The sequence below is a fragment of the Neofelis nebulosa genome, chromosome 3 (genome assembly GCF_028018385.1).
Source record: "Neofelis nebulosa isolate mNeoNeb1 chromosome 3, mNeoNeb1.pri, whole genome shotgun sequence".
Classification (NCBI taxonomy): Eukaryota; Metazoa; Chordata; class Mammalia; order Carnivora; family Felidae; genus Neofelis; species Neofelis nebulosa.
This window is the reverse complement of record NC_080784.1, coordinates 168123540-168245601: the sequence shown is the minus strand read 5'-3', so window position 1 is coordinate 168245601 and position 122062 is coordinate 168123540. Positions and strand designations below refer to the sequence as shown.

Here is a 122062-nt window from a genome sequence, read left to right as displayed (position 1 = left end):
GTGCTCTGCCTCTCTCTGTCTCTCAAAAATAAATAAACATTAAAAATATTTTTAAGAGAAACTAAAATCAAAATGTTTTGTGAATCACTAAAAAGAAAAAAGAAAAAAATTTTAAAAAGCATGGGCCCAAGTACCATGCCTGCAGTGCCTCAGAGGTATGCTGGCCATACAGCCACAGGATTCAAACTCAGTCCTATGAAGTGAATTCAGAAGCCATGTTCTTCCACTTACTTTTCTCAGTTTGACGATCAAATCACCAATCTCACATTTTTTCCCACTTCTCCCAAATTAAAAAATGATAATAATATAACAAACTCATCTGCCTGAATTTTATGAGAGGTAGAACTCTGGTTTCTTTGCTTCCAAAGAACAACACTCCAGAATCAATTCAAGAATTTACAAGGAAAGTTGTCACAGTGTTTGCAATGCTGCAAAGTGAAAGGAAATGTTTTGTTCATAATCATTTGAACTCTTAAAGCCATAAAGAACAAAGACGCCTAACCTATCGTTATCATTCATTTCTGTATTATTGAACTGCCTGCAGGTGCATGTGGCTATTTAAAGTGAATTGTAAATCGCTTTCATATCTTACCAATGTAGTGAGGATGTATAAATAGTTGCACATGGCAGATAATTAGTTTATGCCAACACATCATTGTGCTTACGAGCATCTGGATATCAACTACTTGGCAAAGGAGCCAAAGGCAGTTATTGCTAACAAAATACGCTGAAGTCGTTTGCAAAGCACTGAGTGGCGAATAATTAAGTGACAAAAAGAATATTTAAACTTGAGCTAACGTAGAAGATATAAGTTAACAAAATTCAAAGAAAGTAGCCTGACAGTCAAGTAATGGTGTGTGTAATATATTAATGTTTCTTGAAACCTGTTTTGTTTTCCTTTTATTCTTGTAAAATAACAGAGAACAAGCGTAAAGATACACATATAAGTTACACTTTGTCTACTTTACATTATTAGAAAATATTACAAGTCCTTATTTCTACAAGAGATATATATATAGTATAGCACACTTTAAAAATTAGAAACTAGGATAAATTGGCACTCTTTTTCTTGGGAGGCAGTCTGAAATCTGTCTATCCACGGAGGGCTAAATTGCCTGTAGTCCTCAGAAACTGGGGCCCGTTTTTCTGTTATGTCCCATGTACCACTAAGCCATTACTTTGTCTCCTGTGCTAGATCCTTCTCACCATCCCTACCTCTAAACTTCAGAGTGGCTAAGACTCCACCCTCAGACAGTATATCTTTACTCTCTATGCTCACTCCTTAGGTGACCTCATTCATTCATGGCTTTAAATACCATCTATACACTGACTCTCCAGTCTGTATCTCTACCTTAGAACTATTCCCAAATTCCAGACTCCTATGTCTAAAGACTTACTTGACATTTCCGCTGAGATGTTTGTTAGGTCCAGCACGTTTCTCATGTCCAATGCAGAACCGCTGGTTTTAATCCCCCAGATATGTTCCTCATACAGTCTTCTCCATAAACGGCAATTAAATTATTTATGTTGTACAGATCCAAACTGTAAAGTCCTTGTTGATTCCCCTCTTTTTCTCAGAGTCAATATCCAGTCCATCTGCAGGTCTGTTGTTTCTGCCTTTGAAACTAGAGTCCTTCCCATGCTCACTGATTCTGTTGTTTAGTCGAGGCTTAAGCTCTGTTGCTTAGACTATGAAAGTCACTGCTGAATGTTCTCTCAGCATCTCTTCATGCCTCCCTACAGCCTAGTCCCTATATGTCTGCATTTCTGTATAAGAAGTGCTTTCACCACTTCTAGCCCCAGCCATGGGATCGAAGCCAACTGTACCACCTGTCCTCCTGGGAGAAGAAGTGGATGCCAGATCTATAAATATATATCATTCTGACTAGTATTAAGTATTTCTCATTTCTTAAATCACTTAAAATAAATGTTATTTCTAATTCGAGTGATATATATGTGTGATTAAAACTTCCAGTATTACAGAGATGTATACTGAGAATCTAAACCCTGCTTCCCATTCATAACTTGCACCACGTCAGAGGCAACAAGGTTTAACCCTTCCCACTGGTTTCCTCTGGCAGCTGTTTCTCTTCATACAAGCAACATGCACAGACTGATGTTTTCTGATGGTTTGATTTCAAACATTATCCACAGAGTTCCTGCTGGGAAGATTTAGACTTCTTACAACTCAGCCTCACCTTTCTATCTCACAGGCCCTATTTGGTTTTATCACTATATCTAGTTGAATGAATAAATAGTACATACACGATTATGGCTAGGTAAATATTTTGCTCTAGAGAGCCAAGTAGGGTAATTCTTATTCCATTTTCTTTCTTTCACAGTATTTTCTTTTTCCCTAAAGTTTTAATTATTTTTCACTTTGCTGGCTATATCTGCAAATGTTGCCTCAAACACTTAATGATGTCAGGTATTCTACTGAGACTCTCTCTTTACTTCTTCCTTTCCCTCGTAAGGACCTTCTTGCTGGAGTCGTCATTCTCCTAAACTGAATAATGAAATTTGCAACAAAAATATTTAGTTAAGATTCATTTGATTACATGTAACACAGAGATAGGAAAAATCTTCTATGTACCATGTATAGTTATTATGAAGCTTAAATATAAGAAAACACCTGATCGACTATAAACCACTAAAAATACATGATGGTATTATTATTTTTTAATGTTTACTTATTTTTGAGAGAGAGAGAGAGAGAGAGAGCATGCTCACGCATGCGCGCTCAAGTGGGGGAGGGGCAGAGAGAGAGGGAGCCACAGAATCCCAAGCAGGCTCCAGGCTCTGAGTTGTCAGCACAGAGCCTGACACAGGGCTCAGACCCACAAACTGTGAGATCATGACCTGAGCCAAAGTCAGACACTTAACTGACTGAGCCACCCAGGCGCCCCTTTATTCTTATCATTATTAAAATTACTATTCTCATGTTGAGTTGTCAAATCAACTTCATGAATGCAAGATACTAAGTTCAAGACGTCAGAAAGAAGGGGCTCCTCTACCAGTAACCCTGCCTAGCCAACACCAGTTAGTTGTTTAGCTGGGAGGCAGCATAGACTATTCAAAGGAGCACAGCCTTTGTATTGAAAAGACCTGGGTTGGAAACGGGTTTTTCATGAATTGACTTTAATTAAGTCATTTAACTTTTCCACATTTCACCTTCTATAACATACTAGAGTAGAAATAGCTGTTTTTATTTCATCAGGGTAACTATTGAAAAATAGTCCCAGCCAAATGAGAGCGAAGGGGGTCCTGTGTAGATTGTCACTTTTCAGCAACTACTTTATGTTACAAATGAAGAAATAGAAATTTCGTGGGCAGCTAGCCATCTTCTCTGCATTCTTTCACAGATGTTTATGGACATAAAAGCTGATAATACACCTTAAACTATTGTGTAAACTCCAACCTGTGATTAAAATATGAGCTCCACGTGTGAGTATGCATGTGCGTGTGCGTGAAGTGTGAATATTTCATTATTAGGACCACATGCCTGACTAAATATCAATCAAGGAATACCCTGCCTTGTTCAAGTCCATTCAACAGATATTCCTTGAGCATCTATTATATGCTAGGCACTGTACTAGGTGGCAAACATATATGAGGAGATAGAAGGCATTCCCTGCCATATAGCACCTACAGGGAAGAATGCAAGGAGAGATACGATGAATGAGTTCCAATGCATGACAACCATATCTGTAGGTATTCAGGAAGCTGTTATTTAGTGTTTTATTTAGAAATTTTTTTTAAGTGTACACTATAGGGAAATAAAATAGAAAATAGCGGTACTAACAAAGCTAGACTGATTTCTTTACAGCACAGCTTCTCATGCACTGTGAATCACCAAAATAAAACAAAAATACAAATTCCTAAGCGTGTCTGATCACTGACATGTGCTCCCACTAAAATCTGACAGAACATTGCCATTTGAGAATTTGACAAGTAGAGCATTTTCTTTCACAATCGTATCACAGTCCTCATGTGTCAAGCACATAAAAAAAGTTCACCTGTAAATATTGTTTCTATTTTCTTTGGTGATTTGACTTGAATTTCAGATGGAAAACTCCGATTTTTTTTTCAGCTAAGTATTTTGAAAACTTTCCCATTTAGGACACGGTGGGGAACTAGAAGAAACACCATCTGTTGATACCGTGAAATCAGGCCCCCAAGGATGGGAATTTGAACAGTTCTCTTTTCTGTTTTTTATTATTTATTTAATATGTATCTTAACCCTCCCTTTGCCGCCTTCTAGCCCCTCTGCTTCCTGAGGTGTCAAGTCAAAACTAACACATTATGTTCAAAAAAATAATGACGAGTTTCTGAAAGGACATGCTACTGAAAATACTTTCCATAATACTATCACCTAAACGCTATATTGTTAACACTGTCTGCCCTAAAACTCACTCCTGGGGTACATCGCCTTAAACCCTGTTCAGTAAAATCTCAATTATAATTACCCCCACGCCACTTCTATCTGGCCATTCATTTTAACTTGTAATCCCTGGATGGTTGGTTTTTTTTTGTTTGTTTTGTTTTGTTTTTCTGCTGATATAATCAAGAACCATTTATTTCAGTGACAAATTTTTAAAACCTGATTTATTAAACTGCATTGAAAAAGACACTAAATTTTTGTCATCTCTCAGGATTTTTTGTTTCCTAAGTAATTTGAGGGGGGGATTTTTGTTTTTGTTTGTGTTTTTAGGAAGATTACAAAGATGTCATCATTGAGGGCACATTTTAATAAAGCCAGGCATGTGTTCAAATGTATTCTAAAATTAGTATTCATAACTTTTACTCAACAGACAGTAAAATAACTCTCTGCAGTGTTCATTTTATCATTTCTTTTCATCGGGAGCAGCCACCCTTGCTGAAAGCTGGTCACTGACTCCTGTTAAAAAGGGAACTTGGCGGGGGGGCCGTGCCTGGGTGGCTCAGTTGTTTAAGCATCAGATTCTTGGTTTCGGCTCAGAGCATGGTCTCATGGTTCATGAGATTGAGCCCCACATTGGACTCTGTGCAGGTAATGTGGAGTCTGCTTGAGATTCTCTTTCTCTCCACCCCTCCCCCACTCATGCTTGCTTGAGCACTCTCTCTCTCTCAAAATAAATAAATAAACTTAAAAAAAAAAAAAAAAAAGGAAACTGGGACTTACACAACCTCCAGTTCTTCCTTGTTATGAAAGGAAGTTGTTGGGGGAGTTAATCTGACAACTCCCTGAGCCATTGATAGGTAGCAGAAAAAATGCAGGGTCCAGCCCAACAGAGCCCTTGCTGGGAGCATAGGAGTGACAAGCCAGGGCAGATTGGAAGCACTAGCCAAGACTGAGAGCTAAACACGCTAAGACAAGCCCGTCCACTCTGTTTTCTCCAACTGTTTTCCAGCTTTCTTTGAGAGATCATAATCATAATAAACATTACCTGACATTTGCAAAACACCAAGAATTTTTTTTTTCATCTTTCATTTCATTTGACCTACTCTGGGGAAGGCAGATGATTTTACCCACCCAGTTTTATAGAAGATGATATTGAGACCTGAACAGATGAAATGAGACAGTTTGGGGTGTGGTGAAATAGGCAGGCTTTGTTATCAGGCAGAGGTTAGCTCACATCCCTATTCGGCCATTGATTGTGTGTTTTGCCTCTTTCCAAGCCTCTAATTCTCATGTAGAAAATGATGACATTATTTATCTGGAAGGATTGTTAGAAGGATTAAATGGGTTACTTATAGTGCCTGACTTAGAGTAAATACTCGAAAATGGGAGCTATCTCAAAGGGGACTCACAATAAAACTAAGCTTGGAACTGGGCTATTCTTTCTTTACTAAATCACATAAAAGTTGGTTAACACAGATTTGCAAATTAGAAAAAATCATGAAAGTCTGCACAATTCTCTACCCAACTAGACACAAATGCATTCTACTCTGAGAATTCGAAAATGACACAGGAAGCATGTTTTCTTTGTAGTTCTTCCATTTCTTCTTCTGAATCAATTTTCTTGCCTTTTATTTTTTGGAAGACTCGGCTGTTTTACTACATGTTTTCCAAATAAGCATTTTCAGGGGCGCCTGGGTGGCGCAGTCGGTTAAGCGTCCGACTTCAGCCAGGTCACGATCTCGCGGTCCGTGAGTTCGAGCCCCGCGTCAGGCTCTGGGCCGATGGCTCGGAGCCTGGAGCCTGTTTCCGATTCTGTGTCTGCCTCTCTCTCTGCCCCTCCCCCGTTCATGCTCTGTCTCTCTCTGTCCCAAAAATAAATAAAAAATGTTGAAAAAAAAATTTAAAAAAAAAAAAAAACAAATAAGCATTTTCAATTATATTATTTATGTAATATTTTTCAAAATTAACAAATAAGAAACTGATAAATCTTGATGATTTTATACTGTTAAAGCCAAATTTGTAAAGAGTACCTCACATATTTCAAATTTAAATTTAAACTTTATTTACATGAATATATAATGACAAGAATAAATGCATATGCAATGAAAAGAATAGGATGAAAGGTTCTAAGACGCAGGTCAACTGATTCTTAAATTCTTTCATCATAAACTATTTTTGCCTGAGTTGTTTTGCAGCAACATTGGACCCTTTAAAATAAAACTAATCTGTTATTAGGGTGCCTGGCTGGCTCAGTAGAAAGAGCCTGAGATGCTTACCTTTAAAATAAAACTAATCTGTTATTAGGGTGCCTGGCTGGCTCAGTAGAAAGAGCCTGAGACGCTTATTCTCAGAGTTGTGAGTTTGAGCCCCACATTGAGTGTGGAGCCTACTGAAAAAACACTAATCAGTCATTCTAAGCCAGAAATAAATACATACACATAAATACGAATAAATAAGAAAATCAGTGGTAGGTATAAAAGTTAGTTTTACAGTGCATCCAATAAAAATGATACAGACAATTCTTAAACATTTTAGTTTTAACTTTGAAAACATACATGTGCATTTATTGGTGAATATTTGATATAGAGATGCAGAAATATGGCATTTTCTCTGGATTTAATTAAAGTTTTACATTGTCTCTCTTACATGAATCACATCCCAAATACATCATTTTAGTTCCACTTTGCTTCTTTTTTGTTTTTTTCTTTCTTTTTTTTTTTTTTCACTTTCTTCACAGATTTCTGTTTGCAACCTTCCATTCCTCCTTTTGGGCCTCCTCCCTCCACTCTTTCCAGTTTAATGAGAGCTTGAAAAGTCAGGTGAAACAATCTGGATTCCAAACTTGATTACAACTCAGGACTTGGTTATAATCCTTCATTAATCTTTATAATTCCATCCTAGTTTTTAGTTATCTCTCCAACACCAAATCCTCAGACTTATTTTAGCAACCCTTATTCATCCACACTTAACAGTGCACTACATTGTTTTCATGTAATATCAGTTTACGAATATCTCATCAAGTTAAGTATTGCCTTGATAAGTACAATTGGCAGATACGGATTGGGAACAAAGACAGTCTTGAGGAACATCCTAATCCTGGAGGGAGTAGAAGAGCACAGACATTGAAGAGAGAAGCCTATGTGTGGGAGCAATTGGCAACTATTGTTATCAGTCAGTGCATTTTTTTTTTCAATTTAAATTCAAGTTAGTTAATATACAGTGTAGTCTTGGCTTTAGGAGTAGAACCCAGTGATTCATCTCTTACGTATGACACCCAGTGCTCATCCTGAAAAGTGCCATTCTTAATGCCCATCGCCCATTTAAACCATCCCCACCCCCATTCCCCTCCAGCAACCCTCAGTTTGTTCTCTGTATTTAAAAGTCTTTTATGGTTTATGGCCAACTAATCTTCAACAAAGCAGGAAAGAGTATCCAATGGAAAAAAGGCAGTCTCTTCAGCAAATGGTGCTGGGAAAACTGGACAGGAACATGCAGAAGAATGAAACTGGACCACTTTCTTACAACATAGACAAAAATAAACTCAAAATGGAGGAAAGACCTAAATGGGAGATAGGAAACCATCAAAATCCTCCAGGAGAAAACAGGAAGTAACCTCTTTGACCTTGGCCACAGCAACTTCTTACTTGACATGTCTCCAGAGGCAAGGGAAATAAGAGCAAAAATGAACTATTGGGACCTCATCAAGATAAAAAGCTTCTGCATAAGAAAGGAAACAATCAACAAGACTAAAAGGCAACCGATTGAATGGGAGAATGTGTTTGTAAATGACATATCAGATAAAGGGTTACTATCCAACTCTATAAAGAACTTACCAAACTCAAAACCGAAAAAATAAATAATCCAGTGAAGAAATGAGCAGAAGACACGAATAGACACTTTTCCAAAGAAGACATGCAAATGGCTAACAGACACATGAAAAGATGTTCAATATTTCTCATCATAAGGGAAATACACATCAAAACCACATTGAGATACCACCTCAAACCAGTCAGAGTGGCTAAAATGAACAACTCAGGAAACAACAGATGTTGGTGAAGATGTGGAGAAATGGGAAGCCTCTTGCACTGTTGGTGGGAATGCAACCTGGTGCAGCCGCTCTGGAAAACAGTGTGGAGCTTCCTCAAAAAATTAAAAATAAGGTTACCCTACAACCCAGCAATAGCACTACTAGGAATTTCTCAGAGAATACAGGAGTGCTGATTCATAGGGGCACCCCAATGTTTATAGCAGCACTATCAACAATAGCCAAATTGTGGAAAGAGCCCAAATGCCCACTGATGAATGGATAAAGAAGATGTGGTATATATATATATATATATATATATATATATATATATATATATGTGTGTGTGTGTGTGTGTGTATGTATGTATACAATGGAATACTCCTCAGCAATGAGAAAGAATGGAATCCTGCCATTTGCAACAATGTGGATGGAACTGGAGGTATTCTGCTACGTGAAATAAGTCAATCAGAGAAAGACAGATATCATATGTTTTCACTCATATGTGAAATTTGAGAAACTTAACAGAAGACCATGGGGGAAGGGAAGGGAAAAAAAGTAGCTAAAAACAGAGAGGGAGGCAAACCAAGAGACTCTTAAATACAGAGAACAAACTGAGGGTTGATGGGGGTAGAGGGGAAAGGGAGTGGGGAAAATGAGTGATGGGCAATGAGAAAGGCACTTGTTAGGATGAGGAGTGAGTATTGTATGTAAGTGATGTATCACGGGAATCTACTCCCCAAGCCAAGAGCACACTGTACACTATATGTTAGCTTAACAATAAATTATATATATAAAAAAACAAAGGAGCCAAACATGAGTGATGCGTCTCTTTTTTTTTAATTTTTAATTTAATTTAATAATTTAATTTAATTTAATTTTTATTTTTAGAAGGAGAGATTGAGAGAGCATGCACAGGGGAGAGAAACAGAGGGAGAGAGAGAATCCCAAACAGGCTCCATGCCAAGTATGGAGCGTGATGTGGGGCTGGACCCACCACTCTGGATTTATGACCCCAACAGAAACCAAGGGTGGGACACTTAACCGACTGAGCCACCCAGGTGCCCTAAGTGATGCATTTTTAATGGGAATTGAGCACCTAGTGTAAGCTGGGTACTTGGCTGAGTACTGAACACTCAGAGATGATTTAGAGATGTTCCCTGGGTCACCTGTGGAGACTGCTTAAGATTATCTCTCTCCCTCTGCCTCTTCTCCTGCTCTCTCTCTCTCACTCTAAGAAAGCAAGAAAGCAAGAAAAAAGAAAAAAAGAAACCCTCCTTGAGTTTCAAAGGTTTGAAGTGGAGGAAAACACTGAAATAAATATAGTGCACTGTGGTAAGTAAAATAGATGTATGAACCCTGTATATATTTCGTGGAACCCAAATCGGGAAGGGCTCATACTATGCTCGATAGAGCTGAGTTGCGGAAGACTTCACAAAGGATTCTTGTGCCAAATTAATCTTTTAGCTAAAATTCTGTATATAATGTATGTCTTTTAACTTCTTATAAATTGGCTTGATAAAGAAATCATTATTTATTCTCAGAAATTATAATTTATTCTGTTGAAAACTTCATTCAACTTCGTATTCCTTCTCGAAAGATTAGAGACAAGTAGTTTTCTTATCAGTCTATCCAAAGGAAATGTAGAAAAAAATATAATGTAGTTAGTGAGGCAGAATACATGTCAGATATCTTACATTACCAGAGTTTCAGTTTTTGTTCTTTTTTTAATGTTTACACAAAATTCACTAGGCAAATCTGAACACTTTGGTGACTTTGGCTGTTTTATGTGTAGCATTCAGCTCAACTAAGCAGATGATATAGGTTGAAACAGACTTTAAAAAGAAAGAAATGAAGAGTGGAAATATTTTAATGACATTGCTTTTTTATAATCCTTGAGAAGTATTTTTTAGAAGCAGTTGACAAGAAACAAAATTATTTCCAAGTGGCTTAAAAACACCATACTATATATACTATACTATATATATTTTTTCCTATATATTCAGCTTAATTACTTTGTCTATGCATTTAAAGTAAAATTTCTATAAACTGATGGAAATAGCATATATGAAACTAATTAGGATCACAATATAAAACATGCATCTCAAAATTGTTTCCTCCATTCTATTTCCAACACACACATACACGTGCACATGTGCGTGCACACAAACACACAGATTTTACCTGGTTAATTGAAATAGGTTTTCAACATGTTTTAACTTACAATGAGTCGCTTGGGGTGCCAGAAAATTCCTAAATTCTCTTAAATTATTGTACCCACTCTTAGCTACTATCTACAATTTTTGGCACATAAAAACAAAACATCCTTTTTAGGATTAATTAAATTTTTAAATCACATAAAGATAAATTTTTAAAACACATAAGTCAGATGGAGGCACACATGTTCAAATTCACCCTCCAGCATAACTGACTGGCAACAGAAAATTTCCAATAAACAGATTCTGACATAGCTTTGGGCCTCTGGAGGAAGGATAGAAGACAGATTAAGAAGGTTAAGTGAAAGAAACAGAGAGGTGAGGATAACTGAGTGTAAGATCTCCCTAATTTACAAATTGGCTTAGGAAGTTATCTAGTCTAAAATTTATTACTTAAAAAGGTGACTTAGAGAACTTTAAGCTTAGTCATAGCCAATATTTTAATGCAAACAATATATGTAATGTATGGTCATTAAGACAATTAAAATGTCCTGGCAGAGGATTCCAGCCACTGATCATCTGGATAGTATCCCCCTGACTCAGGATATGCGTTGGCCTCCGCAATCCTCTGAAAACCAACTTGAGAAGGAAGAACACTATTCACCTTTTTGAGAAGCGCCATTGGTTTTGAGAAGGGCCAGTAATGCTTGAATCTGAGCCCCACTGTTGGCTGCTTTACTAGTAGACATTTCTAACACACTGAAAAGCCTCAGTTTTGTCCTAATATCCATCTGCTCCCCCCATGTGACCAGAATTCGTCCAGAACTAAGAAACATAGTAGTATTATTCTTACTTCCATCTATTGGTGTAGAGGCAACCACATAATCCAGTTTCAACTAATAAGACATAGGAAGTCTCCTAGGGGCTCCTGGAAAATGCTTCTTCACGCCTAAATAGAGTCACCAAAGAAGAAATGATTCTGTTTCTCCCACTAAACACTGTGACATTTTCAACAAAGCGATGAATCTGTAACAGCCATTTTGCAATTAAAAAGAGACTCAGCCCGGGGGTACTACACTAGTAGGAGGCATGAGAACAGAAAGATGGAAAAAACCTTGCCCCAGATGACATCACTGGTTTACAAAATTAACCAAATCTGAAACCATTCTATCTTGAACTTTTTCTTTGTTTTTTCTTTCTTTTGGTGTGATTCTTTCCTCATTATTGATGCTATTTTGTTACTTGCAGCCAAAACTCCTTTATAGAAAATCAAGGGGAAGAATCATAAATAGAAATAATTTTTAAGATGCATAATTAAATTACAAGAAGCCACAAAATGCACGTTTATTCACTACACTTCAAACTGAGATTCCTTTATTCCTAATTCTCATACCCAGATAAGGAAATAGATTGCAAACATGTTTGCAGCTTACTGAATGACTCAGCCTGGCGAGTTTCCTGTCTGGAACTATGGGCTGCTCTGAGCACCACTCATCAAACATTTATCCCAGGAGCATAAGTACATGCATTCAGCAGATATTTATTAGACACTCATTCTTAAACCTAGGAATCGGGGCACCTGGGTGGCTCAGTTTGGTTGGGCGTCTGACTTCAGCTCAGGTCACGATCTCATGGTTCGTTAGTTCGAGCCCCGCGTCGGGCTGTGCTGACAGCCTGGAACCTGGTGCCTGCTTTGGATTCCGTGTCTCCCTCTCACTCTGCCTCTTCGCTGCTTGCTCTCTCTCTCTCTCTCTCTCTCTCTCTCAAAAATAAATAAAAACATTAAAAAAAAGAAACTAGGAATCATACAGAATATAGCATAAGTCTAAAACATGATCTCTGCCCTTATGATGCTGACCATCAAGTTAAGAGAAGAAAGCATAAAAAAATAAATTTCATATATACATGAAAAGAATATCATAGATGGCATAAAACCAAGTGCTAAATAAATGGTGTCAGAAATATATCCTACAAACTGAAAAGAGAAAAAATATATAATCTAGCGCACTCAGCGATGATGGAGTTTATAGTAGGCCTATTAGACAAGTAGAATAGGGAGATTCTGAAAGGAAGAGAAAAGATTTTTCAGTGTTATTCTTTAACTCTGCATGGAACTGTTAGAGGAGGCAGGTAGTTAGGTTCTAATAGGATACCTGGAGGCCAGCACTGAAAAAGCATGGCCAGCTATCAGGAAGATCAGAGGCCTGTCCTGGCCGTACTCCACAAGCAGCTGGATAAAACCAGACAGCCTCAGATGGCAGATGCCTTGACAGAAAACCCCTGACCAAATTAGCAAGAAAAAAGTGCAAAACCCTCAACTCTGCCCCCAATAGTAAATACTCCAACTCCTGGTTAACAACTAGGACAGGATAGAAACCCAACCCCCAGGGCGCACAGCTCTCTCTCTTGAGCTCACCTTCTCTCGTATCTCTGGAGTGTACTTTTCCCTTCAATAAACTTTCCCACTTGTGTTACTCATCCACTGTGCAGTGTTTCTGTCCTTAAATTCTAGTGACAAGATCAAACTTTCAGTGACACCTTCTGGCTGTGTCGAGATCCCAGGATCCAGGGTCTCCCCAGTTTATTCAGCAACTGTACCAGGTATGTTCACAAGAACATAAAACAAGGATGATATAAGAAAGGAGTCAGAAATAAGAGAAGCACGCAAGTGTAGATTAATTCTGGAAGCCTTGGACATCAGAGCAAGAAGTCTGACCCTGATCCTATAGGTGAAAAAGTAATTGGAGATTTTGAACAGGGAAATACAATACTGAAAACAATCTACCTGAAAGAAAAATCTGATGTCTGTGTGAAGGGTTGGAAGGGAAGAATTGGAAGCAGGATGCAGTGAATAAGCTGTTGCAAAAATCTGTTCTCTTGAGCAAAAGCTAAGCTCATAATTCACATCATTAAGCAAGGTTGTCACCAGATGGAACTAAATTGACTTGAAGGAGATTGACAATTCAGTAAAAGAAGAAAACCAAGTGCAAGGTATTTGATATCATGTTGATTAATAAGCAATATATTGATTGATTTTTCTCTCTGGAAAATTACCTTTATTGTAATAGAGCTTCTTGTTCAGTATGGGAGTCTCCAGTTGATACAGAAAGAGAAATGCAGATCAATGGCATTTGGTCCTTCATTCCATTGTTGCTGTTAATTTGTGGTTGTAGGATCTGCCCAGAGTAGTCAAGGGAAATGCAGCTCCATTGTTCCATAAACAACAGAAATAACCTTCATTAACCAAGTTGGAAAACAAAGATGTCACTTCTTCCTAACAGGATTTTTGTTACTACTTACAGTCCTTAATTATGAGATTCATTTATTCAGTCTCTGATTATACAGTCTTTAATTATTAGGTTCACTTATTCATCCAAGCATTTATTCATTCATCCAAGAACTTATTCCATTCATTCATACTTATTTCAACAAATATTTATTGATTGCCTCTTCTGTGCTAGCTTTTCTGTGCTCATTACTGGAGGTACTTAAAAACATAAACAAGATAGCCTCTTTCCCCTCTGGAATTCATAGTCTAGTTAGGGAGGTATCCCATGAACTTGAGGCTATTATAAACTGTAACAGTGATAAGGCTTATAATGCGATCAACACAGGCTACCCGAGAGCACACAGGAAAGGGAATAAGCCTATCTCAGAAATGTTCCCAGCAAAAATGATATCTCTATTCTATTTCTGTCACTTAATAGCTATGTTATCTTGAACAATTAATTAATTGTTCCTTCTGTGTATCACTTTCTTTATCTATAAAATGGTACCTCCTTTATGGGGCTATTATAAAGAGCAAATTTCATATACCTGTGATGTGTGTGTGTATATAATGACCTTTACCTAATAAACCACTCAATGAATGTTATCAATTATCATCATTGTTATTACTATAGTATCATTACCATCATTCTTATTCTGAGTCATGAACAATGAGTAAGGGTCATCAAAGAACTGAAGCAGTAAGGAGGGGAGGGTGAAAGAGAGGGTCTAATCCATGGGTAAGGATGGGGGAAATTAAGAGCAGAGCTTATGGAAGACAGTTATTTCAAAGACATCTGTTACTAATGAATTTTTGCTGAAGCAGTATTTTCTCTCAATTTGAAGCCTGTTGCTTCCTCTGCCTTATCTTAGTGTTTCCTAATCCCCAAGCACCAATTTCTGTGCCATGCTGTGGCACCTAAAGCATGATTTGCCATAGTCACTGTGTGGTGAGAAAGCAATTCTCGTTCACAGTTAAACCAAACTCCCATTGGGTAGACACCTGAATGCCCAAAGTCTTCCTATGTATTTCTTTTTTTTATTATTATTGAGGTATAAGTGACATATAACATTATATTAGTTTCAGGTGTACAACATAATGGTTGTAAATATTGAGAAATGATCACCACAATAATTCTAGTTAACATCTATCACCATACAGAGTTACAGTTTCTTTTCTTGTGATGAGAACTTTTAAGATCTACTCTCCTAGTATATGTATAATATTTATACTAGTTCCAACCCAACTTCAAATATCCCAAAATTACATGCAAATGTCTGTTCATATGTACCTTCTAAACTTTATTTTTCCTTAAGAACAATGTTTTTCATCAGATTCTCAAAGGGGTCTATGAGGCCCCAAATTTGCTTTAAAAATTAATCATAATTCTGGGCCATCCTTTACCACAACTGTGGATATAGCATAATTTTTCACCAACTTTAAATTTATTTACATATCTATTACACTTACTTAGGTTTTTAGCTTATGGTATATTCTGGGCATTGAATTCCACAAGGCTACTGTCCATTATAGAAAGTAATTATTTCCATTTTCTTGTGCTAAAAATCCTTCAAGCATCAAGCTATATCCCATAAGTTCTAGTTTTATAGGATCTTGGGAACAAGTCCCCAGTGAGAAGCAAATTATCTGTGAAGAAAGACCTTCTCCTCCTATTTCTCTCTGGTCTGTTGTAAAGAGACACAGTCGAAAAATAAAATTTTGAAATGCAGCAATGTCAAACTTGTGTAAAAATTTCGAAGTGCATGCTCTCAATTTTTTGTACTAATTACATATCAGTAACATTAGTTCACAGACGAGCACCAGTTAATTGGTCCACACTTTGTGCAGCACTATTATAGACCACTGGAGATGGAATGTATGATTTTCTAGAGACATTTGCATTTTATATGTGAGTTGGTGAAGACTGAAAGGCCTTAAATAATTTCAGAGAGATTATTTTTTTTTTATTCTGGTAAAGAACACGTAACAGGAAATCTACTCTCTTAACAAACGTTTAAGTGCAGAGTCCAGTATTGTTAAGTATAAGCATAGTGTCATACAACAGTCTCTAGAATGTTTCCATCTGGGGAAGCTCTGTACCCATTTAACAGCAGTCCCCTCATCTTCCTATACCCTCAGAAAGAAATTATTTTTAATGACAAAAAGTCAGTCTATGAAGGAGATAGGAAGGAAGGACAACTTCTCAGCCCCATCCTAATGTGTTTATGAAATGACTAAATCAGATGGCATGTATAATCAGGTGATAGGACTCAAAAAGAATAATGAAGACAATATAGTTATTTCCTTTTCCCTTCCCCTAGCATGCCTGAAAATATCGTGATGATAGGAGTTACTGTGTTTTTTTTTTTAATATATGAAATATATTGTCAAATTGGTGTTCTTTGTTCACATAAAAGACAAGCTATTACCCCCTATGTATATAACCTTCGCTTTTAAAAGCTTTCTCTTAAAAATAAGGATGATAATGCAAACCTGCTTCAAATAAATCATCTTCAATCATTATATTATGATCAATACTTATACAAGGATATATAGCAAATTTAGTCAGGTTTCAAGGTGCTTGCTATGTAGCAAGACAGCATAGAAATAAGTCCAACACAAGGCATTGTAGGACCAGCATCTTACAAGGTATGCAGAAAAGAGGAACTAAAAACGCTTAGTGGGGAGAAGAAACACTTTTTTTTCTATGAGTGGGGATGAAAGTAAATATGAATAACTTCTTATTTGCACTTCTTCATTATTAAAGTTATCCTGGGCATTCCAATCTTTGGGGAAAGTGGTTTTACTGTTTCCTGTTATGAGATACATATGCACTGAGCAATGATTCAGAAACTATAGACCAGATATGTTTAAGGGCAGAGGCAGTGAGATTGAAGGTGCTAAAATGAAACAAATCACTAGGGGGCCAGATCTTGGAGTTGTTCTGAAAGGTCACATTTTCAAAACATGTATCTTATAAATGGGCAGAAGAGAAAAATCATAACGTGAGAATCTTAAAGCAAGGTAGAGATTGGAGAAGATGACAGAGATCATACCAATTTTTCTACATGAAATAGACAATTATTGAGACATCAAACTTAATTTTCAAAGGAAGAAGGAAATGTGATAATCTGAAAGGGACAGGTAAAGGAATGGAATGGAGAGGTGAAAGAAGGAAGGGATATTTTAGAATAATTGTTACAGTGAATGTGTTGGCAAACCATCAAGATATGAATAATGTTATTTTCATTGAGAACCCAGCTAGAGCCAAACAGCACAGCTCAATTCTTGGAGTCATCAACATTGAGAAAATTCCCTGAATTGATTATGGGGAGATTCCCTGACTCATCTTTACTGTTCCTGAGGTAATAGCAACATTTTTTTTGTAGATGAAAATGTCCAAAATTATGCCTGCATTCTTCTTCTGAAAATAAAAACATACAATGTGATTATGTAAGTGTAGGAAATGACTCAAAGTCTGTATCCATGAGACTATAAGGCTTGATTGTGAAAGAGTTCATCTCTTTGCTTAGATTTCATTCCAGACAGAGTTTGATTCCTGCATGATCATGATGATCAGCTTAATGAAAACTAATTCACTGGATAAAAATCAAAGGCACAATTAAAAATATGGTTATCTATTTGGATCTTGTCATAGCCTAACTTCTTACAACATGGTGAGTTGGCAGCTCATTCCTAGCTATTAGGGCCATTAGTTCTAACTGCCTACTGAATAAGTCCTATCTGGACATCCCACCAACCCTTTCAAAGAAAAGATGTAACAAAAAATGTGGTTATTATCTTCTCTTCTATAGCTCTTTTGCCTCCCGCATTCTCAAATTTCTGTTGACGTCATTCTTATTCCAGGCACTCAAGCTAGAAATTTTAGAATGATTTTCTATTCGTTCTTTTGTCTTGGTATTCATAGCCCATATGATATCAAACTCATTTGACTTTACAATAACAATAATGAAATAGGCAATATTTCTTGAGGACCTACTGTGAGCTAGACTCTGTGCTAAACGCTTTGTATTTTTCATTCAGTCCCCATCCTCATACAAATCCATATGTAGTGGCTATATTATCCTCATTTGTAAAATGAGGTAAAGACTAGAGCAACTGAGTAACTTCTACAAATCAATGCTGCTGGTAAGGAGTGCAACAAGAATATGAATTTATGCTCCTCCCAATATACTGTAGTCCATCTCCTTTCTATAGAGATGCATTCTCCTCATTCAGGATTTTATCACTTTTTTGTGCCTTTTAAACTTTTGGTAGACTGCTGTCAAGCTACCTTTCTCCAGCACTTTCTTACTCTAAGGTCATAAATATTTCCACTGCTTAATAAAAGCAACTCAAAATATATAGCTAAACCTTTCATACTTTGGATCCAATTCACCTCTCCAGTGCTATCTCCCCCCATTTCGAGGCATATAACCAGTACTCCAGTCAATTTACAATGCCGCATTTCCTCTGAAGACTATGCATGTACAGAAGCTGGGAAGTGTCGAGTGTTTGAGGACAGGGGAGGGCTACCTGCAGGGTAGTGGGGACTAAGCTAGAAAGGTGATTGTGGCCAGAATGCAGAAAAATTTGAGTCTCATGAGAGTAAGTTTAACTTCTGGCCTGGAGTCAAATCAGTTTGACTTTTGGTAGAGGTGGGGGTGCCTAGGTGGGCTCTGTATGTGTTGGGGGGAAACGTCTCTATCTTTTGCAATGTTTTGATGGTGTGTGTCTAAAAAACAAGCTATCTTTATTTTTGGTTTATATGAGCATGATTAAAGAGATTAGAATGTAAGATCAGCGAGATTAGGTTGCTTCAAATAACTAAATGGTTAATGTGGACTGTAAGGTAATCTTGAACCAAGGTTTTTGATTTTCTCAAGATTTTAAGAAGTGTCAGGGTGAGGGAAATGTCAAGACCTTTAAGCAAAGCTAATAATATAAAATTATTTTGGGGGCACCTGGGTGGCTCAGTTGGTTGAGCATCTGACTCTTGATCTCAGCTGAGGTCGTGATCTCATGGTTGGTGAGTTGTAGCCCCACATGGAGTTCTGCACTGACAGTGTGGAGACTACTTGGAATTCTCTCTCCCTCTCTCTCTGCCCCTACCCCACTCGTGCTTTCTCTTTCTCAAAGTAAATAAATAAAACTTAGGGAAAAAGTTTTTAATTACTTTCAAAAGGTGAAAGTAATAAATAGAAGTCATTGTTTTGATGAAATAAGATAGCCAAACCAATCTATTATAGGATATATACTATGATAGTAAATAATAGCAGATATTTCATTAATCAATGTATAAATCTAACTTAAAAATTCTTATCATTTAAAAATGCTTTTGATCAATTTGATCATGTCTTCATTCAACTTTCTTAGAAATATCCAAACGTAAAATGTCCATCTTTGCACGTTTTCTGTTGTTTTATGCAGTATGTGAAATCAAATAAAAATAGTAACTTATATTGATTATTAGGCAGCCTCTCAAATAATGACCTGCATGTAGTTTTCTCTTAGTTTTTAAAAAATTATTTATTAAAAAATTATAAACACAATGGTAGTTCTCATTAAAAGAACATTTCAAAGCACCAAATAGTTTCCATTGGGTGACTTAAAAAATAACTTACATACATTATAGAACAGCATTCCCTATCTTGCATTCCATGCATGTGAGAAAAAGAATTGAAGCCCAGAAGTGCATGCATTTGGAAGACTGAGAATTCGGTGGGCATGACATTTTCTAGCCAGATAAAAATACACATGCATATGTCTGCGTGACTCATTCCACACAACTCAAAATTGCTGGAGAGTGGGTGTAGCTATGAATATTACTGCACAATGAAGTTTTCAAAGAAAAAAAACAAATTTGGCAGCTTCCAATCTTCCTGGATAACTTTAGATTAATTGAAATTTCAATTAATAAAATGCCCAAACTAAAAATGCATTAAAAGCTTGTCAAGTGCTAGAGAACAAATGAGGGAGAATGAATAATGCAAAACCAAAGTGATAACTGTTCTATAAATGCACATATTTTGTCTGTCTGTCTGACTGCAGTTTAACAAAGTTAGGTCATGTCTCGGCCAGAATTTAAATAGGTAATTGATTTTTTTGTCAGTACTTCAATTTCATTGTATTTCATATCCAAATTGTAAAATCTGAATTGTCCAGATAGTTTGTTTCAATTTCAAACATCTTTTTATAAATTGTGACTTGATTATTAGTTGTGAATGAGCCAGGTTCAAGTAAATAAGAAAAATAATACAGACAGCTCTAAAGCTATCATTTTTGAGTGTTTCCTTATGCCAGGTACTTTGATAAGTGACTACATGCATTAGCTATTTTGAACCTAAAAGAAACATATATGAACTTCTTATTATCTTCTTCTTTTTTGTTTGTTTGTTTCAGGTGAAAAAAAAATAGTATAGTGTATTGCACAAAGCTAATAAATAACATTGTCAAGATTCAGTTCCAGGTTTGTCTGATGCCAGATTTCTTCTCTGACCTATTGTACTATTCAGCATGTCTAAGAAAGGATTATTTCAGTTTAACAAAGGTTGTAGGAGTGTAGGCATACAAAAGCAGTGACCCCAAGATGTTCCATTTTGGCATACAGATTTTTCAAGCTGAAAACAATCAAGGTCTGAAAAACTCAGGAAGATGCTTTGAACTTTCCCCTAACTACCTAAAAGAATTTAGATAGAGCACCTGCTCCAGGACAGGAGCTATCACCAGAGATAGCTATAGTACAATATGAGCTAGGAACAGTAGACAGTGAGGAACTTAGCACAGTTAGTTTGTTAAAATTCCTCTCTGTGTCCCATTATTTCTGTATGATACAGCAAACATATGTTTACCAAGTGTTTCCTCTTTTTCATCTTCCTATAAGTTGTTTTCCTTCCCTTTGAAGTCTCAGACCCCTACCTCTTCTCCTTGGTTCAGGAGGACATATATACCTCATTTTGTCTGACTGTTTTCAGAAGCTCACATGTTTATATGCATTCCCTGTGCAGATATAATGTAATTAAATTTGATTTTCTTCTGTTAATCTGTCTCGTGTCAATTTGAGTCTTATATCAGCCAGAAGAATCTTTAAAGGCAGAGAAAAAAATTTCCCCTCTCAACAGGGTCATTAATAGCAATTAAAATATAGGTGAGAGGAATGATATAAAAGCATGTCCTGTCTACAGTGGTTCAAACATGTAGATGAAGGTTCATCTATAAACAATCATGTATTTATATAATATTAGTTTAATCACTGCATATTCCTACTGTATATAAATTGTCCAAATGATTCACTCAATTCGAATGTAGCAAAACCAATATTATGATTTTATTTTTTACACAAAGGCTCATACAAACATAGTAATGTACAGAAGTTGTGTAGGAAGCTTGTTGTTGGAAAGTTTATAAATGGACTAAATTTTATCTATAACAGAACTGAGTGCACAGAGTTTAGTCTCTGTAAATCACTTCATAGAAATTTTTGAAAACTGGGTGGTTAATAAAGGTTAAGGTCCAGCCAGACTCATAGTAAATGAACCCACTTCATGAGGACATATTTATGTGAGGGAGGGAAAATAAGATTAAGTATGGAAAATAACACACATGGTTCATTTCTGTGCATCTTAATAGTCAATACCAGTCATTGCAGCTTTCGCTGCTGCTATTGATTATGAAATTGGCATCGTGAACCATAAAGGCTTTGCTTGCTGTCCTGCCATCCATTTTATTGACTTAGGCATAAGTGAGCTTCAATCAGCAGATATTTGCTTTGTGCACGTTGAACAAAGCAAAAAGCAAACAAGAAAATAACATTACTTTTCCTTAATACTTTTTGTGCTCTTCCAACCTCGCCTTAAAGGCTTCATTCACAAATCCACAACTGTGCATATGTTTGTGACTTGCAAAATGCCTCACATTGATCTCACCTCCCCTGATTTCATATAACCCATTTCATCTAAATAATACATTTGGTCTTTACTATCAGTCAGATTTGAATTTCCCAATTGTATCCCAATTGCTTTTCTGTCCTCAGATAGTAAATATTCCCCAGATGGTAAATATAAGCTCATTAGAGGCAGGATGTTTCATATTAATTCACTTACTTGTGCATGCGGGCATTATTTCATTCATTCAAAAAGGATTTATTACCATGAAACTACCACAGCTTTTTCCTACTTGAAATTAGAAAAAGTCACTTAGCTACCCCAAGCTTTAGTTTTCTCATGTCTAATATGTGGCCTAGCAAAGTGAATTATAATTATGGCGAAAATTAAATGAAAAAATTTCTGGAAGAGGCCTAAAACACAGCCTGGAAGATTCTCAGCACATAGGCCTTCCTGCATTTCCTTGGGTAAGACCTGGTTAAATGCTGAACTGAATGTTAACAACTGATTAGTTCCATCAAACTGGTCAAAGAAATTATCTGTTTAGATGTAACCATTCACTTCTTTAAGTCCTTAATAAAATTAGACTTTAGGGGCTCCTGGATGGCTCAGTCAGTTAAGTATCTGACTTCGGCTCAGGGCATGATCTCACAGTTGGTGAGTTCGAGCCCTGCGTCAGGCTCTGTGCTGACAGACAGGGCAGCCTGGAGCCTGCTTCAGATTCTGTATTTCTCTCTCTCTGCCCCTCCCCCACTCACACTATGTTTCTCTCTCTCTCTGTCACACATACACATTAAAAAAAGAATGATAAAAAAATAAAATTAGACTTTAAAACATGAAAATAAATTTTGTTCACCTGATATATTCGGGAAAATATATCAAATGCATTGTAGAAGGTACTCTGGAAAGAAAGAGAAGGACGTAGATGAGGATCTGGGATGGAGGGTGTGGCAAACAGGAGAGGGACCTTGTACCGACCTACAACAACAGTGCACCTAGGCCTTAGGATTAAATTAACCTCTGCTCCTAAGAAACTGGGGAGGGAAAGGGAAAAGCAACAAACAACAAAAACCAACAATGCATTCATTTCGTTGGCAGGCGCGAAGAATAATAAACAAACGTTATATATCCCAATGTGAGTAAAGATAGTAAGTCCATGTGTTTATAGTGTTTATATAGTCTCTCTGCTATTTATCTAACTAACTGGCTAGCTAGCTGTCTAGCTGTCTAGGTATCAGAGTAGTTAGCTACCTAACCACCCAGCTACCTATCTAGTGGTTCATGCCATTGCTGGGGGTGAGTGATTCATGACATTCACATCATGATCTTCTTTAATTTGCATGGGTGCTTCCGGCTTGACATTTCCCTTCCCCCTTTCCCCACAAAGGGAAAGACAGACTTGCAAGCCTTACCTCAGCCTCCTCAAAACAATGATGTACATCAATGTTATTGAGAAAAAAAAAAAATGATGTCCTCTAAAGATGGACTTGAAGATTCAGAATGAAATGTAATAGATTTCATCACAAAAGAGAATTGATACTTACATAAAATATTTTAAAATCCTAACGTGACTTTAAGACTGGAAGTATTTTCCTTTGAAGACTTAACTCAAAATTCTCAGTGAAATTTCCTTATCATGGAGAAAACAAGATATCAGGCCGTCAGAGTGGTGTGGACACTGAGTTAAAATGATTTTGAACCAAAAAAAAGAATGCATTTTATGTAAAATATAATAATTATGGTATTTCGTATCTTTATGAGGAGATGTTTTTAAGTGTATTTATTTATTTTGAGAAAGAGAGAAACAAGAGAGTGAGAGTGCATGTGGCAGAGGGATAGAGAGATTCCCAAGTAGGCTCCACACCCCGCATGGAGCTGACATGGGGCTCGATCCCACGACCAGGAGACCATGACCTGAGCTGAAACCAAGAGCTGGATGCTTAACCAACTGAGCCACCCAGGCTCCCTTATGAGGAAATTTTTAGGAACAGGAACAATAGTAGACTATTCCTGAGAAAAGTTTCCATTGTATCTTTTTCTATGCTGCTCTTTTAGCACGGAGCCTCTAAGAGACAAGACACTTAGAACACAGAGCAATGCTAATTGGTTCTCACATGTTAGTCAAAATGAAATCTTAAATATCCTCTTTCAGAGTGTACCTTTGTTCTTTGAGAACATACCTTGAATGATATGCCTTGAAAATATTTTTTAAATCATACAATTTTACACTGTGCCAGTGCATTTTCAGGGAAGAGTCAAATTTAAACTAATGTCTGGATAAATACATGAAGTCCAAGGCACTGAAATAAAGTTATATATATTTTAATCCTTAGGGAATTGTATTACTTTTATTGTCTCCTTTAAAAAAAATGTTAACTGTGCCTTCGTAAAATTTTAGTGAGATGACATACTAATATAGAAAATAGATTTTGTACAGTGAATATGGTAATTTGCTTAAGCTTAAAAATTGTAAAGAAATTATGATACCACAAGTATAATAATAAAGAATGATGTTTTTTGTGTAAAATAATGATTTATAATTACAGAATTCTGCTCTTAATAGAAGAGTTTTCTATTTTTAATATTTGATAATAAGTTGTACAGGAAATTTTGCATCAATGTGTCCATGGAGTAGAAAGTTTTAATGTAGTTGCAATAAAAAATAATTTGCTAAGATTGAAGTGTTACCAAGAGAAGCCTTATCCTTACAGTAAGAAGACTTACAAGGGGCCTTTACTCAGTGATCTAGGGACAATGTTACTTCACACATGAGTGAGAATATGGACAGAGATGCCTGGGATTCACATATGAATACTCCCACTTACCAGACCTAAAAGCCAGACCCTTGCCCAGTTGATTCTGCTGTAGGTTGTCCTTGACCAAACTTTGAGAAACACTGCTAAAGAGTCTGACTCACATCCTTACAGACTCACAAAGCTGGAAAAATTTTAAGTACGTCAAGAATGGATCTCTCTGTCTGGAGCAGACTCATGTGCACAGAAATGTATAGTTGACCCTTGAACAAACAACACAAGTTTGAATTCTGTGGGTCCACTCATGTGCAAACTCTTTTCAATACAGTCCAGTACTGTAAATGTATTTCACTTTCTTATGATTTTCTTAATAACATTTTTACCATACTTTATTGGAAGAGTATAGCATATTATACATATGTATAACATATAAAATATGTGCTCATCAACTCTTTATGCTATCAGTAAGGCTTCTGGTCAACAGTAGGCAATTAGTAGTAAAGTTTTGGGGGAGTCAAGAGTTATGTGCAGATTTCAACCACCTGGGTCAGTAAGGTTAGCACCCTTAATCATCACATTCAACTGTATGTAACAAAATGCTAAAGTATTAATTAAAAGGAAAACTATAACTCATGCAAAGCAGTACACTTAGATCACTAAGGGAGACAGAATCAGAAAGCTGCCTGAAAAATATAGTCTCAAAACAAAATGATCTATAAGATTCAAATAAAGTAGCATCAAGTTATACATTGGTATTGATTTCACACACACACACACACACACGCACACACACACAACTTGTTAATTATGCAGAATGGTTTTCATTTTGATGGATATAAATGTATGGAAACTTACAAAGAACACAATACTCCTTCATATATCTATCACTCAGAATGAACGAATGTTACAATTGTAGTATATTTCATTCTTAAATGCATTAATTAATTCACATAATTTATACATATGATACATACATACTATACATATATATTGTACATATGATATGTGCATATATTGTGCCTTAGCTTATAAAACATTGATGAAGTCCCTGTTGAAAACCATTTAGCCCCTTCTTTTATAGCATATTGCAAGTTGTTTTCTTGCATCATGCATAAGCTGTCAGGAATAATGTTCACTTACATGAAAGTACTGAATGTCTGTTGCCATCCTGTCACTGTCAGCTGTTAGCTTACCATGCTGCTACCGTCAATCCCTTTGAAATGTATCCAGCGGTATTGACAGGGTGCTTACTCTGTATAGCAGCTAGAAGGATATTTTACATTCGTAGATACAAACAAATAATATAAGAGGAAAATATCACATAAAAAATTATGACTGCACTCCTTTTAGAAGCATGAATCAACAGTAAGGATTAAGACAAAAAGAGTTAGAAATTTCATCCTTCAAAAAGGAGCATACACTGCAAACAGAAATATTGATATATAAAAGGATATAAATCTTAGACGGAAGAGTAAAAATTTGCAGAACTACTACGGCTCTAAAATAAAGCATACTAGCCTAAAATGGAGATCATCAAGAAAGGCCTTTGGGGACAGGGGGATTTTGACCTAAATCGTAGCAATCCTGGCAATAATTAGGGGAGGGGAAAAGGAAGATGACCTTTTCTGGAAACGATTCATGCACAAAGTCGCAGAAATGGAAATGAATAAGCCTTGTGTAGACCATCTCACAGGACCACCTAGACTATGGCTCCTGACACTTGTTGAGATTTTAAAAATGGGTAAACTGATAGATTTAAACAGTAGGCTTTTTCAAAATGATTTTCAAAGATTAGCTTTCCCTTCATGGTGTTTGTTTTGTTTTTTTTTTAACGTTCATTTATTTTGAGAGAGAGAGTGAAAGAGAGAGAGAGAGAGAGGGATGGAGTGTTGGGGGGAGGTGCCCGAGAGAAAGGGAGAGAGAAAATTCCAAATAGGTTCCATGCTGTCAGTACAGTGGGACTCAATCCCACTAACGGTGAGATCATGCCCTGAGCTGAAATCAGGACCCAGACATTCAACCGACTGAGCCACCCAGTTACCCTCATGGTGATTTGAAACACATTGGCGTTCTGTTAGATATTAATGCTATCTCACTTCCCCTCCAAAATAATATATTCTATATGGGAACTGCTACCTACTCTATACCCTCCTGGCAATTTACAACAAGTATTAGCATATCTTAGTTCCTCTGCGGTTGTATAGCAAAAGAAACATCTTTACATTTGTTCACTTTAGTCCCTGAGCTCTTTTCATAAGAGTAACCATTTTAGGGTTTGGTAACATTTGCAAGAGGTAGTGAGAATGAGTACAGATTCTTGAACAATTTTGCAACCTGGTAAACATCATCTTTGGGAGGGAAGGCTGGAACCTGGTGAAAGAAATCTAGGGAGGTGGAGAGGGGAAGAGAGAATCATGTCAGAAAATTGGCAAGGTGGCTAAATCCTTCCTGCAGGTGTCCTGTAGCAAGGATGAGACCTGCATGGCACAGAAGAAATAAGAAGGGGTGCAGCCTGAGAGACAATGAAGCATTGAGACAATGAAACAAATGAAAAGAACATATTGGTTGCTTGGATATAAAGGAACGAACCAAAGGGAGGGACAAAAACAGCTATGAGTTAGTGAAAGCCACTGAACTAGCTTTTTTTCTCTTTATTGTCTTTAAAAGGCAGAAAGAGCTCAGGGCACCTGGGTGGCCCAGGCAGTTAAGTGTCTGACTCTTGACTGGCTCAGTCATGATCTCCAGGTTCCTGGGTCCCAGCCCTGCATCCGGCTTTGCACTGTCAACCCCTCCCCTGCTCTCTCTTTCTCTCTCAAAGATAAATAAACAAACTGTAAAAATAAGTACATATATATATATATATATATATATATATATGCTTTAAAAAGGCAGAAAAGGGCTTAAAGAAGTCAGTGAGGACAAAAACGAAGTTCTATAGTGAATGTGTAGATGCTATGCAGAATAAAAGTAGGATTAAGGAATTCAAAGAAAATGGAAGATAGTTAACTAGTACATTAATCAAGAAAATAATCTATGAAATTTAGGTCACCCGTGATATTAATATTTATATATCTGCACTATTTACATATATATAAATCTACCCTATCAATGTTATATATTGGTACACACATATAAATATTATGTCAGGTTTTTTTGTTTTTGAGTTGTAAAGTCTGGAACTCAAGGAGATTTTAAATGTTTATTTTGTTTATTTTTGAGTGAGAGAGAGAGCATGGGAGTGAGAAAGGTGCAGAATGAGAGACAGAGAAGAAGTAGAGAGAGAATCCCAAGCACGCTCCTTGCTGTCAGCACAGAGCCCGATGTGGGTTCAATGACCTTGAGATCAGGACCTGAGCTAAAATCAAGAGTTGGACACTTAATGGATGAGCCACCCAGGCACCCCACAAAGGAGATTTTAATACTGAGTTCAGAGAACACTTACTGAGGAAAATATATTTAAAATAAAGATGGGAAACATATACTAAAATTTGTAATTCATGTGTTAGTGGTCATAGAAAAAAATAACATTTTGATTAATTTTTCCTGAAGTCTGTGATGCAACAAAAATGTCAGTTCATTCTCTATCCACTGCCGATACTGGCTTCCTGTGGAATGACAAAGTAAGACAAGTCAGGCAATAGTAATTTCAATCACTTCAAGATTGATTTATTTTCAATTGCAAGTTCAGTCTGGTGAAAGGTGTGATAATGGCAGCTTGAGATCCCCAAGGTAAAGTAGAACATGAGAAGCAGTAATTTAAACTGTTCTCCACGTAGGCCTCTATCTTGACCTAGAGAATCGCTGTGGTCATTCAGTTATTGAATTCCTCTTTTGTTTATACTAATGCTCCTTAACTTCAATCTTGTCTGTGGAGCAAAGGGTCCTTTATGTAATTTCTATCCATGCCTTCAATAGATAAAATATACAGTGTATTATCCTTCAGTTACAATAACGGGACACTGGACGATTGTCACTGTGTCACTAAGGAAATGTGAAACATTTATGTAGATGATACTCTCAACAATGGGTACAGCACTTTACTGCCTTAGAAAGTACTTCTACATTATTATCGCATTTGGTATTTAGCAATAACATCATGTTTAAAATTGTGAACAACCGACTGAGTGCTTTCTCCTGAATGTGCCAAGCACCACAGAGCTATATGCTTTCAACCTGGATTTTTCCATCTTGGATCAGGAGCCCCCCAGGTGTATGCAAATTTACACATTACTTTTTTTTTTAATTTTCTATTTCATGTTATTAGTACAAAACATGAACTTATTCTGAATTATCTGAATGATCATCTTATAATTGAATGCTGAAAAGTTTTCATTCCTGCTTTGGAGTTGGGATTTGCAATAACATGTCCTTTACCAACTCTAAAATAATGGCATTTAACGTTAATTTCAATGCTTCTCAAACTGGAGTTCAGAGACTGAGGCATCTGAAAATGCGTTCTTGGAATGCTGAATACTTGGGGTGCAGGTTTCAGTTGCAGAGAATAGAAGCCACTGAAGCTAGTTTAAGCAGAAAACCATTTAGTACAGAGAATTATTAAATGTTCAAAGTCACTGGGAGGTCAAAAGAACTATATCTCAGTAAGAACAATTCCCAAAGATGCTACAGAAATAGAAGCCAAAGTTGCTGCTGCTGCTGCTGCTGCTGCTGCTGTTGCTGCTGTGACATCATACGAGTGCTGCCCATGGAGTCAGCAAACTGATATCACAATTAGTGGCCCAGAACCACGCAGCCTCGGCTACAATACGCACCAGCACTATGTAGTTCATCTTCGTGTGTCCGGGAGACGCAATGCTTAGCATGAGGGAGATAGCCAATGAGTATTTACTGAAGACATGAACGGATCTTCTTTCTTCTCTATTACACCGCTCCAAATTCATTTGGGCAAATGGCTAAAGAATGTAAGAGAGTTAATGATGGCCATGAAGAAAAGCTGGTGATCAATACTGTTAGACACATTGTTGTAGACTTACGGATTATTTACTGTCATTAGTCACAAAAATAAAACACAATGCATGAAATTTCAGTGGCTTAAAGGAATAGTAGTTCATTTTTCACAGTTGGGTGAATTTATAGGCAGTGGGAGGATTGGGGGTTCCTTTGCTTCACATCTCATGCACAGACTGGGTAGTTTGGGAGCAATGCATTGAAAATAGCAACCTTCTGCAGCCTGGGTCGACATTCAGTTGGCATTCGGAAGGGTAAAAGTGCTTATGGTCCAGGCCTTGAAGGGGTACACATAATTTTCATTCACCTGACATTGATAGGTCACACAGCTCCAGATGACTACAGGGGGGACAAGGAATATAGTAGCATTGTTCATTTTATCCACAGGAAGGATTGGAAATCGATTTTATTTTTTTTTATTTTTTAAAAAATTTTTAATGTTTATTTTATTTTGAGAGAGAGAGAGGGAGAGAAAGAGAGAGAGCATGAGCAGGGGAGGAGCAGAGACAGAGAGAGAAGAATCCCAAGAAGGCTTCACGCTTAGCCCAGCATGGGGCTTGATCTCATAACTGTGAGATCATGACCTAAGCCGAAATCAAGAGTTGGACGCTTAAGCAACTAAGCCACCCAGGCGCCCCAGAAACAGATTTTAATGGGCATAACTGACTCTGTGGCAGTGTTGGAAGAGAAAATGTAGCATTTGGTTTCTAGAAATTCACTAAGTGTGAAGGCTGCTTAAGATTTTCAATCTCTCCCCCCCCCCTTTCCTGTGTGTACTCTCTCTCTTTCTCTCCAAAACAAAAAAAAATTTAAAAATTAAAAGAGAATCCTTACAGTAAATTGTATTGTGAATGCTGTTTTTGAGAGACATTACCAAAAGTATACACAGAAACATCTTATCTGTCAAAGTAGTAATGATAGGACTGTAAATAACCTTCTGGGACCACAAAGTTGGGTGTTAATATACCTTTGAGTGGTAGATAACAGTTTGTGAGATTTATCTTTTTCTACATAACACACGGAGGTCGTTTGCATTGCATTAAGCATCTAAACATTTTCCAAGGAAAGCAGGTCACAGTTGCCACTTCTCCCCAAATGAGGTATTTCCTGCTTCTGGACATGGAGTGCACTGCTCCTCCACCCATTCCATTTCATGGGAATTTCATTTAATTAACACTAATCCTAAATTTTAATCCTTAAGAATGGACCCTTCAAAAAGGAGATTGATATTGAATCTAAGTGGATGTATGCGCAAAAAAAAAAAAAAAAAAAAAAGATAAGAACTGTGAAGAGTTGAAAGAAACGGAAGGGCATGTAACAGATAAAGACTTTTATACAAAGGGTAAAATTCTATAGCTGCCCTAAATCTATGAAATTTGCTTCTTCCTGTACATTTTTAGTTTTTTGAATGCCTTAAATCCAGTAAATGAATTTTTGACAATAGCTGGTTTTACGTATTTTGAATGATATTATACGAACATCAATTATACAAAAAAAAAAAAAAAAAAAAAAAAAAATGGAGGAATCAGAGACAACATTCCCAAGACTATAACTTGAAGAAGAGAATCAGGTCTTAGTCCTTAAGAATAATAGATTGTAAGAAACTTTCTTTTTGGTTAAGCCATGGAAACTTATCTGTGGGGAATAAGTTTTGGAATTCCCTGAGCTGGCACCAATGGGTTAACAAGGCATGAAAAATTAGAAAGCCATAAGATGTACACACTCGAGTTTGGGTAAAGATTAGGTAAATAAGATTAGGTAAATGGGGCAAAGGCCCCCAGTGTAGTATAGGACAACAGCAGAAATCTGCTTTCACAGGAAGGAAAGACCAAATTAGGTAAACAGGTAAATAGGGCTATAGGCCTCAGCTGGGCGAAGTTGCCCAGAGGAAAGCTAATTAGCAAAAGAAAGATGCCTTGTTGACCTTGAGGTGGCTTGCTCTATCTTTCTTGTCCCTTAGGCCAGTTTAGGTAAACAGAGGTGGGGCCTCATGTTTGCTGTAAGCAACCTTCCACCCAGCACCAGAATCTTGTTTTGTATTGATCCAAACCGCTAAAACCACATATCTCCAAAACCCACTTTTCCCCACCCATGAGTTAATGTTCACAGTTTCATTGTCTCTCTGTGCACACCCATCATGCTTGTAAGCCTTCTGATCCTAATAAAAAAGGAGCAAGGACCCTTACTCGTGGCTCTTGTCTCTTCCTGGACATTAGCCTCTCTTGTATTTTCAATCCTGCATCCACTCTCTTGCTGGACAAGAGAGAACTCCAGACCCAGAATCTATGACACTTATCTGTCCTCCTCTAACAGCAAAGTTCAGATTCCATAGGCAAAAGATTAAGTTGCAAAAACTTAGTTTCATGTTGATTTTCAAGACTATTTAGCTTTCTCCCATTAGCAGTTAAGACTTGGGGATATGATTCTCATAACATAAATTTGGCTATTATAGTATATTACATTTATATTGGCAATGCATTTTATTTTTATAATATGTCATCTTTACAACCTGATTACAAAGATCTCTCTCCCTCATTTTCTTTGTTCTTGAAAATGGTAATATTTCTCATGTATCTTTTCACAAATCAGATATCTAATAAACGTATGTTGTTGATGTTGGTTAGGTACACATTCGTACATTTTGTCCAATCATCAGCATGTGGTCAGAAAATTAGAACATTGTTAGTGAACAACGAAATCACTGTTTATGATTTTTCAAAGAAATTCTTCTTAATTATTTGCACTAAATTTGCTTAGAGTTGCATATTTTGCTTTCACAGGCAATATTAATATGTCAGATATAATGGACTTTCTCCATCACTGGCACAGTTAAATTTAAAATTCAATTGTCAGTAGATAACACAACGTTAGGGATTTTGCTAACTAAAGAGGCTTTTTCCAGAAGGAATTGTTTTTTCATTGGGATTCTTCAAGGTGTCAATGTGGACATAACATTACACATTGATGTTATAATTGAATCTTATGTGGATCCTGAGAAACTTAACAGAAACCCATGGGGGAGGGGAAGGAAAAAAAAAAAAAAGAGGTTAGAGTGGGAGAGAACCAAAGCATAAGAGACTGTTAAAAACTGAGAACAAACTGAGGGTTGATGGGGGGTGGGAGGGAGGGGAGGGTGGGTGATGGGTATTGAGGAGGGCACCTTTTGGGATGAGCACTGGGTGTTGTATGGAAACCAATTTGACAATAAATTTCATATATATATAAAAAAAAGAAACAATTATTATTCATTTAGTGTGTGTGTGTATATATGTATATATGCATATACATATGTACATATATATATATATATATATACATATATACATATATACACAATTCATTCTATATATATCCTTTGTTATTCATTGTCTAATGTTCCAGGATAGAGCAGTGATAGAAGACTGATAAGTAGTCTGCATTCATGGATTTTTAGTTCTCACAGACAATAAGAATATAAATAGATGAAATAAAGCAGATAGTGGTATGTGCAAAGAGAAAAGAAAACAGGAAAATGTTATAGAGACTGACTGTGATAGTGTACAACATTACACAGAGGAGTCAGAAGAGATCTCTCATGAGGTGACATTTGTGCTAAGATCTGAATGACAAAGTTGTCAGCCATGTGAGAATCTGGAGGAGGGGCTCTCTAGGGAGAAGCAAATGTAGAGGCCATGATGACAGAATGAGTTTGGTTCATTTTCAAGGAGAGAAGGGGAGTGTGGCTAGAAACCTGAATGAGGGGGAGAGGGCTGGGCGAGGAGATTGGAAAGGAAGCCAGGGCCCTATCTTAGTGATGATTCTCTCATCTCTTGTGCTAGGCTGGAGGCCTCCAGAGAGAAGGCAGCTATTTGCAGCTACTCATGTAAGAATATTCTTAGCAATTGTACATATGAGTTACTTTTATTTTTATTAATTTTTCCAATTTTCCCCAAACATGGCCATAATATCTATTCATTGTGGAAATTTTAGAAAATAGAAGCAAGTATTAAAAACTAAAAAGTATCTTAAATCCCAAATGTTCAAGAAATTACTATGACAATTTTGTTTTTATGCCTACTTTTCCTAAGTATTTAGGAAATCCAGAATCTAAGCTGTCAGTGTGGAGGTTGGTGTGGGGCTTGAACCCATGGACCGTGAGATCATGACCTGAGCTGAAGTTGGGTGCTCAACCAACTGAACCACCCAGGTACCCCTTAATATTTATTTTTTACATATTTTTATTCAATGTATGTATAATAACAAGCAATTGTTAGGGTCTGCTACTCAGTTTCCTCATTTATAAAGTGGAATAAACATAGTACTTACAGCCTTTTTGTGAAAACAGAGTTTATGTATGTAAAATTCTTGGAACAATGCTTGGCACAAGAAAAGGCTAAATAAATATTATTTTTACTAGAATGTTTATTACTATTATCATTTATTATTATATATGCAAAGCACCATAAAATTAACATTACAAAAGACAATACACTTCTTTTATACCTTCCTTATACTACATGGTAAGTTTTCAACAGATATCAAGTCAATGCATGCAAAATGGAAAAGCGCATTGTGGAAAATTGAGATTTGGACACAGTAATTTCAGGGAAAATTTGATGTGTGATTGGACGTGTGAATGTATATGTATTTCAAAAAAAAAAAAACAGGAAGAATGAGGAATATATAAGCACCCTGCTTTTTTAAAAGTTTATTTCTTTAAGAGGGAGCGCGAGCGTGTGAGGGGCAGAGAGAAAAAGGGAAAGAGAGAATTCTAACCAGGCCCAGCACTGTCTGCACAGAGCCCAACATGGGGCTCAAACTCATGAACAGTGAGATCATGAGCTGAGCCGAAATCAAGAGTTGGACACTCAACCAACTGAGCCACCCAGGTACCCTAGCACCCTGCTTTTTTATGCATACAACCAACTGAGAAGATTTTGGTTGCTTATTCATAAAGGCGATAGGAATGAAAACAATAATAGCAACAACTAATAGTCTATACAAAAATTATCTAGAAACTTGAAAGAACATAGGATTGTAGGATGTTTATTTTCATGCCAATGCTAACCCTCTGTAACAAAGTCAATAAGAAGGGGTATGTGACAGAGTTGATAGGATTAGTGTGTAAGAAGGAATTTAGCTTGTAAAATATAAAAGAAGTTCCCTTTTCTTACAATGCCATAGGAAAAGCAGAAATTTCCCATAAGCTGAGAAATTTGGCAGAAGTGTTATTTGGAAAGAGGCCAGAAAGGAAGTTTCTTGAGATAACAAAGGATATCACTAAAGCACATACTAATTATCAATGCCCAGCTATTTTTAGGTGAAGTTTCCCCTGGAAGGTCTGCTCCCTTACATATTCTAGGTTATATACATTCTCTTGTGTTGCCAGGTTGTTTATCTGAATGCATTATTTTTAATATCCTTCATTCTTTCAATAGTTTATTTATTCAATAAGTATTGATTTAGCACTATTCTATGGCAAATATTGTGCTAGATATCCTGAGAATGTGTCTGTGGTAAATAATAATAATAATAACATCATATAATATATACCATATACAATAATGTATAACAATATATAATTATATGTAATAATAAATATTATTACCGTAAACTTTATAGAAACTTTACAGAGCACTTACTATGAGTCCTGTTGGGAATTTTTTGAAGCATTTGATTATCATAAACAAAAAATGTCAAGACAAGTATCATAATATCCCTGGTTTATAGGTGAAGAAATGAGTCACAGAGAGGTGAGTAACTCCCCCAAGTCCATAAGCCAGTAGATGTCATAGGTAGCATAACTCTAGTCTATACCTCTAGCCACCATGTTGAAGATGCCTCTGATGAGCATATATATGCTCTCAGAAAACTTATAGACAGGCACAAGGAACCAAATAGTTACAATAAAACATGACAAAAACTATGTTGGGGTATATTTAAGGTATGATGAGAACACATATACTAAGTATCCAACCTAAAGAATGAGAACAGAAAAGAGCCTATCTAAACTGAAGCCTGATGTATGAAGTATAATAATTGGATGTCAGGATGGGAAGCCAAAATGTTCCAGGAAGAGGAAACAACACGAAGTCCCCAAGGTAAGGGGGAATAAGATCTGGTCCGTTCGAGAAATGAAGTAAAGTTGATTGGACCTGAAGGGGAGAGATGATGAGGACGAGCCCAAAGATTGAAGAAAACAAAGTCAGGAGCTAGAGCTGCAGACCCAGTTCTTCTCTTACAGGTCTGTCCAAAGAGGTGATGTCTGACTCGCCCTCCAGAGCTCCAGTTGTAATAAAAAGCGCATGCATATTTGAATGGGCCACTACCCTGCCAAGCAGAACCATTCGGGGCTAGGACAGGAAGAACTTCTAGGAGGATTGATTAAGAGAGTGGGGTTTGGATGCCCTTTTTAGATGTCAGAGTGAGTGAAAAAGTTAAAAGTGATATGAGGAATGATTTTAAAAGGAGCTGAGTAAAGGAAAGGCTTTCAAGAAGAAAGTCAATATTCTCTAAGACTGCAGAAGCATTTGATGGAGAGAGTAATAACAGAACAGCAAAAAGAGAGAAAACCAGTTAAACATAAAGCAGCAAAAATCCAAATTCAGGTCAGAGAATTTGTCTATATCATTAAGGTAGAAAGTACAAAGAAAATGTGAGACAAGAACAAAATATCAGACAGAAAACACAGAATAGGCAAAGAAGAGAAAGTTAGAATTAGTTTTAACATATTAAAAAATGGACAATAAGGTGGAAGAGAAAGAGAGATCAGAAATGAAGGAAATGTTCCTTAAGAAAGAAAAGCAACGTGTGCCAATGCCAAGGAATTAATCAAGAAGTCAAAAATTATTCTACAGCAAACCTATCAACTTAAAAATTGCACAGAGGGGCGCCTGGGTGGCGCAGTCGGTTAAGCGTCCGACTTCAGCCAGGTCACGATCTCGCGGTCCGTGAGTTCGAGCCCCGCGTCAGGCTCTGGGCCGATGGCTCGGAGCCTGGAGCCTGTTTCCGATTCTGTGTCTCCCTCTGTCTCTGCCCCTCCCCCGTTCATGCTCTGTCTCTCTCTGTCCCAAAAATAAATTAAAAAAATGTTGAAAAAAAAAAAATTAATAAAAAAAAAAAAAAAAAATTGCACAGAATAATTAGGTAGAGTTTGGTGTTTCTCTTGGGTTTGATATTTGATGGTTCTCTGCTGAGTCTTTCAGCTCTTTAAACAAAAGGTGTTCTAAAAAACCTTTGGATTACAGGTATATTAATAAAAGATGAAAAGGTCAGTACAGGAAAATTACCAATAATACTTATGAAAGAGAGGGGAGAAACATTAGAACCTAGAGACCACTAACGTAACTGAATGAACACTGGTCACAAGACTTATGTAGACATCTCATTGCAAAGGTTGGCTCGGCAGAAGGCATGACACACGGGGCAAATGATGTGCCACAGAGATACAAAAATAGCTCATTGTGAATTTCAGAGGAGATCTGAAACAGGACAAAATAGGGAGGTGGGAAAAGTTATTAATTAGCTTATTCAAAAATATGGCTTTGATGATTAACTATAATAATTCTTCCCTTAAATCCCAAACCAAAATAGTGTTTGCCAGATAAGCTGCTAAAATAAGCGAGGATGTTATATATCAAAGTGACCCACATTCTAATGCTCAATGGGTGGAGGAAGAAATAAATTAATGTGCCAAAGAGAGTGAGGCAAGTCTACCCACACAGGCCTTTCTTTTCATGTGTGCTTTGCAGACCCTCTCAAAAGAAAATAAATAACAAATCAGAGAGAAGACAAATGGGAATGATTAAAAAAAAAGAGATGCTATCAGAGGTTAGTTAATAAGCCTAGGTGCCTTATGCAGATAACATCATTTTGACAATAGCAGACAAACCCGAGACGTGAATATTTAAAATCGATAAAGCCCAGGAGAGCTGGGACAAGAGGGACAGTGCTATCAAATGAGACAGAGGGAGATGATACTGAAAAGCTCAGAGTGCAGGCTGGGCCACTGGCGATTCTTGACTTGCTTTGGAGAGGGAAAAGACGCAAACTGGCATTAGTGCAATGAAAATAAGAGAACAGACGAAAATAAACAGAGGGGATTTGAATGTTATTTGGAAGCCGGATACATATAATTAAGCACTGCCAAGTGCCAATTCGTGTTTCCACATCACTGTTCCCACCACTGTGTGCAGCTCCTTCATTAAACAGTCATTTTATTTATTTTTATTTATTTATTTAATTTTTTAAATATGAAATTTATTGTCAAATTGGTTTCCATACAACACCCAGTGCTCATCCCAACAGGTGCCCTCCTCAGTGCCCATCATTTGAAGTTCTCATAGCACAACGGGGGCAAGAAAACTTAACAGGAGGTTTTGTATGTCTCATGAGAAGATGATCAATGTCAAAGTACTTTATCAGTCCGTGTTTTAGTCTTTCAAATACGTGAAGGCAGAAGGTGGCAAAAAGTGGGCCAGATGATGATGCACAGCACAGTGGGAAAGCACCCGCTTTGTCAGGCGCAAAGCCCCTTTGACATCAGGTTTTACGATCTCAGCTGCAGGGCTGGGCCACTTAACTCACAGCTCTAGTGTGTCTGCATCCTGAAGTTACGGTGAGCATTAAATGAGGTAATATATGCAAAGTGCTCCAATATGTTGGTAGATTTTCAGAGAGGTAGAATTTGAAAATCTGAAGACTCAGAAAGGGGGGTTGCATGGGAAGACAGCATTGAAATAATAAAACAAATTGAAGAATTTAATGTTGAGAGGTTTAGAAATGTTTTTAGGTAGGTCCTGGAAATCATGGTGATGTGGAATGTTTTGCATAAAACAAAAACAAAAAACACAGAAACACCTCCCAAGCATGAGAAACGTGAGGAGACAATGCAACAACATAAGAAGGCTTTTGGAGACACTCCTTTAAGCAGGGGTGGTTGGGCAGGGGGAGGCTGGAGGAGTGGAAAACTCTCAATGGCAACTATAGTGTTGATGGGGGCAATATTCAAAGAGAATAGCAAAGAGCAGAAAGAAAAAAATTATTATTCATTCCTTCATTCGTGCGTTCATTCATTCACTTATAGATTTGACAAATATTTACTGTGCTAACCATGCTGAAATAGTTAAAAGAAATAACTGAGAAAAGAAATTACATTCAAAAAGGAGATTAAGAGCACACACACATTTGTTCGCATTAATTAAATCATGATACATGAGATGCCGATTATAGGAGGATAAGAATCTTCATCAAGAAATTTACAGGGCTCCTGGTTGCCTCAGTCCGTAGAGCATGCAACTTTTGGTCTCAGGGTCTTGAGTTTTGAGCCCCACGCTGGGTGTAGAATTTACTTTAAAAAATGAAAAGGTGTTCATGCCTTTATAAAAAAAAAAAAGAAAAAAAAAAAGAAAGGAAGAAGAAATTTAGGGCACTACATATATGACAGCCTCGTGTGAAATCCCTGGTCCGATTTTCACAAATTTGAGAGAATATTTTAGTTGGTCTGACTCAACCCGCAACTCGCACTTGGGGAATAGAGAGGGAGGCATGCTTCACAGAGGTTTTTGGTTTGCCTTTGAGGTGCTTTGAACATCCAGAGTTCATAGCTTTGATGGAAGAGAAGGAGCAGAAATGTATGAATGTAACGATGGTTAGCGCTGCTTCCGAACAACGTCTAAGAGGTCAGCTAGGTATGAATCATGCATAAATAAACTTGAAACTATTCACCCATGATAGATATAAGAGATCTTTGAAAGATATAAATTATAAAAATTATAAGAGATTATTATTTGCTACTGGTCCATGAACTACTCAAGGGCCAGGCTTTTTCATATTTATCTGTACCTACACAGCTAGCTCCCAGCACAGTGCCCTGCACAGACATGGCATTTAGTATTTGTTGAACTTGAGTACTTGTTTGTCTTTCAGTGACCCTATTTACTTATGCCTTTACACCATACACTTTGTAAACGTTTTTCATGGGTATGCCTAGGCTAATAAATTAAATCCCAGAACACTCTGGGAACATATTTCTAGCTAACAAGAGGAAGCTGAAGTTCTATTTTCTCCGATCTTTCTCCAATGGAAACATTAAGAAATATTTCCCAAAATTAAAAAAAAAAATTGGACAAAATATTGACTTGTCAGGCAGCATCATTGAGTTAATCAAGTTAAGTGCTACTTTAAAGATTTCTTCCCACCAAAGCAAAACTAAACAAGAACAAATAAAACAAGCATTACTGCATTTAAGAAAGACTTATAATGTCAAGATGACATACAGTTTCTGTAATTATAACATTGCTATCACTCAGCAAGTGGCTGAATAAATTAGAAATAGAGCACGATATTACCCATTTTTTTAAAATAACGCAACACAAAACGTTGCCAAGATACTGAGCTTTCATCATCTCTAACGCTTGTTCTCCTGGTTACTTTTGTTCTGTCTACCCTATGTGACAATGTTTGTTGCTATAGTTAAATCCAATTCTCATTTTTAGTGCGGTTGCGTGCTGCTGAGATGCACAAAAGGGTAACAACACTGTGTCTTCAGGCAAAATTCCTCTACCAGGGTGCAACTTAAGCTCTTTTCCCAGAGTAATTTTTCAAAGTTGAAATGGTATCAAGAATGCTTAGCTTGTGCCAAGTTTTTTTCAAGTAAAAATATATTCTCACTTACCTAGTAATTGTGTTATAAGGTAGAGAATTCTCCTTCTCTCCCTTATGTATTACTTCCATATAATGTGTAATATGCAGTACTGATTGCGTATTGAAATTTTGCCTAAGAGGAGTTACTACTTAATATATCTCATCTTCATAAAGACTTTATCTTTGTTTTTTTTTTCAATATATGGAATTTATTGTCAAATTGGTTTCCATACAACACCCAGTGCTCATCCCAAAAGGTGCCCTCCTCAATACCCATCACCCACCCTCCCCTCCCTCCCACCCCCCATCAACCCTCAGTTTGTTCTCAGTTTTTAAGACTCTCTTATGCTTTGGTTCTCTCCCACTCTAACCTCTTTTTTTTTTTTTTCCTTCCCCTCTTCCATGGGTTTCTGTTAAGTTTATCTTTGATCGTGGGTTTAACAACCTTGAATTCAGTTTACATATTTAAGGAATTAAGAGCTTAAAAGGAGGATGGACCCAGATAAGTAAATCACAATAGCTATCTCTGAGAAGTGGAATCTGTAAGGCATATATTATAGATAGATACATAGATAGATAGATAGATAACTTATCTATCTATATCTATTTCCATATCTATATCTATCATCTCTATATATAGAGAGATAGTAAAATAAATATATATATGTATGTCTTTATATGTAATTTAGTGACACACACACACACATATATATAAGGCTATATTTGTAATTCATATCAAAGATGTTTTTCTATACTTCCAAATTTTCTCTACTAAATTGCTTTTTTGTTCCAGAAAAACAGTAATACATATTGAAAAACCACAGTTTTAAAACTGGCATAATCAGAGTCTAAGGTGTTTTGGAGACAAATTCCCCCCTATTGAAGAAAGAGGTGAAAGGCATGGAGATAGGAATTAGCCAATGGCTAAGAAGGGTAAGAAGAAAGCAAAGCAGTGAATCATGATAAATCAGCTTTAACGGAGATGTTACCTTCTTTAATTTCCTTCTCCATGCCTTTCTGTATTGTACCCTACTATTAGAAAATATTCACACTTCATCATCATTACTGTCCATCATCTTTTTCAAGCCTCAGTTCACAAGACACATGTCCATCATTGTTTCATCAGATGAATAGAAATGCCTTTTTTGGGAAGCCTATCCTGAATAATTCCATCCTATTTTTAAATCCAATACTTAGTTAAAAAAAAAGTCAAGGTTAGAGAAAACCCAGATTCATATCAGTATCTGTGTGCCAAGGTATGACGCAGCTGCCAGCATTTAATGAGTCTCTGAGCTACATCTCAGGTCAACTTCATAGAATTGTAGGGCTTAGACCAAGAAAGATAATGGTGTCATTGTGTCCTCAGATTGTATGCTCACTTTTGAAGTATTATGACTGTCACAATTCAAACATGTTCATAGAAGAAGGACCAAAATGGTAATGATCTGGAACTCTGAAGAAAGTAGACATATTTAACCCAAAATAAAGAAGATTTGCTACATGTGATCTCTTCCTTCATGTATTTGAAGGATGTTCATGTGAAAGAAGGAATAGAAATGTTATTTATGTTTCTGAAAGGAAAGTGCTAGGACCAGTGGGGAGGAAGTGATAATAGATAAGTTCTCAGCTCAACATGAAGGAGAACTTTCTGGTAATTGGATATAATGTTAAAGAAAAATTATCTTGGCACTTGTTAAAATGGTAAGAAAGACTTCTGTCGAGACTACTGCAAAGCAGGTATTGAACAGGGGAGAGAGATTAGGCTCAACTCCAAATACGACAAAGACAATTGGGGGTTTATAACCAAAAAGAAGAGTGAGGGGGTCAGTATTTGGAAAACTGCTAAGAGGAGACATGCTTATTAAACTTACTTAATAGGATTCTTACAGAAGGCGGACCAGAGGGATTAGATATAAAGGGTGGGGATGAGGGATTTCATCAGCTATCAGGGTGATGTTTACCAAGGGTGGGGAATTCTCGACAAACTGACTTGACAGAATTCTTGCTGCAACTGGACTTAGCACAGATGGACAAGAAACCTAGTTGAGAAGAGGGGTCAAAGAAGCCTAACTAAAATTTAGTCAAAGAGTCTTTGTCAATAATAGTAATACTAATGATAGTAATAATATCATCTTTTTAAATAAATGATAACACTGAGGCTTACAGAGGTTAACCAACTGTCAACCATGGACTTCTCCCACCCATCTGCTAAAGAATTCCTGAATTGTATAGGAGGTAAAGAGATTGCTGAGGTATGTTCTAACTTTAAGTGCCCATGGCTTTATGATTCTACTGTGATGATCGCTTTCATTTTTAATCTGGGCCAGAAGGAATCTTAAAATAATCTAACTTTTTTCCGCATCCTTTCAACACTAGTTATTTCTTGTCTTTTTTTTTTTTTTTTTTTTTTTTTTTTTTTACAATAACCATTCTAACAGGTATAAGGTGGTATCTCATTGTGGGGAGCATGGTGACTATAGGTAATAATTATTGTGACTCTAGTTAACAATGTAGATATAGGTGCAAGAGCTCCATGGTTGACCATTGGAGCTCTAGGGTTATGCCTTTCTGAGTGTGAATCCCTGCTCACTAGCTAAGTGACCTTAGGAAGGTTAATCTCTGTAAAATAATCAATGCATAGATACAAACATAAAAAACACCCTCATTTTATTTAAAATTTTTTTTCTTGTGAAATGCAATTCAATCAGTAATTTTCAGGGAATCGATAGGATTATTATTTTTTTATTGAAGTATAGTTGACACACAATGGTACATTACTTTCGGGCATACAACATAGTGATTTGACAATTCTATACTGGCTGCTATGCTCCCCACAAGTATAGTCAGCATCTGTCACCATACAATGCTATTACGATACTATTAACTATATTCCCTACGCTGAGTCTTTCCTCCCCATGACTTAATTCATTCTATACTTGGAAGCCTGTACCTCCCACTCCCCTTCACCCATTTTGCCCATCCCTCCAACTTCCTTACCAGTTGACAACCATCAATTTGTTCTCTATATTTATGGGTTGGTGTCTGCTTTTTTTTTGTAACACTCTCTTTTTAGAAGTGATAAAACTGAAACTAAGAAACATAAGATGGATTGTTGATGATCACATAGTAGGTTTGTTACAGAGCAGAGAATAGGGAAAGTCCATGGACTCATGCGTCTGAAATTATGCTTGTCTATTATTTTGTAATTATCTAACCCATACCCAAACATCTTAGTGACTAATTTTGCTTAAACAGTATGTCTTCACTCTTGCAGAAGTATAAGAAAGTGCAGCATTGCCGAACACAACTCAGACAAAGGATTCTTGACTTTCAAGATCCTCAGAAATTTGGTCTTTAACTGTCCTTCAGAGTGGATGGATTTTTTTTTCAATGTTAGGGAAAAAAAAGTGATCTGAAGGATTTTTCCACTAATGTATTAACTCCTTAATTGGTCCAGGATATCTGCATTTTAAAAGATGACCTACTGATCCAAATGAAGCTGGAAGAGGAGTTTCAGTTGGTATGACTTTGCCATTTAAGTGAAAGGAGCTATTTTGGGGATAGAGATATCTCCTACCGTGCAGAAGAAATGAAATGGCTCATCTTCCTCCATACTCCCAAGTTATTGATCCAGAAGCCTAAGAACCACACACACCCCACATTTTCTTATCACAGCTGGCTTTAAACATACTGAGATAATTCCAGGCTTTGTAAGCTCTTCTTAAATTCAGCTCTTCCTAGATTATTTTATTCACCCAGGGGTTATGCTATGCATGTATGGAGTGTTTGGGGTTCCAATCAGCTGTGTCAATAGGAAATTGCTGGAGTTTCATTTGGCATCTCCTTGGGGGTCAGCTAGAGTCTGGAGAACTGGACCAGCAGCACAGAAGACCCCTGCACAAGATATGAAGCAACGTCTGCTTATGTATGTTCACTTTCATGTATTGTTAATCAGGAAACCTAATTTCTAGGTTCAGTTAAACAAACAAACTCTTTAGGTCTGCTTTTCCAAAGTGAAGTATGATAGTTTATGAAGCTAAATTGTTTAGGCAATCTTGGGGAAAAGAAAACAACTAAGAACAACGGCAATAAATTTCATGTTTCTTTATTTTGTACCTAATAAATAATGTATTATGTTTTGACCAAAATCCAAACATTTGCTGGTAATTTCACAGTGCTGGATTGAAGTAAACAAAAATAATTTGCAAAGGCCTACTGGAAGAATGGAAGCTAAAATGTTATTTTTAATTATAGCTTAAATTATTCCTAATAACTTAAGCAAGAACAGGAATAACACTGGAGAAAAGCTTTTACAACATTGTGACAAAAGATTACAAGTCGAGCTTTGTTAAAATATGTGACTCATAGGAACATGGGATAAATTATGCTTTTCCAGCCCTAGTGATGCTCAATTTCAAAGCTACAAGATACTTTATATTTTGGATCGGGTGAAGAAAGGGCTGCACAGGAGCTTTGTTATTGTCTCAGGGAACTGGTTCTCAAAAGCAATAGAGAAATAAGTCTGAAGCATTCCCTGTGAACAAACGATCAGTGTTTCTGTCCAATATAGTAAGTGGACTTTGTGCAGAGAATGGGGAAGTCAGGAAGTCAGTCCAGAGTGGAAGTTATCTCTTGAAGAGTTAGATTTCTCTGATTCTTACATTATGCTTTCTTCAGGAATAATTAGAGAAACTTAGAGGACTTAGAAAATGATGAGAATGTATATATGCTGTTATTTTCAAAAGAATGGATGATTGGTAGAAAATCAGTTAGCAAAGTGGAAAGAACCCCAAGTTCGGAGTAAAAGAATTGATCTGGTTTGAGCTCGGGCTATGCCACATTCTATTACTGAAACTTTGACAAAATTAACTCTTCCCCCTCTCCTCTTCAGTTTATCTCATTTGTGGGGGGAAAAAAAGCCAATATTACTTTTTGCATAGTTTTGTTGTAAGAATCATATGAAATACTATAGATGAATCATAAATGATGAAGAGTTATGCTGAATCACTTACTGGATTTTTGGAAGTATTTATTTTATTGTGAGACATTCCAGTATTTGAAATGGTAGGAACTAGAACAGATAGATAGATAGATATAGATATAGATATAGATATAGATATAGATATAGATATAGATGATATAGATATAGATAGATATAGATATAGATATAGATATAGATATAGATATAGATATATATTTAGTGACATTTTGTTTAAAATGCTACCCCTCAATTTGCTTCTTATAATGGCCACACCTCCCTTTTTCCTTGTTTCAAATTCAACATTTATCACTTCCATTCTAAATATAGTGGTTTAGGGTACTGGTTCTGAATCCAAACTCATGAGTTAGACTCTCACTTCTGCCACTTAGTAGTGACCTATGTTAATTTATTTTACTTTTCACTGCCTTATGTTTCTTCTCTATAAATGGGGATAGTAATAACACTACTTAACCAATAAGGTTATTTAGAGGATTCAATGACATAATATATGTCAAGTTCTCAGTACAACGCTTCACACATACATGTTGGGACCAATACATGTTGGCTATTTTCATTATTTGCACACCAGATGACATAGTCAAATAAAGTAAAAACACTTATCCCACCTAAAGGCAACTTGATCCTCCCACCTGTGTCCCCCAGCCCATCCATGTTTTATTCTTAAAAGACCCTGCTTCTTCCTATGCTTCTCTCCTTTTCTCTTTTCTGAGAACCTTTGATTTTCAATGCTTATTGTATGCTTGCTATCTTTAAATCTCATGAGGTTCTCAATTCTTCATTACTAAATGACTCTTTCAATAGACTCTGAGAATTGATACTTCTAATGAATGTTTTTCTATCCTCTTTATTGTTCTCTATCATGGCTCGGATAATTCTAATTAAACTATCTTTGGGGGAAAAGTTAATTCTGTGCTAATATATGTATGTCGGATACATGTGTATCTAATTTCATGCTTCTGTAACTTCTCTGCCTCCTTCCACCCCCCCCCAACTGTAACTTCTCTCTTAAACTTCTTTTATTTTTGTACCCTTTTATTCAAGGTAACTCATTCATTTTCTTGGCTTTAGTGATAATCCCTATGAAGATGACTCACATATCATATTTCTATCATGGGACCCTATCTCCGTTCCAGGCAGTAGGCTCCCCAACTTTCCACTGAAGGGTTTATCTCAAATAATAAATAAAAATAACATATTTACTCCAAACACAAAGTTTTCACTCAAAATTAGCCTTGTCTTCCAATTTACCTGTCCCTATTCCTGGCATTTTCATTGTCCCAGCTCCTTAGATTTGAAACTATAAAGTTATCTTTGACTCACTCCTTACCTCTATTCTCTATATTCTGTAAAGATAGAGAAATCCATAGTTTTACTGATAGAGAATTATTTTGGTCTTCACCTTCTTCCTATTTCCACTGTTATGGGCCACATTTTACTCATAATCAAATGATAATTACAGCTCTTTCTTTAGCTTTTCCAGAATTTCCGTTGCTTTGTCACCCAGTTTTTATAATTAACAGCCAAATTAGTTATCATTACATGGGTTTTTATCTTGTGAGCCCCTGACTGAAAGCCTAAACGTCCATCAGTGTTACTATTTCAAGTCTAAACTCCTGTGCCTGGTTTTCAGATTCCCCACTGCCTAAAGAAGACCTATATACATGTGTTCATACCTCACTTCTTTGTAACACTTCTGTTCTACCCAGGCTTACCTCTTCATTTCTCCTCAAAAACATTTTGCTGCATTCTTTAACCATATCAGCTATTGTTATATGAGAATGTATCTTTCTTTCCACCAGGGCAAACTCTGCCACTCTTGTGATAGTGTCAGCTTGTGTAAGTTATACTATTGTAATACACACTTCCTAGTTCTTAGTGGTTTACAAAAACAAAAGTTTATTTCTCACGCATGCTGTGCTAATCTCAGTTGCTCTGAGATTCTCTGTACATAATCTCTATGCTAGTCTCAACCTGATAGAGCAGTCTCACGTGGGACAATGACATTCTTCTTGCAGAGGGTACAAAAAGCAACATGGGTTATTAAAGCTTTTGCTCAAACTGTAACATTTTATATCCGTTCACATTTCTCTAGACAAAGTAAGTCATTTGGTGAAGCTTGGTATCCATAGGATGTCAGTAATCTGGACTACAACTGAAGGGTTTTGATGTGTGCATATTACAACATGAAAAGGATGCCTTTTCACATGAAGAGGCACAGAAAATCCTATGGCTAAGCCTGGTGTCAACAGAACTGGGATGTATAATACTTCCATAAAGAGGAGCAGCTAATATTTTGAAATTTTATCAAGTCTATTACAGTTTACTCTCTTTGTCACAAATATTTACTTTTGTCTGCCCACAAAATATACTTACTTCCTCTTCAAGAAAGGTAATTCAACATTCAACACACAAGATCAACACTCTAATCTTATGATATTCTGTATCTACATCAGGTCAAGATATGGTTCCTCTCGATTTATATATTTATGAACTAAAATATGCCCACAACATACCCTATGGTAGTAGGGGGACATAAAAACTAGTAAGTATTCAAATTTAGAAAGGAAAAAAGAAACAGCATATGACAGCGATTGGTCAACAGCAATGTTCAAAAGTTGCTAGAAGGAAGTTGTGAGGCATGCTACCATGGAGAGGAAGTGAGATCTGAATCAGACCCTGGGTCTACTCCTTCAAAGCAGCTCCCTGGTGCACTGTTCACTGTCTTTTCCAGGGCACACTGATTTACTTCTTTTATGAATTCATGGAGTACTAGTAAGTGTTATCACATTTTGTGTGTTTATTTTAAACATTCTGATCTTATTTCATATATATTAATATGATCTCTCCAAACAACTTGTAATCCCTTAATTTAGTGAGACTGAATCTTATCAGTGTTGCCAATGCATTATTATGCATGTAATAGCTTTTAGAACAAATTACTAAAAGTACAGTAGGGGCGCCTGGGTGGCTCAATTGGTTAAGCATCCAGCTTCGGCTCAGGCCATGATCTCCCATCTCAGGAGTTTGAGTCCTGCCCTAGGCTCTGTGCTGACAGCTCAGAGCCTGAAGCGTGCTTCGGATTCTGTGTCTCCCTCTCTCTTTATCCCTCTTCCCTCTCTCTGTCAAAAATAAACATTAAAAAATACAGTAAAAATACAAAACCATTTGTTTCAGGCTGAACCTTCCTAAGGATAAGTTGGTTCACCAAAAGAAGTTTCAAAAGTAACAACTTTATAAGAATTATGTATGTAAGAAAGGATGCAAGGGTACTTATAATAGGTTGGTGCTCAGTTTTTTATGTGCAGATGTGACCATTTGACCATGATTCTCCTGATTTCATGTAGCTTTTATAGGCCTGGGTTTTGTTTATGTTTTTGTTATGGAGACATTACTGGTACAGGAAAGTCCTAGGAACAGTCAGTAAAACACTAGGAGACAGTTGTCCTAGTACCTACCTGGCCCTCACCCTATATTGTGACTTTGAAAACTAATAACTTTATCCAGGGCTCCATTTGTAGGTTGGGGAAATTATACTCTGCCTTTTACTATTCCCAAAGTGTCATGAGACTACCTAAGATCACATAATCGACTGTTTTGAGTCCTTTACTCTCTGAATAAAGAACATTTCATTGTGATTATTAAAGTCAGGCCTAGATAAAGCTGTGAAGTAAGCAAATGTGTTTTTATATTCTTTGGTCTCCCAATGCATTTATATGAAGTTAGAAAAGAGAGAATAATGTACAAGTAATTATGTTTGGTTGTGTTGGTGATAGAGATGATTTTGGACAATGAGCCATTTATGACCCCTTCAAGAATGCCACCAACAATACTTCTTGCCATTTATGTAGCATAGAAAACTGCTTCCCCACACAATGCCGTGAGATAGACATTAAGAACTGTTAATGTATCAACAATAGCCAAACTATGGAGAGAGTCCAAATGTGCATCAATTGATGAATGGATAAAGAAGATGGGACACACACACACACACACACACACACACACTGGAATGTTACTCAGCCATCAAAAAGAATGGAATCTTGGGGCGCATGGGTGACTCAGTCGGCTAAGGGTCTGACTTCAGCTCAGGTCATGATTTCATAGTTTGTGGGTTCAAGCCCGTCATTGGGCTCTGTGCTGACAGCTTAGAGCCTGGAGCCTGCTTCGGATTCTGTGTCTCCCTCTCTCTTTGCCCCTCCCCCACTCATGCTTTGTCTCTCTGTCTCTCAAAAATAAAAACATTAAAATTTTTTTAAAAGAATGAAATCTTGACATTTGTAACAACATGGATGCAACTGGAGTGTATCATGCCAAGCAAGATAAGTCAGTCAGAGAAAAGATGAATACCAAATGATTTCATTCATATGTGGAATTTAAGCAACAAAACAGATGAACATGGGGAGGGAATAAAAAAGAGAGAGAAGACAACAAACCATGAGAGACTCTTAAAGATAGAGAACAAACTGAGGGTTGATGGAAGGGAGGTGGGTAGGAGATGGGCTAGATGGGTGATAGATATTAAGGAGGGCACTTATTGTGATGAGCACTGAGTGATGTATGTAAGTGATGAATCACTGAATTCTACTCTGGAAACCAATATTGCACTGTATGTTAACTAACTAGAATTTAAAGAAAAAAATTGAAAAGGGAAAAAAAGAATTGTTAATAGTACAAAGACTATACTATAAAATTCCCTAGAGACTGTCTTCTCTGTATCTCTGGAGGCCAGAGTATGATAAGGAGGCCTGAATTGATATGGAAAGAATAGCTTTTCATTAGAAAAATTAATATTTCCTTTCATTCCTTCATTTGTGACATCATCATCTGAAATGTGTAACAGCAGTGTTTTCTATTGTATACATATATGGTGGAAATGCTGCAAGGCAAATTAATAGTGTAAAAAGGTGTTAATGCATATGTTTAACACTTAGAATGGTAATGTGCACATAGAAATTAGAGATCCTGATGTCAGTTACAGGTTAGCTAAAATATCCCTTCCCCAAACACTATTATTGTTACCAGATCCTTAAATAAGTGTTTGTCCCAGATTTCTCACTTCCTCTTCATTCCAGACCTCTCTGCTCACTGTGTATATTTGTTGCTCTCTGACATCTACCTTCTTTGCATCTCTGAAATATATACCTGCTCTAATGATGTTATGCCTGCAACCTACCTCTTCTCTTCTTATCTATTAGTATGTACTCTGTAGCCAGATTTTGCTTCTCCAGTGCCTTATACTCACCTTAAAAATGTGCTGGAAATGTAGAATGAGTGATGCTTCTCAGCCATTTTCATATCAAGATACACAGACAAAAATGAGTTTTGCTAAGAATTGGTACATTATTTCACTCATTCATCCAATGAATACTTTTTAAGCATCTGCTCAAAACATCTGCCTGTCTACCAGGCACTCTTGCAACATCAAGATATGTCAATGTTCACAACACATCCCAACTCTCTTGTACTTTCATTCTTGTGAGACAGAATTGTTCTTCAAATGTATCCACCTTCCGTTAATGTCGGTGAGTCTATTCTCTGCATTGGGTCTGCTGCCCAAGCCAGGGTTAGGAACCAGGTAGCAGTTATGACGAATTGCTTCCTCATCATGCGGTCACTACTTTTGCCCAGTTCAGTTCTGATCTTGACGCTGCTACGCACCATTCTTTTTTTTTTTTTCTTTCAACGTTTTTTTTTTTTTTATTTTATTTATTTTTGGGACAGAGAGAGACAGAGCATGAACGGGGGAGGGGCAGAGAGAGAGGGAGACACAGAATCGGAAACAGGCTCCAGGCTCCGAGCCATCAGCCCAGAGCCTGACGCGGGGCTCGAACTCACGGACCGCGAGATCGTGACCTGGCTGAAGTCGGACGCTTAACCGACTGCGCCACCCAGGCGCCCCACCATTCTTGATTCATAGTGTGTGTGTGACTGAGCTCTTGAAAAAGGCACAGTGTTCTCTCATGGCTGGCCAAGAACAAGTGGCTGTCATCTATGCTGGTGTAAACAGGTATCTTGATAAATTGGCGTCTGGCAAAATAACGATGTTTGAGAATGCTCTCTTAGCTCATGCTGTCGGCCAACACCAAGCCTGCTGGGCAACTTCAGGACTAAAGGAAAGATCTCAGAACCGTCAGAGGCAAAACTGAAAGACATTATAACAAACTTTTTGGCTGGGGTTGAGACGTAAGCTCCTATGGGTTCACATAAAGTATCAGTTGTTTTTGCCATTGTTTCTTCTGGTAATCATTTCCATTTATAAGAAAGATCACTTGCATACTTCTGACATACAGTAATTATGTAAACATAAAGGTTCCATATCTTGGGTGAAAAAATACATAATGTCATGTTGTAATATTCTGAGGAAAATGGGAGGACTATGTAGCAGAATAGATGATATTTAGGAAGATGGCTATTATTTTAGATTGTATAAGACAGGAATAGCCTTCTGTAAAGGTGAATATTCAAACACATGCTTAGATACAGTAAAGGACATGAATCAAGAAATAATTCAACAAATGGTAACATAATAAGGAAAATAATTGAGGGTGATGATCTGAGTTTTATGTGCAGATAGTCTGGCATATAATTTTTAAAAGCCTTGCTGCTTCACTATAAAAATGTTTCTATTTGGTTGGAGGTGAAAATTGCCCAAAACCATCAAGTGAGAAGAATGTGGACAAGTCAATTCCATGTGTGAAAGTCTGTTATTTTGAAATTTTAGTATTTAAAAATATATATATTTTTTTATTTTTTAGAGACAGAGATCGCAAATGGGGGCGGGGGAAAGAGGGTGAGAGTGAAAGCATGGAGCTTGATGTGGGGTCCAATCCCACAACCCTGCAACCATGACCTAAGCTGAAAACCAAGAGTCAGACACTCAACCAACTGAGCCACCCAGGCAGCTCTAAAGTTTTAGTATCTTTACATTAATTTAAAAATCCATGTGGACACATAGATCCTCCCTCTACTCTCCAAATGTCTTTTGTAAGCATAACAAACATTTTAAGAACAGAGGCACCTGGGTGGTTCTGTCAGTTGAGCATCCGACTTTGGCTCAGGTCATGATCTTATGGTTTGTGGGTTTGAGCCCCATGTCGGGCTCTGTGTTGACAGCTCAGAGCCTGGAGCCTGCTTCGGATTCTGTGTCTCCCTGTCTCTCCTCCTCCCCTGCTCGCTCTCTCTCTCTCTCTTTCAAAAATAAATAAATGTTAAAAAATAAAAAAAATTTAAGAACAGTTCTTAAGGCAAGAAGTATGATTTGATAGAATCATAAAAATAAAAATGCCCTGTGGTAAAGAGTAACTAAATTTAAATAAATTTAGCAGTGACTTAAGACACATGAAAGAAATTACTGTGTCACAGATGTCTTATCCATGAGGAATATTCTAGAAAAATATATCATTAAGGCATGAAGACACCTTCTCCATAAATTTCCACAGTTGAGAAACAGCAACTATAATGTAGAAGAGTTAGTTTATCCATACCTTTAATAGTTTCATATGTTTTTAATATTAAAAAATTCTCTGGAGGTTCCCTTTATGCCTAGAATGTGGAGTTCTGGAGAAAGTGTTGCCACTACCTGGATAGCAACAAGAAACAACCAGATAGATAAACCACAAAATAAATTTTCCTTAGCACATCCAGGAGCTGAATTCCCAAATCACACAAGAAGCCTGAAATCCAAGGAGAGACAGGTTCTGCCAAGATAAAAACAAGACTGGCTTATCACAGACCAACAGACTATGAGAACAGATAGTGTCACTACACAAGCAAGTAGGGAGAAATCAGCTAACTTTTTATAAATGTATGAAGGCTTGGTATAGATTAATATGACTATGTAGAACTCCTAGAACTATGAAAACAAGGGACTTTGAACCCATAGGTAGACCTGTATCCATCCATGGACTGCCTTTGGGTACTCATAAGAAAGACTGAGGACAGGTGGAATGGGTCTCCTTTTTAATTGAAGGCATGCAGGAACATATTAGCTTCCCTTAGGAAAGTCACAAAACCCCATAACTTTCTCTCAAAAAACTTAAATCTCTGAAGAAGGGATAGCCAACTCTGTCACTACCAGGCATGGGAAAAAGCCCTTAACCCCAGGGGAAGACTCAGCTAATATCTCTGAGAACATTATCTTACACCAATACTAATAGAGGTTTTCTACATCTGGGGAAAAGCACAATACATCTGGGAAAATACACCAATACTAATAGAGGTTTTCTACATCTGGTGCTTAATACCTACCACAGACACAAGTCACAGTTTGGCTACCTACTATGGGAAGGATGAGCAGGAACATTGAAAGAAACCTGCTTCTGAGGCCACACAGAGCTTATCTAAGACTTGAAGGTGAACTATGTCACACAAGAGCAAGCACCAAGTACAAGCAGGAGTCTAACCTTGGAGGAGAATGAGTGGCGTGAGAGAACACCACTGTAACACAGGCATACAAGATGGCTGAAACTGAGAGTGGAACACAAACTTTGAGAGAAACCCTCCACCAGTGAACAACTGTCACTGCAATCATAGATTAATAGCATTGCCTTGGTAGGTGCACGGCCTTTTAGATTGCCAGGAATGTATCAGAGCTTATCATGGCCTTATGACCCAAAGCATCTCCATACCCCGCTTTTCTTTCCAAACTTTAGGTTAGTCTATTGATTACTCCAACTTTTATCTACTTCCCAAGGCAACAGCCACTAACATAATTGCCTGTAAAAGTTTTGAACATATGTCCCCTGAGTAGCTGCCTGATACTACAGGAATTGTGAGTAGGGTGAGCAAGCCCTTTGCAATGGTCCTTCAGGAAGCCACCAGAGAGGTAAAAACAAACAAACAAAAACAACAGCAACAAAAACCTAACTACATTTCTTGGCCCATGAGGTTTATTTTACTTCTTCCTGTACCCATACGCTGTTTTCTTTAGGGCCACTTATGAGTTAGAAAGCAGTAGATGGGGCCAGAGTGTGTTAGAAACCACAAAGCTCACTGTTCTTCACTGAGATTCAGTTGGGTTTTTTTTGATTAAACATCTCACAGGGTCCTATTGGCTTCGATTAATTTACAGAAGTCTGAAAAATTTGACTTTGCCAGTTTTTTTTTCCCATTGTTTTTATGTTAGTACAAACTTTTGGAGTTCTTTATTATGCCATTTTTGCTGACATCATCATGTCACAGGAATTTGGAGTCTGTAGTGCTCTGAAGAGGACCACAACAACAAGAAAACCCAAACATAGCTTAGTTCATAATTAGATTGACTCCATCATCCATATAAACTTCTTGAGGAAACTCATGTCCTTTCCAGCTATTAATATTTACCACATCATCACCTGTTCTACAAAAGATATTGTGTTCCATGTAAAAAAATTACAAGACACACAATAAAAAAAAAAAAACCATTGTCAAGAGACAAATCAACCAATAGCAAAGGACTCAAAGATGGCCAGATGTTGGAAGTATCAGGTAGAGAATTCAAAATAATCATGATTAATATGTTAAAGGTTTTCATGAGAGAAATGGATATCAAGAATGAACAAATGAGGATTTTTTCAGAACACTAGAAATGATAGAGAGGAATCAAGTGAAAATTAAAGAAATACAAAAACCTGATAACAAAGAACCAGAGTATCTGCCCTCAGCTCCTCAGTAGACCTGAAACTAAACAGCACACTTCTAAATAACCCATGGGTTGAAGTAGGAGTCACAAGGAGAATTAGAAAATAGATTTATTATTTTATTGAAAATTAAAATAATATATCAAAATTTGTGTGATGTGGCTAATGAATAGGAAAATAATACTGTCAAATGCTGATATTAGAAAATAAGTTTCAAAACAATGTCATTAACTTTCATCTTAAGAAACTAGAATGAGAAGAGCAAATGAAACTCAAGTCACACAAAAGGAAGATAATAATTAAGAAAAAAGTGGAAACAATAACATTAAAAAAAACAATAAAATAAATGAAACCAAATTGTGATTATTAAAAAATATCAGTATAATCATTAAACCTTAGCAGTATTGCTTAGGGAAAAAAGAATGTAAAAATAAATAATATTAGCAATAAAAAGGGGACACACCAGCAGGTCACCATAATATTAATAGATTAATCAGGGAGTATTATAAGCAATTTGATGTTAATAAATTCTGAACTTTAGATAAAATAGACAAATTTCTTGAATGACACAATACCAAAGATTATTCAAGAATGCATATATTACTAGAATCCTGTATTTCCAGAATAATTCTATATTTATTTAGGAAATTTAATCATAAGTTAATAATTTTCCACCACCAACTACCACAAAAACAAAAACAAGCCACAAAAACAATTCAAGGCCCAGATAGGTCAGTAGTGAATTTTATCAAACATTTAAGGAAAATAACATCAGTATACAAGCCTCCATAAAACAGAGGGTAAAGAACACTCCCAATACATTTTACAAGACCACTATTACACTGATACAGAAACCAGATAAAGATATTACAAGAAAAGAAAATACATACCAACATCCCTCATGAATATAGACCAAAAAAGCCTTAAACAATACTATAAATCTAAATCCAGAAAGGCATAAAACATCATGACAAGTGGGCATTATGTCAAGAATGCAGGAATGCATTTTCACATATGAAAATGAATCAATTTAATTTTACATTTAATAAACTGAAGAAGAAAAACATATAGCCACCTCAATAGAAACAGATAATATCTGTGATACAATTCAACAATTAATTTATGACAAAAATATCTTCACAAGCTAAGAATAGAAGGAAACTCTTTCAAACTGATAATGAGCATCTATAAAATCAAAGCCAAACTGAACCAAACCAAAACAACAACAACAAAAACTACAGGTAAATCATACTTCATGATAATGAGTAAAATAGGTAAAAGTTTGGACAGCTGCTTCACAAAAGAAGATATATGGATGATACATAAGCATACGCAAAGATGTTCAACATTACTACCAATAGGGAAATGCCCATTAGACCTATCATAAGATACCAGCACACATCTATAAGAATGGATAAAAAAACAATGCAATGGCAATATCAGTTGCTGGTGAGAGTGCAAAACACCAGCAATTCCCATACATTGCTTGTGGGAATGCAGAATAGTCACAGTGGAAAGCAAATTGGTAGTATCTTGTAAAATTAAGCATACATTTACCATCCAACTCAAAGATCCTGTCCGGAAGTGTTTCTCTGAAATAATAAAAACAACGTTCACTCAAAGATCTGTGTGCAAGAGTTATAGTGGTTGTAGTCAACAATTACCCAAAACACAAATGCCCTTCAACTGGTGAATGGGTAAACTGTGGTGCCACTAAACAGTGGAATGACACTTAGCAAAAAGGTCAATAAAAGTAACAAACTACTGATCCATGCAATAGCATGGGCAAATCTCAAATGCATTATGCAAAGTGAAAGAAGCCAGACTCTAAAAGTTTCATACTATATAATTTCATTTATATGACACTCTAGAAAAGGTATAGGTAAGTAGTTGCCAGTTTCTGACTTGGGGCAGAGGAAAGTGACTTGTTAAAGAGCCTAAGGAAACTGTGTATTGTGATAGATATATGCCATAGCTTGATGATGTGGTGGGAATAGTCATGTAACTGTATATCTAAAGAGTGTATTTTACTATATGTATACCCCCATGATCTTGATTTAACACAAGCCAATAAAACAGAGAATCTTATTGGAAAAGAGCAAGGAGAAACCCATGAGAGTCAAGCAAAAGCTTAGTATGTTCATTGACAACATTAGAGAATATTTTTCATTGTTGGAAGTATGGACTAGTAAACTGGGCTTTAAGTAATTCTGAAATATATATATATGTAGGATCTATAGAGAGATCTGGTTGGTGATCATGAAACTCAGGTTTCAAGTTGGAATTCAAATTCAGTGAGTTATTTGACCTACTTTATTCTGATTTGTACTGTCATTTTATGTCTTCATTTTCTTGGCACATATCTATTTATGCCTGACTTAATTATTAATAGCATCCTGTTTTCCTCTCTAAAGTGTCTTTATGCGAGCAACGATCACATGGTCACCCTGCTTAAGTACATATCCTGACAGATACAGGTAGAACAACTTTATCCCTATGGAGTTGCTAGGAAAGGGCGAGGTTCATGCTGAGTTCTCTTGGAGGAGAATGCTGTGTCAGTCTGAAGTTTAATCTTATAGTTACAAAAAAGGAAATATTCAAGGTTATGTACTCAGCATCTTTAATAGACTATCAGACATCAATTAAAGTTTGCTGAACATGCTATAAATCTTGGTCAGCATTTTTTGTTTTGTTTTTTAGCAACTTAGTTACTGTTTTAAATAGAGAAATTAAGCCATTAGTGAAAATGAAGTCTAAAACCATATTTTAGTGCTGGCACCTCTCTATTTCTATTCCACAGAGCATCAACAGAGAGCTAAAAACAAACAAACAAATAACAACAAAAAAAGAAAGATGAGATCAATGATGAGCCTCTTCTCCAGGGTTTAATGAGATCAAGTAACAGATTCTTCCCTGTTCTTAGGTCATTGCTCCAAGGGCAGAAAGAAAACACAAATTAGTATGGTATTTAAACTATTCATTAAAAATTCCATTGAGAGGAAGGCCCCATTTTATATCCTACTTTGTGCCTTAAAGAAGTAAAATGAACTTGGAACCATCACTGAATTCCAATGAAGCTGCACTGTGTATCACAGGGAAGATGACAAGGCTAGTCTTTTCTCCCTATCACTGGACCCAAAGACAAAGTCCAATGAATGTATTAGATAGTGCTTTTTTTTTTTTTTTTTGGTAAGCAGAAGAAAGATAAAGCAAATTAAACTATTGGTAAAATTAGAAATCAAACTATAATTTTTAAGACTATTATAAAGATATTTCTATGAAAATATAGATATTGACCCCATTTCCCTTCTTTAAGTCTTATTAAACCATACAAAATATTTAACTTATTTCCTCTTCTAGGACATAGTAAATCTTATTGGCTTGGAAAATTAATTCTCCAAATCCCTGTGAAACATCTGAATTTTTCTATCTGTAGGTCTTAAATGGCCATAATTCAAACTGCTTCTTGAAGAATTAGACAACCATTAGTAGAGTGGTTAATACCCAGGAAAAGCTGGCATAATTCCCAAGCAATGTTCAAGTTGAAAGCTCCATTTCGGATATTTTACTTACTGTGCAGTTCATCTCAGCTGCAAAGTAGGAGAGGCAACATAATTTACCTCAAGAAATAGGTGAGTCATTTTTTAGCAAAGCAGATATATAATAAAGTGTTCCAGAAAATATATTAAAGGAGAAGATCTTGGAAGAAAAATATAATAGAAGAAGATGGCTAAAATATGTGCTAATTCCATCAGAAGCCAACTTACTTCATTACTTGGATTCTGATACCTGCTTAGGATCTAAGCTTGGGGGGGGGGGGGAAGTACTTTCTATTCTCTAAGAAAATGCATGAAATAAACCCTGTAGTTTTATGCCATGTCAATTAAGGAATGTGACAGTATTTGACAGGAGGATCAACCTTCTTTCAATAAATAAATCTTGGCCTTTGGAGTTCTCCAAATAACAAATATTCCATTTTAACCTGAAGTTCCTCCTAAAATACCACTATAAGATTCAATTAAAATATTCTTTCATTCTTTAAATAACAAAACTATCAATTTGTTGACTAGATTCTTTCACATCCTTTTGTATTATTTGAATTTGTTTTTTATGCATGAGATTAAATTATTTCGCTTGGATTTTATTATTCCCTGTTGTATGTATTTTAAATTTTAGATTCTATTGAAGTAGAGAACCCATCTTTTTAATGTGTAGGCTGTTTATATTCCATCAAAAATAAAAATAAAGAAAACCAAAAAATAGACTGTTAATTTTAAAGAACAAACTGATGGTTACCAGAAGGGAGTGGGTGGGGGGATGAGTTAAATAGGTGATGGGGAACAAGGAGGGCACTTGTGATGAGCACAGGACTTTATTGTATGGAAGTGTTGAATCACTAAATTCTATACCTGAAAATAATATTATGTTAAATAACTGGAATTTAAATCAAAGAATAAAATAAAAATAAATAAAAATACATATATAATTGTAAAAAATATTTGGATAAAATATGAGCAATATTTTTAATAATTTTAAAACCCATATTAATTGAGTCACCAAGTGAGTCTTTTCCCCCTCAGCTGATTAAATTATTTCCATTACTTCCATATTCATTTCATTTGGTCAATAAGTAGCAGTAATAATGTTTTGTGTCAGATTTTGTGTCAGTATATTCAGTTATCAAAGCATCAAGTGATTTCAAAATCTTCCTAAAATCCAAGAATTTAACATTTTGACATTAATTCAGCACTAATCCTCTAAGTGACTATGAGTATATATGTTTATTTGTGTTGGGTGATTGTGACTGAATGCTTTACTAGACCTTCCAAATTTTCTATGTTGGGTAAGTATCATCTCAATCAGATCAAAATAAACAGACACAAAATTCCATGGGTCCTGCATGTTGGAACATAGCCTTCATGACGAAATCAGTACAGCTAACATATCCAAGATCAGAAAAAGTTTTGAGAAAGCTTCCAGCAATAAATAAAGGCAGAGAAACCAGGTAGTACCATGGGATATAAAACCAACCTAGCTGGAACTTGGTACCAAAAGTATCAGCAGGAATCAAGGACACAAGCACCAACCATGGGTTTCAGAGATATCTCCATTTCTCAGGGGAAGTGAGGACAAGGTCAAACAGAGCCATCATCTCAGGAATTATCTCAAGATAGCAAGCTAGAGATAGCCAAATCCCAAATCCCAAATCATCAAACTGCTGAATCTTGCTGTAGATGAGCATATTAGGATCTCTATAGAAAGGACAAGTACCTGTCAGTTCTGTATACCTCCATGGAAATCCTGACCATGGGAAGCAGAGCCAGAACTTATGTGAAAGGATATTATGTGTTCTACCCACACAATTCTACTAGGCTTCTTCACTAATCTTGGTCTTAGAACTCTGATTTCTCTAATGGAAAAAGACGTTATCCTAAAGCTTAGAGCAACGGACCTTGGCAAATGCTAAATGTCCGCATCCTAGTACTACACAGATGTCCAGGTCTATCTCTCACGCTATACAGTGTGCAAAGAGACAAGAGGGAATAACTTCATGAATTAATTTAATAGGAGTCCCTAGAGTTACATAATATCAAGAAAAGGAGGGGCTAAAGCCACACTATCTGTTAAGTGTACAAAGAAACAAATTTGTCCCAGATCTTAGAGGATTAATTAATTTCTAGGTGGGATGTAAGCTGTTCCAACAGTGATAATTGGAATAACTCATTCATTCCTTCAATTATTATGTCATTGATGGAACAAATATTTGAATAAAAGTAGACTATTTGGAGGATTATTGTAGTAGTTTAGGAGATAGATGAGTAGGGTAGAGGTGGGGAGAAATGATGACTTCCAGTGATAAGAAATAAATAAGATAAAAGTAGATAAAATAGATAAGACATAATAACATTGTTTGGTGAATTAATGTCAAGAAGGATTTCCATATTTCTTATTGAGGACTTGTTTGGAGTCCTCCTGTATGGGAGATTATGGAGAGCAAGAAGTTTCAGGGAAATAAGGAATCATGAGTTCAGTTTTAGCATTGTAAAATTTGAAATGCTTCTGAAAAATCCAAGTGTAAATGTCAAGGAGGCAAATAGTTATATAGATCTATAACTCAGAAAAAAAGTCTTGACTCAATATATAAATATGAAAACATTCAGTTTATAGATATTGATTGAAGTTCTGGAAATGGATGTGTGTGGGGAAGTTATGCTAAGAGAAGAAAGTAGGAAAATACTTAGGAACTATGATATTTAAAGATCTTGTAGATAAAAACAGCCAAGAGATAGGGGTGCCTGGGTGGCTCAGTCAGTTGAGTGTCCAACTTCGGCTCAGGTCATGATCTCACAATTCGTGAGTTCGAGCCCCACGTTGGGCTCTGTGCTGATGGCTCGGAGCCTGGAGCCTGCTTCCGTTTCTGTGTCTCCCTCTCTCTGCCCCTCCCCTGTTCATGCTCTGTCTCTCTCTCTCTCTCTCTCTCTCTCAAAAATAAATAAACATTAAAAAAATTAAAAAAAACAGCCAAGAGACAAGGCTGAATAGTAAAGAAATGGTAAGAAGAAAACCAAGAGGAGTGTATTATGGAACAAAGGATCATACTGTTGAAAAATTAAGTAACATTAAATTAAGATTCTATAGTTTTATTGAAGTGGATCCGCCATGTTCAAATCAATAAATTGGATTGGAGTGGGTTAAAGAGTGAAGAAATGTAAAGAAAATGGAAGTTCTAGGCAGCTCCTGAGAAAGAATGTTTTCTCTATTTTAAACATGGGAAAAAGGAGGATGGCTGAGGATTCAGAGAGGTATTTATGTTTAGTGGTGGGAGGTTGAAGGAGTTCCAGAACGCTGGCTTTTACTTTCTACAGGAAGTAAGAGATTTCTGAAACTGCTTAGTATGGTGAAGTAGGAGAGGCTGGGAGTCTGGATAGAATGGATAGAACTGAAATTGTTATTATGGAAAGTAGGACAATTAGCCAAATAGGAAAACGTCATTTAAAATTTAAGCAGTGTTTATACTAGTGAACCAAAATTGTGGATGATCTTATTCCAATCTGGTTGTGTGATTGCCTTCAGCAATGATCACTCGCCTAGGCGGAGATAGAGAGAACAGGCGGGCTCATTGGAATAGAGGCAAAGAGTTTCAGGTTTGAAGGATAGTGACTGAAACAAGGGAATATGTAATCTAATCTGAAGAGAGAAGGAGGTAAAGAAAGGTGGTAGTGATGGGTAATGAGAAAAATGAGATATCAGTGAGTTGAAAACCTCAATGAGCCCAAAGAAAGAAAATAAATGATTATACAAGCATTCTGGAAGGTAGTATGTTGGGGTTGGAGGATGGAATGTTTCAAATGGAAATGGGAGAGTTAGGGTGACTGCAGAGGGTGAGATTAGATGGATGAGTGATGCTGGAGATGTTACTTTCAGTGAGATGCAGCAGGATTGGAGGAGTCTGTGGACCAAGAATGGAAGTCTTCACTAATGTGGATTTCATAAGATGAGCTAATGCTATTCAGAGGGAAGCCTGGAGCGCTGTAGAGCTGGAAAAATAAAAAGGCATTTCACAAGCTCATAGGTGAGAATTAGTCTGGAGTCTGTGTTTTGTCAATTACATCCCAAAGGGGATGGCAGAGGAAGCAGTGTCTACAAGAGAGCAAGTTGAAGGAAATAGGGAAATGTAATACCTACTTAAAATTGAGGCTGGCATCAAAGAGTTAGATGATTGTACTGCAGTCATAGGAAGTAGAAGAAGGTTCAAACTGAAGCATTTGGATCTAAGTTGCTATAGTTAGCCTTTGTTTATTTATATATTCAGAATATAAGATAACAGAGCCAAAATCTATATAACTCACAGACGCAAAGTTAACGTGCAAATTCATGGAATCTCCTAATGAATGAATAAAGAGGATTTCATTTTCAGGCAAAAAAATAATAATAAACTACACCAAAAATGACAAACAAAAGGATCTTGGAATTTAAAGGAAAGGGAAAGAGAAAGAAAAGAAGGAAGAAAAGAATGAAGCCCAGTGACTACCATTTTCTCTGACATTACCTTCAAAACAAATAAAAATACATTTCAACAATTATACACATACATTGAATTGACTTCTTTACCAGCATCACTTGTCTATGTTTTACAATCTCCTATTTTTTATTCCCAAGGGTGTAAGTCCTTGCTTCATTTATCTGACACACTAAATATGTTTACTGGCTAGGCAGCATCTAATTATTCTCTTAACTATTTCTTTGAGTGCAAATCCTAATTGTTGAGTTTGGTAGTCTTTCCTAAGCTTGGATTTTCTTAAATATTTGATGATCGAGTTTATTTTATTTATTTTTAATGTTTAAGTATTTATTTATTTATTTATTTATTTAGAAAGAGAGAGGACATGAGCAGGGGAGGGGCAGAGAGAGGGAGAAAGAGAATCCCAAGCAGGCTCCGTGCTGTCAGCACAGAACCCTATGCGGGGCTTGAACTCAGGAAACGTGAGATCATGACCAGAACTGAAATCAAGAGTCGGTTGCTAAACTGACTGAGCCACCCAGATGCCCCTGGTGATGAAGTTTATTGTAACACATATTTGCAACACTTTCCACATTTTTTTAACTGCACCTTTCTAAAACAGCCATGGGCCTCATGGGGTGACTGACCTCAAATACCCATGTTAGTTCTATTTCTAATGATAGTCATGAATTGTAGATGCAAGTTCCCTTCTACTTTCCTTATTTTGGTGGGGAATTCATTTCAGTTCTTGTTTATTGATAGTTCCCTTTCTTACTTTACGGCATGATATGTACTTATTTCTTTTGATAATGATTCTATTGTTTCTGAGTTTGACAGATATAGAAGAAATGAAGTATGAATGTAGTGTACTATTTTGGAATCAGAAATCTTAAGAAAAGTACACATACACCTAGAAATGATTCATTAAATGTGATGAGAACCAGAGCTTTATCAATGCTACTTTTATTCAAATTAAAAGATTAATTAAGAAAAGCACTGCCCAATGTAAATTATCTAATTAAAAATTAAAGTTATTATTATCCACTTATATGGTGAGTCAGTTTTCAATCATATTATTTCCAGTTTTCTATAAATGCAGAATCATGGTATATGCTTATTGGTTTCAAACTTCTGCTACTTATTTGTAAAATTCTAAGAGCTTATTTGATTTTTTTAAAGATTTGTTTTCTCATTGAATTATACATTTGGTTTCCCTCCAAGTCTACTTAATTTGATAGAATGTCTGGAATCACACTCTATTATAAAATAAAATAGAGGCGGCCTAAACTCTAGCAGGAAAACAACTTAATTAGTCCATGAATATTAAAAAAGGAAATTGTATCTGAACTTACTAGGTTGTATGCTAACCTAAGAACCAAGCAGGTGAGCTTATGTATTTCAACACAAACTATATACATCCAAACCCATAAGATAATAACCTATTTTGAAAATCTGAAGTGAAGGTAATACTTCAGCTATATTGATCTACAGTTTCAGTATTTGCCTTTTTCTTCTCATAATCATACATCTATTGCATTAAAAATTATAGGAGAATCACAAACGTCATATCCTTGAAAGATGCAGCATACTTGGGAACTGAAGCCCTACATGGCTATGCTGAAATTCTGAAATATTTCACAATCAAATCTCAAAATTTAAGACCACATAACATTAAAATGTTGGGGTCACCTGGATTCTTTTACACTTCCTATTTGAAATCCTTATCCCCCAAATCTGAAAAGTCTGAAAAAGTAGCATTATTGTGAACTGACAGATACAAGTGGAACCTAGAAACATTACACAGATTGCTCAAGGTTAGAGAGTGGTGGTTAATGGTCAAATCAGGGTTCAAAGCCAAGTGTGTTTATCTCTAATATCTATTATTCCCCTATAGCACAGACTACATGATGGCCAGGGATCTAGTATTTTTCTTACTCAGGTCTTATATTTCAATAACACACACACACACACACACACACACACACACACACACATATATATATACACTGAATATACATGTTATATGTGAATATATGTGACTATAAATATGTGTTTATAACTCTTCCTGTGCAAAAACCTAGAAACAGGTATATATGTACATACATATGCATGAAATAGGTATATATGTACACACATGCATATATTCATAGGCAGAGGTTTTTTTTATTCATTTAACAAACACTTCTTGAATAACTGTGTGTAGGCAAGTTGAGCAACTTACAAATGTGAACTTAGCTCCATCTTTTCTTTTAGCTCAAAGTATCAACAATTGGAAACCAATAAACCTCAATGCTGATTTTATGTGTAATAGAAATCTTTGTTTATGAAAAGGAAATAAACATTAATATAATCCTAGAGTTTGAAGATTTGTTTTGCGTATGCATCTTATTACAATATTTATTTTATCTTTCTTCCAGGTATTTTTGGTTAGAATTTAAAGCAACACAACCTTTTTTCCATACAATTGTTTTATTGATAACCCTCAATTAAAACTTATAAAAGAGAATAAAAGGAAAATTAATGCCAGAGATCCTTCAGAAGTCCATTCATGTGCAATGCCCAATTTTCCCCAATTATTACCATTTGCCTTCTTGTACAGAACATCCTGCAACATTTGCCAAGTACCTTTTAGAATCGCAATCAAAAAATAAAAGTGAACTTCAATGATTTTTGGCTCATGTAGATAGTGTCCTCAGTAGCAGCTTATGGCTTTGATTTGCCCCAGTGGAATGTTGTTTCCGGAAAGAGGGTGCATGAATCACTTTTATGGGCTAAGAGTCTTTCTCTGCACGTCACCTTGCATTATTAATGGCGGATTCAATTTTGCTGGCTAGAATTAGAGTTCTTTCTAGGGTAAGGTTAAATTCAAGTAGCTCTCTTATGATTTCCTATATGGTCAACCATTAGTGCTATTTAGACCCAGAGCATTTTATTTCTCTTTTACATAAGTTTGAATATATTCTTAATTTCAATGTCAGCTTCTGGGATATACTTTTGGCACTTCTTCTGATACCTTACTTTAAGACATGAGCTTTGTAGTCAGACACACCTGGATTTGATTCCTGGATCTATCGTTTAAGCTTTATAACCTTGAACATGTTAATATCTCTAAGGCACAATTTCCTTGTTTCAAAAATAAGGAATGAAACAACCTATCTTATTGGAGTTAATGTAAGGATGAAGAAGATAATAAAAGCTCCTAGTAGGGTTCTTGGCAACGTAGGAAGCCTTTAATAAATGATAGGTTTAATAATTTGTCAGACACTGTTACATTAAGCAATCAACAAAAACACAGCCATAAGTCAAGTTCAAAAACTAACACAGGTCTAAATTATCTTTGCATAAGAATTTTTATTTTCTTGCTCTTTCACGTGTAGGGTTACATTCTATTTTCATATTTAGTTTACAGTTATTAATTGGACAACTGCTACATGTGTTGCAACATAATAAATATTAGGGGCTTTATGATTCCAAACATTAAGGGATTTAAATCTATCTGAAATGGAAAGATCAGGATGTATGAAGCTGTGAATAATGTAAATGATACATATATACATGTTGCATTGTGTAATAGGGAAAATGAATGTAAGAATTAAAAAGAAGAAAATGAATAAAAAGGAAGATTTTATATATTCAAGAAAAGCTTGATAAAGGACTTAGGAACCTGAGTATAATCTTGAAAGGTAGTTGTAGTTTCTTTTTTCTTTTTCTTTTTTTAAATACTTATTCATTTTTGAGAGAAAGAGAGCAACAGAGTGCAAGTGGGGTAGAGGCAGAGAGAAGGAGACACAGAATCCCAAACAGACTCCAGGCTCTGAGCTGTCAACACAGAGCCCAACACAAGGCTCAAACCCACGGACTGTTGAGATCATGACCTGAGCCAAAGTCGGACACTCAACTGACTGAGCCACCCAGGTGCCACCCGGTAGTTGTAATTCCTATAATAACTGGAAAATAGTCAATTTGTACAGCTTATGAAAGAACGAATATGAGTATGTCTCACTCACAAAGACTTGGAGTTAAATAGATTTAATATACATACTTATATATCTACGTATACTTATATTTAATATATATACTCACACACAATCTCTCTCTCTCTCATAAGTAGATTAGAAAATTTTTGTTGCTTGCTTAGGTAATACTAGTCAGTAGTTAAGTTCAAACTGATGTCTAGGTGTTCTGTTCCTGTCTCCTTTTTTGCTGCAATATGTTGAATGAGCAAGCCTTCAAAAGCTTCTTGAATTATTTCTATAAAATATGGACAATCCTATCTTACTGCATAAAGCCATTTCCATTTAGAGATATTAGGACTGTTAAGATTTCGCTTATATTCAGCCATCTCAATGGCTAATTCTTTCACCATGAGCTTCAGCAGTGTGCTAGAGCTGGATTCTACAAGTTGCTGAAAGTCTCAAATCTGTGTTCAGTGAGGTCACACCGGTAGCTTGAAGAAAAGCCATGGTGGGAGTATTCACACCATGGTAACAAATGTTATAAATTATGACTTTTTTTTCTGAAGATAAACATTTTCCAGCACACCACTATTTGTAATAATGAATTCTGTACAATTCCACTATTAAAATGGCTAAAAATATAAAATTACATTTTTGATGTCAGATAAGTGGACTTTAGAGTAAGATACGGAAAGGTCAAAGAAATATTAGCCTTTGAATGAAAAGTGGTGAACATGGAGGAAGTATTAGGCTCTACTAGAAGATTCTCTTATAAGTAAAGAGGAACAGTTTTGATATATAATGCATGTGGAATTTGCAATTGTAGTAAGTTTTGTAATCTGTATAAATTTACACAAAGTAAATAGAAATAACATACGATGGATAGATCATTCTGTCCCAGGAATGCAAGGTCATTACTGTTCCAAAAAATCTATAAATTTAACCTGTTATTCATCGATTGGTAAAATATTTAAAAAAATGATTACTTCAATAGATGAAGATAATGCACTTGATTAGTGATTAGGCACAATGGGATAATGGCATATGCAAGCAACATATAGAAAAATTGAATACTTTCTTTTATATAAGTAAATAATAGTTACAAAATATAATCATTACCCATGACCGACAAAGATGTTCTATTTTATAAATGTAAACATACGCCCTGAAGATTATGCTGCAAACATTAACCAGATAACATACTGTGGGTGATTTTTCTTTCTGCATTAGAATTTTCTCTATTTTAAAATTTTCTCTACAGTGAAACATTTAGACTATGTAGATTATGAAAACTAGGAAAAGAAAATATAGAGACCAGACCTCATTCACAACAGTAATGAAAATTTAAATTTTTAAGAGGAGCTTTATTTATTTATTTTTTAATTTTTTATGTTTTTTATTTATTTTGAGAGAGAGAGAGAGCAAAAGAGCATGAGTGGGGGAGGGGCAGAGAGAGAGGGAGAGAGAATCTTTGGCAGGCTCCAGGCTCTGAGCTGTCAGCACAGAGCCCCATGTGGGGCCACAACTCATGAACCGTGAGATCATGACCTGGGCCAAAATCAAGAGTCAGATGTTTAACCGAGTGAGCCACCCAGGCGCCCGTTCAAGAGTAGCTTTAAACGAGAAGAAATTAAAATTAAAATTATATCAGTCCTTAATGTGTAAGTATAAAAAGGAAGAGTAGGAGAAGGAAGTGAAAGAAGAGAGAAGAGCAGAAGAATATTCAAGGAATAATATGAATTTTACTGAAGTGTGGCATGGGACAAAACGAGAAAGAAACAAAAACTAACTTTAATAGTAGTATCTTCCTGATATGACCATATGTGTTTTGTTTTTATTCTACATACTTGAAAAAATATCTTCCTATCTTTTAAGGCATGTGTGAATTATTGCAATTTTATTTTTAATATTTAAAGAAAAGGGGGCGCCCAGGTGGCGCAGTCGTTAAGCGTCTGACTTCAGTTCAGGTCATGATCTTGCAGTTTATGCATTCAAGAGCCCCGAGTTAGGGTCTGTGCTGACAGCTCAGAGCCTGGAGCCTGCTTGGGACTCTGTGCCTCCCCCTCTCTCTCTCTGCCCTTCCCCAATCATGCTCTGTCTCTCTCTCTCTGTCTCTCTCTGTCTCTTTCTGCCTCTGTCTCTCAAAAATAAACATTAAAAATTTAATATTTAAAGAAAAGATGTTATATGGTTTACTTTCTCAAAGGTCCCAGGACTTCCAGCAGGAATTCTCTTCAACCACACCACACTCCCAAACTTTTTGTATATGGCTGATCTCCCTCACTATTTAGGTCTTGGAGGTGATCCTTAATAGTTTTATGTAATATGAACCAATAACAGTAGATATTCCTGCATCTTTTTTCTTTTATTGTCCTTACCACAGTGATAAGCACATGTTATTTTACTTATATACATGTTAAATGCCTCCTTTTCTCTCATTTATCCATCCAAAGGGGAGGTCACCTTTCTGTTTTATTCACCAATGCATAATCACCGCTAGGCACAAGGACGGGCACATTAGGTAGGCACTCAATAAACACCTTTGAATGAATAAATATATAAACCAGGAAAGTGAAATTATAATACAGTTTGGAGGCATAATTAAAAATCTACAAGAACAAAATAAACATTGATTTGCCGGGACAAATCATTGCAAATTTGTCATCACAAAATGGGCCATTAGTGTCCTGATTTTTTTTTTCCTTTTTGATACTCTTTTATTACTACTCTGCATTGAGATGTGCTATTCCCCAACCTGAAACATGGCCATATCATATGAGAAAAGAGTAAATAAATATGTTTTTAACATAATGTAAGCACCAGAACTGGTCTAAGGCGAGGCAACTGATGGCATCCAGGGAACACAATGTGAACAGGCATTCACTCCTAGGTTTGTGCAAACCCTGACCCTCAACCTTCATGACCCTGCGAGTAAGTGCCTCCTTAAACTTTGTATTCTAGGGGCCTCACGTGTCTCATTCTGTGGCTCTGAAAGTTTACCTATTATTTATTCTTTCTATAAGTTCATCCTTGAATGAGAAAAGAGTGCATTTCCAGACTGTTTTAGCTTGCCAACCATGGGCTTCATGAATGCCCCTCCCTTCATACACAGAATCCATTCTGTCTCTCAACCACCTGCCAGACCCACAAACCAGAACTTCTTAAGAGATATTTTTTTAAGTTTATTTATTTATTTTCAGAGAGACAGAGAGAGCACAAATGAGCAGGGGAGGGGCAGAGAGAGAGGTAGAATCCCAAGCAGGCTTCACGCTGTCAGTATAGAGCCTGACACAGGGCTCAGACTCACGAACTGTGAGATCTTAACCTGAGCCGAAATCAAGAGTCAGCTGTTTAACCGACAGAGTCACCCAGGTGCTTCATAACAAAACCTCTATGTTAGGTAGAGCCATCCATTTCCTTTGCTCCAATCCCATACCGCTAACTATGGCCAAGCTTAAAGGCTGCACTACACATTTTTGTTATGCTATACAACCTTACCTGGTCTGTTATGAGACTTGCTTATTCTTTTCATTTCCATCACTTTTTGCAAGCCAGAGATTACAAATGGGCATAGACACTGTCCTTTGCTTTTGCCGTACCTAATTCTAACTACTTCCTGATGTTTAAAAATGGCAATTTTACATAAAAATCCAGAACAGAAAATCTCAAAAACAAAAAACAAAGAATATCTGACAAGAGTACACCATCTTTTAATGCATGGCTCCATTAAGCTGGAACTTTCTTATTATCTGACTGAAATAAATGTCTTCCTTAGAATCTGCCAATGAGCTTACTATGGACAAAAAAAATTTCCTCTCAGTTTTCAATTAATTTCAGAGATCTGCAGCATTTTCCAATGATGCTTAGCACCTGTATATTAAAACCCTTGTGAAATATTGACAATGGGATGTGGGGAGCCTCCTCTCTTTCTAGCAAATGTAAGTTACTGCTCAACTCACTCCAAAAAACACAAGATCAAGCCTTTCCACATCACGTTTGTGGACACAAACTCTCATGCTGAAAATGTCCCTTTAACATCTCAGTCACCCCTGGAACTAGTATTATTCTTTTAATTTAATTTTATTTATTTATTTTTATTTTTTTTTTAATGTTTATTTATTTTTGAGACAGAGAGAGACAGGGCATGAGCAGGGGAGGGGCAGAGAGAGAGGGAGACACAGAATCCGAAGCAGGCTCCAGGCTCCGACCTGTCAGCACAGAGCCTGACGCGGGACTCGAACTCGCCGACCGCGAGATCGTGACCTGAGCTGAAGTCGGACGCTTAACCGACTGAGCCGCCCAGGTGCCCCAAATTTTATTTATTTTTAAAACACTTAAAAATTCATTAAACTTTTTATTGAAGTGAAATTAACATACAATGTTATATTAGTTTCAGGTGTACAATAGAATGATTTGATAATTCTGTACATTACTTATTGCTCACCATAATAAGCATAGCCACAATCTATCACCATACAATGTTATTATTAACTATGTTCCCTGTGCTGTACTTTCAATCTCTGTGACTTATTTATTTGGTAACTGAAAGTTTGTGCTTCTTAATCCCCTTTATCTGTTTTGCCTATACTCTCACCCACCTCCCCTGTGGCAACCACCTGTTTATTGTCTGTATTTAGGAGCTTGTTTGTTTTTTGTTTGTTTTGTTTTTTAGATTCCGCATTTTTTTTTCTGAGAAACCTCCTCAGATAAATATCTAAGTTCACCACAAACAAGTTCCACTTTCCACAAAACAGTAAGCGCAATTCAGCCAAGTGCTTTGCCACTTTATAACATAGATTGCCTTACCTCCAGCTTCCGATTAACATTCCTCATTTGCATCTGGGAGCTCATGAGCATCATCTTTAAATGTTCAGACTTCTACCAACAGTCCCATCGAGGCAATCCAGTCTTTTCTACATTTACCTTAAAACTCTTCCTGCCTCTCCCATCCCACTTCCACATTTGTAGGTATTGGTTACAGCAGCGTCCCGCTCTTCAATACCAAAATCTGTGTTCATTTGCTACGGCTGTGTCAACAAAATAGCAGGCACCAGACTGGGTGGCTTAAGCAACAGAAATTTATTTTTTTCACAACTCTGGAGTTGGAAGCCCAAGATCAAGGTGTCAGGAGCTTTGGTTTCTCCTGAAGCACCTCTTCCTGCTTGCAGACAGCACCTGCTTGCTGTGCCCTCACATGGCCTTTCTCTGTGCGTGTCCATCCCTTGTCTCTTCCTCTTATAAGGACACATGTCTTATTGGAGTAGGGCCCTGCCTTGTGATTTAATGTAACCTAATTGCTATCTCTAAGCACACTCACATCTTGAAGTGTTCTGGGGTCGGGGGGGTTAGGACTTCAGCATATGAATTTGCAGAACAATATGATTCAGTCCTGACACTTGTTATTTTCTCCATTTAATTTTGAGACCCGACCACCGCCACCACCACCGCGGGAAAAAGAGACATTGGTTTATGAACAAATCTGCTCAAGTCCTGGTGTTCTTCAGTGAGGGCTACCACTTTAAGAGGCACCTGAGAGTCACAAACCAGTGTCACTGATGCTGCTGGTGCCCCACGTTGCACTGCTTCCCAGCCCACGGTGGTGCCACCCAGACACCTCCACCTTAAACAGAACACTGTAATGATCTCCCATGAGCAAAACAGCACTATGTTCCTCCAGTCCTTACTAAGGCCTGAATCTTGATAAATCCTATGAGGTTTTTCCAAATTGGGAAAACTTTTTTTTTTTTCCTTTGATATGGTTCAAACCTGTCCATGAGGCTAGTTTCAGGAGCACGTGTGTTTCCCTTCATCTTGCCTCTGTGATACATTGGACCATTATTGGTAATTCTTCACTACCCTACATCAATATGCATGCCATATACCTCGTGCTGGACAGAGTATACCTTCTGGCTCCTTGATACTAGGCTTGGTCACATGACTTGCCTTGGCCCATGTGATACTGACATGTATAACAGAAGCAGAAGCCTTAGATGACTTTGCATGGTTTGGCTTACCTCTTGTGGTTCAGAAATCTGCCATAAATTTTCATAACAGCTGATGCCCCATCAACTTGTCCCTAGACCAAACCACATGAAATAAATATGAGCCTTGAACCCAGCTGATATCCTAGAGCTAGGTTTAGCTTATACACAGCCTGAAGCATGCTGCTCAATGGAACCAGCTTAGATCAGCAAACCATTCCATGTCCTGACCTGTGAGCATATGAATAAATCTTTCTTGTTGCAAGCCACTATAGTTTGGGGTGTTTTTTTTTATATGTTTTGTTGTTGACAATGGCTGACTGATACAATATCTAAAGAAAGTGAATAACAACTGTCCTCCTTGAGAGCCCTCCCATCATTCACAGAAAATAAAGCCAGTAGATAACTGGAGCCATCTGTTCACCAGTTTCCTAGATATACGCAGATCCTAAATTTCAGTTTAGCAGACTTTAAATCACAGTCTCAGCAAGGAATGTTGCTTCATGTAACCTTACTATTAAGGATGGCTTCCTCACTTTTCATGGATTCTTAGGTCTTATTAGGGCTGGAAATCACAGTAGAAGCTACACGATAACCCTCCAATTGATGAAATATTTGAGACCCCCAGAGGAAAAATTATTTACATGAAGCCACACTATAAGACAACAACAGTTACAACATTACACATTGGGTTTCCTGACTCCTAATCCAGAACTTTTCTATAATGATTCTCACAGCGTAGTTGGGGATTAGGAAAACTACCTGTGAAAGATATTTATTAAAGCATTCATGGTGACAATGAACTTGTTCAGGAATTCCCTGATTAGATAATGCCATTATCATCCTATTTTTGTAGTTTCCTTCAAGGTCAATCTTAGATGATTTTGACCCAGATTTTGATGTGGAACTTGACTGTAAAGGCATATTTTACTGAAAGGGAGTAAGAGCCATGAATAATAACCAACGACACCAAATATTGAGATCTATAAACTGCTTGAAAACCTCCAGTCATTAAATTAAATCTGCTCCGTCATTCTTCTTGCTAAGGATTCATCCAGAAAGATGCACTAAAAAGAACCATATCAATTGTAGTTGCTTTCTTTCTACTCTTGATATTTTCAATTACAAAGGAAAAGTGTTAGAATTCTGGGAGGGATAATATTGCTTATATTACTTGAGGGGAAATTTTAACAATACTTAAATGTAAAATATGCGTCTGTGTGATGGACTTGTTTCTTGTTATATTGTAATTTTCTAAAAATTCTGCAAATGTGTGTTTAAACTGGGGACATGGTAATGGGATGTGGTAATGGGACAGAGAAGCAAAATTGTTAAGAAGGGTCATCTGTTTTTACAGGCAATGTGAAAGTTTAAGGTTTGCATGTTGTTTTCCTTTCTCTCAATGCAAAACAATATTGCACGTTGTTTTGAACTCAGATTCTATAATCATACAATCTGCCTTTGACTTGGGTTCTGTCAATTATTATTTGAACAAACAGAGAAATTTTCTTGCCTCTTTGTTCATCTGTTTGCTGCTTTGTAACCTGAAGGAAATAATAATAACACCTATCATGGAGAGTTGTTTTAAGACATTAATTCATTCTATAAGTATTTTTCGTTGAGCGCCTACTATCTGCCAGACATTGTTTCTCTAGGTACTTGAGCTACATGAATGAACAAAAGTGGCAAATATCTCTGCTGTCATAAAATTTACATTCTAAAGGCAAAGACAGACAGTAAAAAAATCTAATAAGTGAGTAATGATATATGGTGTACTTGAAAGCCATAAGTACAAGTTTAGCATGGTAAAAAGAATCAAGAGCATTGAAGGAAGGGGTAGCTTGCAATTTAAAATAAATTGTTGGATAGATTTCACTGAGAAAATGCCTTTTGAGAAATGACCTATAGAAGATGATTGCAAAGTCTGGGGAGAGTGCTCATAGCTGAAGGAATAACTTCAGGTGCCTAAGGCTCCTAAGATGGAAGCAGGAGATAATGGGTATGGAAACAGAAGCTCAAGAATATTAAGTGACTTGATCCAGTTTGGATGAATCTAAGTGAAAGAGTGTATCAGCAGGTGTGGAATATAATGGGCAGAGGAAAAAATATTTTCAGTCATTAGAAAACTCACATACTCAGTGTCTTCCAACTTTCCCATCAAACCCATTCTGATAATGTATATAACTTACAACAAGTGAATAAACTTGTTCTACTCATGAATGTTCAAAATAATTTGAGATCATGAATCCAACACCCCTATATTTGAATCTTTCAAGGTTTAGTCTCAGAGGGGAGAATTCCAGTGCTCAAGTATACAAAAGCCCAATAGCCCTTTGGGTGCAGTGAACACAACCTCTCACTGTAGCAGACAGTCTAAGATGGCCCCAATTATCCATGTCTCCTGGTACTCCTGCCCTTCTCTATTCACCTCCCCTTGAGTAGGGGTGGGACCTGTGACTTGCTTCTGGCCAATAGAATACAACAAAAATGATGGGATAGAAACAATTATGTGGACATTATTATATTACATAAGATTATAATGTCCACCTTGCTAGAAGAATCTCTCCCTTGCTGGCTTTGAAAAAGCAAGCTGCCTTATTGAGAAAGCCACATAGCAAGGAACTGAGGATAGTCTCTGGTCAGCAGCCAAGAAGAAACTGAAGCTTATGAACGGATGATCTGTGAGGAATTGGATTCTACCAACAACCATATGAGCTTGGAGAACTATATCTTTCCCAAGTTGAGCCTCGGATGAGAATGCAATCATGGCTGACACTTGAATGGTAACCATCAAGAAGACCCAGAGAAGCTAGGCTCAGACTCAACCAATAGAAACTGTGAAATAATACCTGTATGTGGTTTCAAGCCACTATGCTTGTGGTAATTTGTTACACAGCAGAAGACAACTAATTCACTTACTCACTTCACTACAGACCTGTTCGAAGTAAGTTATACAGAAGCAAACCAAGACTGTCATTAGGGTGTATGACTCAGACCTACTTCAAGAGAAAATCTGCTGCAAGGAGGGTAGTTAACCAAGCCTGCAGCTACTACACTTTGGGGACCCACTGCAGTGTTCTCACCCCTCCTGTCTTCCTCCTACTACCCCTGGCTCCTCTCAGCCAATGGCTGAACAATGACTAGTGATATTAGAGCTGAGACATTTCCTCCCAATGTGGGACTCCTCTAAAGATTAATCTTTGCTCTGGACACTCCATCAACCTAGCTGACACTTTCTCAGAACTCTACAGCAATCAGAGTCTCTTCTCTCTTTCCCTTCTCCTTCACAGTGTCAGACTAGCATTGTTATCTGAAGCCTCTCTCCCTTTCTTTCATTCTTCTTATTCTTCTTTATGCTTCATAGGTACCTCTCCCAATAAATCTCATGCCTTTCTAATTCTGTCTTGCCATCAGCTTCCCCAGAGAGCTCAAACTGACATAGGGAACTTTTGATAGTTTTATAGTTTTCCTTGTCTGGGACTTCAGCCTCAAGCTAGGCTGGAAAGGCAGTCTCATAAACTAGGAAACATATGAATGGTAAGTACAGCAACGTTCATTCGCATCTCTGCTGTTACCAAGAATCTACACCGACTCTGAGCATGTACATTGCTACTTCTCTGAGGCTGCTTCCTTTTTGTTAAAATGAGATGTTGCATTAGATGATTTTTAATATTTTCATTTCTTTTTCTACTTTCACTAATTGTAAAAGGAGAGCAAACACTAAAAATGACTTAAAAATAAACAAAAAAGGGATGTATAGAAAAGAAAGAGGGAAAAGGAGAACATAGGTAGAACCAATGGGAAGGTTTAAGAGAAAAGAATCACAATGCTACATTAGCCACTGCAGACAGTTCCTGGTTTACATCCAGACATCTGTCATGTTTAAATTTTTGTAACTAGCTTGATGTGGCTGGCATAGTTAATGGTAGACTTGCTTTAAGCCATTGTATCACTTTTCTCGGGATTTCAGATTATAAAACTTGCAGGGCTATGTGTGAGGTGAAGGCCAATTTCCTGTTATGTTCTTTTTTCCCTGTGTGATCCCCATGGACCCAGCTTGCTTTTCCTTCCTCTTTAATTGTTAGCAGCACACCCACTTTCTTTTGGGGCTCCTTCCCCTCTCACATTTGCCCCTTAGTGGTTTGTCTTTACTCCAGCTCAACATTTTCTTGAACAAATGCATGCTTTTTTGATATGAAGGTTTTTACTTCAAATCCCTTTGGGGAAACAGCCTGAAGAACAAACAAAGGAAAATTCAAAGTTTTAAGAAATCTTATGAAGTTCATAGAGTCATTGCCCCTGGTCTATTTTGCTTGCGCTGTGACATTTATGATACCAAAAGGCACACTGGACTCCAACCCTCTTCTTTGATATTTCCTCCAGCCTCCATTTCCCTCAGATGTTTCCCTTCCTCGAAATCTGAAGACCTTCTTCTCCACAAAGCACCTTCTTCCTGGTAAAGAAGGTGAAATCCTAGACAGAAATATAGACATAAAACCTATCCATTGAGATGTCCACTGGAATCAAATGTGTGCTTCTGTGTAAAGAGAAAAGAGGTATTGACAGATCATATTTTCCAAAGGTGACTGCAACATCTCTCAACCCACATGGCCTCCTACATTAATAGGTAGTGTTACCACACACTCTTTGAAAAGTGGAATCTATCTTTTCCATTTGAATCTGAACGGACTTATGGCTAACTCAACCAATAGAATATGGCGGGAATGACATTATATGACTTCTATGGCTAGGTTCTAAAAAGCAGTGGAACTTTTGCCTTGTATTTGGGACATTTTTTATGACACCCCGAGTGGACACAAAATTTCTAAGTACCCTGAGGCCTTTAGGTAGTGAGGAAGCCCACGCCATATGGACAGACTTTGTGAAAGTGCTCCAGTTGAAGTCCTAACTTACAGCTAGCATTAACTGTCAACTGAGAATAAGGATGCCTGGAAATCATTTCAGTATCCAGACATAGACGTTTTGTTGTGTCTTTCTAGCTAAGGCCTCAATATGAGGGGCCCTGTCTGGATTTATGACCTGCAGATCCATAAGCATGATAAAATGGCTGTTTTAAGCTGCTACGTATGGACATAATTTTTTATGAAGGCATAAGAGCCAGCACATGGATGGAGCCCATTCAGTTCCAAGGGGGTATTCTTAAGTGATTGTCTCCACTGCCTGCCTGCTTAGATCCCTGGGGCTGCTACCGTTTTCATTTTATTCTAAAGCCAGGTTTTTAGGTTTTTTGTCGTCTCATAGATTCCTAATAAATCATCTTTTCATTTAACTTGCCTACGGCTATTTTTTCTTGCGTGCCACCAATGAATGCAAGCTGATTCTGTGTTTCTTTGCACTGATGCTGCACTAGTGAAATACACTGGCAAGGAAGCACGATTTTAGTAACAAGAGGAAGCAAGAGGTCTACCCTCCCCCAAACCTCCATCTCCTACAGATATTGGATTGAAATTTCTGGCGAGGCACAAGTTTTTGTTTTGTTTTGTTTTTGTTTGTTTTGTACTTTACACAGCACAGATATGGAAAGTAAATGGAATGCCAAACAGTTGCATTTTAATAGAGGAAAAGAAGAAAATTATCAAGAGACCAAAAAGAGATAACATATTTCCACTTTGAATTCAAGACTCTCCTCCAAAGTTAATAGTTACAATGTGTTTAGACATAATTACCATAGGAACTTCTTCTCCATGTATATAGTACAATAGATCTGTAAAAGTCTAAATTAATTACTATGTGAATTTTTTTCAAAAAATAATCTCATGTTGTCTCAGTGAAATTATTTATCTGACATGCAGAAAAATAAAACTAGGTATAAACTCATTATGCTTATGACTGCTTTAAAACTATAAAAATTTTAAGGGGGAAAGCAAAGAACACTGCAAGCCTAGTTGAATTAATCCTGCAAATTATTAATTTAATGTGATAAACTGTATTGGTGGCACTATATGAAATGATCTACTTCAATGTGTTCTGGCTTCAGTGTGCCAGATGAAAGTATAATTCTGCCAAAATGCATTTTACAATGTAAATCCTTTGTGTGATGTATCACGTTATCATTTGGTGTAGAGGTATAATTCACATATTTGCCGTTCTCTTTTTTGGCCAGAATCCTAAAATAGTATTAATCAACAAATTGAAATGAAGGCACCACACTTCTAACAGAGTATTCATCTATAATGTGGTTATCTACTTGAAAATGTATTATTCATCAAAACATGCAATATCAGTTGTCCATATAGTGTGTATATATGTGCATACATATATGGACTATGTTTATAGTATAGATATGTATGTGTGTGTGTATATATATGTATATACATATAAAATATATTGTTGCACTTATCTATAAGTATTCTTGAAATTTATTTTATGATACAGTTAATTTACTTCAAAACATTTAGTTTTTGCTTGGCAGGATCAGAAAAGCATTTAGTTTAAGGCTAATTTTGCCCCATTCCTGAAGCAAAGTTTGTCTGGGTCTACTACTCATTGCCCGATGAATTATGAGATTTATCCTCTTTGGCTGCTGGGAAGACGCATTTTTCCTGGTCTGTGTGAGTTCTTGGTATTGTTTTTTGTTACTGTTTGGGGCATTTTCTTTTTTCCCCAGCCTGGGGCAGTTTCTTGACCTACAGCCACTGATCCATATCAGCTGAAGACTCCAGAATCCAGACCTTCTGCAGATTTTCAGAGCTCGTTTTCCATGAATCTCTCCTCTCTACTACTCTGTCCTGCCAACTCTATCTGCTCCCCATTTAGTAAGTAAAACTAACTTCCAACCCCATATCCTCAATGCAGGAGACCACTGGCTTTTTCCTGGTTTTCACTTTCTGTACTGCAGCCTGGAAATTCTCTCCAAGTGTTACTCTGGGCCAACTATAGCTCTCACCATGCTCAAGGATCATGGTCTTTTTTTTGCCTGATATACAATCATGAAACTATTGTTTCTTATATTTTATACAGTATTTCAGTTGTTCCAAGTAAGACGGTAAATCCAGTCCCTGTTACTCTATCCCAGCTGGTGGTAGAAGTCATATGATACCAGTTTTTAAATGAGATAGGCAATATCGCATGCTGATGGTTACATACACTAGTGATCTCTAGCGGTAAACCTTGGATATTAGCCCCACCTAAATATATTTAAGGTCATAAAAGCAAGTAATGAGAGTTCATTTTATACTTAGGAATAAAAGAGATAATTATCTCCATAGGATCATTATATTTCACTTACTAACATTAACACAAGGGAGAAGAAAAGTACACAGAAGAGCCTAAGGTCTATATGAAAGGTTCACTTGTGCTACTTAGTAAGAAAATGTAGGGTTTTTTTTAATGCTCTTTGATTATGCTCTTTTAACCTAAATGTCTTTCATTTAACGATATATTTATTTTTTATGAATTGTTAATTACGTAAAAGTAAATCATACTCTGGCCTATCCACAAAGTCTGTGTGTCATGTTATCATTAGCCCATGGTGAAATTGATAAGAACTCCATATGGATATGAGTGTTAGATACATAGCCTTCCTGATGTCAATAAATCTCTCTGCCCCTGAAGTAATCTAGGGTTCACCCACAATGACAGACCAATTAACCATTTGGCAATGAATTGTATATAGTCCAAAAAATGTTTATTTAGATTATTACTTAAGACTGTTGGCATAAATGTATGCATTATAAGTGATTTTTTGGAAAACATCATAGCCTATCTACAGAAATGATTCTTTTTCTGACAAAAACCTATCCAGCAGAATATTCCATGGCTAACTGAGTGCATTAACAGTATTAACAAAATAAAGACAGATGGTATTTTTACACTTCTTTAATATAAGCCTCCTTTATAAATGCAACAATTCTATTATTTGAAGTAAAGCTTTATTTGTTAAATATAAATTCTCCTAATACTCTTACAGACAGATGAAATGACTCCCTAAGATGATATTTGTACACATATTATGATATGGGCATTAACTGGGTTGAGAACAATAGAACAATTAGAAACACATATTGAATATTAATGATGTTTCTAGATTTATATGTTATTACTTTTTCTTTCATTCTCAAAGTGGCAGAATTTTCCATCTCTTTCTCTAGATACTTTTCCCTGATATATTCTATTACTTTAGAACTGTTCTTTGGATTCAATGCCTACAATCAGAAAAGGAAAAAAAAGCAGCTTCCAATTCAATGTTTTGTTTTTGTTTTTGTTTTTAAAGGGCCTATTTACTGTAGGAGAAACTATCTTATAAACATCTTCTGTGTTCAAATGGTATGTTAGCAATCTTACATCACGATAAAGTGTGAATTCTTTCTGACCTTTTGAAATTCATTTCTAGAAATAAATCCAAATGATAACAGCTCACATTTATTGACAATATTTGTCAGGCACTTTTGTGAGTAGTTAACATAAATTGTCATGTTTAATTCTCACTAAAATCCTATGAGGTCAATATTATTACTTAGACATGCATGAGATAACTGAGTCACAGAGAGCCTAGGTGACTAGCCTAAACTCACATTTTGAGTGGGTGGTAAAGAGATTCAATTCCAAGAAAATGGAGGCAAGGACTCACATACTCAGCTATATACTATATACTGTTATATCCAAAGCACATAACCAGAGAGGCAAATAACATATATGGGGAGGATAGATAAACAGACAGAGACAGAAGTACATAAATGCTCATTGCTGTGTTGTTTACACTGATGAAAAATTGGGAAAAAATGTCTCATTTTGGATGATCAGTTAGATACATTATAATAATCTTCATTGAAGGCTTACCATGCAATCAGCAGGGATGACAAAAGATAGATTTGTTGACATAATAGCATCTCTTTCATATATTTTTATAAGGAAAGTGAAGCATTATAAGCAGTTTACATGTTACGTTACTTTTGTAAATGTATACAAAGAAAAAAAAAGAGTCTTTGATGCCTGCTTACCAAATGACTACCCAGAATAATTTTGAGATCTCTAGATCTCTAGGTGATAAGAGTATTTATTTATTTATTTATTTTCTTGATTTTTATTTGTCTGTAATAATCATGAATTGCCACGAGGGAAAACCTTCAACAATATAATTACCAACCTTCTTAAAATAAATAGAATGAGAATACTGGCTTTCAATATTTTTGAAATATGTTAAAATTTATACTCCGAAGCTAATTTCATGCCTTACACTTTTTGAAGAAAATAATTAAGCATTCAACGCCAGATGTTTGAAAAAAAATAACTTTGAAGAAAAAAGGAGTAGGAAAATTATAAACATGAAAAGACAAACCAATACATTTGAAAATAACAAAAATATCAAGTAAGGAACATCAAATGTCATATTTTATTCTCTAAAAAATAAATATGGTTTTGAAAAGGAAAATACTAGGGGCACCTGGGTGGCTCAGTTGGTTAAGCATCAGACTAGCTCAGGTCATGATTTCATGGTTTGTGAATTCAAGCCCCGCTTTGGGCTCTGTGCTGACAGCTCGGAGCCTGAAACCTGCTTCAGATTCTGTGTCTCCCTCTCTGTGCCCTTTCCCGCTCAGCTCTGTCTCTCTGTCTCAAAAATAAAATAAATAAAAGAAAAGAAAATAATAATAATAATAATAAACACTAAAAAAGAAAAAGAAAGGAAAAGAAAATACTGGGGGTGCCTGGGTGGCTCAATTGGTTAAGTGTCTGTCTTCGGCGCAGATCATGACCTTGTGGTTCATGAGTTCGAGCCCCCCAGTTGGGCTCTGGGCTGACAGGGTAGAAGCCTGCTCGGGATTCTCTCTCTCTCCCACACTCTGCCCCTCCTCCACTCATGCTTTCTCTCTCTCTCAAAATAAATAAATAAACTTAAAAAAAAAAAAAAGGAAAATACTACAGGGGCACCTGGGTGGCTCACTGTGTTAAGTATCCAACTCTGGATTTCAGCTCAGGTCATGATCCCGCAGTTCCTGAGTTTGAGTGCCACATGGGGTTCTGCACTGGCAGCTTAGAGCCTGCTCGTGTTCTCTTTCACCCTCTCTCTCTCAAGATAAATAAACAAATAAATAAAAAATAAATAATTTTCCTTTTGTCTTAAGAATATACTGCAATAAATATAGAAATCCAAAGGAAAATGTAAACAAGGGGTGTAGAGTATGGTGATTAACTGTGGACACAGGTGTCAATTATGTAAGTTTGCATTTAGTTTCAATACATACGAGGTATGTGATTTGGGGTAATTTACTTGATTTTTCTTTATCTACATAACAAGGATAATAATCATACCTCTCTAGTAGGACTGTTTTGAGCATAATGTGAGATAATGTAAATAATGTTATCACCTATGCTTGCAAAACCTTGATAAAATACTTGGTTTTTCTGAAGTAAAATTGATCCAAGAGTCAGAAAAAAAAAAAAAAAACATCAAAAAGCAAACTTTTCAAGGATCATATTCCACTTCCTTGATAAATTCTTCCTTTACATCCTGCCAACTAACTTTCTCTCTCTTTCTCCAAACGGTAACATAAGCTTCGTTTTTAAACTACCTTTTCAGGACTTACGGTAGGCAAGATAATGGCTCCCAAAGATATCCACGCTCTAATTCTCAAAACCTGGAATGTCACCTTACATAGCAAAAGGGACTTTGAAGTTATGATAAAAGTTAAGAATATTGAAATATGTTACCTTGGATTATCCAGGTGAGACCAGTCTAAGCATATGAGTTCTTAAAAGTGCAGAATCTTTCTCTTCTGATATCAGATGGAGATACAATGATAGAAGAAGGTTCAGAAAGAACTCTGATATTGCTGACTTTGAAGATAGAGTAATGGAGCCCCAAGAGGATGAATGCAGACAGATTCTGGAAAGTGGAAAAGGTGAAGAAATCATTTCTCCCCTTAGAGCTTCCAGAAAGATAAAAACGCTGAGAGATGTCTTTATTTTAGCCAGGTGATACTTCAAAGCTACAGAACTGTAAGATAATAAATTTCTGTTGTTTTAATCCACTGTTGATGACAATTTGTCACAGCAGCAACAAGAAACTAATACACTATTATATTGTGATGTTCAATTAAAAAGCATGTGCATTGTCTTGCCCCCTTGCTTTCTGAGGTCAGGCATCTGACCTGTCTATAACCTGTAGCCTCTAACCTGTTGTTTGAGTATAGATGGAAGGGTTCAGTGTTTATTTGATTTGATTCTCCCCTTACAGTATTATACTCTGCCTTCTACCCTTCTTCTCTCTATAATCCAACAAATCTCAAGCAGTCTGTGGGAAAGTCATGCAGATTCATGTTCGATAAATGTAGTTAGGTTTTTAGTTATGAAATCTGGGATGAGTATATGCATCTGAAAGACAGTATATGCATCTTGTAGATGTATTCTGCCGCCTGAAATATTAATATAATAATCATCTTTTATTCTAATCCCAACCCCTAATAGCACATGACTGCACTAGCTATTTGCTTTAATTACCACATCGATACTTATGTACCACAAAACAATACACATTACACACAGACTATACCATATTCCGGAGAAAAATGCACTGCTGATTGATGTCAGAGGGTCATTATCAGATACCTTATTGGCTGGGCTCAAAAGATAGACTATTTGAAGCAAAACAAACTATATATATTTAGAAAGAGAAGTGTAAATGTCAAATAGGAAGAGAAAATAGTCCTGGAGCATTATGTTGTCCATACAAATTTCAAAAATGATTAAAGTAACTTGCACATTAATGCATCTTATATTGAAAAAAATCACTATCACTATTATAAACTGTTATTTTCAAAATATTTAAAATTATTTATTTTAAATAATAAAACAACTGGAAGTTGGTTGTAACATTATACTATTGAACTCGGCAGGTGATCTTGAAATAATTTCATCCAACCTTACAGCTAAAGCAAGAATCCAGTCTTTAATATCTTCACCCATTGATTTAAATTATTATTTGTCTGGTTAGCTTCATAAAATCCCCAAACTTAGGAATATAAGTGATCCTTAATAGTTCAACTGTGAAGAGAAGAAGTGAGGAAGTTCACAGAGGAGGCCTTGCTCTTTTATTTTCAAGAAATTTTAGGGGCGCCTGGGTGGCTCAGTCGGTTGAGCGTCCGACTTCGCTCGGGTCACGATCTCACCGTCCGTGAGTTCGAGCCCCGCATCAGGCTCTGTGCTGACAGCTCAGACCCTGGAGCCTGCTTCTGATTCTGTGTCTCCCTCTCTCTCTGGCCCTCCCGCCGTTCATGCTCTGTCTCTCTCTGTCTCAAAAATAAATAAAAATGTTAAAAAAAAAAAATTTTTAAAAAAAAAAAAAAAGAAATTTTATTAGGAAACACTGGGAAAGAAGAACGTAGCAACTAGGCAAGGACTAAGATTTAAAGAGGGTTAGGTGATACTATGAGTCATCTGAGACTATTTATAGCAGTTAGGACAGTTTGAAGTCCATCCCTGTTACGTCTTTGCTGTGTGACATAGAGGAATTACTTCTCCTTGCTTATCTATGAAGTTAGAAAAAAAGTTCACAATGGAACGAAATAACTTTATAGACACATTTCATCTTAATATGAGTGTTCTCTCCAAGATCTTTTATCAGGTGTTAGAATATAAGATGTTCTCTTCTTCAAGTTAATTTGGTTTATAGTTACTATTAAACTTATTTCTGAATGACCGGAAATACTTGTAAAGATTATGCTTAAACTTTGCCTTTCTTTTCAAGGAAACATAATTTTAAATTCAGCACTTAGAAGTCCTATATGTGATTTCCTAGAGTTTTTTTCCAGAACAGAATTAGTAAAAATGAGAAAAAAATTATCCTTTTCTTCAGTTTTTAACTGTTTTGGAAAGCCACTCCATTTGTGGATGAAGAGGTTTCCATTTAAAAATCGTCTGTAAAATCCTAAATTGATGACAACACTTACAGTAAATTCAAGGCGCTCAGAATATTGGCTATCTTAAAAAAATGATTAAACCTGTATCAAAACGTTCTGGTAAAGGTGAACCCATTTGTTCATATCTGCATTCTCTAGGAAGAATGAGAAAATCTGGAACAAAAAATAACCTGTTTGGTGATGCTAAAGCCTTCCCAAGGCAGAAAATTGTAAGGTAAAGATCTGGGAGAAAAGGAAAACCCATGAAGGTAAATCCAGAATACAGGGCCATATTTTCTTGAGAGGCAAATGCCAATTATAGAGAAGATCACTGAGAGACTGAGAATTCGAGCACAGCATCAGAGAGATTCATGTACAGCAAGGACAAAAACTCCAGTCAAGAGGCCACTAAGGATTAGAGGCTGTGGTAAACACATTGGGGTTTGGTTCAGGGCCCAAAAGGACACATTTTAGGACAAAGAGAAAAAAAATAGACTTTCTGGCATTAAAAAGAGAACTGAACACAAAAGAATGTAGAAGAAACCCAATAAAGATTAGAAGATCAATTAATAAGTTGATGCATTGGAGATGGGTCTCCAATGCCAAATCCTACAAATACAATGTTGAACAAAAGAAGCCAGGTCTCAATTAATTATTGCGATGATTCCATCTCTACTTTTTTTTTTTTTTTTTTTTCAACGTTTTTTATTTATTTTTGGGACAGAGAGAGACATAGCATGAATGGGGGAGGGGCAGAGAGAGAGGGAGACACAGAATCGGAAACAGGCTCCAGGCTCTGAGCCATCAGCCCAGAGCCTGACGCGGGGCTCGAACTCACGGACCGCGAGATCGTGACCTGGCTGAAGTCGGACGCCCAACCGACTGCGCCACCCAGGCGCCCCTCCATCTCTACTTTTAAAACAGATCAAATTTGTGCTTTTAGAAGTCAGGATAATAATACCTTTGGCAGGAGGGAAGGAGTCTGGGAGAAGTCGCAAGTGAAGTTTCCTAAAACAATGGAAATACTCTATTTCCTGACACAACAATACCTTTGCAGTTCTAATTATCTTGTGATAAATTATCAAGCTGTATGACTTAATCCATATGATCCATATAACTTTTCTGTATATATGTTAAGTCAATTCAATTGAAAGGAAAAAAAAAAAAAACCCTCAACAATAGAGCAACTGACAATGATATAATCCTCTTTAAAAATGACAATAGAGGTGCCTGGGTGGCTCAGTCAGTTAAGCATCTGATTTCGGCTCAGTTTATGATCCTGTGGTTCATGAGTTTGAGCCCTGCGTTGGGCTTTCTGTTGTCAGCACAGAGCCCACTTTGCTTCCTCTGTCCTCCACTCTCTGCTCCACCCCGTCTCAAAAATAAATAAAACATTTTTAAAAACTGACACGTTCTTCAGAAAACTAAGCGATGAGTCTGTTTTTCTATGACTTTAGAGTAGTAGAGGACTTATCTACATGGTGTGCTATCTAGTCTAACAAACAAAAATCTTATTTGTTAAACACAAATCAGATCTTGCTACATCCAACCCAAAACCCTCAATGACATCTTGTCACTCTTAGAACAAAATCCACAGTGAGCAAGGCTATAATCAGTCTGGTCCCTGATTATTACTCCAACCTTATTCCTTATTTCTCTGGAATGTCTTCACCTAAGATTCTTTCCCTAGCTGCTTTGTCTTATTCATGATGTTACTCAATTGCTACTTCCTCACTGAGGCCATCTTTGAACACCTTATTTTAAATAGCACTCCAACTTCCTACATACCCTGTCTTTCCTTTCCCAGGTTTATTCATTCTCTTATCACTTATAACTGGTATTATGTTGCATATTTGTTCGTTTATGTGTTTGTTAGCACAAGGAATGTGCCCGTTTGCACATCACTTCCTTGTTAACGTGAAAAACATGCCGGGCATGTACTATTCCACATGTTGTTGTGAATGCCTAAAGGAACAAACAGATGAGTTAGTATATGAATGCATTGTATTCTGCAAAGACATGGCAAGAAGATTTGAAGACTTTACTACAACTCAGCAATATCAAGACACTTGTACACCCTGGGACCACCAGTCTTAAGTTTAGTGAAGTGAAGGCAGTTTTCACAAGGGAGAAAAAAGCGTTACATTTATTTCTAATTCAATTGCTATGAACTACAAAACACAGCAGCCTTTGTTTACAATGCTATTAACTAACTGCTCATAGTTGTAGGAGTAGCTCACAGCACCCCTACTCCCAGAAAATTCTTGTTGAGGCAGGATTCTGTATGGGTTTTGTTTACTTTCCTTTATCTTTTCTGGGTACTGAAGTCTTTATTGCCTAACCTAAGTGTTTGTAATAATGCTCTCCAGAGAAATGGAACCAAGAAAAAAAATCTATCTATATCTATATCTATATCTATATCTATATCTATATCTATATCTATAATATTTAGATAGAAGCTACAAATAATATATAGATAGAAGATAGATAAATGATATTGATAGATAGAAGATTGATAGATAAGAGATGGATAGATAGATAGATAGAGGATAGCTAGCTAGCTAGCTAGCTAACTGGTTCACACAATTACATGACCTAGAGGTTCAATGATCTGCCATCTGCAAACTGGAGCTCCCCAGGAAAGCTGGTGGTATTTTCCAGTTGGAGTCCAACAGCTTGAGAGCCAAGGTAACCAATATATAAATCTTACTCTGATAGCAAGAAAAGATGAGATCAGATGTCCCACTCCAGGAGTGAGGCAGAAAAAATAAGGGGTGAATTCTTTCTTCCTTCAACTTTTGTTCTATTCAGGACATCACGTTATTGATGATGTCCACCCACAACGGGGAGAGTTATTTACTGAGTTTACTGATTCAAATGCTAATATTATCCAGACACACCCTCACAAACACACCTGGAAATAATGTTTAATCTGGGCATCCCATGACCAATAAAGCTGACACATAAAATTAAGCATTACAGTACCCTTATATGATAATATCTGGTAGGTCTCTTTCAACTAACGAATCTATAAAAATAACCTTTTTTTTTTGAGAATAAATGAATCTAAGTTGAGACACACTATAATAAAATATGTCTAAGTGAAACACATATATGTTTATACATGAGACATATGTATATATGTATATCTATGTATATACTTACATACAATTAATGGAACAAGGATATACAATAATTCTTGATTCCTGATAGAAGTCTCCAGTGCCACATCAAGAAACAAATTTTGTCCCATCTGAATGCTTTCTCTAGTGCATAGTTTTACTACAGATCATCACAGTCCATGTTAAAAGGTCTGGTTCTTGGGCGCCTGGGTGGCGCAGTCGGTTAAGCGTCCGACTTCAGCCAGGTCACGATCTCACGGTCCGTGAGTTCGAGCCCCGTGTCAGGCTCTGGGCTGATGGCTCAGAGCCTGGAACCTGTTTCCGATTCTGTGTCTCCCTCTCTCTCTGTCCCTTCCCCGTTCATGCTCTGTCTCTCTCTGTCCCAAAAATAAATAAACGTTGAAAAAAAAAAATTTTTTTTTAAATTAAAAAAAAAAAAAAAAAAAAAAGGTCTGGTTCTTGGGGTGCCTGGGTAGCTCAGTCAGGGAGCAACCCACTCTTGATTTCAGCTCAGGGCACGATCCCAGAGTTGTGGGATCAAGCCCTGCATCAGACTCCATGCTGAGCAGGGAACTTGCTTAAGATTCTCTCTCTCTCTCCCCCTCTGCCCCTCTCCTCTGCTCACACACACACTCTCTCTAAAACAAACAAACAAACAAACAAACAAATAAATAAATTTAAAAATGTCTATTTCTTGCTTCAGGGATAGTCCACATTAGTGATTATGAACATACGATTTGGAGTTAGAACTGGCTTCAAGTCTTATTGTTGAAATTACTAGTTGTTTACTTAACTTCTCTAAGCTCCAATTCCCCCCTTTTTTTAAGTTTATTTATTTATTTTTGAGAGAGACAGAGGGAGAGCACAAGCAAGGGAGGGGCAGAGAGAGAGGGATAGGGAATCCAAAGTGGGAGCCCTACTGATAGCAGAGAGCCCAACAGGGGGCTCGAACTCACAAACCTGAGATCTTGACCTGAGCCAAAGTCTGATGCTCAACTGACTCAGCCACCCAGGTACTCCTCCAGTTCCCTATATTAAAAAATGGAATTGATAATTGTACATGTTTCCTATGATTGTCAATGAGGCTTAAAAGCAATACTATTGTGAAATATTCAATACAGTACTTGGCATACGGTAATCACTTAACAAATGTGAACTAGTATAAAAAACAAAAATGATTAATTAAAAATTTATAGAATAAAATGATGTAAGGTATAATTTTATGTGCTTGTTCAACACAAGACTTCACTATTTTGATCCCTTATTCCTAGGGAAGACTTTATTTTCTCTAGTCTCTTCTGCAATTATATTTCACCAGATTGCTCTCGGTCATTACCAGCCACTCTGTGGGAATATTGTTCTTTGTTCAATCAATAATAAGAAAGAGTTTTAATTCCCGTTCTGAAGAAAGAATCCATTCTTGCTCGGCAAAGACCTTTCCCATGTTTTGGAGGCATTGCCCCCATGGTTCTTTACGCCACTAAACTTTCCCCAGGAAACCAACCATAAGTCAGGGAGTTCCTACTTCGCCCCTTCACACTCCTCAGGGCTCCATGGGCTCCCATCCACACTAAACAAACTGTCTTCTGCTTGGTATTTAGCCTTGTATTGCCACGGGCTGTTGCCACTGCATCAGATTTGTCCAAAGTCTAGTTATGTCTCATATATTTTGAGATTTGGAAATGGAACGTTAGCTCTTCAGTGCCAGAGGCACCACCTGAGGCTGTTGTGTGATTCAAGCATTGTCATCTCCTCCTGCTCTTTTGCTTTGAAATCAGTAAGGTTATGTGTAATCAAAGAACAAATACGATCACTCAAAGGAATTAGTGGCTGGTAAATTTAGGACTAACCCCTCGTATGCGACTTCACACAGAGATTGTTTTTCATCTTTCTCTGCATGTCACAGAGCTCATCTAAATGAGAAGTACAAATGTTTTCAAAGGCAATTCCAATCGCAGCTCAAAACTGAAATAATGATGAAAAAGAATCCTTTGGTGTATTATCTTTCCGCCCACCTGACTTTTCATTGCACTCAAGATACATTACTGATGTGATTGAATTTTTAGTGATTTTTTATTAACTAGACAGGGATACATCATTCAGAAAAAGATATTTGAATACTCATATATTAAGTGTTAAGTATGCAGAATTAAGAAGGACAGGTTAATCAACATTAATGGAATATCTACCATATGAAAAGTATTGCGATAGGTTTTAGGGGAATATAAGGATGATGTCTTAGTCAGCTTGGGCTGCTATAACAAAATACCATTAACTGAATAGCTAATCAACAATAGAAATGTGTTTCTATCATTTTGGAGGCAATAAGTCAGAGATTGGAGTGCCAGCATAGTCAGGTTCTGGTGAGATCCCTCTTCCATGTTGCAGATAGCTACTTGCTCATTGAATGCTCATGTGGTGAAAAGAGAGCTAGCTAGCTCTCTGACCTCTTCCTAGAAGGACACTAATCTTTTTCATGAGGGCTCCACTCTCATGACCTAATTATTTCCAAAGGCCCCACCTCCAAACACCATCTTAATGGGATTAGGGTTTTAATATATGAAATTTTAAGGGCCACAAATATTGAGTCTATAACATGACTAAAAATAGTTGTTGATCTCAAGGACTTCACTATTGAGGTATAGATAAGATAAATAAGGCATAATCCTGGAACCATCACCCTCAAGTTGCTTGAGGAAAATCCTATTGCATAAGCCTGAGCCTATAGGACTCAGTGCTCTGGGAAACATGACATATTGAGTAGAAAACGATCCTTTTTTGCAAATGGTCTTAATATGAGGGAGAAAAAAAAGTTAAGAGAAAAAAAATCAGAAATTAATTCAAGAAATTATATGTGCAAACTGAAAGTTTAGCTAAATCTCCACGTTTTAATCTCTTAACAGTTTCTGAGAAGCAGAGATTCATTCAACTGCTTTACTTCTAGAGCTATTGGCACACTTGTGTCCCTGTTATCCTTCTAGATTCTCTCTGAGGCTCAATTCTTGTCTCTCCAGACCCATTATTGACTCCGTTCCCTTCATACATTCTTATCTCTGTGCCCTGCTCTCCTGAGTGCTTCCTTTACGTGAAGTTCAAATCTTATCTAGAGCGTATTTATTCTTTTGCCTCAGTCTCTTTCTGCATTATTAATGTTTTCTTCTTTTATTTCCCCTTTGCTGCCCTAGTGAAAAATGTAAAGTTCAACACCACATGAAACTTTAGAAAACACCTTTCTGGAGCTATTACTCATGACATGGCAGTTGGCTTTTAGTAGTGGATCTTATGCAAAGAATAACATACATAGGAATAAACTACTTATCTTCAATTTATACAAAATTAAGTGAAATAGAACAGCATTTGAAAGCAAGTTCCATAGTATCTCAAGAATGTGCCTGGTGCATTGGCAAGTGATTGATTTTGATAATAACCAGAAGTGCCATAAGTTTAGGAAAAAAAGACATGTTTGCATCTGGATTGGTCTAGAACTGTCTCATGGGTTGTAAATAACCTTAGTTAGTTTGTGAAGGTAGATAAGATTTAGCAAGTGAGAATGTTTGGGAAAGAAGAGGGCAATCTGTGATTAATGATGGGTGCATAAATGTACTGTATGTGAAGTTCCACTGAAAATAGTAGAATATACACAGCTGAGGTATAATCCCATCAAAATCTAGGTCTAGATCTAATTCTTCCCTTCTCTGTTTGCCATATAAACCCCTTGGCCGTATAAAGAAAATAAGTGTGTGTGTGTGTGTGTGTGTGTGTGTGAACACCAATATGTTTCTCCATGAGGTAGTAAGATACTGTTTCATTGTGTGCCTCTGTGCTGACTGTGGGGATTGGATTCAACTGCAAAGTAATAAAAGTGTAGAGAATGGAATATTACTATATTAAAGGATAAGCTTTCAAATATATTCCAAAGAACACTGTTAGAGGCTTAGGGGAAATCTCATTTCACTTGCTAACTTTTCTAATGCAGGTCAGGTGTATAACCTGTCCCCTGAGAAGATAACAATATGCTGAATAAGGCTGAGTGAGAACAGAGCAGGAAGGAAATCATGACCCTTCTCTTACCTTTTTGTGTTTAGTGATGATGTGAAGGCTAAATAGTGAGATGTTTATTGCTGTCATTGGCATTGCAAGTATAAATATTAAATCATTTGCTTGCCTAGATTGTCATTTCTAGTTATTTTTATCGATCTATATATGGCAACTAGGACGGCTGGTGCTGTTTTTCATGAAGGCTTTTCAGTACTTTGCAGTGATCTATCTGATTTGTAACTTTTATGTGTACAGATTTCCCTTCTTGCTAATACCTAGCATTCTAGCTCTGTTTTCCCCTATCAACTGTTTCTCAGGTAACTTTTTCCCCACTTGCATTCTCTCTGTTCCATTCTACAGTCTCATTTTTTCATTGGTTCATTCATTATTCATTCATTGAGGAGAGTGAGAGAAGACCTCATTAAGAAAGAGAGTAGATCCAGGAGGAAAAAGATGGGGAAGAAAGATAAATCTGAATACTTTCTTCTGGGTTCTAGAAATTTTATTTTTTTATGTTTATATACTTATTTGGGGGGGGGGGTGGGCAGAGAGAGGGAGAGAGAGAATCCCAAGTAAGTTCTGAGCAGTCAGCGCAGGGCCCGACGTGGGGCTCGACCTCACAAACAGCGAGATCATGACCTGATCTGACCAAGAGTCAGATGCTTAATCAACTGAGCCACCCAGGCACCTTAGGTTTTATAAATTTTAAAAGGCTCATGCTTTGTGCAGAGCCTTCCAGAAAATAAGACTGATGAATAAAGAAACTACAAATCACATCCCAATAAAAATAAAAAGATTCATCACTGTCCCCTTACAGAAACAAATAAAAAAAAATCTTTAGAGGTCAAGCCTCAAAGATGGTGAGTAAGAGAAGCAGATAACAGATTAAATACTATCATGGATGATTAATTCTTTTCAGGAGGGCCCTCCTCTCTCTTTCCAAGGGACACAGTCTTCCTATCTCCATTGCTACTAGTACAGCAGTATAGGGAATCCAGGTTTCCACATCTGGAACTCTTCCTTTCCACATGAATAATTGAAGGTCACATCATTCTTTCATCTTATTTTCAATGACCCTTGAGATAACGTGAGGCCATTATATTTTTCTGCAATAATCATGTTAAGCTATGGTTGCAATTCTGCCTTTAAGTGGTGCAAATAAAAAATGCAGACTTCATAGGTGAACAGCATTCTCCTTCATGATTCTCTAGAGTATGGTCAGAAACACTAGCCAATGGCAGCAACACTTCATGCAGAAACCATAGAGGAAACATTCGAGTGCAATCAAATGAATCTACATCTGATTCTAGCAAAATGGACCCAAAGAGATAAAGTGCTATGGCTAATTTCATGGGTTTCTTCCTGACTGCTGAGCTGAGACTTGAACACATGACTCTAGATTCTTAGGAAGAATTCATCATTTATCGTGAGAAATCTCTCTCAAATTGCGGGGGGGGGGGGGGGTTAAATAAAAATGCATTTGATTTTGCATTTGGTATTTCATAATTTGTTCACTTTTTGCAAGAAAATATGAAAATGATAAAGAAACCAGGGAACATGTTACCTAGCATCAATGAAACAAACTACTCTTCATTATTATACTAATTTACAGTAATTTTTATTCACACCAAACTCTGCAGTCACATTTCCATGGGAAAGTCTTACGTTGGAGAGTTTCAGATATTAGAGACCATCTTCATTTGGTCCTTAAGCAGAATCTATCATATGCCTAGGCTTTGGGTTATATTTATAATGTAATGTGAAATTTATGCAAATAATTTACAATAATGGATTCTAGAAGAAATGCAGTATATGCATTAATGAATCTTTATGGAAATGTTGAACCACCACTTAATACTCTAAATTTCCAGAGAACTTTGAGGAACATGTTATTTGAGGACATACCTCATCTGCACCAGAACTGGACATTAATTAGGTCTAGAGAGTTTAGCCAATCTGTGTGAGTCCTTCTTTGCCTGTTACATAGAGGAAGCCTGTGTCATGAAACAAACACTAACCTAGAAGTCATAACAGTCTAAGTTCAAGCCTTATGCCATTTCTTAAGAGTATGACTCTGGGGGCGCCTGGGTGGCTCGGTCGGTTAAGCGTCTGACTTCGGCTCAGGTCATGATCTCACGGTCCGTGAGTTTGAGCCCCGCATCGGGCTCTGTGCTGACAGCTCAGAGCCTGGAGCCTGTTTCAGATTCTGTGTCTCCCTCTCTCTCTGCCCCTCCCCTGTTCATGCTCTGTCTCTCTCTGTCTCAAAAATAAATAAACGTTAAAAAAAAAAAATTAAAAAAAAAGAGTATGACTCTGGAGAGCCACTGACAGAATAATAATACTTATAGAATGATGTGAAGTTTAAGTGAAATTGATGTATGTGAGCACACTTTTTAAAGTCTTAGGTGTTATAATTATAAGATCAATATATTAATCATATATTTTTTAAAATTTGAAGTTGATATTATTTCAAAATGTTGAGAATTGGTGACTCCTAAAATAATTCTTGAATAAGGAATAGTATAATTGCAGATAATTTGGATCATTTTAAGAAGCTCTAGTATGGTGTCCAAACCGCAGAGAATTGATTTTAATTATTAGTCAATGAAATGAGCAAAGACACATGATAAAATAATTAAATGGATAATTCTGCCTTTCAATTAAAAACATGCCAGTGGCCTCAGAGCACACTATTATAGGATATGAAGTAATCTTAGCAAGGCATTTCTTGAGATATAAGCAGACACATAGAATCCCATACTTGAAATGTAATCTCATTACCACTGTGATGACAACTAATAATTCCAATAAGGCTATCAGACTGGGTCGTTAAGTTACCCATAGACACACAGACAGCAGGTAGCAGGTCATTGTGAAAAGCAGGAGTCTTGGGACAGACATCCACGGTTTCCTTATGTGAGTTATTTAACATTGGGCATGTTACTGGTCTTGTCTGGAGGAGAATGCCTTTTCCCACTCCAGGCTTCAAGAGGAGGTGTCTTTCCTCCACATACTCTGGCCTTTCTCCACTTCTTCATTCACTCCACCCTAGTAGAAGTGACGGTGACATAACTAATTGATTATTTAGGGAAGAATAACTGCATGTGTGGTTTAATTTCACTCTTTTCTCTTTTGCTACAAAACTTGCCCTCAAAGAGTGCACACTTCCCTCCATTCCTCTAGGTTGCCCGTGATTGGGAGCGTAAATTCACCTAGTTCTGAGGTTCAGGATTAGGAGAAGCATTTAGCTCACCAACTGAGAGCCACTCTTGTCAACTAGGTCTCTATTATTATTTTGATATCATTTTGAGGCCTTGATTTTTTTTTTCTCAATTTCTTCAGATTACACCAGGGTAAGAGAGGAACAGTAGTAATTTTGTGGTGTTTTTGTTGAAAACCCAGCATTAAATGCATCAGCCAGAAATACCGAAAATTAAGACCAAAAGAATGGAATTTGGGAGAGCCAAGCCCGCACACGGAAAGCCTTAGTGGCTGAAGGTTGTGATTTGGGCCTTGGTGCTGTGACCATGATGATTTGTCGAGGTCACTTTCAGGTTCATAGGCCCTTTTACATTCTGTGATTGACTAAATGGAAATATTTTAACTCAACCTCATGATATTTTTGCTGTGGTAGATGACTGTGCCTTGCAGTCTTTTTGTCCAAAAGTACACGGCTTTATTTTCCTGGAAGCAAAAATTTAGACAAAGGTCCGTGGGCTTCAGGAAAGATCCTCAAGTAGGGGTGTCAATGAGAGAGGGACTGTGAGAGATGTTTTGAAACCAGGGACGGAATGTGGGCGCCTCAGCAGAGGGGGACGGGGCCACTTGGTTTTCAGCAGAGGTACAGAGTCTGGTAAAGACTCAAAACTTTAGGGCTTAGAAAGGGCAGAGTTCCAGATTCAGCAAGCTGCAGCCCCCTCCTCTATTTTTTTTTTCCTGGCTGAGACAAATGTTTTTATTGCAGGGAAAAGAGTCCAGTCCTCTTAGATATTAGTGGGAAAAGCGGTATTTGCTGCTTTTAAGTTGCCAGGTAGCAAAGTTCTGCATATGCCTCTAAGCACTCCTGAGGATTTAGCTTTTAATTGTTATTGTCAGACATCTCTGGACCAGATGAACCACATTCCATTCTGCATGTAGGACCAAGAAAATAAGTGTAGGAAGACAAATCATGAAAATTGTCCACCAACTCAAAATCCTTTCTTCTTCACAGTTTCAGGATGACATTAAATTGGTTCACTCCTGGTTAAGGGAGAAAACTTGGCAAGGAGGCAGGTTTCCTGGCAGGAGGCCCTGAAAATGTGCACTATGGCGCACGCCTGCAAATGCATATTTACAACAGAATATGCACCTGGCCCCTGAGCTGCCACCTTTGCAAACTTCTAAACTTTGTAAGCAGGCTAAGTGTCACTCTCAGAGACAGGAGCCTGGCTGCATAAATGGATTATCCCCTCAGAAATGTGATTGCCTAGCGTCAAAACTAACTTCTTGCTCGAAGAGTTCTCCCAATTGAGTTTAAATTCACACGTCATGGATTTAGAGCACCTGGAACAAACTGAGTGGTGTCCTGGCAAGGCCACGACCAAGAGAATGTTCCCACTCGCTTATAATGAATTTCTTCTCTGGTCTTTGGCACCATTAAAATCTGGGTCCTGGAACTGCTTTTTGTTTCTTCGGTTGTTTTGGGGGGATTTTGTTTGTTTTTCCTGGAGAACTGGTTTTAGAAGTGAAGTTTGGCTTGTTACCTTAATTTGAGGAGTATGATGAATTTTTTGCCTTATTAAGTTTTCAAACTGTTTAAAAAGGGAGGCGCTACAAATTGCAGCTGAACTAATACAACTTCTCAGACCATTTAAAAGAATTTGACTTATTCCAGAGAACGGTGCAAGCTGTAGCTGCTGATAGAACCCAGCTTTACTCAAGCATGAAGAATCATTCAAACGCAGACTGAACAAAAGAAGTTGGAGAGGAGGCACTTCTTTTTCATCAAATTTTGATTAAAAGGGTAAGAATAACTTGATTTCTTGAGTGTAAAAGTGTGTTATATATTTAGACTTTAATTTCTTTCTGCAAAGTTCACAGGGGTGTGTATTCAAATGTTAGCATCTTAGAAAGTCTCAATGCTGTGTAATCTCACTGCAGTCTCTAACAAATTACGGTAGGTGGTTGGACATATTACCGGGTAAGAAACAGAATAGGAAGTGAACTGGAGTAGCCTTGGATTGGGTTTAATTAATACATGAGTTTGATCCATTTAAGAACTTTGGAAGCAAACGTTATATGTCCACACTTGATCCCAAGAAAAGGCTAAAAAGAGAAGTGGGTAGTATGTGGGTGTGGCATCTTGAAAAATGGGAGACTGTCCAAACCCACTGCTGATCACTTCTCTTGAGAGACAAGGGCCAAACCCCTTTTTGTTTAACCTCATGCGTTTATGGGAGTAAAAAGTGGGGCAACTCTTTTCTCCACTCCTGAGATCTATGAGGAGAGAGTTTCCGTGAACATATCTCACCTGTTCCACTCCCTCCTCCCCTTTCATTACACCACACAGAAAAGGAATAACAGTCATACTACCTGTGTTCAAATCCTGCCTCCACCTTTTAGTAACTGTGTGACATCAGATAAATTTATTAATCTCCCTGTGCCCCCCCCCCCATTTCTCATTTTTACCATGTGGACATTAATGATTTCTACTTTCTCAGGGTACCGTGTGGATTGAACCAAATATTGTATTTAAAGTGGTTACAATGTCTGTCTGTACAATGTGCTATTTTTATTATTGCTATTATTTGTCATTTTGTCTTCAATTTTCTTTAAATGATACTTGTTCAAATTTTGAAGATTGCTCTGCTTGTATAAAAGGAAATGAAATAAAGACTAATTTTTTCTCATTGTTTATATGTGTCAATTTTCCTTAAACCATGACTTAGTATTATCTCCTTGTTCATTATTTGAATAGGAGAACGAGCAACTATAAATTATTCTACAGCAATTGTGAGCAGGAAATTCTAGGAATATTGAGACTTTAATGTAACTATTCTTCCCTTTATTACCAAATAAAATCTAAGATAAATATTTGGAAGAAGATTCTCGATTTGGGGGTATAAGAGAAGGTATGAAATAGATAACCAGGGAATTGGTAGAGTGAGGGGATTAAGGAAGTCTAAAAGTATTTCCAGATAACCTTCTTCAGATTAGTGGTCATGAACAGAAAATGATGGGAGCTCAGGGGAGGTGCAGACTAGGTGAAGGATTGCATTATCCAAGACAGGTGTTCTGACAGGTAAGTATGATGGCTTTCACACCACCACTGGCAAGATGAAGAGTGGTCTGCAAAGCTTGGTGAGATTTTGGTAAAATGCTCTCGTATTCCTTATAAGTGCTCCTCATGAGACTCCCACACTTTCCTCCCAGACCCCTTAAATTTACATGGCAAAAAAAAATACTACTAAAATATCAAAATACCATGATACCATTACCAAGCCAGGATAATTTCAGGCATGTTATCCTAAAATCTATCAATATAGCTCACTACATCAGGCAATTTAAGGATAAAATTCATGTAACCATGAGATAAACATATACATACACACACACACACACACACACATATATACACACACATATATATGTATTAAACTTTAAGAACTTCTAATAAAATTATAATTAAATTGGAAGAGGAAAAAATTACTCAAATATACTAAAGCCTTCATCAACATTAAATATTACCATAGGTGAAGACACCAAAACGATTTCATTTAAATCCAAGAATCCTGCAGGCATACAAACCATCACCATTATTATTCAGTATTGCTTCAAAGTTTCTAGCAAATGCAATCGTGCAATGAAATAAAATAATATTTACAAAATATAAGTAATACTTACAAAATATAAAATATAAGCAATGTGACTCATGGGTGATTTGATTTTTAAAACAGAAAAAAACAGACTACGCTTATGAAAAATTAACTGAGAGAAAAAATAAGACATAAAGTTCCTGCACATTTGATAAACAAACATCATCAATTCAATAATGTTTCTTTTTTTTTCCTTTTTTTAATGTTTATTTATTTTTGAGACAGAGAGAGACAGAGCGTGCGCAGGGGAGGGGCAGAGAGAGGGAGACACAGAATCTGAAACAGGCTCCAGGTTCTGAGCTGTCAGCACAGACCCCCGACGCGGGGTTTGAACTCATGGACCATGAGATCATGACCTGAGCTGAATTCAGACGCTTAACCGACTGAGCCACCCAGGCGCCGCAATTCAATAATGTTTCTAATTTAGCAATGAACATTTAAGAAAGAGAAGAAGAGAAAACATTATTCATTCATATTAGCTATAAAATTATAAAATGCACGTGATTGAATTTAATAGTAAAGGCACAGGATCTACATGTGTAATATCATATTGAAAAACATAAAACGCAATGAACCAATTAAAACCCTGTCATAGTCTTGAATAGGAAGCCTTAATACCATTAACAGGTTAGTTGCTCCAAAATTAATGAGTAAATGTTAACACCATTCTCATAGAATCCAAACAGAGATGAACTTCTGGGAAGGAAAGGAGTTTGAAAGGAATTGAAAATAAGTTAGGATCTTATATTTCGTATGAAAAAATAAACGCTTAAGAATCACTGAGAAAAATTTGGAAAAGAATAATGAACAAAAACTTTCTTATCAGATATCACAACACATTATAAAGCCTCTGTAAAACATTCTTGGCATTGAAATGGAAAGTAAAGCAGTGAAAATGAACCAGAGATCCTGGTATATATGAGAACTTGGCACGTGGAAATCATTTTTTTAAATGCTGCAATCAACATTGCCATCTTTATGATTATGATCATCATTATATGGTCCCAGTTATCATTATCATCATCATAACCTCCTGATACATAGTTCCCAGCATCGAGTGGCTTCATATCAATATTGTTTGCATGGAACTGATAACAGCAGTGAGACATCAAAAATTAACTGCATTATATATTTTTAAAAATTTTTTAAATATTTATTTATTTTTGAGAGAGAGAGAGAAAGAGAGAGGAGGGGAGGAGCAGAGAGACTTGGAGACACAGAATCCAAAGCAGGCTCCAGGCTCTGAGCTGTCAGCACAGAGCCTGATGCGGGGCTTGAACTCACAAACTGTGAGATCATGATCTGAGGCAAAGTCAAACACTTAACAGACTGAGCCACCCCGGCGCCTCTCACTGCATTGTATTTTTAAGGATCTGGAGGGGGCACCCGGGTGGCTCAGTCAGTTAAGCATCTGACTCTTGATTTCAGTTCAGGTCATGATCTCACAGTTCATAAGTTTGAGTCCCAAGTCCGGCACTCAGCTGACAGCACGTAGCCTGCTTGTGATTCTGTCTTCTTCTCTCTTTGCCCTTTCCCCTCTTGTTCTCTATCTCGCTCTCAAAATAAATAAAAATAAACTTAAAGAAAAAGAATCTGGAGAACTTTGGAGAGGTTTTTGACTAGTAGTGATATATTTATAGATAAGTGAGGTAACACATGTGAATGCTCTTTGCAGATGATAAAGTACTTACGTAAGTGTTATTTTTGACATTAGCATTACTTTATATCCTGCAAGGTCAAAGCAATATAAAACAGTGATTTACAGTACATATGACACACACATGTTGGTAAAGTGCTAAATCACTGTTCTGTCTGTAGGATAAAAACAAGATAATCTTACATTTCTACATGTTCAGCCAAGCTTTTATGGGCAAGGGATCAGAGAGGGGGAATTATTAATATTCTTAAGAAGACCAAATCTCATCTGGTAAAGATCTAAGTTTACCTAACTCCTCAGGATTATGAGAAAAATCCTGAGATGTGGTTTACATTTATATATTTGACTTCAAGGAATGTACAAGCTCATACAAGGTGAACCTATAACCTGAATGATTTTCTTTGGTTTCATTAACACTATCTTATTCCCTATGCATTTTCTCAGAGGTAGCAAAAGAAAGTATCTGTTTTACGTCTGATTAGAATTTTTGAAAAGCATGGGATATTGTTTACAGGTAGTGTTGAGGTTTTTCTTTGGGTTTTAATGGTCCAATGTGTTAAAAACACATTATAGTCTAATTTACTTAGGGTACTATTCCATTCCCTCAGAAGTCAGGGCATTAAGCTACATTATTTTATGTTTTAACAGATAGGATTCATTATAGTAGCGGGGAGTGGAAAGTGAGGAAGAAATTTACTAGCTGGTTTCTAAGAGTCTTTAAGGTTTGTAAATTCTATGTGCATTTAACATAGCATACTTTGGGGTGTAAGGAGAGCTTTACTTTCTTGCTTTGCTTCTTCTCAATTATGTGCAAAGTCCGAATGGATAAATCATTTTGAAATCTGTATGTCATCCTATAAAGGCAATACCATGGCTGCCATGAAAAATGATGTGTTAGTCACCTTTCAATATAGGAGTGCTCTGTGTTTGTAGTTGAGAATACAGATGATACAGGGAAAAATTAAAACATCTTTTTATTACAAACTATCACTCAGACATAAGCTATATATTTAAAAAACCCACATTATCATTTTATTCTATACCTCTGTTGAGATTGGATCGAATATAGAATATCAACAAGAATTGAAATATGAGTGCTTATTATGTGTCAGGTACATAACTGCTTCCACATGTGTTGTTTCATTTAATGCATGCTAATTTTATGTCATTTAAACATTATCACCCAGTTTATCTATGATAAAACATAGAAACAGAGGGTTTTACATAAAAGTTCACAGAAATTATCCTCAATTAAGTCTGTATGGTTTTCTCCTTCATAAAAAAAAGGTTTACAGTCTGCTGAAACATCTTAAAAGGTAGTGCTCTCTTGACACTCTCTTTTTGAACTTTACAAATAAATAACCATGGGAGGAGGGCCCAACATTGAGGCAAAGGAAGAGCCTGAACTCACCTTCTTGCAAGAACAGAGCAAGTTTACAGTTACCTATGGAATAATTCCCACTAAAAAAGAACTGAAAACTAGTTGAACAGCTCCTCCTACAACTAGCGATAAAAAGACCACATTGAGATGAGTGGGAGAGGCAGAGATGCTCTTGCCTAAAACCCAACCCAGCACATGGACACACAGTAAGGAGGAATCTCATAGGTATAAAGATTCTGTTCAAGAAGCAAGAGGATGTGCCCCACATCAGGTACCCCAACAGTTTAGACTTAACACCAGAGAAACAAGTATGGCTTTGGAAACCAACAGGCTTACACTCACAGGGTCTGAGGGGCTGTGGGAATCTGAAATAGTCCTTTTGAGGGACTTGTGTGTGGACTCACTTGTCTTGGGAGTCAGTGCAAACGATCTGACTTCCAGTCAGCCTGGAACTAGGTGCTGACTGAGATTCCTCCCTCTGGAACACTACAAACTTTGGCACACCCTCAACAATTAAGACTTATGAAGAAGAAATCAAACTACTTAGACAATCACAACCCAGATCTAGGTCAAGGCTGAAAGATATTTCATCTCCTACACAAGTTCTCTCCTTCAAGTCTAGGAGAGGTAGCTGTTTCACATAATACATAGAGACAGAGAGTCGAGTAAAATAAAGAGAGTTGAGTAAAATAATACAGACAGTCGAGTAAAATAAAGAAACAGAAATGGATATGTTCCAAATGAGAGAACAAGACAAAACATCAGAAAAAGACTTTAATGAAATGGAGATAACTAATCTACCTGATAGAAAGTTCAAAGTAACAGTCATAAAGATTCTCACCAAACTCTGGAGAACCTCACAGAATGAACTTTGTCACAAGAACTTCAACAAGAGATAAAAAATATAAGAAAGTACCAATCAGAAGTCTGAAGAATACAATAGCTAAACTAAAAATTACATTGGACAGGTGCGAAATAAGACTGGCTGAAACAGACTGATCAGCGAGCTTGATGACAGGGCAGTGGAACTCACCCAAACAGAATAACAAAAAGAAAACAGAATTTTAAAAAAGTAAGGAGAGCTTAAGAGACTTATGGAGCAACATCAAGTGGAACAATATTCATATTTTAAGGGCTCCAGAAGGAAATGAGAGAGAGAAAGGGGCAGAAAACTTATTTGAAGAAATAATGCTTGAAAACTTCCCTAACCTGGAAAAGGCAACAGACATTCAGGTTCAGGAAGCAGAGAGTTTCAAATAAGGTAAACCCAAAGAGATCCATATCTAATGTCTAATCACAAGACATTATAATTAAACTATAAAAAGTTAAAGAGAGTATCTAAAAAATAGTGAGAGAAAAACAATTTGTTATATACAAGGGAACCCCTATAAGACTATCAGCTGATTTTTCAGCAGAAACTTTGCAGGCCACAAGGGAATGGCATAATAGATCCAAAGTGCTGAAAGGAAAAAACTTCCAACAAAGAATACCTGGCCAGGCTGCCACTCAGAATTAAAGGAAAGATAAAGAGTTTCACAAACAAGCAAAACCTATAAGAATTCATTACTAACCCAGCCTTGGAGGAAATGTCAAAGGTAATTTTTTAAGCAGAAATAAAAGGCATTAACTAATAACAATAAAATATATGAAAGTAAAATCTCACTGGTAAAAGCAAATATATAGCAAAGGTAGTGAATTAACCACTTGAAAAGCTAGTATGAAAGTTAAAAGACAAAAGTGGTCAAGTCAACTATAACTATAATAATTAGTCAAGGGATACACAAAATAAAAAGGTGTAAAATATAACATCAAAAAACACCCAAAAATATAAAATATAAAAGACTTAAGGGAGAAGTTGACAGTAATTCAATTGTAGGGGACTTTAATACCCCACTTAAGTCACTGGATAGATTACCCAGACAAAACTTAATAAATAAAACATTGGCTTTAAACAACACATTAAACCAAATGGGCTTTATAGATATTTACAGAACATTCCATACAAAAGCAGCAGAACACACATTCTTCTCAACTGTACACAGAATATTCTCCAGGATAGATAAATATTAGGTCACAAAACAATTCTTAATAAATTTAAGAAGTCCAAAATTATATCAAGCATCTTTTCTGACCACAATCGTATACAAACATGTGGAGATTAAACAACGTACTACTTAACAAATAATGGCTCAATGAAGAAATCAAAGGAGAAATTAAAAAAAATTCCTTAAAACAAATGAAAATAGAAATATAACAATTCAATTCTAATCTTTGGTATGCAGCAAAAGCAGTTCTAAGAGAGAAGTTCACAATGATATCAGGCTACCTCAAGAAATAAGAAAAATCTTGAATAAACTTTATGCTTAAAGGAATTAGAAAAGGAAGCACAAAGCCCAAAGTTTATAGAAGGAATAAAATAATGATCACAGCAGAAAAAAATTAAATAAGAACTAAAAGACAAAACAAAAACAATAGAAAAGATCAGTGAAACCAAGAGCTGTTTCTTCGAAAAGATAAACAAAATTAATAAACCTTTAGCTAGATTTGCCAAAAAAAAAAAAGAAAAACGCTCGAACAAGTGAAATCAGAAATGAAAGAGAAGTTGCAACTGATACAACAGAATTACAAAGGATCATGAGACCACTATGAACAATTAAAATGCAACTAACTGAATAACATAGTAGAAATGGGTAGATTCCTAGAAACATACAATTTTTCAAAACTGAATCATAAATACAAAATCAGAATATACTGATTACCAGTAATAAGATTGAATCAATAATCAAAAACTTCCCAACAAGAAAAAGTCTAGGATCAGACAATTTCACTGGTGCATTCTATCAAACGTTGAAGACATATTTCATACACATCCTTCTCAGACTGTTTTAAAATGAATGAAAATGATGAAATGCTTCTAAACTCATTTTGGGGGGAACCAGAATTACCCTAATATGAAAACCAGTCAAAGACAACACACAAAAAGGAAATTTACAGGCCAGTATCCCTGATGAACATAGATGCAAAAATTCTCAACAAAATATTAGTTAGCCAGATTTAAAAATACATTAAAAGGATCATACACCATGATCAGGTGGGATTTATTCCAGGGATGCAAGAATGGGTCAATATCCACAAATAAATGTGATACACCACTTTCACAAAATGAAAGATAAAAATCATATGATCATTTCAATAGATACAAGAAAGCATTTGACAAATTTCAACATCTATTTATGATAAAAACACTCAGCAAAGTAGGTATAGATGGAACATGCCTCAATCTAAGAAAAGCCATATATAATAAACCTATAGTTAATATCATACTCAATAATTGAAAAGCTGAAAGCTTTTCTCTAAGATCAGGAACAAGACATATGCCCACTTTCTCCAAATTTATTTTATTTATTCACCATGTTATTGAAATTCCTAGATATGGCAATTAGGCAAAGGAAGGAAGAAAGAAAGAAAGAAAGAAAGAAAGAAAGAAAGAAAGAAAGAAAGAAAGAAAAGAAAGAAAGACAGGAGGGAGGGAGGAAGGAAGGAAGGAAGGAAAGAGAAAGAAAGAAAGAAAGAAAGAAAGAAAGAAAGAAAGAAAGAAAGAAAGAAAAGAAAGAAAGAGACAGGAGGGAGGGAGGGAGGAAGGAAGGAAGGAAGGAAAGAGAAAGAAGAAAGAAAGAAAGAAAGAAAGAAAGAAAGAAAGAAAGAAAGAAAGAAAGAAAGAAAGAGAAAGTAAGAAAAGAGGCTTCCAAATTAGAAAGAAATAAGTAAAAAGCAAAGATAAATAAGTACATCAAACTACAAATCTGCACAGCAAAGGAAACCATCAACAAAATGAAAAGGCAATGTACTGAATGGGAGAAAATACTTTCAAATCATATATCCAATAAGAAGATAATATCCAAAATATATAATGAACTTCAACAACTCAATAGCAAAAAAATAAATAAAACAAATTTTAAAAAAATGGGCAGAGGATCTAAACAGACATTTTTCCAAAAAAGACATACAGATGATCAACAGACACATGAAAAGATTTCAACATGGCTAATTATCAGGGAAATACAAGTCAAAACAACAATGAGGTATCACCTCACACTTGTTAGAATGGCTGTTACCAAAAAAGGAGCAATGGTAAGTGTTGAAAAGGATGCAGAGAAAAGGGAACCCCTCTATATTTTTGGTGGCAATGTAAATTGGTGAAGCCACAGTGAAAAACAGTATGGAGATTCCTCAAAAGATGAAAAATAGATTTACTATACTATCCAGCTATTCTGCTTGTGTATTTGAAGCATACAAAAACACTAATTTGAAAAGATACCTGTGCCTTGTGTTCATTGCAGCATTATTTATAATAGCCAAAATACAAAAATAACCTAAGTGTCTATCAGATGAATAAAGAAAATGTGGTGTGTGTGTGTGTGTGTGTGTGTGTGTGTGTATGTGCATATTTTGTTACTTTTATCATCACCATCATTGTCATCCTCATAATCATCATCAATTAGAGCAGTCTTGATTGTTAAAATATTAGTTGCAAGTGACAGAAACATCAGAAATCTATGTAAACAATAACAAAATGAGTACTTGGCTTATGTAACTGAAAAGTTCAAGAATATTTTCAAATAAAGCTGAATTCAGAGATTCAAAGTCTGTTAGCATGGTCTTGAAATTGTCTCTCCATCTCTTAGTTCTACTTTCTTTTTGGCCTCATTCTATGTTTGATTCTGTCCATGTGGTAGCAAAGTTGTCTCCTGGAAACTCGAGGCTTAAATGGTCCCCAGCATTTCCATTTTAGAAGAACATTTCTTACCATATATCTATGCCAATCTTTACAATATGTTCTACTTAACCTTGAAGCATGTGCCACACACTTGGGTTGCTCAGATAAGGGCATCCTGGATCTCATGCCCATTTCTGTGGAAAGCCCTCAGGGCTGTTCTAGAAAATAAAAGAAAGGAAATAGATCTTGAACAGAAAAAGCAATGTTACAAAAAATTACGAAAGATGTAATATATTTGAGAAAAATGTATAAAGTACATGCTCTAATTTTATAATGTAAGTTTCAGAGTAACAAGTATAAGACTAAATTCCGTATCTTCTGATTTTCTCATCTAAATACCTACACCATATTTTGTTTCCATGTGTAAATATATTTTAGACCTAACAATGCAAGACATAATGGGTAAATCTGGTGAACCATGTGTTGGGAAGGAGGGAGGAGGAGTTGGGAGACAAAGGTCCATGTAGTTAGTCACCAGTGAAAATATTTTTAAGTTGGGTGGTCCATTATAGAAGGTTGAATTCAGAATTGAAACACCCACACAGTTTCGTTTCAGAAGTATGCAAGGAACTAAATGTGAATCTAGAGAATCTTACCAAGCTATCCAGGAAAAAAAAATATTGAAAAATGCAATGGAGTTTAGTGAAATTTTAGGAGTTTAGTGAGAGAAATTATGTGTCAACTCAAGTCATATTGAAGGATATGATATCAAGAGAGATGGGAAGTGAAAGTTTGGGATTCTCTCAAAAATAATTAAAAAAAGAAAACAATCTTACTTAATATTCATAAAAAGATTGAGGAAAAACATATTGAACTATTATCAGTTATGCAATGTTCAAGTGTCGTTGTTAAAATAAATTTCTTGTCATTAACATGAGCACATGAAAGAGCCCTTTTAAAAGCAAATATGATAAGGTTCATCTCTTATATTGTCCTCTTTTCTTCTTACAGTTTTCCTGAAGACAGAATAAAGCTTTCAGCATCCGCAAAAAAATATTTATGCCTTCTAAAAGTACAATAATCTTTTTCCTAAATAATACTTTGTTTCAAAGGTTTTTATGACATGATACAAATACAGTAAATAACTCAAGGAGAGACCACATCACTAATGTACACGATTTTTGTAGGAAACTTCCTGTGGAATGGAGATGCCTTCTTAACAGTTTGGATAAGACAAATCTTAATTCTCTGAAGAATGACAAAGACTTCATTCATATATGGTTCTACAGATTAATTTTGTTGCATAAGTGGTATATTAAAACTATGTGGTATATGCTTAAAATGCAAAAATTAGCCACAAAACTTTGGAATTTTAGCACATCGCCTAGCATATGTGCCTTGTTTTTTTTGTTTTGTTTTGTTTTGTTTAAGAACAAGTGCCAGAATTCTGATAATATAATTATCTCAGATATTTCAGCACATGACTTTAATGAGCAAGTCCATGGGCCTGGCAGAATTAAATAAACCCTTTATCTCAAGTAAAGGAGCTATTAATACTCAGTTTTTTTTAATTCAGTGGGTTTTTTTTTTTGTCTGTTAAAGAGATTGACATTCATCATAGTTTTCATGATAGAAAGAATCTTTGTAACTTTACTTTTAATTGGCCTCAGGTCAACAGCTTTATAATTTACAAAGTCCTCCACCTACAAATTGAAAATAATATGAACTGTTTACATCCTGATATAAAGAAGAACATGTCTCAAGTTTCCTACTTCTCCTTGTCTAGATTTATCAATTCCTTCAACTCACAAAGATTTATTTAAAAATGACTACATTCCCAGTACATATGCCTACAAATATTATTTCAATACACCACACTAAGGGAAATTGCAAGGCAGATTTAAAAGGGAGGATATTCAGGCTAACTTACACTACTCTCTTCTGTCTTCCAAGTGAGAAGAATCCTTTATAATAGACAACATCTCCTCAAACATCTTCATTTCCTTTTCTAATGGTAGGACCACTGGTGGCACTCTGCATTTTCCTTTGACTTAGAGAATTTTGATAGCTTTATATTATCATGCAAATAAAATATGTATAATTATTTGTTTGAGTTGTAAATTTTACCTTTCCTCTATTAGCTATGAAGGAATATCTGAATTCACACTCAAATTTTGATATGTGTATGCTAGACACAAATGTATTTTAATTTGATACTTGTTTCCAAGATTGGGGATTATATGGTCCCCTGGGAACATTTATGGTGCAAGTCTGAGTATTGTCTGTAATAAGCAACCAAGATCCCACATAAAAAAAATCAGAAAATAGATGAAATTCCCAAAGAGAAATGCCAACACATCTTCCTTTCTGCCTTTATTGACCTTCACCCTGTCTGTTATGGTAACTGAAGGAGGGATAAGACAGGGAGGTGATATAGAAGATATTTTCTCTGCACATGAGCACAGTTTATATAATTCCTAGAAGTTGGGCTTGGGGTATGCAATTTTCAGTCTCCAAAATGCCAGTAGCCATTCAGATTATTTATCTTCTTCGTATTAACTTAGAACCATACCAGTACCACAACTCTTCAAGTGAATGGCCTCTTGGAAACAATAGTGCCTGTAGTAAAATTAAGTGCAAAAGTTGCTATAGAGTAACTGATTCTTTAGGGATTAGAAAAGCTTAAAAGAGGAAGTACCATATTGTTTGGTGGTGAGAAATTTCCCAAGAGGAAACAGTGAGGAGTCATATTTTAGGTCCAAAGAGCTCATCTGCTAAGTGAATTAAACATACACTAAACTTGGGGCATCTGGGTGGCTCAGTGGTTGGGTGTCCAACTCTTGGTTTTGATAATCTCATGGTTTGTGAGGTCAAGCCCCGCATCAGGCTTTGGAGCCTGCTTGGGATTCTCTCTCTCCCTCTCTCTCTGTCCCTTCCCCTCAAGTGTGGGAGCGCTCTCTCTCTCTCTCTCTCACTCAAAAATAAATAAATAAACATTAAAAGAAATGCATTAAAGCCAAATGAAATGTAACAAGTTTTTTTTTTTTTTAATTTTTTTTCAACGTTTTTTATTTATTTTTGGGACAGAGAGAGACAGAGCATGAACGGGGGAGGGGCAGAGAGAGAGGGAGACACAGAATCGGAAACAGGCTCCAGGCTCCGAGCCATCAGCCCAGAGCCTGACGCGGGGCTCGAACTCACGGACCGCGAGATCGTGACCTGGCTGAAGTCGGACGCTTAACCGACTGCGCCACCCAGGCGCCCCGAAATGTAACAAGTTTTAAGATGAGCAAATTATCTTCATCTTCCCCCATGAATGCAAACTAAAACCTCGATTTCAATAAACTTCTTTTTTTTTTTTTAATTTTTTTTTTCAACGTTTTTTATTTATTTTTGGGACAGAGAGAGACAGAGCATGAACGGGGGAGGGGCAGAGAGAGAGGGAGACACAGAATCGGAAACAGGCTCCAGGCTCCGAGCCATCGGCCCAGAGCCTGACGCGGGGCTCGAACTCACGGACCGCGAGATCGTGACCTGGCTGAAGTCGGACGCTTAACCGACTGCGCCACCCAGGCGCCCCATCAATAAACTTCTTTATCAACATTCCAGTGGAAATTAAGAAAGGTTTGGATAGTTTCATGCTGTACATTACAGTTATTAGAAAAAAGTGATAATTTCAAGAGAACAGTAGGATAATTTGGTAGTCAAGTATAGCTTCATGTTCTCAAAAAGGAGGATCCCGTTTCTCAGAGTTTCTAAGTAAAGTTCAAAGGAAATGTGAATCTCTTTTTCCAGACTTACTTATTGAAGAACTGTGTTTACAAGTCACATGTATCCATTCTCTGGTAATTAATACCCTGTTGCTTTCCACACCATCCTGCAGCCTAGGACTTCATTTACCTGACCTTATTTATTCTGCACTCATAGCTGTATCTAAGTTTCTGCTTCGGATAACATACCTAACTGACATAAGCCACTACATTTTACTTACCTGTTGAGAGTCTTACCATTCTATTGTTTCACCTTTGCATCACACCTGTGGTGGCTCTTAACTTTAAGAACCAGCTTTTTCTATGCATCACTGTTAACTTGCACAATAATCCAGAGAGAGGCATCCCATAGAATTCACCTATTATCCTCCACGGACTATAACTAATGGCTGCCTATAGATAACATTCTCCTTCTGTAAAATCAATTATTTTTCAACCTTATTACAGTATTATTAAAATGATTAAAATGTAACATTATAGTGACCTACTAGGGCATTTTGGCTCAAACTATACACAGAATGCAAAGCACATAAGAGTATAAATTACTACAATAATCTGTGGCTTATTTGTCTCTTGTGTTTCCTCTGCTGCAATTCTCACTTCCTTCGTGATAGGAGAATGTGTAATCATAAATCTGTGTTGGCTATAGTGTCAAAGCAAGATTACACTGGGGGGAAGAATCAAGTCCCTGCTCTATTGGAGCCGACAAAGACAATAGCATCAATCTGACCCTTTTATAACCTCATTCTCCAGGCCTTACTTCTCTCATCTCTCATGGAGAGTGTAAGCAGACCCACCTATCATGTTTTTACCCACTAAAGTGGCATGTGTTTGCAGAACATCTTGTTTTCCTTTTATTCATATTTTGACTTGGCATTTATAGCAGTTGGGTTAAAAAAAAAAAGCCACAGTCTGATTTGTCTGCAACAGACAGTCTAATTAAATTGGAGGGGAGGGACAGATGCACAAAGCTGCTGAACTGCTCATAATACAAAACATGGCAGCTTCAGTTTGGAAAAATCTAGCAAGATGGTGCCAACAATTTCTGCTCACTGAACTAGCTGAAGTATGTAATTATGTTAACTTCTCTTATTTTAATTCCAATTTCACATATATCGCTGATGCATTTGGAAAGAGCTTACAAGGCCATTATTTGGGCTGTGATAAAAGAGTGATATACACATCATTCACAAATGCTGTAATCTTTTCTGACTCAGATTTTTCAGTATTAAAAGTGTTATTTAAAAAAAGTGTTATTTTTTACAAAATAAGTATTTATGCATAAGATTTTTCATCTTCAAATCAACATCAGTTCTATGATACCCAAGAATTACATGCAGTCAAGAGTTCCAACTGCCGTTTGTAATATTGAAAACCTGAAGCAAACCTTTATGAACATGAATTCTTATGAACAGAAGCACAGATTGTTTGCATCTCTAGTGGCAAATCCTGTGTCAAGCTGTTTTACAATCTGTACTACCAGTATAATATTATTTTTTAAAATTTCTGTGGGTATTCATGTTGTTACTGTCAGACGGAATGCTAACTTCACACTGATCTATTTGTCTATTTCAACCTATCCTACCTCAAAAGTTACAAAGTCTATAGGCATCACCACTTTTCAATGTGAAAATATGTTTACATACGTGTAGGTAAGACATGTTGCATTCAAAATTCACTTTTTCAGAATAATTTACAAAATTCATGCTCCTATGTGAATACAAAAGTTTCAAGAGACAATTGCTATAAACATCACTTAAAAAATTCTTTGAAGAGTTGACAATACAAAGAGCCCTAATTGAAATAAACTTCAAAAAGTACCCAGCCCTTTATAATAGATAAAACATTTATGTCTTCTAACCTTAAGAAAATAAAACAAACAGCAACAGCAACAACAAAAGGCAAGAAAGTGAGATTCATGATCAAGAGAGTAAACAGTCAGTGAAAGCAGATACAGAGGTATCCCAGATTGGTTTTAAATTAAATATGATAAAAGTCCAAAAAATCTAGTGGAAAAACTATACAGCATGTATGAGGAAAGGGAAATTTTCAAGAGATATGTGGAGGTTGAAAAAAGGGAATGCTATATATGATAAATGTATCACAATAGCCTATGTGAGTAAGTGTTTATAATACTTCAATGTTGTTTAACATGCAATATAAGATATATCCCCAATAAAAGGGACAATAAGGCATATTGCCATGATTTATCATTGGCTTCTTTTCACATGCAATAAATTTTTAAAATAACTATGTGACACCTGGTTAAAGATGACAAGTTTAACATAAGCAATAGTTTCCACTCCTTCCTAAAATATCATTTTTAAACAGCTATTTTTGAAAGAGGAATAAGCTCTAAGAACAAAGAGAAAAATGCTGGAAACTGAAACCAGATGGAAGAATAGTAATTGGTTAAATAGATCTAAGAAAGTTGAATCCTAATGCAACAATGAAACTTGAGAATCTCTCATGTGACCCGATGCACACCAACGAATCAATGACTCAGGAGTTGGAAGTATCAAGTACTCATGGAAGTTGAAAAAGGTGGCAGAATGAAATCAAGGTCAGTTGAAAGTTTGTTTGGACCTCTAGATCATCACTTCTCTTCCTCTGTATAGCTAAGGATCTACTACATTAAACACACACACACTCTCTCACACACACACACACACACACACATGTACACCCCAAGTAGGCAGATGATTGGTGGTTTATCAACAGGGGAAGAATAATTAAAATATCTTTGGTCTAATTTGAAGACAGAATACTATACTAAAAACAAGGAAATTGAGGGAAATTTAAATGCCAAATACATTATCTTGCCAGGATCCCAGAACTGAAAGCCCTAATTTATGTCCTGTAAGCCACTTTAAAGAGTTTTCCTGGGAGTCTGGCCAGCCCAATAGAAAAGTCTTGAAGGTAATAACATCAAGGATTTCTCTAATAAGCAGCCCTGCTAGATTACCCCACAGGGAAACCCATGGTCTTTTCCAAATGCATAGAATCTTCAATCAGTCTTTAGTACCCTTTTTAAAATACAAGTCTACAGTAAAAAATGAATAGACGTTTGAGACACATCTCTACTGTGAAAGACAAAAGCCAAGACAAATACAGAAACAAGTAACAGAGAAAAGTGATTACAAAGAGAGAAGAAAATCACACACACACACACACACACACACACACACAAATACACACACGCTTAAATAATTTTCAAAGAAATAAAAAGAATGAGAATATAGTAAAAAAAAAAAATGGGGGGGGGAGACATTTATAGAACAAAGAAATGAGTTCCTGGAAAATAAATATATAATATTAGAAATGAAAAGATTAGTAAGATAAATGGAAGATAAAGTTGAGAAAATCTCCTAGAAAGTAGAACAATGAGATTTTTAAAAAAGGAAATAAAATAAAATAGGCTAGAGGACCAAGCTAGGGTTTGTAACATCCTAATAATAAGTGTTCCAGAAGAAAATCAGAAAAATGGAGATGGAAGAAGAAAGAAAAGCAAAACAAGTCGAGAAATTATTCCAGAGCTTAGATTCATGATTCTACATTGAAACATTCACTTGGTATCCAGTGTGATAGGTGAAAATAGCCTCATCCAATAACATTGTCTCATTGGCCAGGCAGATTGTAAAACACACAACTTTAGGGGCAATGTTGTAAATGACAATGTGAATGAATGTCCCTTCACATGTGCTTTCTGTAATAGTGCTCTGGACCACTGCACTTCAGTGGCCCTTTTCAGCAATGTATGCCATCGTGAATTTTTAGAAAGCAAGATACAGAGAAAATCTCAAAGAATTTCTGAGAAGGAAGCTTCTTATAAAGACATCAGATTTCTCAACAATAATACTGGAAGCTAGAAAACAACAGAGAAAAATCTATGAAACTCTCAGGGAAAAATGCTTTCCCAAATATAATCCCATAAGAAGTCAATTGTGAACATAAAACTGATATTTTCATACATCCAAGCTATCAACAAATGTACCTCCCAATGTGCTTAGGAAGCTTCTGGGCATCTGATCCAGCAAAATCAGAAAGGAAAACAGATTATGGAAAGTATGTGATTCAGAAAACTGGAGATCCAAATTAAGAAAGAGAATAGAATTCTTAGTGTGATGGTGTAGGGAGAGTTGGGAATGAACAAGTCTAGGTCAGCACATGAAATTTCTGGAAAGTATTTCTCCAAAAATATGAAATTGATAGAATAACTAATATAACCGAATGAACTAAAGGGAGATTACAAAATTAGCGACCAAATTGGGGATAGCTAAGTAATAAACATTTTGAAAACTGAGCAAACATGTAAAAAGGGGCAATTTTTAACTATAAATAATTTTTAAAAAGCACAGGAATGAAAATTAATCATGGCCTACCATATGGGTCAGTTGGGAAGGCAATCACATAATCATGAAAGTTTTAGTAATGTAAATATTAAATATCAATCTTACAGAAAGTATATAAGGATAATGACGAGATGAGAGAATAATAACAGAGGGGAGGTATGATGGGTTATGCATGAAAAAGAGTTAGTCTTCGTCTTCTGTAGTGGGAAGTAAATTGATAATGCCACAAGAGAAAACTCAAAAAGTGGTGGATATATACAGGGGACACCGAAAAACTAAGGGCTGCCTCTGTGAAGTAGCAAGCCTGGGTGGGGTTGCGATACCACTGCTGTGGAACAAGGTGTGTGGCACTATTTCTCTGTTTAAATTGTCTGCACGAAATAGGAAAATCTGCACTTCAGATATGATGGGGTCATCTGATTTAATCATTTGTTGCACAGCTGGTACCGGTATTTATGGAAGTTGTCTCTACGTGCATGAACGGCTCCCTCCATTCTTGATAATCACTTGTGTTTCCTGCTGAAAATTGTCAACTGGCTGGTCAGTCAATTGCCTAATTCTTACCAGTCCCAGTCTCTGGGAGTAGACACTGGACCCTCAATCGACATATATCTTTGGGTCCTAGGTGACCATGGACTATCAGGAACTGTGATAATTCTACTTAAATGGATTTCAAGTATCACCCTTATCTAGAACTTCAAAGTTGTTTGGATCCTATAATTTGGGCTATGGTAGTATAATTTTGTGCTTAAAATCTTTGTAGTGGTTAGGAGTCAGTCTGCCACTTAGACTGCCTGGATTCTCACCTTGACTCCAGAATTACTGCTTCTATGACATTAGGCAGCTCCTTAGCCAACCTGAACCTCAGTTTATTGATTTAGAAAGTGGGATGAATAGTACTACCTACCTCATAGGATTAAAAGTTAAATGAAACCCATGTAATGAGTTTATTGCAGTGCTTGGCATTTAGTAAATTCAAAAGAGATGTCAGCTGTTATTTTTATTATGTTCTCAGCTCCAAGCTTAATGGTCTATCATTCCCCGTGAACTCCTCAGCTTCTTCAGTAGCCTGGACCATGCGGCTGCCAGTGCCATCCAGCAACTTGGAGCTTTGGAGCTTTTATGCAAATGAAACTAGAGGGGCTGTCTGTAGCTTTCCAGACATCCTCAAAACAAGTATGCAAATTGGATTTAAACAGCCAGCTTGGATTACATATGAGGAAATGATTCCAACACTTACAAACACCTTCGGTAAAAATAACAAAAAGACAAGACCATGATCAAATATAGTGAAAGGAAAATAAGACTCCAAAGGTATGACTTTGACTTTTTACTTAGATATATTTTGGGCCTGTATAACATTCACAAAGACACAAAACCCGAAAAGAAAGTAAATATACAAAGAAACTGAGAATAAAAAATTCTGCACCAGTATAGAAAAAAGAATGAGAATAGATAGGCATAAGATTTTAAGAAGAAAGTTGTCTAACTGCAAGGACAGCATAAATCCACCCAGGTAATTAAAACGCTCTATAATAATCTAAGATGTGGCTATAATTTGATTGTATCTGCATCCTCAGAGTCCTGAAGTTCCTGAAAAAATTCTAAAATATCTATGAGTTCTGCTTCTAATTTCAGTTTATCATTGATTTACTTAAAATAATCCAGTAAGGACAAGCAATAAGGAACTATGTAAAGGAAGGGTGGTAAGGATCTAACAAACACAAATTTAACTTGTGTCAAAGTATCTCAAAGGGTATTTTTCGTCTAGATGCAATTATAATTCCAGATGATGTACCAGTAAAAGATGCATTATATGTACATTTTAAACTTGAACCACAACTCATTTGTTCAATTATTTAAACACCATGCTCTTATGTAACAATAAAAACACTTATTTGATGAGATAATGAACAATACTTTCTTTTCTCCTCCACTCATGGATTGGAATCAAAAATAAGACTGAGACATAAATGAAAAGGGTACTTAGACTGCCATCTAGTACACATTTTTTTGTATAGCATAATTTCCAAAGCTGTTTGAATAACATCTCTAGCACTGGAACAAATATATGCTTAAGCATAATTGCTTTTTTTAATGTATTGAAAATTGTGTATGAGACATCCTTTTCATTCTTTGACCTAAATTCTTCTCCTAAATATTAATTTGTGAATGTTTCAATCTATATGTCAATTTATTATTACTTCATTCACCTGGCCCAGATATAGAATTTTAATCTACTAAGGATTTTCTTCATAGGCTTCATTTGAAATATTCTTCCTAACCTGTTATTTTCCTTCTCTGGAAAGTATACAAAGATTTGAGCCAGGAGTCTCTCAGGATTCAACAAACTTTGTAAAACTATTTACCTTTTTCAACGAGAAGGACTTTTTTTTATTGGCACAAGAATAGTTATACTAATGATTAAAATAAAGTGGAAATAGTTCCATTAACGGTTCTCCCGGACTATGTTCCGATGTCTGTTTGTAAGCCTCCTGCCACTAACAACATAAGTCCGTGTGCACTCTAGCTCAGACAAACCACCAGGGATTAGTAGACACAAAAACAGCCAAATAGTACATCCAAAATGAGCAAAACAAAGCAAGACCTCAAGACTTCTACTGAATACCTTTGAGATTAGCATTAAACCTTGATCAGTAAATGTTTTAATTTAGCATCAGATAGGAATGGGCTATAATCCCAAGGACATTTAAGAATATAGCAGAAACTTCAGGTCTTTCGCATGTCCTTGGAGCTCTTGCAGAAAACAAAGAAATACTCAGCTTTGTTCCAGGATACAAAGCAAACAACAACAACAACTTGACTGAACTGTTGACAGGTAATCTTGGGCTATTCGACTCAATTTTATTGCATCCATTTTTACTGAGCCTTTTTTATGGACCAGAATAGACTTTGGAGATATAAGTACGAATAAGTCATGGTGTATCTCATGGACAACTTACCATATGTTGATGATACAAATTTCAGTATTTAGGAAACTTTCAAAAGGTTAAATTGTGATAAAGTGAAAAATCTACTCTTGCAGATTTTCTGTTGGAGATTAGATAATGACCCGTCAGTTATAGAGCTGAAAAGATTCCTATACTGAGAGGAAACTTAGATATCTTAGATGCCATTTTAATGCATCATTCTCTGGTTTTGTTATGAATTGAAACATTTCAATACTAAATAAAAGGGAAAGATAATGGACCATTGTATTTTATTAAGAAGTACAATAGTTTTACACATTGGCAAAGCTTTGAATAATCAAGTACCTTAAAATATTAATGAATCAGGAAATGAACTTAAAGGTTTTTTTTTTTTCAGTAATCTCTGCATTGTAGAAATGTAATGTCAAAATAAGTACCAAAATCAAAACACAGAACTGTAAGATAACTTAAGAATACATAACCATTTATCTACTTTATCTTTCAATGTTTTAGGTTTCTTTTCAATAATTTTTATCTGATCTTAGAATATTTAGCTTGAAAAGACAAGTTCGGGATAACAGTCCTATTCTATGCTGCCAAATGACTATGCAAAGCCCAATTCGTTTCTGCAGTGCCACATCAGCACTTTTCATTCAGCCATATCTCACTTTATGATTTACTTTAATTTAAAGAGCCTATGAAGATCTGAATCCCCAAAGAAGCAAAACCAATTATTTATGCATATTTCAAAATGTAAGAAATTCAGCCAAAGCTCAATTTCAAAAAAAAAATAAACAAAAAACAATGCTTTAAAGGGGTTCATTAGCACACTCACACACAAATGTAAGTGAACAAAGCATTCAATTCAATAAATATGAATTCAATCAATTCGTATTATTCAACTCCTCCGTAGAATAAATTTTAATGCAATTCAGCTTCCTTGTTTTCACGTTAGATGCTCTCTTAAATTGATGTAAACACAATATACCTACCCTTTTGCATCTTTCACTTCATCTCCTCCATGAAGTTTTCTTTCTAGACAAATATCTCTTAATAGGAAACCACTCATGTCAGGTCTCTTTGGTCTGTGTTTCCACTTGTCTGCTATATTAGTTTGCTTGGGCTGCTATAACAAAGTACCAAGACTGGGTGGTTGAAACAACAGAAATGTATTTCCTCAATTCTAAGGTCCAGGTCTCTACAGAGTTGGTTCTGAAGCTTCTCTCCTTGGCTTCTAGATGGCCATCTTATTCTGATGTTTTCACATGGTCTTCTGTGTGTGTCTATGTTCTAATCTCCTCTTATTATTAAGACACCAGTCATAATAATGGGAGTATGAGTGGGATTAAGACCCACTCAGATGACTCATTTTTGACTAGATGACTGGATTTCCTGTAACTCCTAATGCTTTAAGATTTTTCTCACTATCCAATAATCCAGCATCTTTAGAAAAATGTTCAACTCCAAGGGAGAAAGTTATTTATAAAAGGAATGAATATAGGTTGTTAGCTTTATAAAAGAGTTTATGAAAATTAGTAATAATCCTTTATCTGTTTCTCTGATCTGTACCTTCTCATTTCATATTTTCCTAAAGATATCCAGAGTCATATCTAAAGTCGTCACTCCCTTTAGTAAAAGTTCTATAAATGTCAGATCTCTGGCCAAATATGAAACATAAACCAACTTACCCTACTTATGAATTTACATACCTACAATTAAGCCTGGGTCTGTGTGAACTATACATTTCATTACAAATGTAAATTCAGAAATATTTGTTATTGCATCCTTCTGAAAAATATAGATACAAGAGAAGTATTATGAGGACCCTAAATCACTCCCTGTGCACTAAGCACTACAGGCCAAGAAGGTGAGCAATCAAGTTCAACCATTCAACAAATTATTTCAGTGTGAAGTCTGCTTACATGCTTTCCTTAGATTTCAACTTTGCTTTCCTGTGTAGGCTTTGAATTTTGACAACTCATGGGTATGTTAAAAGAAAAAAATTCAGACATTTTTAAATTTTAAAGATCATCCAATATTTTAATTACTTTCAGCAAAAGTTTTTTCAAGTAGTTGGCCATTCAATAGAAGTCCAAAATTCTTATTTTCAATATATTTTAATCTTATGCTATTGCACATATTATTGTTAGTGACTTAAATTACTATTAAGATTTTTGAAATTTCCAATGACCTTAGTATCCTTCATCTTGTAAATCCAGAAAAATAGTTAAACACAGTCAATCAAAATGAGGAATTGATTTGAATTAATTCTCAGAGATTGACAAATATCTAAGAATATGACATGATTATTTCAGTCCTAGTAATTTCCAAATTACTATTATCCAGACAATAGAGCATTTATATTAAACAGTGAATTGAATACACGTACTTTTATTTTTATTGGGTAATATATGCAATAATTGATTGAAGTTATTATAGCCATGACTGGTTGGTTCATCTCATTACCTAAATGTCATCATAAAAATATCCTAAGATAATAGAACTTTGAGCAAGTAAATATTGATGTGGGATAAAATAGATGTCTCACACTGGCAGTTGGATTTTGTCTTAAATGAATTTCTTTTACTTGGTACAACCAAGACAAAAGAAATGTTAGCAGACAATAATTATTATCTGAAGACTTTAAATAAAATTCCATATTCGTGGCTTATTTTGAAAAATTGTTCATTTTATGACAAAGATCAACTTCCTTAGATGGTGACAGTCAGAGGGAATGGAGTAATTACTGTTCTGTTTAGCGAGGACAAACAAGACCTCATTTCACCACAGCCTCTGCCACTGCCTATTGTTATCCTTAAATACATTCAGGTCCCTCCTGGCCCCATAGGCATTTATATTCATAACACTTGATATCAAAGGAGAAAGATGGAAAGGATAAAGAATTTGAGGTGTTGTCCAGGTTTGGATCAAGCTCTTGGCTGAGCTGAGAATGTTGTAAGACACATCACTACTGGTCAAAGTATGGACACTTATTTTTCAAGAATATAAATAGATAGAAAAAAAAATAGAATGTGTTTTATAGAACTTTGTAATGTTCAAAACATAATGGGGGCACCTGGGTGGCTCAGTTGATTGAACTTTAACTCTTGATCTCAGCTCAGTTCTTGATCGTAGGGTCATGAGATCGAGCTCTGTGCTAGGCCCCACATTGGGGGTAAAGCTTGCTTAAAAAATAAACAAACATTCTGAATCCTTTAGTATTAAGTGTATTTTATTGACATCTAAATCTTTGAAATTGGTGGTCAATGTAGTTAACATAAAGCAACTTATCATTCAGTACGATGTTCATGTAACCAGAAAAAATAATTCCTTTAATGATTTATGTACAATGAATATAGCTTAAAATGGTTTACACAGTTCTTAAAAATCTTTTTAAGTTATTCTTTTAGTAAGGGGCTTATATGAGTTACTTATATAATGGTTCTAGAAAAGGATCAGAAAGGAAGAATAATAAAATGTATCTTATGCTGTGGTTACAATATAGTAATCAAGTCTATAATTTCACCTAATCAGTTGGACAACATTATGAGTTAAGGTAAAAGCCATATTGCTCAAACATTGATATTTTTAGCCTTCAAAAGAAGACCCATCTAGTATTGCCAATAAAGTAAGATTTTGAGAGTCTCCTGATATTCATTTTTTTCAGTAAGAAAATTAATTAGAATTATTATCTTATAACTAAATTTCTAAACTGTCTAGTTAAGATTAAATATATAAGACACTGGAAACTTAAAATAGATTTCTAAAGGTGATTA

The 122062-nt window shown here is 36.3% G+C and overlaps 1 long non-coding RNA gene across 1 annotated transcript; it reads left to right on the top strand.

Annotated features, from left to right (window-relative positions):
* The first annotated feature begins 33508 nt into the window (after window positions 1–33508).
* On the top strand, window positions 33509–97642 carry LOC131507638 (uncharacterized). The gene is made up of 2 exons (XR_009259604.1): window positions 33509–33616; window positions 97499–97642. It is a non-coding gene; the product is annotated as an uncharacterized LOC131507638 (long non-coding RNA).
* Window positions 97643–122062: the final 24420 nt, after the last annotated feature.